At 46.1% G+C, this 143,790-nt stretch overlaps 1 protein-coding gene across 1 annotated transcript; it reads left to right on the top strand.

Annotated features, from left to right (window-relative positions):
• Positions 1–38,409: 38,409 nt before the first annotated feature.
• Positions 38,410–129,745, top strand: Foxo3 (forkhead box O3). Its single transcript, XM_038339128.1, has 4 exons — positions 38,410–38,576; positions 39,585–40,314; positions 110,711–112,146; positions 125,385–129,745. Exons 2-3 carry the CDS (start codon positions 39,697–39,699, stop codon positions 112,109–112,111), a joined length of 2,019 nt encoding a protein of 672 aa, XP_038195056.1. The 5' UTR covers positions 38,410–38,576; positions 39,585–39,696; the 3' UTR covers positions 112,112–112,146; positions 125,385–129,745.
• Positions 129,746–143,790: the final 14,045 nt, after the last annotated feature.

Genomic DNA, 143,790 nt, shown 5'->3' with positions numbered 1-143,790 from the left:
CCTGGATGAATGGATGAGCACCATGTGTGTGCCTGGTGCCAGAGGAAGGCAGAAGGGGGATTTAGCTTTCCTGGAACTGGAGCTATGGAGAGTTGTGAACCTCCATGTGGGTGCTGAGAATCGAACCTGAGTCCTCTCAAGAGCAAGTGCTCTTAGCAGCTGGTGTTTCTCCAGCCCCTCACACCCTTTCTTGATTCTGCTAGGTCTAAAGACCACCTGAGGTCCATTATTCCCCCAAATGCATCTCCTCCCCAACTCCCACCTCCAGTTCTTCACTGACTGCTACCAAATCCAGCCCAGCGATAGGGCCTTGACCTAACTGGAGGCCAAGAGGGAGGGAAGAAAAGACAGATGCACGAAAAAGCAGAGATCCGGCAGAGCGGGCTTGCTAAGGGAGAAACACGGCACCCTGGGAGCTCGGCACGTTTTTATAGACGGTTCAAGAGAAGGCGAGGTTATTTCATACAGCTGAATGAGGAGGGGGGGTTACTGTATACAGATCAGCAAGGACCACTGAACCATGTGCTTTAAATGGTTGCATTTTATATGTGAGTATATCTCTATGGAGCTGTTAAAAATAGTATACAAATACTCGCTAACCGTTCGTACATCCACTCGCCATCATCTCTTCTTGTGCACGCTTCTCACAGATCCAGGCAAAGACACATCAGTGAGAATGGGAGACCACCCCACCCCCGCCAAGGTGAACTCACAGTCTCTCAGACGTAATATAGTCAGCATCCAGAGCGACCTCGCTGGGGGCATGGAGGGTTCTCCAATCAGCCCGGAATCACAGTAGAAGGTAGAGGCTTGACGGAGGGAGGGAGGGAGGGAGGGCACTGTCGAGGAGAGGAGAGGTACGGAGTGCTAAGCACCGCCCCTCGGCTCCCCTGGTTACTGAGTGCTCCGCCAAGAGAAATGACCAGTTGCTCCAGGAACTCAGAAGGGGAGGTGTGGCTAGAATATTATTTTTCTGAATTTTTAAAGAGAAGTCGGACATGACTTATCCTCCAGACTTAACAATTCCCTTTTAGAATCCAAAATTCAGAGGGCAGAGTGTAAAAACGGCTGCCGTCATCAAAATGTACCCCCCAGCTTGCACTAATAACCTATCGCGTTTTTAACCAAACCCTGTGGCATGCAGAATATTAAATTTATTTACTAAAGAAGTATCGGCTGGAGCCGGGCAGTGGTGGCGCACGCCTTTAATCCCAGCACTCGGGAGGCAGAGGCAGGCGGATCTCTGTGAGTTCGAGGCCAGCCTGGTCTACAAGAGCTAGGTCCAGGACAGGCTCTAAAAAAGCTGCAGAGAAACCCTGTCTCGAAAAAAACCAAAAAAAAGAAAAAAGAAAAAAAAAAGAAGTATCGGCTGATTTCTGTTGATTAGAGTAAGTAACATAGTCTGTAGAATTAAAAAATAATTGCTTGTACTTTTGCAGTACTGACATAATCAGATTTCACAACAGAAAATAAGCATCGAACCACATTAAAGCAATATTAAGTTCAGGACAAAATAGACTCAGTGTTTGGCTGAGCTAAAGTCCCAGCATAGCCCCACCCATTGTGTCCCCTGCTCAACCCTGAAGATGAATGGGAAGGTTTGCTTGTGGCACAGACGGGGAAAGCCATCAGTTCACCAGTGAGAGAGAGGACCAGGGTAATGCCATCAGTGTGACTAGATTGGAGAAGCCCACGGTCCTTAGGCTGAACCCTTCTTGACCCTAGATCCACAAAAGCCAAGCCCTCCTAGGCTCTGCCCTGCCCTCAGATGCCACCTCTTACCCCTGTTTCTCTCTCCTCCATTGCACCTCAAGGCTGGAAATGAAGCTCCAGGGTTGTGGGGGTGAGGAGTCCTCAGATCTATTCTGTTCCCATAGCCTGTACCTGTCCCGTTCAAAGAGCTGTGGGTGGCTAAGGTGGCTAGACGTGGTGGCAGATGCCTGTAATAAAGGGGGGGGGGGCTAAGGTGGAAGGATCCCCACTGGTCTGAGGCCAGTCCAGTCTATCTATCTGTCGGTTCAGGCCTGCAGGGCTACATAGCAAGAGCCCATCACAAAGATCACGTGACGAGAGCCTAAGAGCTGCTGTCTCCAACCTTTGTTCTCCCTTCACTAACTTGCAGGTGGTAGAAAGGTCTGTATCATGGCTGGGGACAGCAGAATGGGTCTCAGGTCCGAGAGACTTGGTTTCCTCAGGGTTGCGGTGAGGGCTTGTGTGCTCTTTGGATCCCGAAGACCCAAGTTAAATGCCTGCTCCTCACCTTGACAGCTGAGGGACGGAATAACTCTACACTCTTTCCTCCTAGCGACTGCATCAGACAGCAGGGTTAGCCATTGGAACTTCTTGCTGGATGATTAATTAAGGCTAATTTATTATTGAAGTTCTTGTCTTCCAACCTGGTGATTCATCGGAAACATCTGGGATGAGAACATAGACTGTCTATATGCCAAATGCAAGCTCATCAGCAGTGATGGGCCTGGAAACTCGTATCTTCAGGAAACAAGAGACTTCATAGAAGTTCAGGGGAAAAAAACCGGCACACCGAACATGCCAGCATGGGCAATGGAGGGACCTAGGGCTGGGGCATAATACAGGGCATTTGGTGGTCCCTGGCTTGGGAGAAGAAAGCACATGAAATTCTATTTAGTTTTCATGATGTTTTTCTAAAGTCAGAAATGAAGATAGCTCTACACATCTTTTTTTTTTTTTTCAACAGCGTGGCACTCTGTGTCCGTGGGCACGGAATGACCACCTTCACTCCCAGGGAAGCGTGGCTCCACCACACTGAAGCCTGACATGGCACCTTTGTTTGTCCCCCCAACTAGCAAGGAATCGCCTGCACTATAGTTTGTGTTGCTGGATGTCACCAGCGTGGTTATTGGATAAAGGCGAGAGCCTTAAATCACAGAGTCCAGGAGCATTCCGCAAGTGAGAGGTGAGACACAGGTGTCCTGCTACAAACTGGCACCGCCTGAGATGTTTTCAATGGCTCATGGAAAGAGGTTTCAATGAAGGTTTGGACTTAAAGAACTTGGTGCTTTTCCTCAGGAAACAGGTGTAGCTGCCCCGCCTCGCTGGCTTTCCTGCACAAGTGGCTTGCTACCATGATGCTACTAACAACCCTAAAATCAGACCCCTGAGGGAGTGACAGTTTAAACACGAGAGGAATACCTCACAGTTGCACTGACTCCTGCCACAAGCAGGACATTCCGAGCAGGCTTGGAAATGTTGCTATGAGATGGGATCTGTAGCTAAAAAAGGTGTCAAGCACCATTGACAAAAATCCCACACCTGTGACAAAAGGATGACCGGAGAGTTCTTCACAAATACTACGAATGATTTCAATAAAGTGGACCAAACCCTTGGAAAACACAGGCTTGAGACTCACATAGTATGACACAGATGGCCAGCAAAGCCCATAACCATGAGTGGATCAGAACCAGTAACTTAAAACTTCCTGGAAAAGAAGTCCCAGTGGAGGGGACACATCCCTCATCTCACAAAGCTGGAGTTACTCTGACATTAAAACCAGCAGCAATAGCAGACACACAAAAAAATGAAACTAAAGATTAATGTCCCTTGTGAATCTAAACACAAAAACTGTAAACAAAATACTAGCAAATATAATCAACACATAAAAGAGCTATGAATCCCCTGTGGTGGCACATTCTGTTAATCCCAGCACTCAGGAGGCTGAGGCAGGAGGATCACAAGGTGGGAAGTTAGTCTGAGCCATGTAGATTGTTTTCCCCCACAAAAGGGGGGGTTATATATCATAACCAAGAAGAAATTTGTCAGGGTTTAAAGCTAATTCAATATTTGAAAAACAATTAGTGTAATCCACAGAATTAAGAAGTTTTGCATGATCTAATCAATGCATGCATAACATGTATTTGACTTTGAGAGGTTCTGCCCATGTTCCCCCTCAGCTGAGAAGCTACTGGCAGTTGATGGCTTCTGAGAGAGGGAAAGTCACTTTTGGTGGCTCACATGACCTATTTTTTTAAAAAAATCTATTTATTATGGGCACCATCTCTTTATAGATGGGTGTGAGTCATCATGTAGTTGCTGGGAATTGAACTCAGGACCTCCGGAACAGGAGTCAGTTCTCTTAACCTCTGAGCCATCTCTCCAGCCCCATAAGATGTATTTGAACAGATTCCATATACGTTTATGGTAAGACTACCCTGTGTGAGGCTATGAGTATATCTGATAGAGAGCACAATCTCCAGCACTACACTTGTAACATACACACAAAAAGATAAAAACCTTAAAAATCTTAAGAGAACAACTGAAAGAAGGAAGCAAACCTTTAACTCTCTCCTCACATGTGTGGGGTTTGGTGGGTATGGTCAGTGGGGTGGGTGGAGGTGGGTGGGTAGGGTCAGAGGAGTTAGTGGGGTGGGTGGGAGTGGGTGGGTAGGATCAGTGGGGTGAGTGGGTGGGGAGTGGTAGGGTCAGTGGGATGGGTGAGGCAATAGCTGATGTTGTCACACTCAGATCAGAAAGAGAAAGGATGTGTACTCTCCGGACTTTTTAAAACACAGGTCTCAAGTTCTGCTGGCAACAAAAGGAACTAGAGAGTAAACAGACCAGGAAGGAAGAACTTAAAAATCAGTTCTTTAATACTGTGATTACCTAAGGATAAAATCCCAGAGTATTCACAAAGAAAAAATTTATAAAATGGATAAGCAAAATGAAAACATACAAAATAAATATTAAAATCAAATATGTCTCCTTACACTAGTACTGAATACATAGACACTGAAGTTAAAAGCCTATGTAAGAGAAAAGAGTGATGCAGTTTTATGTCCTCTCCAGACTGTTCCTGGTGTGCTTCCACCCCTGCAACACCCTACTCCCACCTCTGCTGTACCCCCACTCCCACCTCTGCTGTACCCCCATCCCCACCTCTGCAGTGCCACCATTCCCACTTCTGCAGTGCCACCATTCCCACCTCTGCAGCGCCACCATTCCCACTTCTGCAGTGCCACCATTCCTACCCCTGCAGTGCCACCATTCCTATCCCTGCAGTGCCACCATTCCCACTCCTGCAGTGCAGAGGTTTAATCCATTATCATTGTGGTGGGTGGCATGCAAGCAGACATGATGCTGGAGAAGGAGATGAGAGTTCTAAATGTTGATCCAAAGGCAGCAGGAAGTGAACTGTCTACCACACTGGGTGTAGCTTGAGCATATGAGACCCCAAAGTCTGACCCCACAGTATCACACTTCCTCCAACAAGGCCATACCTCCTAATAGTGCCACTCTCTATAGGCCAACCATTCAAACACATGAGACCATGGTGCCATTCCTATTCAAACCACCATACCCCACTTCCTGGCCCCCATAGGCTTGTAACCATAATATAATGCAAAATTCATTTAGTCCAACTTCAAAAGTCCCCATAGTCTATCACAGTCTCAACAGTGTTTAAAAGTCCACAGTTTAAAGTCTCTTCTGAGATTAACTCAATCTCTTAACTGTAATCCCCTATAAAGTCAAAATAAAAAGACAGACCACATACTTCCAACATATGGCACAGGATTTATTTATCACCATTCCAAAATGTAGGGAAGGGAGCACAGTGAGGAAATGCTGGACCAAAGCAAGACTGAAAACCAGCTGGGCAAACTCCAAACTCTATCTCTGTTTCTAATGTCAAAACACTCTTCAGATTCCCTATCCTTCCAGCTCTGTTGACTACAACACACTTCTCTCTCGGGCTGGTTCCACTTCCTGTTAACAGCTTTCCTTGGCAAGTATCCCATTACTCTGGCATCTCAAAAATTTTGGGTTCTCCAAGGCAATCCAGGCTTCACATTCAGCATCATGCAATAGCCTCTCTGGGCTTCCATTCAGGGACACCCCTAACACATGCCTGTCCTCAGGAGCTTTCCTTAGTCCCTGAGGAAGATTCCATAACCCATTTCTTCTATCCTTGACTCTTAAGCCAGAACCACGTGACCAAAGCTACTTGCTTGCTGGTGCTGGCATATGGCCCCCTCATCCAATTCACATCATCACCAGCTTCTGTTCTCTATGGTTACCTTCACTGCCTAAGCTTGGCTGTCTTGGAACTTTCTCTGTAGACCAGGCTGGTCTCAAACTCAGAGATCTGCCTGCCTCTGCCTCTGGAGTGCTGTATTAAATCCATGCACCATCACACATGGCTCTAAGCTTTTATTTAATTCCTTTTCACACATTGGAAACCTAGCTGGGTGGGTTCTTGCCCAGATATCACCATTTCCTTTATCCCATTTCTTAATCTGTTTATCTTTCTGAACACAGGTCTTAGTTCCATTCCACTTCCTAGTTCTTCTTTTCTCCTCAAATTGTACATTATTTATTTTTCCTTGCTTTTGTACATTATGTATTTTTCCTAGGTTAGCTTGCTCCTTTTCATTATAAATCTCCATTAGCATTAACACTACTAACCACACGACAGAGTCTACACTAGGCTGTTTTAAGATTTCCTCTGCCAGCAGAATTAATTCAAATTTCTTCACTTTAGCTTCAGGCCGACTCTTCTGACAAGGGCAAAAAGCAGCCACAATCTTCACCAAAATATCACAAGACCGGTCTCTAGGCAATGTACTAACATTCTACTGTGAAACCTCTTGAGCCAGGCATCCACAGTTCAAGTCACTCTCAGCACCACTGTCTCCCATGTTACTACTAGTATGACCCATTAAGCCCTATTTAAAGTGTTCAACTGTTTTTCTAATCCATAGACACAAAGCTCATATTCCTTCAAACAAAGGCACGGTTAGGCCTACCACAGCAATACCCCACCCAGTCTTGGTATCAACTTCTGTCTTAGGGTTTCTATTGCTGTGAAGAGACATCATGACCATGGCTGTAGTGCCTGCACTACAGGTCAGTTCGCAAGCTGGACAAGGGCCTGGAGATTGACACACACAGAGAGGCACACAGAGACAGAGACAGAGGTCATCCTTGAATTTCCCAAGAATTCCCCCTTTATTGTCAGCTTATCTAGGGCTCTGGCTATGCTCCAGCTCTCGAGATCTTTCTGCAGGCTTCACCAGAAACCACTCCCCTGCCATCAGGGTCTCAGGCTGCTCAGAGCAGAGGAAAACAAGTTGTTCACAGAAAATTCAGGGTCCGATGGTCTACAGTCCCCAACACATGGCAATTCTTATAAAGTAAAATTTTTAATTGGGGCTATCTTACAGTTCAAAGATTCAGTCCATTATCATCATGGCAGGTGGCGTGCAGGCAGGCATGGTGCTGGAGAAGGAGCTGAAAGGTTTACATCTTGATCTGCGGGCAACAGAGGGTGAGCTGTCAATCGCAGTGGGTGTAACTTAAACATATGAGACCTCAAAGCCCGCCCCCAATAAGGCCACACCTACTCCAACAAGGAGAAGGAGGAAAGAAAGCCCTTTGTCTGAGCGTCACAACATGCACATGACCTGAATGCTGAAAACTACAAAATACTGATGGTCAAAGGAGAGCTGAGTCGCCAGGAAGATGTACCATGTCCATGAGACAGAAGACTCAACAAAGGAGGTGTGATGATCATCCCAAATAGATACATAAGCTCAACAAAATTCCTATCAAAATGTAAGCAAGAACTTCCATACCCTTAGATAAGATGGATATGGAAAAACAAACAAAAGTAAGAAAAGTCAGAGCAGGGGGCTGGAGAGATGACTCAGCCAGAGATGACTGGCTGTTCTCCTAGAGGACCCGAGTTCAAGTCCCAGCACCCACATGGCAGCTCACAACTCTCTGTAACTCCAAGATCTGACACACTCACACAGACATACATGCACACCAATGCACATGAACTAAAAATAAATAATTAAAAAGTAAAGAAAATCCAGAGCAACCTTGAAAAACAGCAATATAGGAAGAAGCCTCATTCTAGCCACCTGTAAGACTTTAGTACCACAAAGATCAGAACTGGATGGTTCCGGTGGAAAGTGGGTCGAAGAGCATGAAGGAAAATAAAGAACTGAGAAAGAGAGCCACATAATCACGCCCAAATGATTTTTGAGAAAAGTGTAATGGCCATGTGAAGGGTTCTTCCAGGTGGTTCTGGAGCAAGAGACTACTGAAGGGGTCAACAGACAAATCTCTGCCCAAAGACACCCTATGAGGTAATTAACTCAACCAATCGTGACTATTTTCCCCCAGTTTTTAAACAGATAACAGAGCAGATTTTAAAACAGGATTTGTCATGACGCCTGCAGTGGTTCCAGTTGCAACTCGGAAACAGCACCATTTTCTGGCTGACAGGTAAAATGGTGGGTTTCTTTTTTAATGGGCCTCCAGCCGAGGCTTTTGCTGCCACTTTGGTAGAAATCACAAGTGGCCTATATACCTATGGAGGTACCTCTATTTATTTGTTATTAGGTCTTAGTTTCCTCCTTAATGTTATATTATTGTGGAAGTATATGGCATTAATTGATAGGATTAATACCATGATAGGCAAAATTGACTTTTTATCTAATGGTACTAGGAATTTACCTGAAAGGGTCCAAGCTGTTGAATTTGACTTTCAGAAGTTATCACAGAGTTTTGATAAGGTAATGGATAGGATATACCTCCAGGATGGCAACTTACATGATATCCAGGGGCAGTTCAAGGAGGAGATATTATTTTTAAAAGGAAACATTAAGACCTTTGAATCACAGGTACAGAATGGGGACCAAAAAATTGATACCTTAGTGAAATCCCTAGAAACACATGCAGGTCAGGAGATTCAGGATTTAAGAGAGACAATGAAATGATTGAAGAAGTTATTGGAGCTGGTGACCAGAGTAAGAAGGCACAAGGACAGGATACTATGCCACCACCAGCTGTTAGAACTGGCTTACCCAGGGTTTTAGCAACATATCCTGTAATTTATTCTGACAAAGCATCAACTTCTAAAGGCTCAAAGGGAGCCAAAGAAGTTAGATGGACGCCAGTAGGAATGAATGACCTAAAGGAAATTAAGTAAGCCATCGTTAATTATGGCTTGCACTCTACATTTGTTAAAGAAATGGTAAGGACTTGGGCTTCTAATGTCAGGGCTATGCCCCATGATTTCTCACAGTTAGCTTCAGCAGTTCTCGAAGATGGACCTTCCTTGATTTTTGGAGTTTATTTCAAGGGAGAATCCAAACATATGGAACAACAAGGAAGAGCAAAAGGTGTAGAGGTTTCACAGGATCAAATTCTTGGTGTAGGAGCAAATGCTGATCCACAGGTCCAAGCTCTTTATGATGATGAAGTATTGTCCCTATGCCACAAGGCAGCTTTAAATGCCTGGGATAGATTACCAGAGCCAGGAAGAAAGGTAGAGTCATATACTAGGGTTAGACAAGGACAGGGAGAACCCTATACTGACTTTTTGCAAAGATTAATTAAGGCTCTGAACACAGGAGTAACAGACACAGAAGCTAAATGACTAATTCTTGAATGGCTGGCTTTTGAAAATGCAAACTTAGACTGCAAAAGGATCATCGGGCCTTTAAGGTCTAGATCAGCACCTATGGATGAATGGATTCAGTATACCATGAATTTTCAGACCTTTAGTTACGATGATGAATCTTGGGTAGGAGCAATTTCTAAAGTGATGAGGGGACATCAACCTACCAAATGTTTTAATTGTGGTAAATTTGGACATCTAAAAAGGGATTGCAGGCAAGGTGTTTCTAGGAATAACACTTCATCTGGGAATGGCAGAAATAGGAAACCTCAGCCTTCAGACATATGTAGGAGGTGTGGTAAAGGACAACATTGGACGAATGAATGCAGATCAACAACAGACAGACAAGGCAACCCGATACCATTGGGAAACTCCCTGAGGGGCCTCTTGCAGGCCCCCAAGCCAAAAGTGGCCCAGTCATTCCCAGTAACCGTGGAGGACATGTCACACCAGGAAAATTGAAAACTCTAGAAGCTTCTGTACAAGATCATAAGGTTCTAAATGATGCAAATTTGGAGGATAAGTCAGAAATTCAATTAGGAAATAAGAAGCATATATTTTGGCAAACTTCTATAAATGATCAGAGACCAAAGCTGAGAGTATGTATAAATGGAATTGTTATTGTTGGCTTGATAGACACAGGAGCAGATGTGAGTATCATCACTCCAGAATCTTAGCATCCAAATTGGCCTCTTCAAAAGGCAGATGTTTAATTACTAGGAATTGGAACCATATCTCGAGTTAAACAAAGCACAAGATGGGTTGACTGTATTGGGCCAGAAGGTCAAAGAGGAAAGCTAAAGCCATATGTAGCTGATATTGCAATAAATTTATGGGGCCGTGACCTGCTACAACAATGGAATACCCAGATTAACATTCCTGCAGTCTCAGGAACTCATAATTCTGGGAAGGATGTAATAAAGTACTATGTACAAAGGTCACCAGCCATTCAGGCTGTACAAGAACATAAAGCAACTAATAAATCTTTAGAGGTACCAAGAGCCCTACCTTTAAAATGGCTAACTGAGAAGCCAATATGGGTTAAACAATGGCCTTTAGCTGAAGATAAATTGCAGGCTTTAGAACAATTGGTACAAGCAATTAGATGCTTGACATATTGAGGAGTCAGCTAGCCCTTGGAATTCTCCTGTGTTTGTTGTAAAAAAGAAATCTGGCAAATGGAGAAGGGTGACAGATCTAAGGGCTGTCAACAAGGTAATTCAACCTATGGGCCCTCACCAGTCTGGACTTCCTCTGCCTTCTCTGTTACCCAAAGGATGGCCTCTTATAGTTATTGACTTGAAGGATTGCTTCTTCACCATACCATTACAAGAAAAGGATAGAGAAAAATTTGCCTTCACAGTGCCTACTTATAATAACTCCCAGCCTACTAGGAGATACCAGTGGACTGTCCTCCCACAGGGGATGCTCAATAGCCCCAGCCTGTGTCAATACGTTGTAAGTCAACCATTGGAAATAATACTTAAGCAGTTCCCTAAATCTATAATATACCATTACATGGATGATATTTTGCTATCTGACTCAAACATAGATACTTTAGAAAGAATGTTTAAGAAAGTAAAGATAATTTTGCCTAAATGGGGATTACAAATTGCTCCTGAAAAGATTCAAAGAGGAGATTCTGCTAATTACCTAGGTTACAGAATAGGTTTACAGAAAATTAGGACACAAAAGGCACAAATTAGGAGAGACCGGTTATGGACTCTTAATGATTTTCAGAGATTGTTGGGAGACATTTCCAGTCTACGACCAGCTGTTGGGATAACACCTGATCAAATAATTCATTTAAACAAAACCTTAGATGGTGACAAAGATTTGAATAATCCCAGAGAGTTAACAGCTGAAGCAGAAAAGGAACTGATAATGGTTGAGGAAAAATTACAGGGGGCACATGTGGATAGGGTGAATCCAAATCTTAGTTGTATTCTAGTCATATTGCCTTTCAGAATTTACCCTATAGGAATCTTAATGCAGAGGGAAGATACTATTTTAGAATGGATCTTTTTACCACACAAACCAAGTAAAAAATTAAAAACTTATGTAGAAAAGGTCTCTGAATTAATTATAAGAGGTAAACTGAGACTTCGTCAACTAGCAGGTATAGACCCAGCAGAAATTATAGTGCCTTTCACTACTGAGTGAAATAAAAAAGTTATGGGAAGACAATGAACCATGGCAAAGGGTTGTGCTAATATTTTGGGAGAAATTAATAGCAACTCTCCAAAAAAGTGGTAGACTTAACCTTATAAAGAGAACTTCTTGGATTCTTCCTCGAATTGTACGTGATGCTCCAAGAACTGGAGCCTGACATTTTATACTGATGCTAATAAATCAGGGAAATCTGATTACAAATCAGATGAATTGAGTAAGGTGGAACAAAGCCCTTATAGTTCTGTCCAGAAGGCAAAATTATATGCCATTCTTATGGTGCTAAGGGATTTTAAAGAACCTCTTAATATAGTTACAGATTCACAATATGCAGAAAGAGTTATCTTGCATATTGAAATGAAGGGGAAGCCTAGCCAAAAACCTTGTTTTGTAAGGCATGTCCCCCTTAGTCTAAAGGCGTGTCCCCCTTAGGCATGTCCCCCTTAGGCTAATATTGACTTATAAAATCTTGCGGGCCTGTGGCCCGCCTGCTCTTTCTTTTCCTGCGCTCCTCGCTGGAACCTTGGATTTGTAAGTTCCCTTTCCTTTCCTTTATTAAAACTGAATTATATATATTAAAGCTAGTCTGGTGAATCATAACTGCCGATCAACCACGCACCTTCATTGAAACTGCTGAATTTATACCAGATGATACAGAGTTGACTTCATTTGGTTTATCCGGGTACAAGACATAATCAGGAATAGGCTTTGTCCAATGTACATAACACACATCCGGTCCCATACAGGTCTGCCAGGTCCTCTAGCACAAGGTAATGCAGAAATTGATCAATTATTGAGTGGAAGCATGCTTCAGGCCTCAGAATTTCATAAAAAAAATATCACGTCAATAGCAAAGGTTTTAAAAAAGAGTTTTCCATTACATGGCAACAACCTAAGGAAATTGTAAAGAGATGCCCTACTTGCTCTTTATATACCAAACACCACTACCTGCAGGGACTAACCCAAAGGGTACTCAAAGGAATGAAATCTGTCAGATGGATGTGTTCCACTTTGCAAAATTTGGAAAATTAAAATATGTACATCACACCATTGACACTTATTCAGGCTTCCAGTGGGCAACTGCTTTAAGCTCAGAAAAGGCTGACTCAGTAATCACACATTTATTAGAAGTTATGGCCATTATGGGTATACCTGTGCAAATAAAAACAGATAATGGTCCAGCTTATGTCTCTAGGAAAATGAAACAGTTTTTGCTTATTATAATATTAAGCATGTTACAGGTATACCATATAATCCTACAGGTCAAGCAGTCATAGAAAGATCAAATTGAACTATAAAGGATATGTTAAATAAACAGAAAGGGGTAGAAAATGCCCCCAGAAATAGATTACATAATGCCTTATTAACCTTGAATTTTCTTAACGCTAATGACAAAGGAACAACAGCGGCAGAAAGACACTGGATAATGGAAAAGTTTGCTGAATTAAATCAACCGGTTTATTTCAAGGATGTGCTGACCCCTCAATGGAAGCCAGGAGATATGCTATGTTGGGGAAGGGGTTTTGCTCTTGTTTTTACAGGAGAAGAAAAATTGTGGATACCATCAAAATTAATAAAGATTAGATTTGAAGAGGAGAAACCTCTTGGAAATGAGAAATGACAGCATCTATCATGGTGACAATCATACAGGTAGTAAGAAAAACATAGAATGGGGGCAGGGTTCTGTTCTTATCTCCACAGGAAAACACTCATCTTTGAAAAATTCAAGGAACCCCGGATGTTTGAATACTGACAGATGGAAAAACAATTACCCAATAGGAACTATCAAGAAAACTGAATAGGTTCTGTGAGTATGGGGCTCTGGGATACACTAAATCATATTTCTAAATTTATACAGCTGGTTTTGGAGTTGGACTCTTAGCTCAGTCCTTCTCTAATTCCAAGCCTGTTGTTAAGAGAAAAACCCAGAGTTTCTGGAGTCTCTGACTTATGTCAAGAGCCATGATATGAGACAGAAAAAAAATATGAGTTTAGAAAACATCTTTGCTTTTTCTTCATATCTATCATACTTTTCATTGAATATATCTATTATACCTTTCGTTGAATATATGTATGTCTGTATATGTCTATATGATTAATGTTTAAGTTTTTCACAATGAACAATGAGTTTTTTCTGCACTGACATTTGAAGTTTCCAGGAAGATGATGGGGCCCCCATAACAACTCCATTCGGTTGATATAACGTCATGATACTGATAGTGCTATTACAAGTCCTGTTTTGGGTACCAGCTGCACAAGACAGTTCCAACTTGGTTAGCTGACATGGTACACATCTTTTACAACATTCTAGCCAGACCTCCACAAAATACTCAGAGACTATTTGCAATTTTAAAAGACATCGATCTTGAAATTTAACCATCATTTTACTTTCACAGGATCCTTCAGAGAGAACATCACCCCCATGATACCTGGAAGTAATTCTAGAGGATGATGTCCCCTCTCCCAGCAAAGTCTGTCCTCAGATTTATGGACAATATTTAGGGGTTGATTATAATTAGTATACAGTTGAGGGTTGGGAGAGAAATTTTATAAGCTCGGGGATCTTTTTGGGAAAAAAAAGGGAAAATTGGATAGATAATAATGGTATTTGTGAGTTATTACATTGTGAGTTATTATAAATTACATTGGTATAGATTTTTGTATATGGATACAAATTTAAATTATATTGAATATTGTATGCATGCATGCTTCTACCTCTGTTTAAAATATTTTTTATGTATTGATATATATAGTATTGATATATGTATATATAGTATTGATATATGTATATCATATTGCAGTATACATTTCTACCTCTGATTAAGATACTTATATATTGTTTATGTATTGATATTCATTGTTTACATTTGGAGGTCATTGTCCTCATTTATTGCACAGTTGTTTATTCTCTTAGTCTTTAAGTTAGATAGGTATTAAGAATTGTATATCAATAGTCATCTATGTCTGTCATATTTATAGTTAGACTAATCAGGTTCTTTAGATACATAGAGATTATATTTTGTATAAATAGTCTTCAACCTCTTCGAAGAGCTGTAGGAAATGGCATTTAATTTAATCTTAGAGTTCTGTGGTAGTGAGACACAATCACTCCTGGCAACACCGACCTATTCCCAAGAGATTGTTGAGTACCAAAGACACTCCACTTGGAGCTTGTCTTCTTCTTGACAAAACCGGCCTCTGGGCAAGGAACTGCCCATGTCTCAACTACTGACAAAATACACAGTATCCGGAAATGGATAAACAGAACTGTCAAACCTTACTAAGATAGGGTAAGATGGTTTTGAAAAATCTCTTGCCTGTTAAAATCCGGAAATGGATAAGCAGAACTGTCAAATCTTGCCAAGACAGGGTAAGATGGTTTTTGATGGAGGAGAGTCATCTGTCTATGTGTTACTTTCATTGGTTAATAAAGAAACTGCCTTGGCCCTTTAATAGAACAGAAAATTAGGTAGGCAGAGTAGAAAGAACAGAATTCTGGGAGAAAGAAGGCAGACTCTTCAGGTAGTCACCATAGGCAGTCGCCATGCCTTTCCTCTCTGAGTCGGATGCAGGTTAAGATCTCTCCTGGTAAGCAACTACCTCGTGGTGCTACACAGATTACTAAATATGGGTTAAAGCAAGATATGAGAATTGCCAATAAGAGGCTGAAACTAATGGGCCAGGCAGTGTTTAAATGAATACAGTTTCCATGTAATTATTTTGGGTAAAGCTAGCTGGGTGCCTGGACACAGCCCGCCACTCCATCTACAGGTTTTGAAAAAACTCTTGCCTGTTAAAAATAATCTGTCAGTTATTCTAGGCCTTAGTCAAAGTTGGTTGCTTCAACCCTGAAAACATGAGTTTGGGTGATTGCCCAGGTAGCCAGTTGTCTCAGTGATTTGTTGTATGTTTTGGAAGTTGTTTGATTGCTCTTCCTAATTACTCAGGTAACATTATTTCCCTTCTCGGATCTTCTATGGGGTTAAAGACTAGGTAAATATAGCAACTTTCCTCTCATGACTTGTCCAAGTTATTTATTATGCAAGACTTGGGCTAGTTAGGATAGGATATTTGTTCTTATTGTATATAATTTTGTAGTAGGTTTATAATGCTCTTACTTAAACAAAAGGGGGAGGTGCTGCGGGAGGACCTTCCGCTTCTTCAGCCAATAGCTGCTGAAATACCAGCCTACTGGGGCATGGTCTATTTATCTTTAAAAAAGAGAGGCAAGCCTGGGCCCACTCTCTTGGTTCCAGCGCTTGGTTCCAGCTTCTGCTCCAGCGACTAGGCTCCTTTCCTGATGGTGTTTTGTGAGTTTTACCCCCCCAAAATAAATACCCCTTTAAATACTAACTGGTGTGGGATTGTTTTTGTGCATTAGAAGTCAGAAGATACCTTGGAGCCACTGCCAGAGTCAGACGCTGGAAACTTTAGCTGGTAAGCCACAGCCATGTGGTGATACACAGATTATTAGAAATGGGTTAAATTAAAATGTAAGAGTTAGCCAGTAAGAGGCTAGGGCTAATGGGCCAAGCTGTGCTTTAATTAATAAAATGTGATTATTTAAGGTCTAAGCTAGCCGGGTGGTCGGGAACCAACAAACGGCTCCCTCCAACAGTTATCCTGATACCCAAACCACACAAAGACTCAACAAAGAAAAAGAATTACAGACCAATTTTCCTCATGAACATTGATGCAAAAATACTCAACAAAATACTGGCAAATTGAATCCAAGAACATATCAAAAAGATCATCTACTATGATCAATTGGGCTTCATCCCAGACATGCAGGGATGGTTCAACACATGAGAATCTGTCAATGTAATCCACCATTTGAACAAACTGAAAGAAAAAAAATCACATGTTCATTTCATTAGATGCTGAAAATCCCTTTGATAAAATCTAACACCCCTTCATGATAAAAAGTCTTGGAAATATCAGGGACACAAGGAACATACCTAAATATAATAAAGATAATATACAGAAAGCTGACAGCCAACATCAACTTAAATGGAGAGAAACTGAAAGGAGTTCCACTAAAACTAAGAATGGGACAAGGCTGCCTACTCTCTCCATAGCTATTCAAGATAGCACATGAAGTTTTGGCTAGAATGGGAAGGCAACTGAAGGAGATCAAGGCGATACAAATTGGAAAGGGAGAAGTAAAAGTATCATTATTCTCAGATGATATGATCATATACATAAATTACCCCAAAAAAATCTACCAAGGAAATCCTACAGCTGATAAACAACTTTAGTGAAGTGACTGGATACAAGATTAACTCAAAAAAATCATAAGTCCTCCTATATACAAATGGTAAATGGGCTGAGAAAGAAATTATGGAAACAACAACCTTCTTAATAACCTCAAACAATATAAGGTATCTTTGGGTAACTATAACCAAGCAAATGAAAGACTTGTATGACAAGGACTTCAAGTCTTTGAAGAAAGAGATTGAAGAAGGAAAGATCTCCCATGCTCATGGATCAGTAGGATCAGGATTAACATAATAAAAACAGCCATCTTACCAAAAGTAATCTACTGATTCAATGCAATCACTAGTAAAATCCCAACACAATTCTTTACATACTTTGAAAGAACAATATTCAATTTCACATGGAAAAACAAAAGCCCAGAATAGCTAATATATTCCTGTACAATAAAAGGACTTCTGGAAGTATCACTGTCCCTGATTTCAAGCTCTACTACAAAGCTATAATAATAAAAACCACATGATACTGGCATAAAAATAGACAGGTGGATCAATGGAACCAAATCAAAGACCCCATGCCTATGGACATCTGATTTTTGACAAAGAAGCCAAAATTATACAATGAAAGAAAGAAAGCATCTTCAACAAATGGTGCTTGTCTAACTGGATGTCAGCATCTAGAACAAGGCAAATAGATCCATATCTATCACCCTGCATAAAACTCAAGTCCAAATGGAACAAAGGCCTCAACATAAAACCAGATACACTGAACCTCACAGAAGAGAAAGTGGGGAATAGCCTTGAACTCCTTGCTACAGAAGACAACTTCCTGAACAGAACACTAATAGTGCAGGCACTAAGATCAATAGTCGATAAATGGGACCTCATGAAACTGAAAAGCTTCTGCAAGGCAAAGGATACTGCCAACAAGACAAAAATGGCAGCCTACAAAATGGGAAAAGATCTTCACATCTGACAGAGGGCTGATTTCCAAAATATATAAAGAACTCAAGAAACTAGACATCAAAAAACCAAATAATCCAATTTAAAAATGGGGACAAATCTAAACCAAGAATTCTCAACAGAAGAATCTCAAATTGCTGAGATATGCTTAAAGAAATGTTCAACGTCCTTAGCCATCAGGGAAATGCAAATCAAAACAACTCTGAGATTCCATCTTACAGCTGTCAGAACAGCTAAGATCAAAAACATAAGTGACAGCTTGTGCTGGTGAGGATTTGGAGCAAGGGGAACACTCCTCCTGTGCTGGTGGGAGTGCAAACTTGTACAGCCCACTTTAAAAATCAAGGTGGAAGTTTCTTGGAAAATTGGTAATCAACCTACCTCAAGACCCGGCTATACCACTCTTGGACATATACCCAAAGGATGCTCCATCCTACCACAGGGACACTTGCTCAACTGTGTTCATGGCAGCTTTATTCGTAATAGCTAGAACCTGGAGACAACCTAGATGTCCATCAACCAAAGAATGGATAAAGAAAGTGTGGTACATTTACACAATGGAGTACTACTCGACTGTTAAAAACAAGGGCACCATGAAATTTGAAGGCAAATGATTGGAACAAGAAGAAAATTATCCCGAATGAGGTAACCCAGACCCAGAAGGATCAACATTGTATGTGCTCATGATAGAGTCCACAGACCCAGAGAAGCTAAGTAACAAGGAAGGTTCAAGGTGGGGACACATGAAAACCACTATGAAGGGGAACTAGAACAGACATCACAGGTGGATGGGGGCGGGGTCTGATGGAGGAGGTGGCTATGGAAACAGGAGGGATCAGGTGGGAGGAAGATGGAGGGAGAGAGTACTGGGACAGACAACTGCAATCAGGGACATCTCTGAAATGAGCTAGAAACCTACTGCCATGGAAATGTCGGAGACCAGCTTCGACAAAAATACCACTTACCAGGGTAGGAACATGGGGATCAGAAAATAAGTAAGGAGCATGAAGGCACAAGTGAAAATACAGAAACAGGATAGTATCGGGAGGGAGTTCCAGTGAGTACTGAAACACAGCAACTAGGACAATTACTTGCCTCAATACTTTAAGATACCAAGTCATTAGTATTCTTTTGTTTAGGCAGTGAACCTACTGTAGACCAAATCCTGGAGGCAGTCACTCCCGAGGCCAAACCTCCTATTTCAAAAGAAGGAGCAGAAGTATGTCTGAATTTCCTGACCATTGGTCAGGGTGGAGTGGATCTACCTATATGGGCCATCTTAATGTCAAAGAGACCAAGTAACCACATCCTAGGTCAGGATATGTAGCCACACTTGTTGTAAACAACTTTGAACAAGCTAAAACACTCTGGCCTTCAGACAAGGTGGAAATAAGCTCACATTTTTGGGCCTCCACACAGAAACTCCCAGGAATCTATGAGGGTGAGTCTAGCTAAGACTCCTAGCAATGGGGGATCCATAGCTTGAACGAGCCATCTCCTGTAACCAGACAGTACTTCCAGTGGAGGGACTGAGACCCCCAAACCCAGCCACAAAACCTTTCACTATCATTTTTCCTGCCTACAAGATGCCCTGGGGTGAAGGTGGCACAGAAATTATGGGAGTGGCCAACCAATGACTGCTCCAGCTGGAGGCCCATACAGTGAGAGGGAGCTCACCCCTGTCAGTGCCTGGAGGGCCAGGACCCAGAGGCTGGATGGCCCAGAGACCTAAGATAGGACCAAACATGACTAGCAATAAGAAAGTTTATGAAATGATTCCAAACGATATGATATTCTGCTATACTCATAGATCATTACCTAATGCGGTTGTCATCAGAGTTTTGTAGGTGTGTGTGGGTATCCGCACAGGTGAATGAGGTTTCGGTTCTGTTACAGACAGGGGAGACTGAGTGTGGAGATGCTAAGTTGTTTTTGTCATTTTGAAACAAGACCTCCTATTGGATGGGTTGGCCTGCATCTCTTTTTTTTCTCTTGCCTTGGCCTCTCCAGTAGTGCTAGGATTCCAGATGTTCAGCACCATGCCTACCTGGTTCCTTGGGTTTGGGGGATACTAACAATAGTGCTGGGAAATTGGCTTGCTTAACACAGAGCCCTGGGTTCAATCCCCAGCACCAGAGAACTGAGCACTCTGGAGGTGGAAGCAGAAGGTTCGCATACAAGCTCAAGGTCATTCTCAACTGCGTAGCTAGTTCAACCCACCTGGGGGATGCAATACTCTGTTGATAATGATGATGTAATGATGATGACAAACAATGTACATTTAAAAGTATGAGTATTTCTGAGCATGATGACTTACACCTGCAACTCCACCACTGAGAAGCATGAATCAGGGGGATCGTTATGAGCTGAAGGCCATCTTGAACTATACGAGAAAACCTTGTCAATACACATATGTACATACATACATACATACTAATATTGATATATTTCTCTAGAGTGATGGGCAGGAGAGCCACAGGATTGCCACAAGAAAGAGAAGAGGTTCTCTATCCCATGCCTCTCTCTCTTTCCCCTTTCTCCCTTTCCCATCAGGCCTTGCAAATCCCAGTGTGGCAGGGGGTTGAAAGCAGAACTTTGCACGATTGCTCAGCTTCCAGCCACAAGATGGCAGAAGAGGATCAGAAATTCAGGCACAGCCGCTGTCCCTGAGGAAACTTGCTCGGCTAGCTGGCCTGCTAGCTCTTAGGGAGGGGGTGAAGGGGTGAGGGGTGTTGCCATGTAGGAAGATCCTCCCCAGCCCCAGCTTTCTTGGTAAAAGTCATCTGAGGGGCAGGCTAAGGCAAGAGGGCGCTGCAAAGTTAGATCGTGAACGTTACTAACAGGAAACGGGTACTATGATGTCCTTTCTTCCCTTGCCACTCTGTCTACAAAGTTGACGCCCTGCTGTGACCAGCCTCAGACTGAGCCCGGGAGCTATGTGTTTCTAGGAAAGAGATGTTGTGTGCCATGCTGCCTGTTCCCGCCCTCTACTAAGGTGCACGGATTCTGGCATCTCAGTACCAATGGACCTTGGGAGGAGTGCCAAGCATACTTGGAATCCCAATGTCATCCCTAGTATGGTAGCCCAGTGTCAACACTCGGACAGACAATCCTTGGCAGGTGCCAGCCAATTAAAAACCCTATTTTCCAGGGAGAGACATTGAAATCTTGGAGGTGTGACCGAGATTTCAGAGTGGTTTCCAATAAGCCTGGTTGTCTGGACGTCTCCACTTCAGCCGGAAACAAGGCAATGTTGACTTGGAGGGCAACCACACTACAGGCTGTTGGTGGAGGGAGAAGCAGTCATTCATCTGAGGGGGCTTGCACATCGTTATGTGGAAATAATGGACTCCTTCACCCTGGGCCATTGGAATGAATGTCACCCTTTCTGAGTATGTCTGAGGATCCCCATCAGGGCAATGTAGGGGTCCTATTTCAGAGCTGACTCACCACACTAGCTTAGAGGTGCTGCCTCTGGCCAGCAGTAACATGTATCGTGGTTTCTTGGTGTCTTGAGCTGTGCAATGTAACTGTATGTTTTCCTTTTAATCGGGCAGTTCTTGAGACTTCCCCAACGGTCTTTGAGTCCCCAGCCGGCCCCTCCCAGGGCTTCATGGGTGGTGGGCCAGGAGGCAGAAAGCCATAGAGTCGCTGCTTACCAGGATGGACCCTCGAGAGAAGGAGGCAGAGTGCTCAGAGTTGGTCTGGGGGAGCCAGAGCTCCAGAGGCAGCTGTGGTGAGCTCAGATGACTCCAGGACAGAGAACAAACCTGGGTAGCATTCTGGGCTGTGTCTGTGGGAATCTAGGGCCAGCCTGATGCTTTACAAGAAAAGGACTTGAGAATGAAGGAAGACAGGCCACTGGCAGAGCACTCTGGAACAAGTGAGACATGTCCTGGAAGACTGTGATCAGATGCACAGACCAGCTGCTGCCTGCACACAGAGATACCCTCCGGCTTGGCCGTTTTGCAAAGATCCAGAGGGCAGAGGCACTTGGCAGCAGCAAGAGTAGAGAGCACACAGCTAAGGGGTTAATAACGATCCACACCCACAGAGATGGAGGTCAAGCAACTCTCTGGATGCCCCCAGCAAGGATGGCAGGGCCCAGTGGCACTGGAAATTTGAGGATCGCATTAGATGCAGTTGCAAAGGAGACTAACCCACCCTAGTTAATTGCACGGTCCACACAGGCAAAGCAGCAGGGTAAATGATGTTGAGGCCTCCACTGGCAGGCTCCATTTCACCTCCCAAGATGGTTCTGAAGTTTTATGCTTTCAGGAGAAAAATATCCCAATTGTGAGGCTCATTCATCCCTGGGGCGAGACACTGTTCAGTAACTATTCAATTTCTTAAAGTTATGCAAGATTGGGATGGGGAGGTGGAGCTGGTGGTAAAACCCAGAGGGGCTGTTGGGGATGTCATAAAGCTCATCTGTTCCCTGGCATTGTGCCAGGTGTGTTGGCACATGCCTCTAAGCTTAGAGCTTAAGGGGGGCACTGCAGCAGGAAATAGCAAGCTGAAAGTCAGCCCTAGCTGCATAGTGAGACCCTATCTCCAAAAATCAAAATAAATAAATAAAAATAAATAGGAATCTTCTTTAGCATATTCTTTTTGGTGACAATGGGTACAGTCCAGCTAAAGCAGATGCATGGAGGCTAGTGTCCGCTAAGACAGCTACACAGTGGCCAGTGTCTGCTAAGGCTAGTGTCCGCTAAGCCTAGTGTCTGCTAAGGCAGATTACAGCGGCCAGTGGTCGCTAAGGCTAGTGTCTGTCTGCTAAGGCTAGTGTCTGCTAAGGCTAGTGTCAGCTAAGCCTAGTGTCCGCTAAGGCAGATTACAGCGGCCAGTGGTCGCTAAGGCTAGTGTCTGTCTGCTAAGGCTAGTGTCTGCTAAGGCTAGTGTCAGCTAAGGCTAGTGTCAGCTAAGGCTAGTGTCAGCTAAGGCAGATGTACATTGGCCAGTGGCTGCTAAGGCAGAATTCCTTGCTAGTGAGGAGATGCTGACATGTTTTTCTTAGCTTTGTTTCTAATGAAAAGGAAGCAAGGAATGCAGGCACAGACAGACTTGGCAGTCAGATAGAAAATATCCTTTGGGATTTTTTTTCCAAGTCTTCTTACATATAATATAGGTGTTAAAGGTGCCAGTCCTCTCACCATTGTGATTTTACTTTATACCCATTGAGAGAGGGAGACAAGACAGGCTGTCCTGCAGCCAAGAGTTTTAAGAGTAGAAGTCACACTGAGTTCTGGTAACTCAGTTGTAACATTTTCTCCCCTTTTAGCACAGAGGCACACTTGGCAAGTTTTATCAAGGCTGCGATTGCATTAGGCACTTGCCAAGGACTTCATACAGGTAATGCCACTTTCTGTAGCTCCGGCGATGCACTGATGTGATAAAAGCCCATACGTTGCTTTTTGTGGCTTACTAGTGGACAGCCATCATCCAGTGACATCACAGGTGTGGGGAGGGTCCAAGGATCAGCCCTCCCTCCTTTCTTCCTACCCTCGTCCTCTCATACTTCCTCTGCATCTGCTCTGTGAGTCTCACCAGGATGACCACACACTGTCTCTGCCTGCACAGAGCTTCCAGTTCACACCAGGACGACCACACACTGTCTCTGCCTGCACAGAGCTTCCATGTCACAGGGCCACAGCCAATATGGCCCTTATCAAAGAGACCTCGAGGTGCTGATTAGAAATAGCTAAAGCATAAAGAGCCAGTGAGGACCTAGGAGCTTGACAATGCTTGCTGAAGAAACTGACCAACCCAGCCCCAGATTACCAGGGCTGGGATCCTCTAGTTCACTCCCAACTATTTTTCAGTCTTTAGATTTGAGAATTTCATACATGCATATAATGAAATATGATCACATCCACCCTCAACTTCTCCCTTTTTCATTTATTTATTTTACATCCCAACCACAGTTTCCCCTTCCTCCTCTCCTCCCATTCCCTCCCACAATCTTCCCTCTGCCGTCCACCATTCACTCCTTCTCTGTGTCTGTTCAGAAAGGGCAGCCCTCTTATGGATATCGACAAAACATGGCATATCAAGTTGCAGTAAGACTAAGCAGCTCCCCTTGTATTAAGTCTGGGCAAGGCGACCCAATATGAGGACTGGGCTCTCAAAAGTCAACCACAGAGTTAGAGACAGCCTCTGCTCGCACTGTTACTGGTCCTACAAGATGACTAATCTACAGAACTGTCACATATGAGGGCCTAGGTCAGTCCCAAGAAGGCTCCCTAGTTGTCAGTTCAGTCTTTGTGAGCCACTATGAACCAGGTTAGTTGATGTTGTGGGTTTTCTTATGGCGTCCTTGGTCCCTCTGGCTCCTACAATCTTTCCTCCCTCTCTTCAGCAGGATCCCTAGAGCTTGGCCTAAGGTTTGGCTGTGGGTCTCTGCATCTGTTTCCTACAGTTATTGGATGAATCCTTTCTGATGACAGTTGGGGTAGGCACCAATCCATGAGTATAGCAGACTATTATCACTGTGTTGACTGTTTTCCCCTCCAGTTGTGTTTGGCTCTATCCTAGGTCTCTGGGCCGTTCAAACTCTGGGTCCTGGCCCTCCAGACAGTGTCAGGAGTGGGCTCACTCTCGTGGCATGGGTCTTAAGCTGGACCAATCGCTGGTTGGCCACTCCCACAATCTAACACCCTTATCCTAGCAAATCCTATAAGCAGAGCAGACTGTAGGTTGAAGGTAATGTGGCTGGGTTGGTGTCCACAATCTCTCCACTAGAAGTCTTGCCTGGTTACAGGAGATGACCAGTTCGGGTTATATATCTGCTATTGCTAAGACTCTTAGATGGGGTCATCCTTGTAGATTCCTGGGGGTTTTCCTTGCACCAGGTTTCTACCTGACTGTGAATGCCCCTGCCTTTCTAGTTGTCTCTTTCAGTACTCTCCTCTTCCACCCCCAACCTGATCCCTCATGTTCCCTTCTTCTCCTGCCCCCATTTCACCCACAAAATCTCTTCTATTTTCTCTTACCAGGAAGATAATGAGAACCACCCCCTGAACTCCTTGTTACCCAGTCTCTCTGGGTCTTTTGATTGAGGCATGGTTATCCTTTACTTGGCAGTTAGTATCCCCTTATGAGCAAATACATATCATGTACGTCTTTCTGGGTCTGGGTTACCTCACTTAGGATGATTTCTTTTCTAGTTTCATCCATTTGCCTTCAAATTTCATGCGGTCATTGTTTTTAACAGCTAGTAATACTACAAAGTATAAATGTACCACATCTCCTTTATCCATTCTTTGGTTGGTGGACATCTAGATTTGCTGTGAGATAATGATCTTGTACCCTGTAAAGATTTGTCACTCATATTGGTTTAATAAAACACTGATTGATCAATAGCCAGGCAGGAAGTATAGGTGGGGTGATCAGACTAGGAGAATTCTAGGAAGAGGAAAGACTCAGTCTGCAGTTGCTACCCAGACACAGAGGAAGCAAGATGAAAATGCTGCCCTAAGAAAAGGTACTAAGCCACATGGCTAAACATAGATAAGAATTATGGGTTAAATTAAGTTGTAAGAGCTAGTTAATAATAAGCCTGAGCTAGTAGGCCAAACAGTTTATAGTTAATATAAGCCTCTGTGTGTTTCTTTGGGACTCAATAGCTGCAGGACCAGTCAGGAAAGAAACTTCTATCAACATAGGTTGTTTCCAGGTTCTAGCTATTACAATTAAAGTTGCTATGAAGATAGTTGAGCAAGTGTACCTGTGGTAGGATGGAGCATCCTTTGGGTATATGTCCAAGAGTGGTATAGCTGGGTCTTGAGATAGGTTGATTACCATTTTTTTAGATTTATTTATTTATTATGTATACAATATTCTCAATACTCTGCCTGCAAGCCAGAAGAGGGCACAGATCTCATTACAGATGGTTGTGAGCCACCATGTGGTTGCTGGGAATTAAACTCAGGACCTTTGGAAGAGCAGGTGGTGCTCTTAACCACTGAGCCATCTCTCCAGCCCCCTTGATTACCAATTTCCTGAGAAACTTCCATCTTGATTTTCAAAGTGGGCTGTACAAGTTTGCACTCCCACCAGCAGTGGAGGAGTATTCCCCTTCCTTCAAATCCTCATCAGCATGAGCTCTTACTTGTGTTTTTGATCTTAGCTGTTCTGATAGCTGTAAGATGGAATCTCAGTCATTTTGATCCTATTTCCCTGATGACTAAGGATGTTAAACATTTCTTTAAGTGTACCTCAGTCATTTGAGATTCTTCTGTTGAGAATTCTTGGTTTAGATTTGTACCTCATTTTTAAATTTGGGGTGTTTTTTGATGTCTAGTTTCTTGAGTTCTTTATATAGTTTGGAAATCAGCTCTCTGTCAGATGTGATCTTTTCTCATTTTGTAGGCTGTCGTTTTGTCTTGTTGACTGTGTCCTTTGCCTTGTAGAAGCTTTTCAGTTTCAGGAGGTCCCATTTATTGGCTGCTGACCTTAATGCCTGTGCTATCAGTGTTCTGTTCAGGAAGTTGTCTTCTGTAGCAAGGAGTTCAAGGCTATTCCCCACTTTCTCTTCTGTGAGGTTCAGCGTATCTGGTTTTATGTTGAGGCCTTTGTTCCATTTGGACTTGAGTTTTGTGCAGGGTGATAGATATGGATCTATTTGCATTCTTCTATATGCAGACATCCAATTATACCAGCACCATTTGTTGAAGATTCTTTCTTTTTTTTTTCATTGTATAATTTTGGCTTCTTTGTCAAAAATCAGATGTCCATAGGCATGCAGGTTTACATCTGGGTCTTCATTTGGATTTCATTGATCCACCTATTTTTATGCCAGTATCATGTGGTTTTTATTATTATAACTTTGTAATAGAGCTTGAAATCAGGGATGGTGACACCTCAGGAAGTTCTTTTATTATATAGGATTGCTTTAGCTATACTGGGTTTTGTTTTTCCATATGAAATTGAGTATTGTCCTTTCAAGGTCTGTAAAGAATTGCATTGGAATTTTGATGGGGATTGTGCTGAATCCGTAGTTTGCTTTTGTCAAGATTGCCAGTTTGACTATGTTAATCCTACTGATTCATGAGCATGGGAGATCTTTCCATCTTCTGATTTTTCTAAAGAGAAGGACATTAGGACTCAGGAAAGGATGTGCCAGGTGAGCAGAGAGTGAAGCCGAGAGTTCCAGCAAGTGTTCTGGTCCAGTATTCTCTCTGCAGCGAGGCTTCACCTGGCCTACAGATGCTGCTAAAAAGAGACTGAGACAGCCATTGACTTCAAGTAAGCCTGAATGAGAGAGGGAACGCCGATGGAGGAGTAGGATTCTGAGAATGTAAAGAAACAGAATCAACTGGTTTAAGCAAGAAGAAGCCCTTGGGAGAAAGCCTTTATGAGCAGAGAAATGTGGTGGCCTAGGTAAAGCAGGGTGCAGATGAAGCCAGAGCCAGGTCCAGTCCCCAGGAAGGGGCTCGCTGGGTCACAGGCAACAAGTTTCAACCTGGCCAGAGGATGATGAAGGAAGAAGGCAGGATGTAGCTTTGAGGTGATGTGAGGAGAATGTGGTCCATGTAGTTGGACAGACCTTCAGTTTCCTAAATGAGGAGATCCTTATCTCCTCTATAGGGATACTGGACTTCACCAAGACTGAAGACATATGGATGCTTCTTCTACAGGCTCTGAGTACATCATAGCTAAATGTGTACAGTTTCAACCCATTGTTACTAAGAGAAGAAAATACAAAAGCGAGACAATCCAATTTTGTGTTGTTTGTGTATATGTGTGTGTTTGTGGTATATGTGTGTGTGTGTGTGTGTGTGTGTGAGAGAGAGAGAGAGAGAGAGAGAGAGAGAGAGAGAGAGAGAGAGAGAGAGAGAGAGAGAGAGAGAGAGAGAGAGAGAGAGCACGATTCCTAGGGCTTCTGAGGATGTGGACAAGAAGGATGCTCACGAGTCATAAACTGGCACAGCTTCCTTGAAGTACAATCTGGCTCCAGGAGAAGCGGAAAATACACATGGCTACATCTAAACACATGATAAACTCAGGCACACACACCACGGAAAGTTCAGACCAACATTGTTTGAGATTGCCATAATAATCCAATTATCCATTAATGTTAAAATAAAGTCACCATGTATAGATCATCGGCAGACACTGTATGTATTATTCATACAATGGAGTACTAAAAGACAATGAAAATTAACACACTGCAGCCACATGAGTGAAACTCACAAATACAACTTAAGAGAAAGAAATAAGACTCAAAGGAACATGCACAGTTTGATTCCATTCATATGAAAATCAAACCCAGAAAGCTATAAAGAAAGCACAAAGGTTAAGAGAAAAGCTAGGAGAGAAAAGGTTTTGGGGATGCTCAACTTGGGTGCTAGCGATAGTTTTCTGTCTTGGCTCAGGTGGTAGTTATTATATTTAAGGTTCTTAAAAATGTGTGTGTGATGTGTATGTGCATGTGTGTGAATTTGTGTGTGCATGTGTGTGTGATGTGTTAGTATATTTGTGGGTGTGTGCATGTGTGTGGTATATGTGTGTGTGTTGTGTGTCTATGTGTTTGTGATGTGTGTGTGGTATGTGAGCATGTGTTTGCATGGGTGTTTATGATGTGTGTTTGTGATTTGTGTGTGTGCATGTGTATGTGGTGTGCATGCTATCGCTGTGATGTGTGTGGTATATGTATATGTGTTTGTGATGTGTGTGTAGTATGCTTGTGTGGTGTGGATTTGTGATGTGTATGAGTGTGGTATGTATGGGAGTATGTGTATGATATGTGTGGATCAGACAACTTGGTGGAGCTGGTTTCTCCTTTCACCTTCGTTCTGAGTCCCAGGCTTTGCAGCCTGAGTGCTCTCACAGGCCCTACTTACCTGTTCGCTTTGTAATCGTTCACTAGGCTGAGCCATCAGCATAAACTGAAAACTGTTTTGCTATTTTCTATATATATGTTCTATTTCTTGATAAAAAGTAGAGGGAAGTATATATTGATGAAGACAAGAGGACCTTCCTCAAATGTAAAAACAAGTAAAAATGCATGTCTTAAAGACAGCTTGATATCTTTGTTTTACATTGGGTAAGCTGTGATTTAAGTACAATAAACTTGTTTTATTTCTAAGAGAAAGAAATCTCCTTGGGAAGTATGGCAGTATGGATTTTAGGAGGAATTTTCCAAGCTGCCTCCCATTGCCATCTACTAAGTCTGCCGTGGATGCAAAGAACTATTGACATAAACTTTGGCCTGACCACTCTGATGTAGACATACATTTGTGACAGGGACACAGGCCCTAGCTTAACACCTGCAGACAGGTGTCCACTCTTTTGGGAAAGAAGTGCTGTTCTAATTGTTTATTTACAGGAACAATTTATCAATAGTATCACATTTTTGGGGTGGGGGGGCAGTCAAAGTGGCCATGTGTCCTCCTTCAGACTGGACCTCCGGTTTCCTCCAAATCCAGTCTGATCATAGCAAAGGAACTGGATGTTGTCAGTTAATCCAGAGAGTTCCAGGTGTGGGATGAAATGTTGGCTTCCAAGGTCACCAGCTTGTCACTTTGGCTTTTTTTTTCCTGCTGCTGTCCACTGAGAAAAGTCAGCTCATGGAGTCCACACCTCTCTCCTTTCCAAATCCCATCTGTATCGTGTGGGACCTTCAGATCAGCGTCGTCATGACAACCCACTCCCTCTTCAGTGATGTATTTTTTATGACCAACAAGTGAGGAAAATAAAAGACCCACTTGTCTATTTATGGGTTGGCAAAATCTCTACATTCCAAGGGCTTTTCGTTCTCAAGAGGGCAGCAAGACCTGATTCCGAGTGGCGCCATACAGATGGCTAGTCCCTAAACACGCCAAGGCCTCTGGGAGTGCACCCATTAATGGAATTCGGCTTCACTGTCCATTTCAAATATAGAATTCAAAAGCCATCTTTAATGGAAAACTGAGCCTTCCGCTAATACAGTTGAGGAGAGTCTACAGTGCCTCCAAGGGCCGTGAGAGTGTGGGCGGATAGGAGACTGTACTTTCATAAAGTTTTGCCTCCAGTTTGGAGGACCTGACACTTCCTCCTCATGTATTCCTACTTGGTGACTCTGCCACCCACTTCTATGGCCACTCTACTCCTCACACTCCTGTGCCAGGGTTTGCTATCACGTAGGCATGGGTTTTTGCCATGCACCGTGCCCCCCGTGTCTGTGCTCAGTGTGCTTGAACCCAGTTCGTGAGCTTCGGGCAAGGGGACTGGAGGTTAAAATACACAGACACACACAGACAGAGACAGAGACATGGGTCATCCTTGAATTCCCCAAGAATGCCCCCTTTATTGTGTTCAGGGGCAGATTATATAGAGATAGCCACGCCTCAGCCAAACCCACCAGAAACCACTCTCCTGCCATCAGGAACTCCTGAAGGTCTCGTGCTCAGAGCAGCTGTAGGCACTCAGATCAGGGGATTACAAGAAATTCAGGATCTGGGGTCTCACTGCTCCCAACAGGTTTTATCTGGCTAACAACTTTAAACTGACATTAACATCAGACACACAGACTAGGCCAAACTTCATTTTTCCTCCTGTTTACAGGCTTATTCCATCTCAAGGTGTGGTTACAGGAGAAGCAACAATCAGATTTAATGTCTGTTGAGCCCCAAATCACACCCCATGAGAGTTTTAGTATCAGAAAATTCCAGAAAACTTGATACACATCAAATTGCATTGAAGAGGCACAACTTATCCTGAAGAGCAATGGACCCGTCCACATGGTCTTGACATAAGGGACATACAAAGTAATTTGTATTTAAGGTTCCAACAGCCGGGCATTTAAATAGATCTAACAAGTGGACAGGGACACATGCTCATTTCTCATGTTTTCTCAAGATGAGAAATGGTACAGAAATGGATCACGAACTTACAAAGCCCACTGCCTGCTGGTCCGCTCCCGAAACATCACTTTATTGTTGGCCTCACATCTCAGCTCCTGTCTTACACGATGGTTTTTGACATTTTCATTTCTAAGAAGTGCTTACAAGACTCTGGCTATCAGAAGGAAACTTGAACACTTCATTTCTTCCTCAAACGGTAACAAAATGTGTCGATCCTGGCTCTGTCTTCAAGGATCTAGAACCTAGCTGGGAATGACAAGGGAAGGCTAGAGCGGAATGAGGTGGCCCAAGCCTGTCATTCCAGCACTTGGAGGTTAAGTGAGGAGAATGGCAAGTCTGAGGCCAGCCTGGGCTACATAGCTAGACCCTGTCACAAAACAGAACAATTCAGTTTTTTTAAAAGACACTTGCTCCTTTCTTGGATTTTGAAGCTTCTCTTTTATTTTAGGTTTTGGTTTTTCCAGACAGGGTTTCTATGTAACCCTGGCTTTCCTAGAATTCACTCTGTAGACCAGGCTTAGAGATCCACCTGCTTCTGTCCCCCAAGTGCTGGGATTGAAGGGGAGCACAACCACCAGCAGGCCTTCCCAACCCCTTTAAATAGATAAGCACACTTGCTGTCTCTATTCCCACATCCACTTGGCTTGTTGACATCACTTTTGTGTCTGCCAGCTCTTATGCAGACAGAGCTAAGCTTCCTTACTTTTTTTTTGTTTCTGAATGGAAGCTTCTGATATATGTGTGTATATGTATGTACACATGCACACATACACACACACACATATTTGCTGTGGGAATTCTTTGAGTTCTAGGTTCAGGTTATCTGGCTTTGTGCTTACTTCTGACAGTTGCTTAGAGTATCACACACAGGGACTGATGCTGCTTGATAATCTCACAGCACCAGGGGCAGGACACCTGGTCTTGCATGCCCACCAAAGGTGTGATTCTCAGGGAAGAACCTTTCTGCACTAACATCACCACAGGCTCCTTTCTTCTTCAAAGCAGATCACATTCCTCTTTGTCTTTACTATGGCTCCTGGAGAGCCCAGCTTTATGAGTTCTCTCGATCTTAGGCAGGCCTGGGGATGTCTTTTCTTTTCTTTTCTTCCTTTTTTTTTTTTTTTTGAAACAAGCCTTCTGGGTTTTTGTCAGTCTAATGAAAGACCTTTAAAATGAAAACATATTAGTTTTCTTTTTGGTTTTGTTTATCAAGTTTAATTTTCATCAAGAAGTTCATGCTGAGTATTTACTTACTCCACCCCACTGAAGTACTTTAAACACAAGGCTAGATAATGCAGTCAGTTGCTAAGAGTTTTTTTGGGGGGTGCGGGGGAGGTTGGTTTTTCGAGATAGGGTTTCTTTGTGTAACAGCTCTAGCTGTCCTGGAACTCTTTTTGTAGACCAGGCTGGCCTCAAACTCACAGAGATCCACCTGCCTCTGCTTCCCAAGTAGTGCGATTAAAGGTGTGCGCCACTACCGCAGTTATTTTTTTTAAAGATTAAAAAAAATGATTGTTTTTAAAATTCCACGTAGGCATGTGAGTCTGCGCATTACTGCAGATGCTTTTGGATGCCCAGGGCTTCAGATCCCTGGAGCTGGGTTGCTGTTAAGAGTAGCCTGATGTGGGTGCTGGGAACTGAACTTGGGTCCTCTTAACTGCTGAGCCATCTCTCCAGCCCCAGTGTGTGGTTTTCAAAGTGTGCTTGTGTCCTTCAGTTTTTGTCACACCCCCCCCCCACCCAAGGCTCCAGCCTGGCCTCCAACTATCCTTCTGGCCCAACCCCTAGAGTGTTGTGATTACAGGCATGTGTCACTACAGCCAGCTCTTATCCTGTCCTTTCTATCGAGAACAAATTTCCAGTTTGGAATGCGAGACAGCGGCCAAAGACACCCTGGGTGTCAGTGCATCAGCTAAGCAGCTAACAGAAAGAAAAGGAGGGAGGGTGGGAAGGAGGCAGGCAGACTGGATCTGCTGCATGTTGGGGCGTAAACAGCCCATAGTGTCCATTCCAAACTACAACACTGCAATGTGCCAAGTCCACCCGCGGCAGAATGTCAGGCACAGGTTGGGGCGCAGATAAGTTAATGCTCAGTGGCCAAGGAGGATATACAAATGAGGGAAAAGGGCCTGACAGAGTGAACTAGGAAGCAGAGGCCGCCATGGTGGAGCGTGTAGGATGTTGCTGTTACTAGATTTTCTAATAATTCAAGAGTTGTAAAGCTGTCTTTCAAGTAAAATCTCTCTTCTTTAAAATACTGGCAGCAACATTAGAAAACACACGGGAGAGGGCACCAAACAGCCACATGGGGGCAGATTTGGCCAGATAACCCACAGCTCTGGAAATGCTCTGTGTGTGTGTGTGTGTGTGTGTGTGTGTGTGTGTGTGTGTGTGTGTGTGTCTGGGTGTGTGTGTGTCTGGGTGTGTGGGTGGAGTGTCCTATGATTCCATTGGCTCCAGCTCACTTGGTCAAGGCCAAGTGGCTGGTCAGGGTGCAGCTCCTTTTCTCTGGGCCTGTGACTGGGGAAACAAAGCAAGGCGGAGAGAGACGGACCTGCCATGGGTTCCGACAGACCCTGGACAGGATTCTGAGGCAGCCACTCACTGTGTGACCTGAGGTAAATTTCTATATAATGAGAAGGATGGTCTCTGCCCTGGCAGGTTGTTCTGGAGACAAACAGAGGTGGTTTGGGCATGGACCTGCCTTCTTGAGTGGAATCAGATAACAGTCATGTTTGGTAGGAACCAGTCACTACTGTGAGTGAACATGAGACAGAGCGAGTGGCTCCTGCGTCAGGGGTCTCCAGCATGCCTTTGATTTGCCTGGCAAATGTTGAAAAACTTAAAGCCAGACTCTGCTCTCAGAACATAAATGTAGTTGGTTCAAAAATGGAGCCTGGCTATCTTCTAAGTTTCAAAAACAACTTTTAAACATGTATTTATTTAGCATGTGTATACATCTATATGGGGGCCTACGCTTTTCGTGGCGGGCATGTGGGGGTCAGAGGTCGGACACAGCACAGGAGTCAGTTTTCTCCTTTCATCATGAGTCTGAGGGGTCACAGGCCACCAGACTTGGCTGAAAGTGCCTCTCTAGGCTGAGCCATCTGTTGCCCCATCTTCATGTTGAAACATCTTCTTAGTACGGTTCCAATCGAACCCAAATGCTTCTGGTCTACAGTGTTACTTACCTCAATCTTGAACTGGGACTCTACGGCTGAAAAATGTCCCCACAGTGAAGGGGTGGTAAACAAAGGAGTCAGACTGAACTCAAGAGCTCGGGCTCCCAATCATCTCGTCGTTTAGCGCTACTGAGCCAATCTCCTACGGACTCTGTGAGGCTTAACCTGCAAAGGAAGGGCTCTCGGCTCAGGGGCCAGAGCACATTCAGTGGCAAAAGGAGGTCAGCTGCTGTCACATCCTAATCCCAAAGCAGAACACAGCTCAACTTACCATCCTCCCAGTTTTATCTGAGGTGGACACTTGTTGATGGTGTCTGGGCTCCCTGACCCTCTTATTCCACATTTGCCCTCCAAATGAACTACAGGCAGTCACCGTCACAAGCCAGGGAGGCTTTCCAGGCAATGTCATCTTGTCAACCTGTGACAGCAAATGGGAAGCAAGAGGGTAGGAGGCGCAGGTGCTCTTGGAGAGCAAGTGATGACAAAGACTGCCTGGAATGACCCCACGGCACAACCACTGTGTACTTTGGTCCATGATGTTCAGCTAAGGCATTTGACTGTGACGGATTTGCTGAGAGAATACAGGAAGGGACAGGACTAGAAAGCAGCCATACATCTGAATATTGGGGGACTTTCTCCTTTTAGCTGGGTCACATATTTGTTCAGATAACATAGAATTTGAGCTTGGGGTTAGAGGAGCACCATGGCCTGCCTTTCGGGAGGACTCTGCTAAGCATACAACAGTGGTCCCCGAGGAAGCTGAGCCTGTACCTCTTCCCAGGCCCCTCACAGAGAGGTGACCAAATGCTTTTATTCATCTTACTCAGGTTAAATTTAAAATGTTGTTCTTCTAGTAGCTGAGTTTCCAGGGCAGATGATAATCACCACCTTAAATGGAAATAAATACGAGGTGGGGAAAGTTTTGATTTTTTTTTTAACCTTAGCTGGGTATGGTGGCACGTATCTGTAATTGCCACTCAAGTTCAAGACCAGTCTAGACAAGGGACCCTGTCTTAAAAGCAAAAACAGAAGATATCTACCTTAAAGATAATACTGGCATCCGACTGGGTCAACACCCAGCATACTTCCTCAGCTTTCCTATAATAATAAAGTTTAGACGGAGACAGGGTTGTAGGAGGAAATAGTAATAGGGTTAGGGTTGGGGTAGGGAGGTCTGCAAGGTCAGGTGAAGCAGAATATTTAACTATGCAAAGACATACATGCATAACGATGTAAAGATATACATGTATGACTATGCAAAGACATACATGTATAACTATGCAAAGATGCTCTGCACTTGTTTAATTATGTAAAGATATGTTGCTGTGCCTGCCTAAGGCACCTGATTGGTCTAATAAAAAGCTGAACAGCCAATAGTGAGGGAGGAGGTATAGGAGAGACTTCTGGGCAGGAAGAATTAGTAGGAAAAGGAATTTAGGCTCTGAGAAGAGAAAGAGATGCCAGGGCCTAACCAGACATGGAGGAAGCAGGAAAGCAGGGCATACAGAATGAAAAAAAAGGTTTTTTAAAAAAAAGTGAGGCAAAACATAGAGGAATGGAAACAGGTTAAATTAAAAGACCTAATGGAACAACCCTAAGCTAAGGCCGAACTTTCATAATTAATAAGTCTTTGGATCTTTATTTGGGAACTGGTTGATGGCCCAAAGAAAATTCCAACTACAGAAAGGCAATACAGGGGGAGGTTCAGGGTGTGTCGTCAAAGTTTTCCCCTAGAAATAAACTTCAGAGATAAACTCTCTAAAGCACACACAGACACCCAACATGTAGTCATGCATGTCCTTGATTTGTCTTGCATTGATTTCAAACTCTTGACATATTTAACTATCAAACATGTCTTATAGCATCAGTTAAGACTACAAGTTTTTGAGATAAATTGCATCGTGTGCCTGGTCCCCATTCCCTACTCTTCAGGTCAAAATGCTCTCAATGAATCCAGACTCTTAGAGCGTCCCAAATATTTGGATGTCCTTAGGATGTTCACTCTGAAAATGGACACTCAACATGTTCATGGTGAAAATCTAAGGGCTCAGAGCCCAGCCAGTGTCAACGCGTTTTTACTTTTGCAGGTCTGCACTCTAATGGGACAGACTGCTTAGATTTACAGAAGAATTTATTTCATAGGATTTTTTTTTCTTTTTTTTTAAACAGTAAGTGAGATCTTTGGAGTTTGCCCTGGGCACAGAGCCCAACAACAGACTCTGGATAATAACCCCTAAACTCTCCACAAATCCCCACCCCTATTTGCAGCACAGGCAATAGAAGCTGAATCTGAGATACCACGTCATCACCTACATTGCCAGGCTGTAAATTAAAATCAAGCTCAGGGCTTCTTAGTGGACAGACTGGAAGGCCAGGAGAGGATCCTAAGGTAGCTAGCAACCCTAGAAGGCAGAATTCCTTTCTTCAGCTTCCCTTCCCCAGTCGAGGTGATGGAAACGCATTTATTTGTACGTGGGCCGAATCACGCACCCCGAAAACCTGTACTTAAGGACTGGGGCTATTCGGAGCAAGGGCACAGACCACGCCGGATCCACCTCGTGGTCCAGGTGTGTGCAGCAGCGCGTCCCTAAGTCCCTAAGGCTGTGGCTTTGTTCTCGTGAAAGCAGGAGCCCGAAGAGCACAAGGGAGGGAGGCAGTGTTTCCCGGCTTGCAGCCTGTCGTCTCTGCAGCTGCTAGGGTAGCGCGGGAACCTCGCCGTCGCGACGCGCGGCCCGAGCCTCCGGCTATGCGGGAAGAGCAGACCCGGCCAGCAGGGCCTGCTTCGCCAAGCTGCGCTCGGGGAGGCCGCGGCGCGCGGGCCTCACCTCACCGCGTCCCTCCGCAGACGCGGGCGGCCCCACGCGCTCCAGCCCCACATTCCATCTCAAAAATAATACACACGTGTGCTGGTAAACAAGCGCGCGAGCCGCCGGGGCCGCGCGTCCCGGGCGAGCACAAGCAGCGCGCCCCCTCCTCCCGCACGTGTCGCTGGGCTCCGCCTGCGGGCTTCTGCGCAGCTAGGTCCCGCCCCCGCTCTCCGGGCCCCGCCCAGTCCGCCTCTCCCCGGACCTGAGGCCCTAGCGCCCGCCGCACCGGCAGGCGCTCCTCCGCCGAGGTCCCGCAAGTTTCTTGCCCTGCCGGAGCGAGCCGCCCAGGTCCGCTCTCTTCCTCCTTTCCCTCCTCCCCGCACGATCCACCCCCTCTAGTCCACCCGCCGTCTGCGCGCGCCGAAGGCTGTCTCCCCGAGCGTCTTCGTTCTCCCTCCCTACCCCCCCCCCCGCACCTCCCCGTTCTTCCAATTTTACTCGATTGTTTATTATTTGCTGGGGGCGGGGGCGAGGGGTAGAGAGGGGCGTTTGGGGCCCGGAGACTTGCGGCGGCGGCGGCCAGTCAGCGCGCGGCGTGGCTTGACGAGGAAGCGGCGCAGCGAATGGCGACGCGGCGCAGGGGCTCTGGGGTCACGCGCGTGTAGAGACAATGACATCATCTGTTTGTACGCGTCGAACTAGCTTGGTGCAGGGGAGGGGCCGCACGTCACTTGAGTGACGGGTCGCGCGCAAAGCCTGGAGGCCGGAGTTCCAGGGTAGGCGGCCTTTGCGGGCGCTTCTCCGCTTATTTTATTTATTTATTTATTTATTTATTTATTTATTTATTTATTTACTTATTTATTTGTGGATTGGGTTGTTGCGGAGCCCTGACTTTTATCTGCAGTGCCTTGAGAGGATTTTGTTTTGGAAGTGTATCAGAATGGGTAGACTTTTTGGTATGCATGTCGCTTGTGGCGCAGGAAAGCACACGCGAACGGTCTAGAGGCACGGATCCTGGGATAAGGGCTTGCGAAAGTGCTAGTAGAAGCCTAAAGACTTAAAAAGTCCAGCCCGTAGTCATCTGCTTTACCATAATAAAACCGTAGCCCGCTTCCAGTTCGGTATCTGCTCCCGCTTTCAGGACTGGGGCGCACTGCACTTGTCTTCCTGAGTTGCACTTTGCCCGGTTTGCCTTGAAATCCGTGAGAAGCGAAGCGCGACGGAGGTTGAACGTCCCAGGTGAGAGTCCAGCACACACCTTTCGGTGCCTATTGCCAGGCGCCGCTAGCCTCGCTGGCCAGTGTTTCCACGCCAAGATAACCCTTGTCATCTGCGGTTAGAGTCTTATCTCGGGTGTTACGGGGTGTTGGGTTCTAACGAGGAACCCGATGTCCAGCGAGCAGGCCAGGGACCCGCGAGCCTGATGCTAGCTAGCCCTGGAGTGGAAAGGGCACGCAATTGAGCACCTCGGAGAGCTCTAACTTGCCCGTCCGTCCGGGGCCGGCGTGGTGTCGTGCGGTCGCTGAAGTTCCCAGGAGCGAGGAAGACTCCGGGACGGAGGGCGGCAGGAGCCAGCCGAGCCCCAGCTCGCTACGCGCGCCCGCCCCCCACTCCCGCAGCCCCGCGCAGGCGCGACTGAGCACACACGCGCACTCCCCCACGCACGCACGGCAGCACTCCCGGCCCCCGCCCCAGCCCTCCCCCTGGGCGGGGACCCGCCCCGCCGTCAGCCTAGGTTGAGGCTCCCTGCGTGTGTCTATAACTTTGTGCTGCTGCCGCGGCCGCCCTGCTCGGGGAAGGGAGGAGGAGGAATGTGGAAGGCGGCGGCGCGCAGGCTGACAGGAGGTTCCTCCGGCGGGCTGCGGCGGCGGCCCGAGCGCCCCCTCGTCGCCTTGCCCTGGGCTCGCTCGGAATCGTGCGTCCTCCCGCCTCGTCCCTGAAGGGAAGGAGCCGAGGTAGGCGCCGGAGCTGTGCAATGGGGCGGCCGCTTTCCCAGTGACTCCGGATCTGTTTCCGAGCTGGGCCAGGCGCTTCCCTTTCCCTCCCCGTGACTCGCTGTATTCCCCCCCTTCCCTCCCGCTAGTGTCTTTAAAGGACTTGAGGGAAGGGGGGAACTGTCAAGATGGCAGCAGCGGGAGCAAGGAGGTGATGAACGTGCTGGTCCGGGTTTTCTGGCAGCCCGAGAGATTTGGCGCTTCCCGACCTGTTGGAAGATTTATGTTCCCACTTGCTTCCTCCCCTCCCGTTTCTGACCGGGAAGGGGGCGGAGGGCCCCACGTCCCCAAGAAAAGACACCTCAGATCCTTTTGGTGGTTGCTCCTGCGGGGTCGGCTCTTCCTCTCTTGTTGGAAGTGACCCTGGCCAGTTGGCGCCCAGACCCCCCACGCTCGCCCTGCTGGTCCTCGGGTCGAGAGGAAGAGACGGGAGTTGCCTGCGCCAGCCTTAGTCTCGGGCCACTCGTCTGGGAGGGGTGTGCGGGGGGGGGGGGATAGTTCAGGGCCCTGGAGCGGGGAGAAGAGCTCAGGACTCCTGTGACTTGGGCTGCGCCTCCGCGGGAGGCACTTGAGCGGGTCTGCGCGAAACATAAACAAACGCACGCACGCTCGCCAGCCCTCCGATCGCTGCTGTGTTGCTGGGGTCTGAAGGCTGCCCACTTACAGGCGCCGGCGCCCCTCCCCCCGCCCCCCTCTGCTCCCCCCACTCCACCCCGCCACCTAGCCGGGGAGAGACCTGCGGATCTGGCGACGGCCGCGGGGGAGGGGGCTGTCCGGTGCGCGGCCGTCGATTCGCTCGCGTCTCCTGGGCGGCCTGGCCAGGGGGCGGCGTCTGCTGCGCCAGGTTCGCGGGACGCACGTCCCCAGGTCCGCCTGTTCTAGGAGGAGGAGGCGGCGGTGGCGGGCCAGGAGTCTCGGAGGACTAGGCTCCCGCACGGGATAACCAACTCTCTCTTGGCGCTTCCCTAGGCAGCCGGAGCCCGAGCCTTCGCGGCGCCCTGGTCTTCTCCCGCCGCACCCAGCCTGGGCGCGAGAGGACAGCGCGAGAGCCCGAGCCGCGGGCGGCGGGCAGGCGGCGAAGATGGCAGAGGCATCAGCCTCCCCGGTCCCGCTCTCTCCGCTGGAAGTGGAGCTGGACCCAGAGTTCGAGCCCCAGAGTCGGCCGCGCTCCTGTACGTGGCCCCTGCAGAGGCCGGAGCTGCAGGCGAGCCCGGCCAAGCCCTCGGGGGAGACGGCCGCAGACTCCATGATCCCCGAGGAGGACGACGATGAAGACGACGAGGACGGCGGCGGCCGAGCTAGCTCGGCCATGGTGATCGGTGGCGGCCTGAGTAGCACGCTGGGCTCAGGGTTGCTCCTCGAGGACTCGACCAGGCTGCTGGCTCCCGGAGGGCAGGACCTCGGGTCCGGGTCAGCGTCCGCGGCCGGCGCCCTGAGCGGGGGCACGCAAACGCCGCTGCAGACCCAGCAGCCACTGCCACCGCCGCAGCCGGGGGCGGCTGGGGGCTCCGGGCAGCCGAGGAAATGCTCTTCGCGGCGGAATGCCTGGGGGAACCTGTCCTACGCCGACCTGATCACCCGCGCCATCGAGAGCTCCCCGGACAAACGGCTCACTTTGTCCCAGATCTACGAGTGGATGGTGCGCTGTGTGCCCTACTTCAAGGATAAGGGCGACAGCAACAGCTCGGCGGGCTGGAAGGTGCGTACCTACCAGGGGCTGGCGGCCGGACCTGCCAGGCGCTTACTGAAGCGAGCGTTCTGCCCGCGCCCGGAGAGGGTTGGCAGGGAAGCCTCTATTCTGAGGCTTTTGACGGAGGGGGGTTCTTTTCACCCCTGGAGGAGGAAAGCCTGGGGGTGGAAAAGGAGGGTTCCGAACAAGCCTTGGGCATGCCTAGGTGAGGAGGCTGTGGGCAAGGGACACACACTAACGAAGGAAGGACGGGGACATTTGTATTTGCTGGATTACCCCGGCTGCAGGGAGGAGGTAGGTCGGCGGCCAACTTTGGAATGGAGGGAATGTAAGTGGGCTGCAGCGTGGACAGTGGGTGGAGGGAAGGGGCGTGTGTGGGGGAGAGTTTGGGACTGCGTTCAAGTCAGTGGCAGGAGCCTGAAACTAACAAACTGAATGTGGATCCTGGGGTCCAACTTGTGCTTGTGGGTGTTGACACCAACAGGCAAATCGATCCCATTAAGAAGGCAGTGATGGCTGACCGTCCTGGCCGGCTCACATGCCTTTCCTGCTCACACCTGTATTCTTTAGAGATGTCACTCCAGCAACCCCGCCAGCAGGCAGACTCTGAAAAATGCTCGGGGGCTTGGAACAGACCGGGTTTGTCGCCCCAAAGTGTCCTGGCTACACTTGCTGCTCCCGTGGAGGCCTCTGCTGCTGCAGGCAGTATTTGAGGCTGGTGTCAAGTGTTGGGGACTCGGGGCTGAGCTTTACCTATGTGGGAGGGAGGGGGGGTTGATAGCAGGGTTGAGCCATAATGGCTTCTACCTATAAATGAGCCAAAGAGAGACTTCTGTTCCTTTTTAGCCCCTGGGGGCACCCACACGTGGTAGGGAGAGGTGAGGAAAGGCTATGCTGTAATGACTTCCTGCACTTGGGCATCCAAAGAGATGAACTTCTGTGCCCCGCTGGGCCTCCATGCTCTTCTGGGCACCGTTCCCCTGAAAGTGGCAGCAGAGTCCTCACATTCCTGGAGTTGTCACGTACCCCTTGCTTTTGCTTACAGTTTTCTTTTTTCCTTCTTGGCTTCCTTGTGGATCTCTGGCTTGTGGGTCTAGGTTTTTAGGTGTATAAAGTAAGAACAGTTCCACTTTGTGGAGAGCTGGGGCAGAGCTGTAAAAGCCTCGCAGATGAAGGTCTTTTAAAAAGTCCAGGGTCCTGAAGAGAGGCCTTGCTTACATGGCTTAAAAGCAAACTGTGTGTTTTGGTGCCGTCCCGCAGATCTGTCTCATTCTAGGTGATTCAAATGGCGATGGTACAGGGCTTATGTCCCATCTGATTTATTGTTTTCCAAAGGAAAGACACAAGTGTGAGGTGAGGGTTGTTTCCAGAAGGGATGGGCTTCTGATACAGTCTTGCTGGTATGATAGCTCTGAATGCTGCTTTGAAGTGGAGGGCAAGGGTTTGCTTCCCTGTACACTATCTGGAAGGTGTGTGTAGAACGGAGCAAAATGCACTTGGGAGTTTGGAATATTTCTCAGAAAATTCATACTTGAAATTAAATCCTGTGTATTTGGATTAGCTATAGAGAATCTATTAGTTGAAGGTTATTTAACTCTAAAAATTAACACAGGAAAGTGATTTTAACCTTTCTTGATGAATGTCTTTGTATGTGTGTATATAAAACAGGAGTGTGTGTCAGAGTGAGTGTGTGTGAGAGAGTGTGTGTGTGTATGTGAGTGTGTGTCTGAGTTCTCCAGAGGACAACTCTTTGGAGCAGTTTTCTCACCTTGTGACCCTGGGAGTTGAGTTGAGGTCATTAGACTTGGTGGCGAGCACCTTCACCCGCTGAGCCATTTTACAACCCCTTTCCTCTGGTTTTGGGGATTACAAAAGCAGTTTAGTTCCATAAGTAGTGTTTCTTGCTACTGTGTTTATGAAAATACCAGTTTTATATGTTTGAATTTTTAATTTTTCTAAGATTTATTTCAGAGAGTGGTTACCAAAAATAGCCATGAGTTGAGTTTGTTCTGTATTTTCATAGAGACTTGAGGACTAGCGCCAAGGGGACATAGGCATTTGTGGGTTATAGCTCTTGTTTGTTTCAGAGTCTTTTTTTCACTGCCACCTGTTTGACTAAAGCTGTATAAATACTGCAGATAGAGTATCTCAAGGCTTATGTCTTTTAGGGCGTATGTTTTATATTTTTACTTTAATTCTAAGTATATGTATCAAGTAATCCTTGAAGACTTGACGGAATATAATTTAGGGAGTTTTTGCAAGTTGACCTTCATCAAAAGAAGCAGCTATCAGGACCGTCCATATCTTTAATGACGGAGACAGAAGCCCCTTAATGCGAGGCAGGCTTTATGTACTGGCTGTGACAGATAGCCAGCTTTTTTTTTTTTTTTTTTTTTTTTTTTTGTTTGCTGGTCTAGTGGGGCTGGAGGAAGAGTAAAGGGGAGAGGGCAGCAGCTAACTGTGACCGTTCCCACGCATCTGAGTTTAGGGACTGCCTCCTGTAATGCATAGTCACTCTGGAAACCTGCACTTTAAGCACACTACTTTCCTTGGGAGTTATTCTTTAGAATGGTTAGCTCCTAAAAATGTCTAGAATTCAGGTTAACTTGCAGACATTTGCATACAGAGAAGGTATACAGGGTCTTAAACTCACTTCCCTTGTGGCTTTTGGGGCTGAACATCATGTAACTCTGTAACCAGAATTATCACTTGAAAATTACAGAATAAAGCTGGGGCATAAGGGTGCACACCTTTAATCACAGCACTCGGGAGGCAGAGGCAGGCAGTCTCTGAGTTTGAGATCAGCCTGGTTTACATGGCAAGTTCCAAGAGGAAGACTGTTCTCCCCATTCCTCCTTCGAAAGAAAAAAAAGCCAGAAAAACGATAATTACAGACAGAATTAAAGAATTAGAAAGAGGCCTTGAAAGTTGGAATTCAGACCAGTCGTTTCCAGCACTGGCTGGCTTTTTAGAATCACCTGGGAACAATTGACAACTACTAGCACTCCGAGAAGTTGATGGGATTTGGCTCATGTGTGACAGCATCAGCACACTCTTGCCTTGGTTCCTCGGGTGATCCTAGCGTACAGCCAGGATGAAGTTGCTGATGTAGTTCGATCCTTTCATTGGAGAAGAACCTGGTGTTTCAAAAGATTGCAAACTGTTCTCAGATCACAAGGAGTACGTGGCTAATTAGTGGCTATACAGGTCTAGAGGTCTTGGTCGCTAGGCTTTATCACACTATTTTCTTTAAATTGGTCTTTTAAAAATTTGCTTTCCAGAGAAGCTCAATCACCCGCTTCCCCCAGACACTTCCACAGACACTGGTGGTTATTTCAGCATCAGAAGGATGCAGGCCAGCAAAGGTGTCATGTTGGGGTAGCTGCATGAATGTCGTCTGTCGGTGTGGTTGCTTAGGAAGTCTGAAGTAGCACTAATGTCAAGAAAGCATTTTAACAAAAGAGGAAGCCCTTGCCCAATGCATGCTGTGCCCCGAGGGTGATGGCTGTCTATCTCCGTGCTCCCTTACCTCAGTCGGGACAGAAGTGAACAACCAGACTTGGTCAGTGAGAAGAGGTTACTCTTCCTTTATCAGATTAAGTTTACCTCCAGGGCACTGTAGTGAGTTTCCTCAGTTCCCCTTGAATTGGGAGACCCCAAGGACTCTAGAATTCGCCAGGAACCCCTGTTCATCGTTTACTCCCTTTTCCAGTCCCCCCCGCCCCACATTTATTTCTTAGGGTTAGCACAAGATCCCACTAAACAGCCCTGGGTTCTGTGGCTACCTACTGTGTGAGGACTTTGCTTTCGTGCTGAGGGCGAGTCTTCACAGTCTGAGTCTCTCATGGGAAAGTGCTGCCAAGGTTAAAAAAAAGAGAAAAAGATGAGGTTGACCTGCCCAGAATGTCTCCAGGGAGGAACCCCAGACCTGGGGAAGACTTCAACATACTGTATATATATATTTTTTTTTAAAAAGTTATTTTAATTGCAACTTGTGTTAAAATTTAGTTTTAGGTTTCAAACTGCCGTAGCCAGAATTCCATGTTGGTTTATAATTTTGATAGCTGTCCCTTTTGGATGCCGCAGGGCCAGTTGTGTGTGAAGAATCTGTCTTTGCTTGGCCTTCGCTGTTTTGTAATTTCCTCTGGCAGTGCTCTTCATCAGTGATTCTCGAGAACTGCTTCCCCTTTCTTCAGCGGCCCTGCGCCGGCACTGTTTTCCTCTTCTGCAAAGCTGTGTCACTGACCCATGAGTGAAGAAACTGGACCTTTCAGACTTTGATCTTTGAACCTCATGTAAGAGAAAGACACTTCAGAGGGAAGCTAAGTGTGTGTTTTCATGTGTTTATCTACTCAGAAAATGAAACTATAGCAGGCTTATTTTTAGGAGACTTTAGGAGGGTTCTATTTTAGGGAAATGATACCATAGAACATGTTAAAGATAAACTTTAGTGCTCTGCCTCTGATTTGTATTTAAACACACCAGATAGTTTTATCTGGAAGATAACAAAACGGTTTTGTCTACTAAGAAAATCATTTACTTGGACTGGGGAAAGAAAACCCAAACTTAGCAGACATCAACCACCCAAGCCCCTTGGTGACAATACATGGATCAGCCTCGTAGGCCCTGCATTTTGCTGAGTTTCCCACTTTTCTTTTGCTGGTGCCCCAAAGTTCAGATTTCTAGGGATGGGGAGAAAATGGAATTTATTTTGTTTTAATATCTTTTTCCTTTGGGAGACAAACTTGATCCTTTTCCTGACTTATTTATTTCCTTTATACTGTGTCACAAATGAGGATTCTAGGACCAGTTTGCTTTATGGCTGCTTTAGGAAGAGCTGGGGACCGGACATCCAAAAGTGTGTTAATATCAATTGAATGACAGCTTGGTAGTGAATTGAAGGTGCCCACTCCTATCGGTTCTCATTCATTCAGCGTTTATTTATTAAAAGCATACTGTACACAGGGCATTCTGCCCAGCCCCAGGGATGCTGTGGTAGTATATGGCAGATAAAACTCCAATTCACAGGTGTTTACGTTCTAGAGGGGAGAGACAGGCTGATAACATGAAGTCTGTGCTCGGTGAACCTGTTCTTGTTGTTCACTCTTGGCATTTTGCACATCTGTATTTCTAGACTTTTCTCCATGCCTCACTTTTGCCGAGAGACTATGGCCAATGGCAAAGTAGGCATTGCCCTTGGGTGCTGCTCTTCGGCTCTTGCAGGTCACTTTGAGCTTGCTATGTGGATGCAAGGCTTCTGTAGCATGAGGCCGAGAGTTGGAGTCTGTGGGAAAGAGTCCACCTGTATTGGAGCCCGCCTACAGCACTGCATGGACGTGCGCTCTTCAGTTCTGTTGGTGAGGCCTGGAGCGTGGGTGCCAGGCCTCTGAGGGGTGGCACCTGATAGAGCTGACCCATCTGCCGTGCTGTTCATTTACACTCAGAGCCAAAAGATCTCTTAAGAGATCTGCTCCTTTTTTCTGGTGAAGTATGAGGCCAGGAGCTCATGCGTGACCGGGTCAGACTTTCACAGCTTGTTGGGGTGTGGTTAAAGTGTGCTCACAGGAGTTCAGGGTGCCACTGCCGTGTAGAGTCTGCTGCTAGCCATTGTGGCTTCACAGCTGCTCCTAACAGTACAGTTTGCTTCCAGTTCTGCAAGCTCCTTCTGCATTCGCTCTCCCTGGCTCCTCCCCCTTCCTCGGCTGACTCACAGGAGGGACTGGTTCGTTTTTCCATTCGCCACCACCAGCACTCTTAGTTCACCTTGCTGAAGAAGTCCTCCCAGGCTTTCTTGCCAACTCATGCCGTGACCCGTGCCTGGTTCTTCATATCCGCCTTTGATGCTCATATATTCCCAGTGTCAGAGATGGGCAAGGCTATGCGCTGGCACTAGGATATGGCTTTTGGTTCCTTGTGTCCTCAGCCCACAGGGTGGCCTTCTTCTGAGATTCTTGTTGCTGAAAGTTGAAACTGTGACTCAGGACTGAGCTGGCGAGGTGACCTGGATACTTGCAGGTGTGAAGGTGTCAGCAGCCTTAGTCCCCGTGGCTGTGATGTTGACATGATGTGGTGTGAAGACGGAGTTTCTGGTAGTGTTTGTTTCTTACTATTAAAGTCCCTGAAAACTACAATTCACACCAGAAATGGGAGGAAGAGTAATGGGTGACATGTCATTAAGGAAAAGATAAAGTCAGGTGTTCCCATTGGTCTTCAGCACCATCCACATGCCCTACCTGAAGTTAGGTGTGCCCGTGGTCCCCAACACCATCTGCATGCCCTGCCTGAAGTCAGGTGTGCCCGTGGTCCCCAACTCCATCCGCATGCCCTGCCTGAAGTCAGGTGTGCCCGTGGTCCCCAACACTGTCCGCATGCCCTGCCTGAGAGCCTCTGAACGATTGTCAGCAGGACGTGTCTCCCTCTGCGCTCTCACCAGAGCACAGCTGGTCAGTGAAGTGAAGTTGTGAGCTTCTGTATTTGGGGACGTAAGCCTTGGAATAAGTCACCTGTGAAGGAAGAGGGGATCTCAGTCAGTCAACATGAGAAGTCACTTCAGCAGGGCCAGCCTGTAGCTTTTCTGAGTTGGTTAGGCAGGTGACTTGGATAGAAGATGCAGATTCAGATTACAGCCCTGCCAGAGAGTCTCAGTAACTTTGCTCATTGTACTCATGACCCAGACCACTTTCCTCCCCTTCCCTGCTTAGGAAACCCAAAGGAACAGACAGTGCCTGTGGAGGCTGTGCTGGGTCTGTCCTGGTGGCGTGCAGTTGTCTGGCTGGAGGACACTGCAGGCTGCTCTAGGCTACGAGTGTCCTACGTCTCCAGGGTGGTTTGGGCTTCTAATCTTGAGATCTTTCTTTCTTTCTTCCTCCTCAGTGCCTAGTGACTGTTTGAGATAACACAGCAGTGAAACAGACTAACTTCTCTGGTTGGCCGTGGTCAGTCTAGCAGTTGTGCTATGCTTGGCCCGTGGTGGAGAAGCCGGGTTATCTTGGGGCTCCTCAGACCTGAGTTGTCAGATGTACCCTAGTCTAGTAGTGAGGAAGTGCCTACAGGGCAAAGAAGGCACATGGACAGTTGGAGGGGGCCAGGCCAAGGCAGGAACTCTGCACCCCAACCAGGAGTACAGACATCTGTTTCCCTCTGAAATGGGCCGGTGACAGAACCCACGGGGATGTGTGTGTCAGTGTCTAGCATTTGTTTTGAAGTTTATTGTTTGTTTCTTTGAAGGCCTGTGTGTATGTGCCTGTGTAGGGAGGATCCATATTATATTTCTTCTGGCGGTTCACATGACTCTTAAAATGGTAATTTAGTTTCTGAAGCCATTGATAATCTAAATTCAGAGCCAGCAGAGGGAGTGCCCAGGTCTTCAAGTTGATTCTGAGTATATCTTTCTCTGTTTTGGTTTAAAGAACTCTACTATAGAGTGCTTTCATGACTGAATGTCATCATTTGAAAAGGGTAATTTGAGGTGGAGATTAAAGACCTAGTAACTTTGTAAAAGAAGGCCTTAGTAAGACCCGTGATCACTTCCTATCTAAAATAATTAAATGAGAGTTTTTATTTAATTTTCTTAGAGTCTTGCTTTGTATCCCAGGCTGTCCTTGAACTTGCAGTCTTCCTAACTCAGTTACTGAAGGCTACGGTCACATGCTTGTCTGCTACTCTCCACTAGTATGCTTTTTTAAAAAACATATTTATTTATTTATTTATTTATTTATTCATTATGTATACAATATTGTGTCTCTGTGTATGCCTGAAGGCCAGAAGAGTGCACCTCATTACAGATGGTTGTGAGCCACCATGTGGTTGCTGGGAATTGAACTCAGGACCTTTGGAAGAGCAGGGAATGCTCTTAACCACTGAGCCATCTCTCTAGCCCCTACTAGTATGCTTTTTAACTAAAAGTACTTTGACTGCCTTTTGCTCCTTAGCATATCTGGTTTTGATATCTGTAGGAATAATCATTTATGCCTAATACCAAGGCACTAGGGAGATGGCTTAAATGGTAAAATGTTTACCATGCAAGTTTGAAGACTTGAGCTTGAGCCCCAGAGTCCACGTAAAGCTGGCATGGTGGCCTGGGGAGGTAGCATGGGTGAGAGCACTTGCCTTAGAGCATGAGGATCTGAGTTCAAATTCCAGTAAAAGACCAGGACATTACTGCCTGTGCCCCTAAAATGGTGAGGAGGAAGTAGAACTCCAAGAGCTTCCTGGCCAGCTTAGCCTCGAAAAGCAAGGGTCTGGTTCAGTGTCAGAGCCTGTTTTGAGACGGTAAGTGCCACTGTAGAAGACAGCTGCCACGTCCCACCAGCCTCTGATGTGCGTTCATGAGCACATTCGCCTGACTGCACACTGGTGTGTGCTGGGCACTTGTAATCCCAGCCCTGGGAGGTAGAGGCAGGTAGACCTAGAGCGCTGTGGCTCGGCAGCCTGGCCCTAAGGGTCAACCCCAGACCACTTAGAGATCATGTTTCAAGCAAGGAAGTAGAGTGAACCTGAAAAGCAACAAACTAGGTTGACTCTAGCCACCACATGCATGTACACACACACACACACACACACACACTTACACACACGTGTTGAGATGTATACCTAATATGGATCTTTTATAGATCGTGTTAAAATCAGTAGACTACTCTGTGTTAGTGTTGTTTGCATTGTGGTCCTTTGATATTTTCCAAGCCTTTCCAGAGTCCTGTGAGCCTGAGCATTCCCTCTAGCTCTGTTCGTTGTGGTCCTGGGGAGACTGTTAACTTTGAACTTCTTAATAACACTGTGGTGCTGTAATCTGTCATCACTCTTTGTCCCTCCTACCCCCGCCTTGCGATGATAGTTTTATTTAAATTTGGTGATTGTAGTAAGTTGAATTATGAATTTCCACAATTCACGTCTACCTAGAATCTTGGAGTGTGACCTTACTGGAAACAAGGTAATTGTGACCTGCTGAACACTCCTCCTGTGTCCCAACCCATCAACTACGTGATTTTGTTTCTGTTTATTTGCTTATGTTTAGCATTGATCCTAAGGAAAGGAAATCCAGGAGAAGGCAATGGTTTAAAATTACTGAAAATAGCTTGGGATTAAAGCATAGCCCTTGCCCTTTCTTTTATAAGCCCTTCTGCCTCCTGGAGTGCATGTGGGACACAGTAATTTAAAAGTTAAGCAGCAACCGCTTAGAAGTTTCTGCATGCTGCTTGCTGCGTACTTTACGCTGCTCGCCAGTGGCGCTCACATTAATTCTGCAGAGTACTCCTGACCAGGGCTCTTTGGAGCTGTGGCTGATAGCAAGCAGCTAATGCCTCTGTGAGCTGCTCTCTGGGTGACTTCCATTGCTGTGAAGAGGCCGTGGCCAAGGCAACTTAGAGAATAAAGCCTTTAATGACTTGCAGTTTCAGAGAGTAGGCCATGCCCAGCGTGGCAGGAAGCATGGCAGCAGACAGGAAGGAATGGTGCTGGAGAGCTTGTATTGTGAGACATAACTACGAGACAGAGAGCTAACTGGGGATGGCATGGACTTTTGAAGCCTCAAAGCCCACCTCAGTGACACACCCTTAGCAAGGCCACACCTCCTAATCCTTTTCAAATAGTTCCACCTACTGGGAACCAAGCATTCAAATATATATGAGCCTGTGGGGGCTGTCCTCCTTCAAATCACCACAGCTGGTGAGGAGTAAAGGTGGGCTGTGATTTAGCCTCTTTCCCTGGATATTTTCTTGGACTGAAAACTCAAGAAATCTGCACGTGCCTGAGCTTTTAGTGGGAAAATAAGGGAACCTGAGACTTCTGCTTTAAGTCTGTAGATTTAGCAGTTCTGCCGTATGGTTTACTATGGTCACATACAGAGGGCACTGTAGAAAATGTAGGGTGACGTGTAGTGTGTGGCCATTCTTTTTTCTCTGAGGTACGTCTGCTTCCAGACAACAGGACATCTCTGCATTTGCAGCAGGTAGACAGATGATGGCAAAGTCCCAACAAAAAAGTAGGTTTCAAGAGGAAAAAAATTTTTTTTTTACAGGTTCCTGGCAGAAGTTTGGCTTCAGAATCAGATTTCATAATTAAAGGTATTAAAAATATTTTTCTTAGGTGCTCGACTCTTTGCAGTGCAGTTATTAGTGGGTTTAGCGGCAGGCTGCCAAGACACACAGGGCTGTTGCATAATACACGTTGCCAGCCAGGTTAGGTTTATCTCTACTGAGGAACCGGCTGCTTTTGTCTTCAAGGTACTGTGGCTGAGCAGGTTCCAAAGTGCTAGTTTCAGTTGGCCGCAGAAATGTATTCGCCATGTGCTAATAGAATAGAATGGCAAGCAGAATGCTAACTATCACATGTCATTCTGTGTATGCTGGGGAAAGCTGGGCTGTGGCTTTCTTTCCTAGTGAAGATGGGTGACTGATGCCTGGAGAGTCTCCAGACGACGGACTGAGCCCCTTTGATAGCGGCAGTGTGCAGGTTGGCTCTGCCTGATAACTTGAGCAGCCAGCCTGCAGACAGGGCGGGGTAAAGGGCGGAGGGCAGATGAGATGGCAGGTGCCCACAGTAGCCTTTTAAAAGAGGGTATAACTCTGGGTATAAACCTGACGTTTAAAGGTCCCATGAAATTACATTGGCTTGAGTTTGTTGAGTGTCTCCTTGGAAACTGGTGTTGTGATCTAATGGGCTGGGGTCCGTCCGTGCTGGAGTGCTTTCCTAGCCGACCAAAACAATGTACATAGTGCAGGCATTCATTCAGGTTGCTCAGATCTGAACTGCTTTTTTTTCCGGAAGTAGTTTTATTAAACTTAAAACTGGTGTCCTTTCATTATAAATTATTCAGAAAATTACCTTGGCTCTGTAGGTCATAGCAAGCTCAAACTGAGTGGTGTTTAAAGCCTCCTGCTTGCCACCCTCTCTGGATTTTTTATTTTAGTTCTCCTTAATATTATTTAATATTCAGTTGTGTTAATTTTCTTCCTTGTTCTAACAGTTTTCCAAAGCAAAACCCTTTGTCTTGAATGTTTCCACTTGAACCTTCGGTGTGTGTGTGTGTGTGTGTGTGTGTGTGAGAGAGAGAGAGAGAGAGAGAGAGAGAGAGAGAGAGAGAGAGAGAGAGAGAGAGGGGCAGGCAGGTCTTACTGTGTAGTTCAATCTGGCCCAGAGTTGAAATCCTGCCCTCTGACTGCTGAGATTTAGCATCAAGCCACCAGTCCCAACCTCTGTTTGAACTTTTCATCCCACTCTTTTAAATATGTTCACACAGTAAAAACTCCCCAGTTAGAAAGGTCAATCAGTGTTGCATGGTCTGTTCAGTACTCACACCTTTAGCTGGCTCTGGGCCTCCAAGCCAGTGTTCTTTTCCAAGTTAAGGATTTGCTTAATTTCTCTCACGTTTCATACATTTTCGTTGAGTCCTAGTCACCTGGTCCCTTGGTCACTTGAGAAGGCGTCATCTCTCTTGACTGACTCTTCTTCTGTATAGCCCATCAGCAGCGTTGGTTTGCTGTTTGCCAGTGCACATACTCTGTAAATAAATAGTAGTACACATACTCTGTAAATAAATAGTAGTACACATACTCTGTAAATAAATAGTAGTACACATACTCTGTAAATAAATAGTAGTACACATACTCTGTAAATAAATAGTAGTACACATACTCTGTAAATAAATAGTAGTACACATACTCTGTAAATAAATAGTAGTACACATACTCTGTAAATAAATAGTAGTACACATACTCTGTAAATAAATAGTAGTACACATACTCTGTAAATAAATAGTAGCCCATAGGTAACACAGTTTTAGGCAAGTCGTTTTTGAGCTGAACTGAAGCTATGAGTTCATGCATTCGTCTAAATTTCTTTTTTTTTCTTTTTTTTTTTTCTGGTTTTTCGAGACAGGGTTTCCCTGTAGTTTCTAGAGCCTGTCCTGGAACTAGCTCTTGTAGACCAGGCTGGCCTCGAACTCAGAGATCCGCCTGCCTCTGCCTCCCGAGTGCTGGGATTAAAGGCGTACGCCACCACCGCCCGGCCCTAAATTTCTTTAGGAAACACAAAAAGATCAGACCAGCTGCACTGTTGATGTAACCCAAGAAGCAGGCCTGGCACTGACGACAACATCCTGGTGCTGATGTTGTGAGTGGTCTTCCTGCAGATGCTCCTGCTGCGCTCCTTTAGCGCACTGGGGCTCTTAGCTCAGGTTGCTAACTTCCTGGGTGAACTGGTCCACTGTTTCTTGAAATTAGTGTCCTAGATTAGGCCTTCTATCTCCAACCCCATCCAGTAAAGATAAATTTACAGTCTTCTTTTTGAATGGGTGCATGTCCTCCTCTGAACTGAACTATCTCAATCAGTCCTAGTTAGATTCCTCCTTTCCAAGAACAACCCTTATTTCAGATGGAAAGGCTCCGTGACTTTTGGCTTATTTTAGGCTTTAATCATGCACAGTTGCGACTTGGGCAAGGGTTAGTAGGTGTTCTTTGACAAGTGGGAATGGATTTATTCCAATAATCTCATAAAATCAGAGCCCGCTTCCAATTATGGAGTATCTTTTGTGTAGCTCAGAGAAACAAGCCTGAACTGACCACTGGAAATGTCCTGGGCCTGATTATTAAGGTAGCCTGCAGCAGATACTGATGTGAGACTTGTGGGTACCCATCCTGGGTCAGTGAGGCACCATGTGTTAAATTAGGGAGGCTCTATGTGTTAGTGGAAACCATTGACTTCTAAAATAGGTTTAAAAAGATTACCAAGTGTATTTTTTAAATAATCATTGCAATTTTCATTTGAAGATTTAAAGATCTCATTTAAAGATGTCTATATTCTATAATCAAATTTTAATTGACTAACCTGTTTAAATTTTTCATAACATAAAAATACACCTAGAATTTTGTTTTGTTATTGGTTTTGGTTTTAAAGAGACAGGATCTAACTCTATTGGCCTGGCCTTAAACTTACTGGTGGTCCTCCTGCCTCAGCTTTCCAAGGGTGGGATTACAGATGTGACTACACCTGGGGTTTTCCCTGTGGGCTTCCAGGATTTGTCCTATGGATGTGACTTGCTCCCAAAGTCCTTGCTCTTTCAGTTGATGCGGTCTCTTGTTTTTGGACCAAGGTTATTTTTAGACTCATCATTCTGCCTCAGACAGGATCATAAAACTGACAAAAGATGTTTCCTTGCTTGTTACTGTGTGCATGGTTATTGCTCAAGAAGAAAATACATTCATTTTTGGTCTTTGCATCATGTGGTTTTACAGCTTTGAAAACCCATTCATCAGAGCATTGCTGGATGATCATTTGAACAATTAGGTGCTTGCAGAGCTTTTAAATCTGTGTCCCTCCTTAAAAAACAAAACTATTCTGCTGAGAGAGAAATTTATTGTTCTGGCACATGGTTTCAAGGTTGAACTTCCAGATAATTTATACAGAGTTCAGCTCTTTGCCTCTAGTTGTGACTGTTAGCTCTTCTGGGGGAAGTACGCCTTGTTACAGAAGGTTCCTGATAGGCTCTTGGACTGTGACCAAGTCTTTGGCAAATGAGGGCACACTCTCGCTGTGTTGAGAGTCAGCTGGAGAGCCTTAGAAGCAGTGCCTGGGTCCCACTTAGGACATGTGTCAGGATCTCCAGCTGCGGGGCCTCAGCATCTGTATTTACTAAGCTTCCCGGGTGGCTATAATGTATAGCCAAGGTTGAGAACCATCATCTTAGAGAAATGAGAGACATTGTCTGTGGAAGTCATTGGCTATTTTGGTAATGATTTCTTGGACCCCTTTCCCCAACCAACCTCCCCATGGGAAGATTACCAGGTAGAGTTCACCCCCCGGGAGCTCTGAGTGGAGGAGATGTGTGAGTTGATCTAAGCTCTCAGATAGGCATCGCTCCTAACAAGCTGTGTTCAACACCAGTCTCTTCTTCTTTCTTTTGTATAATTGTAAGTGGGTTATTTAAAGTTCCCACCTCCCGCTTGTTTTTCTAGTCTCTATTGGACCCTACTTAACTTATTTGGAAGTCTTCAGAAACTTGTAAGGAGAGACGATACTGTTTGAAGACATAGTATAAGACTTGAAAACAGAGTCACCTTGTTTCTTTTGAGAAGCCTACTGTTGACTATCTTAGTGTCGTTCTCAGACAAGTGCTAAAATCACATAGGCACATGTGATGTGGCTCACGAAATCAGAAATTCTGCACAGCAGTCTGTGTTTTAACAAGCCCTCTGGTGGTTCTGTTGTAAGCTGAGGTTTCAGAGCTAGGCTTTAAAAAAATTTTTTTTAAAGATTTATTTGTGAGTTTTGCTTGCATATATGTATGGGCACCATACGTGTTTCTGACAGGTGAGTGGGGGTTGTCAGATCACTTAGAACTGGAACTATGGATGGTTGTGAGCTGCCAGGTGGATCCTGGGAATCGAACCTAGGTCCTCTGGAGGAGCAGCCAATTCTGTTAACTGCTGAACCATTTCTCCAGCCCCAGGAACAGTCTTCTAAAGTCATTTGCTAAATGCATGGGTTGCTTGTGATGATTGAAGAAGTCAGAATCATAATTCTCATGCCACTTTGGTATATGAATCCCGGCATAGGGGAAAATGAGCATACATCGTGTGGTAGACTCTGTGGATTGCAGCACAGTCTGGTCCCCTTGAGCATTGTAGACCAGTCTTTCTTTCCTCATAGCTTTCTGCAAAAGGCAGGGACCACTCTCCTTCCAGGATGACAGTTATGGGAACCAAAGATCCTACTAGGTTGTATAGAGAAAACCACTCTCTATCCTGAGATATATAATGTGTTAAAGGGCTTGTTTTAGATTGGATTCTGGTTAGTTAATGGTCTTCCCTGTTTGTTTGTTTGTTTTCTTGCCTTTGGGGGAACATCCCCAGTTTGAAGACCAGCATGAGGCCAGGGAGTAGCCTCTGACTCATCCCTAGACAGCCACAAGATGTGTGGGAGAGCGATAAGATTAAAATGTGCTGGGTGTAACCAGGGAGAGGAGGGAAGAGTAGGGCCGCTCTAGATGAAGTCAGGATGAGCAGGTGACAGCTGCCTTGGCTCAGGATCCTAAATGGTGCCTGGCCTACTTCACAAGGTGAAGGCAGGGTAGATGGAATGATTGCTGCCTGCCAGTATCATTGGATTTGTAGTCCATTAAGCAGGGCCTCCTCATCGGCTGCATCAGACATAGCTGATGACTTTAGGGGTATAAATAGTGAGCCAACAGTGGGGTAGGCAGGACGGGAAGTTCATTTCAGGATCTCTTTCTTAGCAGCTGCTTCAGAATGTTGTGTGGCATTCATAAACAATTTTACCCATAGCTTAGATTGTGAATCCCTCTGTGACCGCAGCATACCGGGTCTCGTGGCCCTGAGGATACTTAACCTTGAATGCTAACCTTCCAGGTGGCAGTGCTCTGGACTTTGACTTTCCTGATTTCCTCAGGGTCCTTGAGAGGAGGGAGAGGGTGTGGGAGAGGCTTTAATCTGGGCTAGTGTTTGAGGAGTCTTCAGAAGGTGTTATGAACACTACTGGCAGCGTTTACACCTGACTCCAGGAGAGTCCTAGGGACGTCTGAAGATCAGAAGGCAGTTGGACGTAGCTGGTGGGAACTTGAAGTGCTTGGAACAATGGCGCTTTCCTTCCAAAGCTACAGAAGAAATGTGTAAACATGGCTTCCATTTGGTTTCCCAAAACACAGACCTCTGTTGGTATGCCTTGAGAACAGGAAAATCAATGTGTTCTGAAAGATCCTGGCACCAAAGATTCATTTACTGAGGAATTAGGTTCCTTCAAAAACACCAGACTCATAAGAGAACACCTGCCTAGCAGTAATGTGGAAGGTTGGCTCCATCCCACTGGGACCCTGAGACCTTGGTTCCCATGGACTTACCTGAAGATAGCAGTGAGGGAAATTACCTACTCTTGGAAGCCTTGGTTTTGAGACTCCAAATCTCTACTTCTACATGCTCCAAGTTGTAGAGTGTCACAGGTCCCCATGAAAAGGGGGCAAAACCACTATAAACCTTCAACCTGGGTTGGTATGAGTGGGTATGAACGCACGGTTGCAGCCTTTGGTTCATCCATCATCTCCATGACTGTAGCTCAAAGGACCCATTGTCCAGCACCTCATAGCGTGCCGTGCGTGGTAAGAGCTTAACCGCTCCTCTTCCAGATGAGGACTGGGCAAGACTAGGGACGCAGGTGAGAGACGTTGGAGGTGCGGTGTCAGCACATTGTCTTCCTGCTTTGACAAAACTCCAAAGTCAATAGTTTGTCCAAGTTTGTTGTTTCTCAAACTGAGGGACTTCTTTTGCTGTTTGCCTGAGAGCAGCATTGCCACCTCTCGTCACTTAGGCGGGAATTTCAGCCTCAGCACTGACTATTAAGAGGCTGTGGCAGACAAGATGGCTAACGCTGCAGTGAATTAAATCCGTGCATGCTTTGAAGATGATGACAGTATCTCAGATTGTCGGACTAACTCCTGTGAGTCGTTTGTTAGACCCACAGATAGAGGGCTGAATGTTCTGGTTCCTCAGTAGTAGCTGGTGGCATTGGTATTGGCTTCTGCAGCCTGGCCGGGTTCTCATGAGTTGGTCACTGGGGACAGGATTTGGTGCCTGGACCACAGCTCTGAGCATTCACCTAGTCACTCCATTTACCTAACGTGCAGTAAGGTACAGACTCAGAAATAGGCATTGCTTCTTTTTTGTCTGCTTGTTTTTCCATTCCAGGGAATGGGCCTCACTGTTGTCCAGGCTACCCGTAGCCTCCTGCATTCAAGGGATGCTCCCACCTCAGCCTCCTGAGTAGCAGGAGCCGCCTTGTCCAGCTTTGCCTCTTTTAAAATCCAGACTCTCACCATGTAGCCCTGGCTGGCTCAGAACTCACTAATGTAGACCAGGCTAACTGCCTGGTCACAGAGATCTTCTGCCTGCCTCCACTTCTTGAATGCTAGAATTAAAGGTGCATCTACCGTATCTAGCCTGCTTTGTGTTCTGGCTGGTGCAGTCTTGTGAATGGCAGGTCTCAGCGGCGTTTCTTGGGAGACTGCTCTCACCTTAGCTAGAAAGGGCAGTCGTGTTGAGTTTTCCATTGTGACATGTTTCACTGCCTTCATTCATTGTTTTTCCCCCCGGGTAATGCAACTCCTGACAACATAATGTAGTGTTTTCCTTTTGTTGATGAGAGCATTACAGTAATCGGAAAGTTCCCACAGAACCGTCACAGATCCCGGGGAAATGGCGCTAGAACGCAGACCTGCGTGGTGACTGGGCACTGGGAGTGGGTGTTGCCCTCCGTTCACTCTAGCTCTACTATTAAATTGTGTAACTCTGAAAGAATACTGAGCCTGCTTCCTTAAGCAGAGATAACCGGCTCATCCCCAACAGTTTATTAGGTGGATCAAGGCATGGAAGGCGCATCACAACACCAGACATTGTAGTACTTTGGGGAGTTCACCTGTAGTCCTGCTCTCTGACAGACACATTTATCAGGATGCTGAGCCAGTTTCGGATGATCCCAAGTCCAGTACAGTGTTTAGATTTTATCATTGTTTATGCACAGTGGTTTAGATTTTCATCTGCTAAAGCTCAGAGGTTGTAGACTAGTAGAAGAATAATGGTAACTTTCCCAAGGAACCCTGCATGACTGGAGAAGCCCTCTAATGGGAGACAGAGGGCACAGCTCTTGCTCTGCTTCACAGGGATGAAGCTGAAGCATGTTCTCTGACAGAGTTCCTGAGCCAGGCCCTTTTGGAATGAGGAGCTGGGTCCCTGATCTGCGTTGTGGTTCTTGTTTGGCAGTTGTCTTTGCCAGAATGTCCAAACCCTGAAGAACCTTGGCTAGGTTACTGTCCTCTCAGAGTTTATTCTGCTGGAAAACCTTACAACCCAAGCCTCAAAGGTTTCAAAATAACCCAGTGCAGGGGTTTTGGGGCCACTAGACCTGCACGCGCGTGCACACACACACACACACACACACACACACACACACACACACACACACAATGCTGTTTAGAACCACGTGGTGTTGGGGCATGTCCCCTTTACTCTGCAAGAGACGCTATCCCCCCTCTTTGGCACTTGAGCAGAAAGAGGCGGACTGCTTTTCCCGAGACAGCTGGGAGCCTCTCAAGGTGTGCCCTATGCATTTCTCCATCCAGAGATGTCTTTCACCTCCTATTAGAGTGCTTAGTGGCTATTCAGGCCACATTAAGAAAAGCTATCATTGTTATTCTGTTAGCCTGCAGCCTCTCTGGTTTTAGTCAGATGAAAATCCAAACCACTTTAAATACACATTGGGCTCGGTATCACATCTAAACTCCAGAGGCTGCTGCGGAGCAGGGCTATGTTAGCCAATGCTTCAGTACCCTCTGTGCAGCTGCTGCCCTTAGGTGTCCTTCTGGGGTGCATAGCAGAAAGACGAGGGACAGATGTCTGGCTTTCATCCCATTCCCTCCCCATTTTCCTAGCCGCTTGCCTCAAACACCAGCAGAGTTCCAGAGATCTGCCGTTCCTGGGTGACTTAACCCATGAAAAAAGGAAAGAGAGTTTTCCAAGGTTGCGTTGATTTCACACTTACTTGCTGGTGCTCCTTCTTGTGCCGTGGTGGCAACTTGGAAAAATATTTGCTGCTAAGTGACAAAGCCATCGGATAGTTAAGGACTATAGAGTCTTAGGCTAGCAGGTTTGTGTGTCAGTATCAAAGCAGTGTCTGCTTTGAGTGACAGTTTCCCAGAGGCAGCATGGCTTTCTCTTGCAGAGTTTCCTTTAAGACATCATGGGGAAGATGTAATATAATTCTCATTTAAAACATTTGATTTTCTAAGGTAGTGATCCAGTTCATTTGAGCATTCACTCCTCTGTGGTTTACATATTTTCCTTGTCATTTCTTTCCTGGCATCCCAGGAATTTGATTGGGTGTGTATGGATCCTGACGGCAGAGCCTGGGTCTTAACAGCAGTGGCTCAGGGAGAAGACTGTTAATATGTGGGAAAACTGAGGAGCTAGAAGAGTTTGGGAGAACAGAGACACGCACACGCTCGCTCTCTCTCTCTCTCTCTCTCTCTCTCTCTCTCTCTCTCTCTCATACACACACACACACACACACACACAGAGAGAGAGAGAGAGAGAGAGAGAGAGAGAGAGAGAGAGAGAGAGAGAGAGAGAGAGTTGTCCTTTTGCTCTTAAAGTGAAGGCTATGCTTGGCCTGAGCCGTGATTTTTCTGCTCTCTGTTTTAGACCAGAATGTTTCTGCAGACAGACAAGGCATTGTTTAAAGTCGTGCGCTCGCCCAGCTTTTGCCTTGTCATCAGAAACCCTTGGTGAAATGTTTCGTTTCGTTTCTCTCTGAGGCTGTCTTGTGCTTAGTTGACTTGCTGATCGTACATTTGGTTCTGGAACCTGGAACTTCCCTTCTGCCCACCTGTGTTGTTGTCCGGGGGGCACTCATGATATTTTTATGGTGAACCTAAGGACTCCTGAAGTCTGACTCAGGCCAGTGTTTCCAAACTCCTAATTCATAGAAGGCTCTTACTCTCCTTTTCTCCCCTCCAGCCTTCTCAGTGTTGCTGTCCTTGCTAAGGGCTGCTGTTTACAGTAAGGCAAAGGATGAGTCTCATAATCTAAGATTTCAAAGCTACTTTAACAGAGAAAAAGGCTCTAAATTCAGCCACAGTCTGCTCACCCATTGCATTGCTGTGACCCCATTTAAGAATATGTTGTGTTATTTTTAAATGGATAAATTCAATAAGGCAAATGTCTTTTCAAACAAATTATTTTAAACTATTAATATTCATTATATGTTCTATCTGGTGGCCAATATCTCTATCCCAACACTCAGGAGCCTGAGGCAGAAGGTCTGTGAGTTCAAGGCCAGCCTAAGCTACAGAAGTCAGTGTCCAGTCAGTCTGGGCTACAGTGTGAGATTTTGTCTCAAAGGGGAAAAAATTCACTTTGTAAACTACCTGGGCTTGTTCCTTTTGCTAGTTTGTTTATTCATTTGCATTGACTGGATGTAGGTGATGTTTTTTGCTCATTAAACTATATGAAAAATTAAGATCTACAAAATGATAAGTTGAGGTTGTTGAACAATTAGCTGTATTTAATGAGCTGTTACATTTTATAACTTTTAATGAATGGTTTATCTTACTCTTTCAGAAATTCAATTATAGATAACTTTAGAAGCATGAATTTGTTGCACACACACACACACAAGGAATGAAGTGTGTGCCTAGACACAGACCTTGTCTTCTCCTTTCTTCTGGTCAGTTCTGCTTCTATTTTTAGATTCCCTTTGCTTTGCCCCCTTCGGGGCTAAGAGGAAGCTTTGACTGTCAGGACAAACTGCCTCTGTGGCACTGGGCTGCATGCAGCACTCTGCTGGCTGGGAACAGTAGGGTGGAGAGACAGGGCAGCTTGTCTGGGCCTCACCCTCAGCGCAGAGCCTCAGCGGGATGTCAGGGATTCAGCGGGCTTTCTGCTGTTCCCCACTGCTCGCTGTAGTTTGTTCTGGTGTGGGTGTGTGAGAGACTGTAGGGTACTTAGCGTCTCGGTGGACCGTGATGAAGGTGTCTCAGTCCCCTAAGGTTTATTAGGTAAACAGATCGCTGTGGGCTTTGGCACATGCATGATCCCCAGGGCCTTTCCTGCGCCTGCTTTGAGTTTGGAGAGACTGGAGGGTTCACCACAGCTCTGATCTGAGAAGTAGATGACTTGAGTCCGCTGTGGCTCCATTCCACATGAAACTCTTCTCTGATGCAGCTTTATTTCAGAAAATGGTTGTTTTTAATTTTTTTTAAAAAGCCAACTAATTGGCAGGAAGAAATACAGGCTATACTTTTTGTAATTTTTCTTGGTCACAGGCAGCCCACAGTTGAGAGCTTAGTGATGTAAGCAGGCTCTCCTTGCCTGGGTGCTGGAAGTCTTGTCCAGGCCAGGCCTTGGCTGCCCTGGGCTACATAGACACAGGCATGACCTGGATCTTTGTTTACTTCCTTTCCGAGTGCCGGGGACATTCAGTTCTAAGAAGGACCATGTGCGTGCACAAGTGCTCCTGCCAGCACCTCTTAGGCCTTGGTTCCTGCCTGTCTTGGAAAGCACCACATCCCTTAGGCAGGCCTTTGCTCTTAGAGTGCATGCCTTGCTCCTGCAGCGTGCTCTGTTCCAGGAGTCCAGTGCAGGCTTGCAAGCTTTTCCCCGCCCCCAGTCCAGGCTGGAACCAGGCAAGGCTCACTGCTCCTCAGTGTGGGCTTCTGTGAGTCACTTCTGGAGAGCAGGGCTTTCCTCACATGCTGCTGAGAAACTTAAAGGGCCCTTGGTCTGTCCAGTGCTGCCTGCTCCTACAGTCTATCCCAGAGGCTGTTATTGGTGGGATTTCAGAGGGATTCTCTGCCATTTCATAATAATTTAAACAAAAGCGGTGGTTGTTGCCAGGATGCTATTGCAAAAGCAAGCAGGATTTTTTGTTTGTTTGTTTTTGAAACTTTCATTCTCTCTTGTGTTATTGGCATTTTGAGTTTTATTCTTACTCAAAGGCTATCGTGTTCTGTACAGTGTCATAAGCCTCAAATATTCGCATTCATACAGAATGAGTGCATAGATGCATAAAGTTACTATGAAGGCTGAGATTTGTGATCAGGATTTAATTTCTTTTTGAGGAATAGTAATAATATTTTTTGGGGGGAAGAAGTAAATGTATTTAGTGAATACAACAACCAGGAGTTATGAGTGAAGAATCAAGACATATTTGTCAGAATTTTAGATGTGTTGCTCACAGATTCAAACATGCTTTACATACCCAACAGCCTTGGGTATGTAAATGAACTGCGGCTCATTTATGACTATCATGTTACAGTGGTTAGCCTGCCGGGAACCTCGGAGCTCATTCTAACTCAGTTTTCATTGACAGAAGCTGGTGGTGGGCTCAGAATGGTAGGCTGGAACCCTGCATAACTTAGAAAGGAAGGCCTGCTTGGGTAAGGTTAGGGCACGGGCATAGGGCGTGCAGACTTCTTCCTTTGGAGCCCAGGGGTATTAGATTGTCCTATTTAAAAACCTCAGTGTAGCCGGGACTCATGTTTAGAGTCAGTAGGGCTCTTTCAAATAAAATTTATTATCTTATTGATGTTGTAATAATTACAAATAAAATATAAATTATAAAAAAGTGTTTGGAAGAGAAAAAGGAAGCGTCACATTAAGTTAAAGGTGGTCCATCTCCCTTGAGGGTCGTGGTGACTTTGTGTCCAGGCAGCCATCCTAATACTAAGTATTGTGAGGTGTATGGAGTGTCTTGTCTCCTTGGAAATCTCAGGGGCCCTGCATGATACAGCAGCTGGAGTAAACAGACTTTACACAGTTGTTTATTTTCTTTATTAAACAGGACTTCTCAGGGCAGTCCTGACTCAAAAGAAAGTTCATCACGTCCTTCTGTTGGTCATACAGTGAAACCAGATCCTGAGGAGTCAGGAAGAGTGGGAGGGCCAGAGCCCACACTAACTGAAATCCCCAAGTTCACTTTTCGGTCAGGCATTCAGGAGCAGCCCGTGAAAATTACTTGGCTACAGTTTCCTCCTAGTTCTTTGGCAGCTTGAAATAGCATCTTGAGTTGGCAGTAAACTAAACTTTCAGGTTATCGAGATTTTTCCCATGATTGTGCAGATTTTTCTTTAGGGAGGCAAAGCAGAATCAAGCTCTGTTCCCTAAGCCCAGGTCGGATTTGGCGGTTATGCAGAGTTCTTTTGGCTTCAGGGACCTTGAAAGAAAAACGTAATGGTACACTTAGGAACTTATATGTACACCTCCTAAAGCACTGTCTTCATCTTATTAAGAAAAAAGTTTGGGGTAATTATGGTTTGTTAATATAAAGAGAGCAGTTCTCAGCAGAGTAATCAGGGAAGAAGCCGCTGGTGCCGAGCGCGGACAGATCTCAGAAATGTGCTGAGAGACACGCCTGGTACAGTGGAGTACATGCTCCTGGCTCTGTTTCTGTGAGAGTCTAGAAAGGCAACACCAGCTACGGTGAGAGCAGATCTCAGTGACTGCAGGGGTTGGGGTGGGAGGGGGCTGGTTGCAGAAAAGGCATTGTGGGGAGAAATGAGAGTCTAGTGTTACTGTCATGTGTGCACTTGCTGCCATGGTCTAACACAGGTCCACAGTGCCATCACTTTCTGTTCCTGCGAGTTAGACCTAATAACACCTACTTAAAATGAAAAAAAGTTCAGAAATGGCTGGAATTTCTTTGTGTAACGTCAGAAGTAGTCCGTGTGAACTGTTTTGCAGCGAGACACTCAGCACTGTCCTGCAGGGTCAGCTCGCTCGTGCCCAGAGTTATTCTTTATTGTTGTCGTGAGACACCCTTTCCATCTCTCCTTTCGTCTTCACTCCATGCTTTAAATAGTAGAAGCTCTTTGCTGCATACATTTGCAGTCCTTAGTAGTAAGCAAGAGTGTGGCCTTTTGTAAACTGACACCCCCTTTTAAGGATGGGGTTCTGATAGTGTTGGGCATGTACTGGGGAGGGACAAGTAGTGGAAAGAGAGTGTGTTCTTCAGATCGCTGTGCTGTGGTCACACACCTGTCTAAGCAACTGTGCGTATTGAAAGAAAGTGTCATGAGTTTTGCTGCTGGCACCTGTGTACCACAGCTGGGGTCTCGGTCCTTGAGAAGCCAGTTGTTAAGGCGTTGAGTCGGAATGCATGGAGAGAGCAGGAGGAGGAGGAATGCTCGTGCACGAGACTCGTCAGTGTTTGGTCTCCATCTTCATACCATTAGAATTTAAGAGTGTTTCTCCAGTGCATCCACAGAGAAATGGATGTGTGCTTAGGAGTGTATAATTTAGCGGCCACTTTGAACATCTAGGTACTGGGACTATTACCACTGAGTGTTCAATTTAAAGTTCGGGTCTGCTGTGTCCAGTCAGCAAAGAACTAGCTTGCTCCTAATGGGACGTGCTAGCTGGGCTCAGAGCAGTGCTTTTTCTCAGAAGAGAGGATTATACATTACAGTCACAAGATGTTCTTTTATTTCCTAGTTTATCAAAAGATGTTGATTTTGAAATCAGCGTGTGGATAATTTAGATCTTACTGGTTTTGAATAGAGGCGTGTGAGAGGACTTGTTAGGAGGTTAACTGGCCTTAAGGAAAGTTAAATATTGGCATGAGTTGGAAAAGTAAACAGCTTTTCCTTGCTGTCACTTTTGTTCGGCCGGGAGTGCTCCGAGGAGAAATGGCAGCCCTCCTCTTTCTTGTTTCTTCCTGTCCCCAGAGTTGTTGGAAAGGTAGTTCTAAGTGCGACCAGAGAGCAGCTTGTGGTTTCCAGTTTAAGTAGAATATTTGTTTATAGAAAGATGAAAACAGGTGTGCTTTAAAAGACTTCTGAGAAAGAAAAAAAGAGATCTCTGCCTCTGCCTCAGGAGAGCTGTGGAATGTGGAAAACCTCCCATGTTTCCAAGGTTTAAAAGCTAAGTATGGAAACTAGCTGTCAAGATGCTAGGGTCCCTCCTTCCAGTTACAATAGGGGAGGTCTCAGGAGGAGCCCCCCAGCCACAGGCACTTGCCTTGGCCTCTCCCTGATTTTAAGTTCTTTGGGTGTAGGCTATATTTCCATCTTACTGCTTTCTGAACTCAGAGCTATAGATGGAGGATCCTTCCTCTGTGTGGCAGCAGTGGCCTTGGTCTTCCATGCCCACGAGTGTCATGATCCTGTGGGTCTGGCGTGTCTCAGTTCACTAAATTGGGGAAGGGCTAGGGCAGGACAGCTAGGCACTAGCATGCCTGTTTGTTCCCCACGTCAGCCTTTGTTGAATCTGGCAGGACGCTAGCTCTTTCCAAACATGATTGCTGCCAGCCCTATGCTGTGTGATAAGGATTGGCTATACCCGAGCCAAGTTTTGTAGGGCCGGTTCTTTCCGATTCTGTTTCTTTATGTCCTTATAAAACCTTCAAAGCACACGTGTGGGACTCCGTGTCAGGAATGTGTGTTTGTTACCGACACTTGTAACCTTAGGTGTTTTCGTGGTGATTCTCCAGACAGCACTAGCAAGAGCAGCCTATTCCTTTGATGGCTTAAGGGTGTGCTCAACGGTAGACATCTTTTTCCTGGGCCACACCTCTGCCATTCCTCTCCACTCTCCCCAAGCAGCTGGGATTCGCAGGTCTTTGTCAAGCCACAAGTTGATGAGTCCAAAAACTGTCGGCCCATTTCTGTTCCGTTCATGGGATGTATGAGCAAAGTGATGTTTTAGGTAGCGTTGTGCAATGCAAGTTGGTTTTCAGGAACACTGGAAGTATTTCTAAAGGAGGGAGAGTGAAAAAATACTTTCCATTTTAACGGTCACCTCTCCACTCTTGAACTTGAGCCAAATTTAAATAATCATATTTAAAAAGTTGGTGCTTATCATATTGCATTGCTTTTTCCCCCCAAGCATGTCCATTGTTATTCATGAACACAACCTAAGGTTTTGTTTTCTAAGAACCTAGTGAAAACCAGTAGGTGCCAAAGATTCTCTTACCCTTTACGGAAGCCATTTAAATATGGTTTTTGTAGTTCTCCTGACTTCCACCATTTGGTTTGCTGCCCTTCTCACAGAAGCCTGTTTTCCTAGAGGAAAGCAGTTCGTTAGCAAATCCTAGTGATTGGAGACCTTGCCCTGGGTGAGGAGCACTAACTGTGCAGCCTGTGCCTTTCTGTCTGTAAGTCCACACAAAGCATGTCCTTCGGTCAGAGCCGCATCCCAGCACCAGAGTGGCCCGTTTGCACATGGCTGTGAGAGGTCTTCTAGTAGTGGCAAAACATCATGCTACCTCCTGGCTTATCCTCCTCTCCACCCCGTCTCCACCCCCAGCTCTTGCAGACAGATCTTTCTATGTGGCCATGCCCACTTCAGAGTCTTGATCTCTCCCCAGATTATAGCCATAGCCTGCTGTGCTTGGCTTTTGTTGACTGTACTAGAGATGGGACATGGTGTCTGCCTCCTGCTGTTTTAGATTGTTAGTGATGAGCATCATAATTTTGCTAGAAATTGGTTTTGCATTAATGGGGCAAGCACTTGAAGATTCATGTAGAATCTTCGTGGTGGCAGTCCTGGGTCCTTTCGTGTGTCAGGCTGCTTCCCTCCTTTTTGTTGAAGCCTACTTTGTCATTTGTCTTTACTGTGATGTCCCTTCATGCGTTGAAGAATGCCTCCCAAGTTTGCAATCTGAATGCGTACTGTCTCAGCTCTAAAGGCCAGTGCCGTATTTTCTGCATCTCTCCTCTCTGTCCTGTTACCCCTCAGCATGGAAGTATTTATAACACTATTTTTGCTATTATTTGCCAATGATTTTGAAGAATAATGGACCCATTCAAGAAAGTTGTACTGGCTATGCCTTAAAACAGTTTTTAAAAACAATGTGACCACAAGTCCATTTTGTATATGATTTGCCTATGATTCCAAGGACTCCTGGTTAGTACAAAATTTAAAAGAAAAACGTTCAAAGCAAAAGCAGGACTGTGGACTCCTGAACTATAATAGAAAATGTCCAGATGACTTAGGAATTAGGAATTGATGAATGAACAGCCCATCAAGTGTATTTTGTTAGCAGAGAAGAAAAATGTAAAGAGGATTGGCGCATTTAAAGAGCGCTAAAAAGGGCATTCAGAGGAAAGAGGAAGATAGATGTGCTTCTCTCTGTAGGTACAGTAATGGGGATTTAGAGGGAATGTCTAAGAATGCTAGCCTAATTACACATTGTATTTAAAAAGTGATCTGTGTTTGTATGAGTTTGAAAAATAACGCCAAACCGTGCTGTAGGAGCTTTGAGACGTGTGACAGCACACCGAAGCCACGGCAAGTCCTGCAGCAAAGAAATCTGTTTTTGCAAAATTTACTATAGCATATTTCAAACAGCTTCAGAGGATTTGAGGGTGGGGTAGGGCAGAAAAGTAGCAGAACCCACTCTGGGAAATGAAATGCCAGGTCAGATAACCCAGAGTCCTTCCCAACTGGAAGACCCTCCAGAAGTGTGAGTGATGCCCTGACACCACGGGAAGAGAAAGCCCCGGAGTGCTGCGGTGCGGGTGGTACCGATGGGTCATGTGAGTGACACGTGTGAGTGGCGCGGGTTCCTTCCGGGCACAGAGGGAACCAAAGAGAACCAAACCGTAGTATGTTCCATTGAGCAGACAGAAGCCTCGTCAATTTCTCCCTCCCATTAAATCCAGAGTAGGCCCAAAGCAACTGTCTGAGACTGAACTCAGAGCACACTTTTCACGGCAGGGATGCTCACTTCAGAGACCGCCTTAAACAACATGCTGTGCTGCTGTTAATTGTTTGTGAGTTTCCAGGGGCTGCTTTGTGTTGCTCATAGCCCTTTTGATGATGGCTGTATGCCATTGTGGGGTTCCCTGGCTAAACTTGGCTAGCAAGACAAGGCAAAGAGTGCTTGGGTTCCATCATGTCTTATATCACTAGGTTCCTGAGCCCCCGGCAGTGTTTTGATTATGCACCCAATTTTTCATATATTTGAAGTTTTTTTCTTTTTAAATACAGATATCCTGTAGGCTTTCGTGACTGACACTATAGACCTGTGTGTAGCGAGTCCCGCTGCAGCAATGTAAGGTAGCCAATGAGCTATTTTAGGATCAAACCCCGTGTTTCTCTAATTTTTAATAAGCTCTTAGGGCTGCCTGACTCAATATATCAGACTCCATTGCCTTCTACCAGAGCACTAAGGAGCGACCCGAATTAGAATTCATACCTTAGTTGTTTTTAAACAGTTATTTCTTCTTTGCTAACAATAAGTTATTTATTAAATAACCTCTCCTAAACCCATCATCACTAGAGCAAATTTATGAGTATTTAGCCTAAAACAAGCAAGTTGAATTTACTTAAAAAATAAAACCTGTGCTGTGGTTTGGGGCAGTGCTCCTCTTATGGGAGTCAGTCCTGTCTGGCTCCTGCTTTCCCCCACCTGACTCCTTCTGGAGTCCCCCCTCCCTCAGTGTGGGACAGGAATCCTCTGTCTTCCTGTCTTAGGACAACCTCAGAAGTGTGAGTCACCCAGCAGGAGGTCTGGGTTGGCCAGATTCTGCGCATGCATTGCTACCCAGCTCTGCTGATATGACATTTGCAGCATGGGGATGAGAGGGGATTACTGAGCAGTTTGCTAAGTGATAAACTCAACTGGGGCCCTCCACAAAAGAATGACTGGGACACACTGACCCATTACTCTGCTCCCGCTGTCTGTGCTGAGGGTTGCTGGAAAGTAGGGATAAAAACAGCCTTGAGTTTTCTCCCGAACAAAGTTTAACATAGCTTGGCTTAGAAGTATTATTTCAAAATGTTTGGGGCCGTACAGATTTGGGGGGGAGGTGCACACTACACATTCTGTGGTGATCGACTTCCTGGAAATTCACTGTGGAAAGAGATTTAGAGAAGGGGCTCCGAATGTGTTTTGGAAAAGCTCCCATTTATGGAATTGGCTCAGTAGGCACATAGCTTCCAGGAATGCCCAGCTAGATTTATATATGAGGTGTGTCTGGTTGACCATCTTATCCTGATGCTACAGTCTATGTAGTGGTTGAGGACATAGCCTATGGCAAGCGCTCTCCCTACTACAGTGCTTGATAGCTATGCACTCAGCTTGTTATGGTGGCCGGCAAGAGCAAACTCACTCCCATTCATGCATGCCCTTCTTCTCTTTCTATTTTCTTCTCTACTTTCGGTGCCGTATTAAGAGGGATCAAGCTGATTTCGGGAATGGTCATCACTCTAACAGGTGATGGGAGACTTTAAGAGGAGAGTGTGCTTAAACCCATTCTGTCCTATAACAAACAAAGATCATTCTTCCAAATAAAGCAACAGGCAGAATCTAGCATTTCTCCTCTTTCAAGTCTGTTTTTGAGACAGGATCTCATAGTCCAATCTGGCCTCAATCTCTCTATGTAGCCAGAAATAAATAAATAAATAAATAAATAAATAAATAAATAAAGCGAGCCCCCAATCCTCCTGCCTTCACTTCCCAAGTGGTAGGGTTGAGGCACACAGCAGCACACCCAGTTTATGTAGGGTCAGCGATCCAACCCAAGAGCTTCAGGCATATCAGGCACACGTGACCAGCTCAGCTCCATTCCCAGCTTCCCTCTGAAGGTTTATCACAGACTCTTAGTTCGCCCAGACATCCATTGATGATTGCAGCGATGTGGGCAGATGAAGTGACTATCATCCGCAAAAACCGTTTGCTTGCTCGGGGACATCTTTTTCAATCTTTCCGTGACTCTCTTAATGGCACTGGTTGGTTTGAACATTCCAGTATCTAGAACATTGTCTCACAGTTTTGGCCTAGAAAAGAAAATATGCATTGCATATTAAGATGGACATTCTTGAGTTCGATTTCCGAAACGTTCCTTTGGCTGTAAAGAGGATGCTAACGGGCTGAGGGATGGCCGTTTTAGCAGTTTAAGATAGTGCACTTTCTGTGAGCCTGGCCCACATAGTCTCTCTCCGACCTGCTGTACCATCTTTTCTTTCAGCGCAGTGGATTAGCCTTTCATGATTAACTTTGAGGTTCATATTTAGTCTTGATTTTGAAATAAAAAATTATCTGCTTTATACATTATAGTTTTTTATGTATTTAAAAAGAAGTATTTTTGCAATGATCTTAGAAATGCCTGAGTCCAAGAACTTGAGGGGCTAGGGTCTTGAGCTACTATGGAAGAATGCAGTACTGAGGATGGCTGTCTGGTTGGGTTTTGTCTGCTAGACACAGGGAACCCAGACATAACTGAAAGAAAAGTCTGTAAGATTGGCCTGTGGAACATTTTCTTAGTGATGGGTGTGGGAGGGCTTGTTCTGTTGTAGGTGGGCTCACCCCGGGGCAGGTCCTGGGTGCTAGAGGAAAGCAGGGGCTCCACAAGCCATGAGCAAGGCAGTGAGCTACATACCTCCGTGGCCTCTGCATCAGCTCCCGCCCCAGGTTCCTGCCCTGCTTGAGTCCCTGCCCCTGCTTCCTTTTAAGATGGACTATAATGCGGAAGTGTAAACAAAACAAACTTTTCCTCTCCAAGTTGCTCTTGGTCCTGGTGTTTTGTTACAGCTGTAGAAACCCTCTTTAAGACAATGACCAGACACAAGTGACAGCAGCCGTAACACCTGGATACCTGTTTCTGCGTGATTACTAGGAGTCAGGTCAGCATCTTGCAGAATAATTTATTGAGACAAGTATGAAAGCTAGGAAAGTACTTTTTCTTTAGGTAAGAATTATTACATAATTTAGGAAAGATTTGCCTATAAAATAGAAAATTATGGATGTTAAGGTTACCATCTTAAGAAAGAAACAAGTGAGGTGGTACCAAGTCTGATTCTTGGTGAACAACTGAAGATTACTTTGCCCTGGTGCTAAATGAAGCATCTGTATATACCTTTGCATTCTTTTTGAGTTTGGGTGATACTTAGCAGGTTCACTTTTTGCTGAGGTGACTTGAGTGTAGTAAAGTGTAGAAACTTCCTGTGACTTGGTATGTAGTCTACTATGCAGTCATACACTAAACATGTATAGACTTTCTTTTTCTTGTTGTCATTTCCTAAGCAGGCCAGTATAAAAACTATTCACATAGCATGTACATTAGACATAGTAAGTAATCTAGAGATGATTAACATGTACAGGTGGATGTATGCAAGATTACATGTAAATAGTGTGTTATTTTATATAAGAGGCTCGAGTATCTACAGTTTTGTTTGCCTAGGGGTGGGGGTCTGAGAACTGACAGACGGCTGTATTAAATGCTACAGTTTTAGAGTCTGTACTAGAACAAAAGTTGAGTAGCAGCTTGGTTCCCGTAGCCAAAGAAACAGCTACTCTGGCTGCCTTAGGCCCTTCAGGTTTTGAACGTTGGTCTTGTTGCCATTGTTCTGCTGGTTTGATCTGAGCCGATTTGGTTCCATCCCTATGGAGATGCCCTTATTTGCCAGATCTTAATGCCGGGAGTGGGCGGTGTTTATAAGCCCTTTCCCTGCTGTGCCTGGCTTACCTGTGAATATGATGGCACAGTGGAAGAGAGCCAAACACATTCCAGTCAGATGTCCCTGTTTTTGTTTGATTTCCTTACCCTGCTCCACTACCATAAGACATGGCCTCTGAATTTGCTCATTATTTAATTTTTAGCCTGTTTTTGGCCAAAGTAAACCTTTTAGTTGAAATCAGTGAAGTTTGTGGTCATAATTTATTACAGGATCCTTTGGTTTATACTTGTAACGGGCCGGGAACAACGCTCTGTTGTGGTCTGTACCTGGAGAGCTGCGCATTTCTCAGGAAGAAATGTTCTAGGTTATACTGCGAATGTTTGGCACTTGGTAATTTCTGCATTGCAAGTTGTTATTGGTAAAAGCTTTGTTGGGCAGCGGGGGGGGGGGGGCTTATGAAGAAATTAAAGAAAATTAAGGTAGTGGGCCTCAAAGAAATTCTTGTGAAACACAACCCTTATACATCTAAAAAGAGAGAGCAGATGAGCAAAGAACCAATGTGTTGCTGAGTTTGAAGACTGGAGTTGTGTGCTAGATACTTGTCAGTTGTCACTCATGTTCTTGGTGGTGACCAGTTGCTGCTCCTGTCTACAAACCCAGAAACTGGACATGAGGAATTGCCTTTGAAAAGCTCTGCACACCACCTCACATCTTTGTTTGCTGCTGCACACCTCTTTCCACACCTCCTCCCCTCTGTGTTCACTATTGCACACTGCCCTGGCTCCTCTTCGCAAAGGCAGTCCGTTGGCAAGGCTGTCTGGGAGGATAGTGTTCTCTTCATAGTAATCAGACCCCTGCAGTTGTGATATTCCTGCCTCTTACTCTCTGGATTCTTGACACACAGTAGCATTGGCACTGGTAGAGCAGCATTCGGGAGAGGAAAGCCATCTAGAATTTCACCAGCCTGTCCTACTTTAAGACATCGTGACCAGTTGCAAATTGAAAATTGTGGAAAAGTGTATTTTAACTACCTTCAGCACATGACAATTTAAAAGTCTTGTCTACACTGGCTAGTTGACAGTTGCGTGCAGTTTTTATTTTTGCTGGGGTTGGGTAGAGTTATGGACTGAAGATGTTGCCCCGTCAGAAGAGGACTTAGTAATACACATTAAGCCCTGGGTTTGAGCCACAGCGCCACATTAATTTGGGTATGGTGTCACGCTGGAGTAGAGGCAGAGGGATTATAAATTCAAGGTCATCCTTGGCTACCTAGAGGACCTTAGGGGACCCAGAGACCTGCAGGAGTTAAAAGAAGTTGAAGTCCTTGTAGAAGACAAAGGTGGTCTCACCAGCAGGTGTCTGTTGATTTTTAAAATTTGCTTTGTTCTGCTTAAAAACAAACCAAACCAGTTGCATCCGGGGGGGGGGGGGGGGGGGGGGGGGGGCTGTTGGAGTTTCCAGTAGCCAGGAGGCATTGTCATTGGTACTCGGAGTCACAGAGCTTAGAATTCTTGGACATTTTGTCTTTTGTCCCTAACAGGGCTTAAGGAATGGATGTATGTCTGTTTTTATGGCGTTCCTAAGCTGTCTGCCTTCCTTTCCTTCTGGAGATGCTTGCCTCTTTGGGAGTGTGTTTTCTGACAGTGGAAAGGCTACATCTAGTTTAGTTGGTCTCTATTTGGATGCTTAGGTGGTTACGAGTAAACTACTCAGTTTGTAAAGTACAGGGTGTGGTCTCTATTTTTCTATTATCTGACAATAGTGATATATATATATATATATATATATATATATATATATATATATATATACATACATACATACATACATATACCCTATACCCACTCTCTTTAGGGGCTTCACCTTAGGAGCTAATTAAAAAATCTGTTTGCTTAATATCCACTATTAGGCCAGGCAGTGGTGGTACACACCTTTAATCCCAGCACTCAGGAAGCAGAGGCAGGCAGATCTCTGTGAGTTCAAGGCCAGCCTGGCTTTAAGAGTGAATTATAGGACAGCCAGGGCCATACAGAGAAACCTAGTTTCAAAATATACAAACAAAAAACCAAACCAGAAAGAGAAGGAAGGGAGGGAGGGAGGGAGGGAGGGAGGGAGGGAGGGAGGGAGGGAGGAAAGAAAGAAGGAAGAGGAAAGCCAATTTCCTACAAGCTAGCCCCAACACATTGTTTGTAAGTGGAAACAGCTTACAGCCTCTCTTGCGCCTCAGTGCTTTGATAGGTTAACATTTCTAATAGTAAACTTTTTGACGAGAAATAGAATCAATCCCTCCCCTCTCATTTGTTGCTGGAGTAGTTTATGCACAACAGTATTGAGCATGGCTTTTTGTTAAAACTGAGGTAGCCAGGGGTTGGAGAAATGGCTCAGCAGTTGACAATGATTGTTCTTGCAAAGGACCCAGGTTCAGTTCCCAGCACCTATCCACATGGTGACCCACAACCTGCCGTAATCCAGTGACCTTTGTGGGCACTAAGGATGCACATGGTAAACATACATACAAAGCACTCACACACATAAAACCTAAAACAAGAAGCAGAAGACTAGGTATAGGCAGTGGCTGCGGCCAGCTTCCAAGGTTTGAGAGCTAGACTTTGGTCTATGGAGAATCTCTTTGGCTGGTCTCACCTTAATCCAAACAGACAGCTACGTGATGCAGAAGAGGTTTCTGGAGATTAATTCTTAAATGTCTTTAAGATCAGCTGGTTGACATCCGTGTTCTATAGAGCTGTGCTTGATAACTGGTAAGCAGAGTAAATGGATTATCTCTAAGCCTTGCTATTGTTAGTCTTATTCCTCCCAAAGTGGGTGGTGAATCCTCAAAACACTTCTAAAAGACTTTGTCACCCCCACCCCCACCCCCAGTGCCAATTTAGAGACTAACAGACTCAGGAGTTGTTCCTAGGAGATGACAGAGGGTACAGGTGACGTTGGTGGCCACAGGGCACTGGCTACCATGGATGGAGAAGCACCAAGGATCTGATGGGTTCTAGTCCAGTTTCGGCTGTTTTGTAGTGTCCCTGGGCCAAGTTCCAAAGTACTAATTGCTTTAACTGTTGCTTTTCGAGGTGTGGGTGAAAAAGCCTAGAGACTGCAGGTGGTGGTAAAAAGGAAGGTGGCCCGGCTGTTACCAGATGGCAAGTGGGTTCGACTCTTTCCACATCACCATAGTGCTGTGGATCACCTGCCCAAAGGCACTGGTGTTTCTGGGTCAGCTACATGGCCAACAGTGACCTTTCTTGAACTGGAGTGCAGTTTGATCTTTTTCACCTGCTTGCTTCTTCAGATCACACTTCTCTTTGTGGGCATGTTGTTTCTGGTCCTTCATCTCTTAACTTTTGGGCTTATCCACATGTGGATAAGCTCCTAACATGATCACCTTAGGGGACTTTTTAGTGTTAACCCAGGCTAGATGTTGGGATATTTTTTTCTTTTCGAGACAGGGTTTCTCTGTAGCTTTGGAGCCTGTCCTGTAACTTGCTCTTGTAGACCAGGCTGGCCTCAAACTCACAGAGATCTGCCTGGCTCTGCCTCCCGAGTGCTGGGATTAAAGGTGTGCACCACCACTGCCCGGGTAATACTGGATATTTTAATTTAGTTGCTTTAATAGGCAAGGATTAGATGGATTTGTGATTTATTGGTTATCCTATTGGAGAGCTTATTATTCTTTAATAATCTCTACTATCATAGTTTCTATATACATAAGATACACAGTTTTACAGTAAAAGGGTGAATCCAAGAGACCTGTTAAGTGGCTTTCATTGTAACTGCTCCATTCCAGGAATTCAGTAACTCCAGTAAACCTGCCATACAAGAGGCTCAATGGAATCAGAAGTGTTCTTGAGTATAAAGGAGATCATGAGACTGGTCCTCTTAGTTTAATGGGCTGAGCCTCCTCACCTTTGTGCTCTGCCTCAGGGGCAAAGAATGGGGGCTGTGTGTGGTGGTTGTTTGGAAAGGAAGAATACAGTCTCTGTTTTTGCAAGGAGGTATCAGTGGAGTGGCTTCTGAAACTCGTAGGTCCGCTTTAAAGAACTGCGAGCACAGTCCCAACACGTGGCTAGTGCTTGGGCGTGCTGTTGCTTCTCCTCCCCCACCTTATGGATAATGTCATGGTAAGATAAAGATAAAATTGCCTTTCTTGTTTAAAGATAGGAATCTGTTTGGAAGTCCACTTGTGGCAAAAATCTTAATCAAATGTATTAAGTTATAATTTGAAAGAAACCAATTCAAGGATACAATTGGAGTTTTGTTGTGTTTTGTTTTTGTTTTTTGAGACAAAGTTTCTCTGTGTAGCCCTGGCTGTCCTGGAACTCTGTAGACTAGGCGAGGGTAGAATTCAGAGAGAGCAGCCTGCCTCTGCCTCCCAGGTGCTGGGATTAAAGGCGTGGGCCATCACACACAGCTACAATCTGAGTATTTAAAGTACGCAGTGCTGCCGGGCGGTGGTGGCGCACGCCTTTAATCCCAGCACTCAGGAGGCAGAGGCAGGCAGATCTCTGAGTTCGAGGCCAGCCTGGTCTACAAGAGCTAGTTCCAGGATCAGGCTCTAGAAACTACAGGGAAACCCTGTCTCGAAAAACCAAAAAAAAAAAAAAAAAAAAAAAAAAAGTACGCAGTATTGTAACTAAGGTATAGATAATGTTATATTCAGCACACACATTTCTCCCTGCCTGGCTGTTTACTGTCTGTCTCCTCCTGCTGCTCCCTGACCCTGGCAACTGCCGAGCTGCTGTGGCACCTTTCCAGAATTTCACACAAATGGAGCCACACTCTGTGTAGCTGTTTGTGGTAACAGCTTTCACTTGGCAGAGAGCTTTTGAGACTCACCCATGCCTTTTATCAGTAGATCATTCTTAATGGCTAAGGAGGATGCCATCTCATGGCTGTTCCATTGTCTAACCTACCACAGTGTTGTGTCTGCTCATCAGTAGATGGACACTGGACTGGTTCCTAGCTTTTCATTGCCATGAGTACTTAAGGATATTTCTTCATCTTGGGGGATAAGGCTCTGTAACTGTAAGTTTGCTGAGCCATAGGCACAGGATGTGTTCTTAGGTTATCTCCAGATGCTTGCAGAGTGGATGTACTTTCTGTTTTACACTTCCACCAGCATTGCAGAGTTCTGTTTATTTACCCTCCAATCTTTTCCATCCCCAGCACAGTTCTTTGTTGAATGTAGTGTTTGAAATGGTAGATACCTGGCTGTAGTTTTAGTCAGCATTTACTTAATGTCTGTTAAAGTATCTTTTAAATTTACTTATTGTTTATTGTGTGTGCATTTATGGAAGTCTGAAGACAATTTGTGGGAATTGGTTCTCTCCTCCTATGTGGGTTCCAGATGTCAAATTCAGGTGAGCAGCCTTTGCAGCAAGCATCTCAGTGGCCCCACTTTTTATATCCTTATTTGAAATTAATGGATCTCCTTTACAATGAAGAGCTTGTTGAGGCTTTTTACTTTTTTGTTGTTTTCTATTTCTCCTCCTCCTCCTCCTTCTTATTCTTTTTTAATGTGCATTAGTGTTTTTGCCTGCATGTATGTCTGTGTGAGGGTGTCAGACCACTTGGAGTTGGATACAGACAGTTGTGAGCTGCCATGTGGGTACTGGGGACTGAACCCAGGTCCTCTGGAAGAGTAGCCAGTGCTCTTAACCCCTGAGCCATCTGTCCAAACCCTGTTGTTATTTTTATGAGGAAGGGTCTCACTATGTGGCTCAGACTGTTATTGAACTTGATTCCTCATGGCTTGGATTATGTAACTCTAAAGACTTTTAAAAATGGTATTAGTTCACAGATTTTTGGTGATTAGGAATTCTTATTCCTTATTCTGAACCCAAATTATTTTTGCCAAAAGTAAGTTTTTGTCCTCTTTGGTCTGGATGACCTGTTTTGTTGTTACGATTTTGAAATAGGGTCTCATGTCACCCAGGTATCCAGAGAACAGCCTGAATTCCTGATCCTTCTGCCCCCAACCTCCACCTCCCAAGTGCTAGGATTACAGGCTTGTACTGGCACACCTGGCCTGCTTGTTCATTTTAAGAAGGACTATTTTTGGAGAACAAATTTTAAGTTTTGTCCAGTTCGTGCTTTCTTGTTCTGTTTCAGAAGTCTTTGACTAATCTTTGATCATAACTTTCTTTTCGCTCTGCTTTCACCTCTTAAATGTAAGTCTGTTCCCTTTGGAGCTAATTTTAGTATTAAAACAAGTATAGATTCACTTATCAAGTGAACTTTGTTTTTATATATTTAAGATGTGTACAAAGACTATTGTACTGGTTATTGTTTGTGTATATATAGGTCTGTGGATGAAGGTCAGAGTAACTTTTGGGTTCTGGTTCTCTCCACCATAGATGGAACTTTCTGTCCTGCTTGGTCCTGCAGCTGTTCAGTTTCCAAGAAACACACAGAGGCTTATATTAATTATAAACTGTTTGGCCTATTAGCTCGGGCTTATTACTAACTAGCTCTTACAACTTAAATTAAGCACATTCTTGTTTATGCTTAGCCACATGGCCTGGTACCTTTTCTCAGTAAGGCATTCTCATCTTGCTTCCTCTGCATCTGACTCTCTGCCTTTTCTCTTTCCAGAGTTTTCTTAGTCTGCTTTCCCTGCCTGTACTCCCTGCCTGGCTATTGACCAATTAGTGTTTTATTAAACCAATACAAGTGACAAATCTTCACAAGAGCATTATCCCACAGCATTCCACCATGTAGGTCTGGGGAGTAGTATCATCTCACTGGGCCAGAACTTTGTTTACATTTTCAGGCTGTTGTACATGTTAACCTGAAAATTATAGTTTCCAGCCATTTAACGGCTCCTGTTTCCAGTCATATAGTTTCCAGTCATTTAACTGCTCCTAGGCAGCAGGAAGAGACACTGGGCTTGGCTTGAGCATTTGAAACCCACCCGCAGTGACATTTCTTTCAAAAGACCCACACCTACCCCAGTAAGACCCATACTTCCTGGTGCCATACTCCCTAAGCATTCAAATATTTGAGTCTGTGGGGCCATTCTTATTTAAACGACTACAGCCATCACCACTGTTGTCAGCCTGGATCTTACTCTGTAGTTCAGGCTGGCCTCACACTCTCACTCTCCTGCCTCAGGTCCGCACCACACCTGCTCTCTGTCCTAGGCTTGAAATGCCAGAGGATCCAACTCAGCCCTTGTAAATGCTGAGCCAGCGCCTTTGTCACCAAGCCACACCCTCAGCAATTTTTTTTTGCATCAGTTCAAAACAACTTCTAACTTACTGTGATTTTGTTTCTTTAATTCATGAATTTTTCTCAGAAGTGAATTATTAAATTTCTATTTGGAGGATTTTTCTAATACCTTTTGTTTATGTTTCTAGGTTAATTCTTCAGTGTTTAAAGAGCCTATTTATGTGGTATTTCAGTGTTTTTAAATTTATGGAGATTTGTTTGGTGGATTAGGACATGGTCTATCATGTTGGGATGTCCAGGTTCATTGCTGAGTACATTTGTCATTAACTGCAGAGACTGCTATTTTATCTCTTAGACTTTATCTGTTTGTGTCTCTGAAGTCAAAGTGGGTGATGACTGAGTCCGCTTGTTTTTATTGTTGCCATCTATGCAGTTGACAGTCTCTGCCTTCCTTGGAGGTGCTGCATGTTCAGTACTTCATACCCTGTAGTTGGAGTGGTTTGCTGCTCTTCTTGTCTGTTCCTGTGCTCTTCCCCGCTTCCCTGCTTTCTTTTGAATTATTTTTGTTTTATTTAATTTTAGTGAATTCATGCTATCCACCCCCGAGCCCCAGCTTTTGATACATTTCTGCTATTTTTTTTAATGGTTATTCCAAGGTTTACATGTCTTTAACAAGCTTCAGATAGCTGAGTGTGAGATCCCTGAGACCATATCTGTGGCTCTCTCCCTTTTTTTCTACTGTGGCTTTATAGCTTATGTCACTATATTATTTTTATTTTAAATAGTCATTATATCTTCAAAAGATTAAAAATGAGGAAAGGTTTCACTACCCTTATATTGAATGTTTCTAGTTCTTCATTCCTTTGTTTAAATTTTGTGTTGTAGTATTTTCTGTCTACTTGATAAGCATTTTTTCTTTTGGTCTCTTCAAGACAGGGTCTCCTATAGCCCATGCTGGCCCTAAATGTGCCATGTGGCTAAGTCTGGCATGCATCCTACTGATTACTGTGCCTCTACTTGTAGAGTGTTAGGATTATAGCCAGGGGCTGCCACCCCTGGCGCCGAGTTATCAGCTTCCTGTTTTACAGAACAGGCTGGCCTCAGGCCCACTCTGGTCCTCCTCCCTGTGCCCCTGAGCATGGGGGTTACATGCCCGGTTATCTTCTTTTTTGCTTCATATACATATCTAATTTGATAGCTTTAGGGATGCTCTTCTGTTGTCCTTTCAGCTTACACATTCCGCTAGTTTGTTTGTTTTCTGATGCTTCTGTGATAGGTATCTATAATCTTCCTTATTTGTTTTATCTGGGAGTTACTGACTTTTCCTGGATCTGAACATGTATAGTTTTTGCAAAATTTTAAAATGTAGGCATACTTTAAAATCCATTTGGGGACTGGAACAATGGCTCAGCAGTTAAGAGTCCATGTAGCTCTTAGAGAGACCTGGGGCCAGTTCCCAGCACCCTTATGATGGCTCAGAACCACCTATGACTCCTGTTCCAGGGGGATCTGATGCCCTCTTCTGACCTCTTCGAGTACCAGGCCTGCCCTCAGTGCGTGCACAGGCATACAAACAGGCAAGATGCTCACACGCATTTTCTTAAAAATCCATTTTATAGTTGGTGGGTATTTGCACTGTTTCCACGTTTTGACTGTGAATGAATATTGTTGTGAACACTGCTGCTGTTAACATTGGCTACAACTCTGTACATGGCTGAGCTTCTGAGGCTGTACGCGGAATTGCTGGTTGATGTGAGAACACTCTGTGTCCCTCTTCTTGCAGTAAGTTCTGGCCAACAGAAGACTTGCTTCATTTGTCACCTGTCTTCTAGGAATCAGGTTCTGCGTTGCCCAATTGATGTACAATGTAAAAACAGTTGCTTTATGTGTTTTCGTCTTATTTTTCTATTCTTAGTCCATGATAGGTAGAACCTGTCCTAAGTGTGAGGCCAATATTAAATTCTGCAACTATACTAATTCTTCACAGCAGGAAAGTTCTGCCTGCATAGCATCATGGTCGGTTTGCTTTCTGACTGAGGGTGTTCGTGATATGAAGAAACGACACCGGAGTTTTCTTTATTGATTAATTGCTCCATCCCATTTGTTTAATCATCCAAGAAATGTTCAGTGCTTCATGTCTGGGCGGACAGCACTTCTTTAGTACTATTTTTTAGCAATTGGAATATGCTAAACAAATGCAATAAAAATAGTTTTGCTTTTCTGGTTACAAGGTTGGATTCTTAGATTCTTCAACATTCAGAAATGGAAAGTAGAGGACAGAATATAATTTGATCTCATTTCCGTAGTGGCCGTCTGTTTATTTGTGTTCAAGAATAATAAAACTTTCAGTTGTTTGCATTGAAAATCTTTTTTAAAAGTTAAAATTTAAGATGAATTTTTGTGTGTATGTGTGTGGGTGCGTATGCCATGGTGTGAATGTAACTTCCGAAGTCAGCCTGCACAAGTCGGTTCTGCTGTCAAGTCCTAGAGACTGAGTTCAGGTCAGCACTCTTGACAACAACTGCCTGTATCTGCTGAGCCATCTTGCCAGACCAGTTTTTTTTTTCCTCCTAATTACTAAAAAATAATTAATGGGCAGAAACATACTTGCCCCATTTTTGAGACAAATCTTCCTGTAGTCTGTTACAGTAGGAAGCTAATACCCCTGATTAAGAATGAAGAACGAGACCTACATAAGGATACGCTGTATTGCCATGTCTGAAGTCATGAAGGTGTGATTAATAGTCCCTAGGAGTTTTGATTTGGCGTGTCTTACTCTTAGGTTTCCCATAAGCTTGGTTTCAGAGCCTAACAAAGAGTCTTCTGTGGATCAAGCTCAGACTGCCTTCTCCAGGCTGCGTTTTCTAAGCTTGCCCAGGATCTTACAGACTAGATTTACAGGGTGGGGCTAGCTTGCCTCGTGTCAAAGGGGAGCCTCCATGGGTCTTTCTTCATGTCTAGTTAAATAATGCATGCTGGCTGGGAATCATTTTAAACAGGGGACTCTGTTAGACCTTTAAGTTAATAAAGCCTTTGATTATAATTTTTGGGTCAGAAAAACAGGCCACTCTTGAATTTGGAAACTCAGAAATATGCTGGTCACTGTGTATGCCTGCCTTAAAGGCCTGGGTTTCATGGTGTTTATTTATTTATTTATTTATTTTTATATAAGGAGTATTTGTCCTTAACAACTTAATAGTAGATAGTAGTAGTAGTTGTTGTTGTTTTAACCTTTTCCTTAAAAAGGAGAATTTCTTCAGAAGGAAAATATGTTGGTAATGACATCATTTTACTCTGTGCAGGATACAGAGATTTTTCCAAAAAAAAAAAAAAAAAAAAAACCCTAAATTTACCCGCTTTGTGCAAGACATTTCTCTTGTGTGCCTCTCCCCTGCCATGGGCAGGGCCTGGACACGAGGAGTCACATCAAAGTATGGTGTTCTTTTGGTGAACTGGGGTTATTTACGGTAGGAAGCCACATTTCTCTCTGAGTCTGAGGATGAGAACATCAAGGCGTTATTTATTGTGGAAAGAACACATAATTGGTTTCTAGTAATAACATTTTTCTTCCTCTCAGTCAATAGCAGCTGCTACAGGCAGCTTACTACTAAAAGACTTCAAGTTGTAGTTTTTAATCTGGGCGGGAGTAAAGGAGAGCCAAGTCAATGTTGTAAATGTTTTTAGTTGACATAGTAGTTTTATTTGATTCAGGCCTACGTGGATACCCTTATCATGTGGTGACCCTAGTACTCTGTGCCTATAGTCTTCCCCATTGTCTAAAATGTAGGCACTTCTTGGATGTTCAAATGAATGGCAACCAAAAAGATTAAAATGCCTTTTGAAATGTTTTATTCGTATTTTCACTTCTAAAAGGAGTTTTGAGGATAACCAGTGTTTTAATTGTTAAAGTTGGATTGTTTTGTTTGGATAGAGAATCTATGTTCTTGTGAAATTGGGTTTATGAAATTGGATTGGAAAAAAATAGAGTATATAATTGGGCACATCCTGTACTGCTTAATGAATCACCAAACTGGTGTAATGGCCATTAGTATTTTGGAAGCTAGGCTGTGTGCCCTTGCTCTGCCTGAAAAACTAGGAGTTGCCTGTGAGAAACAGCAGTTCATCTGGATGCTCGTCATTCTTTGACTGGGGAGCTCCTTGCTCACAGTTGCCTTGCTGGCTGCTTGCTGGGGAGCTCCTTGCTCATGGTCCTTGCTCACGGTTGCCTTGCTGGCTGCTTGCTGTTTGTGTCACAGAGGCATCAGGTATCATCATGTCAAACCAAGGACTTCTTTGGTCATCCTTAAGGCCATGACAGAAGGCACAGTTCAGAATATAATTCACAAGGCAACATCCGGAATAGATTGATTATACATACAGTACAGGGTGTACGTCAGCTCCTGAAGCTCCAGTACAGACCTCTTAGAAGTAAATGGTAGAATCAAAATGCTGGACAAAGTAAAACCCAAACCTAGGGCCAAAGTTGGGATTCACGTGGGCCTGACCTCATAAAATGTGGAAGTCCCGAGGAGGTGAGGACCAGGTTGGCCACCAACTTCATAGAGACCCACCTGCCTCTGCCTCTCAGGAGTGGAGACTGCAGGCGTGATCCACTACACCCGGATTCACAGAAACACATTTACTTCTCTGCCAGTCGTAACCTTTAGCTTTGCTTTGAGGTCCAGCCTCAGCTCTCAGTCATTTGCACTGTCAGCTTTGATGTCTCTTATGTAATGCTGCACAGTGGCCATTGGCGTGGAATTAAAGTGTCGCTTATCAGCTGTGACCTTGGACAAGTCAGTCTCTTTGACACCCTCCCCCCTTTAAATAGCACAGGGCTAGAGCTAACTCCTATATTAGGAGGTTGATGGGAGGATTAAAAGAAGATCATGGTTATAAAGTGCGTGGCATAAAGCCTGGCAAATTATAACCTTCTCATAAACTTCAGCTGCTACTATTAGGTGATGAGTGTGTCATTAACCTCTTCTCCTCCAGCTTGATGGGCAGCATCCGAGGGCAGGAATGCCTTAACCCTTTGTGTATCAGTCAGATCTCGGCTAATAATTGATGGGTGTAGATGTGATGTAGAGTCCTTACAAGGCTGCCAGCAGAGTCTCTTTACCTGGGGGGGAGGGTACTGCAAACTTGGTCTTTCTGTGTGAGGCACCAAGCTGCTTGCCCGGGTCCCCTAAAGACCTGCCTCAGCAGAAATGCTGGGGTTCCCAGCTTCGTCTCATTTCTGGGGTGCAGTTTGACCGTCTGGCTTCGGGTGTTTGGTAGGTATGACGTTTCGAGTGTCGAGTTTCTAGTCTGATTCAGACAGTCTTGGAGTCCAATCTTCCCCATAGCTAGGGTCAGAGGCAACATCAGATCTGAACGGGATCTGCCAAGTTTTCTCCTGTCTTGGCTCTCCATTCTCCTCTCCCACCACAGCCCTGCCCAGACAGCAACCTCAGTTTACTCATGTTCGTGAAGGTCCTTTATTCACACCAAAAGCTGACTGGTTTGAGGTACAGGTCTTCCTTCTGTCGGGATCTTAACAGAGGCTATTTGGGGTCCAGAGCCAGTGACTCTCGGGCTACAGCTTTGCCCCAAGGGGACACTGGGCATTTTGTTGGCCACAGAAACAAATGAGAAGAGGTGGTGTCAGTAAAGCGCAGTGTGGAGAGGCTAGGGTTCTGCTAATTACGATAGTCTAACAGCAGAGTTACTGGACTCAGCAGTCTGCACATCAGGTTCCAGACCAACCAAGGCTACAGAACAAAACTGTCTCAAAAATAGACAAATGCCGGCACCTTATGGTCAGTTTCACAGTATGTGGGGGAGAAAGATGGAGGTGGAGGTTTGTCACTCCTGACTTACCTCTCAGTGCTTTCAGGCAGGCAGTGCCCAGGGTACAATTGGGAAGAGGTCCCCAGAATCTCACCGAAGGTTTCACGCAGGCCTGTCTTTGCTGGGGGGAGGGGGCACCTGATGCAGTTTAGGGAGTAAATCACCTGCTCTGTGTTGGCCTTGCAGCTAGATGCTGGGAGATCAGCAGGTGCTCATGGTCTTCTGTTCGAGAGGCTGTCCTGTGAAGTCTGCTTAGTGCCAAGTGGCTGGGGAACGGAGATGAAGCTCCTTCAGAGTGGTGTCCCTAGGAATCACACCAGAGCCTGTCCCCAGAGAATCACTATGTGGGTTTGATTGAGCTGAGCTTTAACCCCACCAGGTTTTTCCTTTTAACATCTCCTTCTAACATTTTTTGATTCTATATTACTCTGTTGTTCCCCCTTGCCTCTCTCACTCCCTGCCTGCTCCCACACACTAAGGGGGAGCCTAAGAGGCTCCTTGTCTCCCCTCCTGTTGCTGAAAGAATCTTACATACCCAGTTACCTCAGATCTCATGTGGGTCCGTATGTCTTACTTGCTTTCTCTGAGCAAGAGTGGCAGCAGCAGAAGGCACAGATTCAGTGTCTCACATTGCCTGATGTCTGGGAGAGCAGGGACACCTGTGAGCTGTCGCTCTCGCTTGGGCATTCTTTAGAAGCTTGGACATAAGATCGCTTTAACAAGATTGGAAGTGTCTCCCCTGCCCCCCCCCACCCCGCTTGAGTGTCAGAGGAAGGAGGCACAAGCAGTCTAAGTTGAGGTGGGTGTGGTTTGTCTACCCCAGTTCTCTGGCTCTCTTGGATGTCTCCGAGGACTGGAGCATGCTCGGAAACCTACCAGAATATGCCTCACTACTTTGTGTTCGTGTGTGCATGCACATGTGTGTGAATGCTGACAGGTCAGAGGACAGTTGGGCAGTTGCCTCTTTTCCTCCCCTCTGGGTCCCTCTGGGTCCCAGGGATCTGAGTTTGTCGGGCTTGGCAGCCAGTGCCTGTACCCACTGAGCCATCTTGCCAGCCGTAGGATCTCTTTTTAGCATCTGATGTTGGGAGGGCTCTGATGGAACTCCGGGCTAGCCCTTGGGAAGGGGCAGGGCAGACATGGAAGAGCCCTGCATGTCTGTGGAGCCTTCTCTGATGAACTTGTGCGCTGGCCTCTTCTCTTGATTTCTGGGTCACTGGTGACTGGGTTGGAGCTACAAGGTATTTTGTGAGTAAGAAAATACTTTGGCAGATTGATTTTTAGGGACGCCCATTTGCACGAGCAAGCCCCCCTTTTTGGTTTGCTGACCTTCTCCATCTGTCCCACATTGTCCCAGGCTCAAGACTGACCAGCCCCGGCGTGACTCCTGGGGTCAGTGGCGTGGCTCCTCCTCCAGCATTGGAAAAGCTTACCTTTTCCCTGCAGTGAGCTTTATCACATTTCTGTCCTTAGGCCTTTGCTTATGGGGTTCTTCATCTGTCCTGAAATCACACTCTTCCTTCAGAAAGACAAAAAAATACATGGCCTGTGATCTTCGTGGGAAATGTGAAGTTGTCTCAAAGTAACTGTCATTCATATGTCTGTTTCCCTAAGAAGTAAATTATCTCAGCTGTCAGAGTGGAGGGGAGGAAAGGGATTGAGCCATGCGTTGGTTACAACTGGGCTTTACAGCAAGTAGCTTCCTCTTTTGCTTGATGCCAGTTATTTTCAGTTGTTCCTTCATAGTTGACATAAGAGTTTCTTTCCCTAGTCTAAAAAAATAAAGAACCTGGAAGGTTTTCTTCTCTGTTAGCTAGATTTAGAAGTGATAGAGGAAAATAATATCCTTGGGTGAAAATAGCTAAAGTTGTCGGATAGGTTGCAGCAATTGCTGGTGCCAAGATCCTGGCATCTGGATTATATACAGACTTAGGAGAAAGTCATAAAATAGTGTGAGCAGTGGACAACCATGTTCTCTGAACCCAACAGTGGGGTTCCATGTTCTCCAAGACCCCAGTGAAGGAGATCCATGTTCTTCATAAACCCAACTGATATTTTGAGAATGTTCTAGGAGATAAATTATTTCACTGACTTGGTGAGAAAAGTCCAAGTTTGTATACCCAAGCCATGAGAAGTGAGCTAGGAAACAGCACCCCTTCATGGCCTCCGTATCAGCTCCTGCCTCCAGGTTCCTGCCCTGTCTGAGCTCCTGTCCTGACTTCTGTGGTGACCAGTGCTGTGGGAGTGTGAGCCACGTAAACCCTTTCCTCCCCGAGTTGCTTTTAGTCGTGATGTTTCTTTGCAGCAATAGTAACCCTGACTGCAGGATCTTTAGGTGAAGAAGGTGGACGGACTTCATGATGTGAGAGATCTTAACTTTATTTTGCCCTGTATTTCTAGTCCCTAAAAAGGAGCCCGGGATTTGGATGACATTCAGATATTTGTTAAATAAGTGACAGAAGAGGGAGCTAGCTGCAGGTGAGAGTGGAGAGTGGAGGAAGAGTCCAGGAGAGGTTACCAAGAGTTTCTTCCATATTTTGCAGAACAGGGATGGATGCAGATGGTCAGTCTCTCTGTCTGCTGCCTGCTGAGGGCTTCTCAGTTGCTTCCTGAGCAGGGAGGCCTTCTAGCCTGTGGACGCTGGGCAGGTGTGTCTTAGTCTTGTTGCTGTGAGTGCTGTCTGGTGGTTTGGAAATAAAGAGCAAAGGAATCTGAGCTTCCTGGTCAACAGTTTTCAATTGAATGGTCTGTCTTCACACACTCCAACACAGTCATGCGCACACTGACCCATGTTCTCTTGTGGCTCTGCTGTGGTTTCGGCTGGTGGCCTGGGCAGAAGAAGCAAGGGCAGACACTACTAGGTAGTTCATGGAAGTTGGGTCACTAGAGGTTTGGGGGAAAGGGACCAGGAATAGAAAGATGGTGTTTTGCTATTGTGTTCGGTCTTTGTTCAGTCACACCTCCTTCAAGTCCTTTTGCTGCAGTTAGGACATGAAGGAGGAGGCTACATCCCCATGCTAAGCAGACCAGTGAAGTTGAGTGAGCTCACACTACAGCCAAGGAGGGAGGGACGGCACCCTGCCTGGTAGGTGGAAAGGACACCTCTTTCCTTCCTCGCGTGGCATTGACAGTGAGAGATGAAGTGGCATGAGCCTTGGGTTCCAGCGCCCCTTTGGTGTCTGGTGCCTTTGGACTGGGGAAGTCCTTTTGCTTTGAGGTCAGATAGTGGTGAAGAATTTGGGCTTTGGAATTTGACCTAGACTGCAGTATGAACTTGGTACCTTCAGGAGGACCTTGAACATGTACTATAACTTGCCTTCTGTCTCCATTTCTCACTGGTAACATCTGAATTAAGAATTGAGGGGAGGTCATGCACAGTTAAGCAAAAGGGCCGTATTATTTTCTGGTACCTTCTTCCTGTGGGTTTAAGATAAGCCACGGGGAGTTTGGTAGTTGGGTTCAGTTTCAGGGAGAGTTCTTGGTCTCTTGTTTCTTCTGAGCTGTTACAGGTAGCCTGTTGCACTTTATTGGATTCATAAGTCAGAGATGATGAGAGAAGCAAATACTCTGTCTTTATGGAAGGGTTAGGAGGAAGCAGAAGCATTAGTTAGGTAATACTTTGTCAGAGCAGAACTTCTCTTTTAGGATTATTGTTTCGTAATCTTCAAACGCCCCTTCTCTTTGCAGGCGGCATTAAATAGGTGGGTATCTGCTTTTGAGTGTGGTTTGCTCAGCTTTTTTTCTTTTTTTAAAACGATTAAAGTAGCACTTGTCTTTAAATATCTCTGATAGGAATTTAGTTAATAAACCAGTAAAAAGGCTTTCTCATACATACATTTCTGTGGGAATTTGGATTCAGATATATTTATATCAAAGACCCCTCTGAGATTTCTGAGGGACAGAACTCCATGGTCCTTTGACAAAAGCATTGCTTCCTTTTCCTCACCTCGCCACCAAAATCATTACATTCTTTCTCAAGGATTGCACAGACTCCTGCTCACTGGCTAGAGAGCGGAGAGCAGTCTTGACTTGTGTGTGATGTTATGTTTTCATGAGACAGAGTTTTGTTGTTGTTTTTACACACACGCGCACACACGTACACACTGGTTGGTTGGTTGGTTACAGGATCTCATCAAGTAGACACTTAAATTTTCAGTCCTTCTGCCTCTTAACTCCTGAGTACAAGAATTACAGGTATGCACCACCATGTCTGATTTAGACATTTTAATGGCATTCTTACTAAAATTATAATAAATAGTGTGACTTCCTTAAAGTAATCTGGATCCTAGGTTTTTTTGTTTTTTGGGTTTTTTTTTTTTTTTTTTTTTTTTTTTTTTGGTTTTTCGAGACAGGGTTTCTCTGCAGCTTTAGAGCCTGTCCTGGAACTAGCTCTTGTAGACCAGGCTGGCCTTGAACTCACAGAGATCCGCCTGCCTCTGCCTCCCGAGGGCTGGGATTAAAGGCCTGCGCCACCACCGCCGGGCTGGATCCTAGTTTAGTGTCATGAGTCTTCAACATTTTCTAAATATTTGCCTTCCATAAGGCTGGGGTTAAGTCTTAGATACAGTTACTCACATCCATGCATTTGTACTGTGGCTGGCTAAGGTAGAATATTGCTTTCTTTGGGACCTTAAAGGGTTTTCCACTTCTGACCTACAAATGCCAAGCCCCACAAACCATATGCAGTTTGGAGTTTTGTTTCATCAGTGGGTTGCAGAGGAGAAAGAAACTTAGGAATGAGCACACACTGATTAACATGAAGATGGGATAGCCTTAGTCTGGGATTTTTCTACTTTTGTAATGTTTATTTTATAATCTTTTAAAGGAAGCATTTTCCCCACCCCCAACAAAAGGCGTAAGGTGTGTGAGAAGCCAGCCCTTTTATGTGGTTTCCTCAGGCTTTAAAAAAAAAAATTAAGTAGCACTTGTCTTTAAGAAGAATTCAGATAATCAGCCTGCGAAGCATGAAGCTCTGCCTAAAGAACCTTCCTGACCCCTCTTGTCCTGCAGAGTCTCCTTTGCTGTTGCTACAACATTTCTTTTTTAGGCTTGCCTGAAGGGACCAGGGCCTAATTGCTGTCTTTCCTGCCAGACTTCTGCAGAAGAAATAGCAGACAGCTTTTGAAGAGTCACTGTTTACCTGACATTGTGTAAAATGGCGTGTCCTTGTGAAAAATTTGTAGTAGAGACAGAAAAGAAAGTTTGGTTTTTATGGTTTGTCTAGTGAGCTGGCCCTGAAGCAAATGCTGTGCCATTTTATAATGACCTTTTTTTTTTTTTTTTTAGCAGTTCACCCGTCTCCCAGTGCTAACTCTGCCTCTGACTGGCTCTGTGGTTGCAGGTCTCAGAAGCAAGGTGTCACAGTATGAGCTCCTTGCTGATCTTAATCTCCCCACTGATAAAAAGAGTATGTGGTCAGCTTCGAAAGAGTGCGCTTACCTGTGCATGAGTATTTCTCAGCTTCCTCGAAACATTCAAACAGAACGTAAACTCAAGCAGCTGTCTAGAGTTTGCCCCTTTTGTTTTAGTTTAAAGTAAACATCTCCGGAGTTACTTTACCCTCTATATGTACACCTTGAAAAAACATGGTTGTATTTTTTTTAATGGTTACATTGCCATTACATAACTGGCCATAGTTACTTTTTTATTGGTATAATTTAATACTAATGTATAATGTTTTTTTTAAATGTCAAATTTGGGCTAGATGTGGTGACACATGCCTTTGGTCCAGCATGCAGGAAGCAGAGGCAAGTGGATCTCTGAGTTCAAGGCCAGCATGGTCTGTGGTCTACATTAGTGACTTCCAGGATACCCAGGACTAGATAATGAGACCCTGTCTCAAGAAGTAATCTAATTTTTTGTTGTTTTGTGTTTTTGACACAGTCTCACTATGTAGCTCTGGCTGTCCTGGAAGTCATTAGGCCAGGTTGGCCTCAAACTCAGAGATTGACCTCCCTCTGACTCTCGAGTGCTGGGATAAAAGGCCCGTACCACTGTACCTGGCCTAGAAGTACTCTAATGTTTTTAAAATCACAACTGTTTAAAGACAAAGGATTAATCAAAGGCTAGTTTTGTTGTGGGATATTGTACGTCTTCTAATCAAGAACAGTTCCCCCCTTCTTTGTCACACCATTGACTAGTAACCAGGTGAGTTGTCCTGCAGAGTGCCCCACATTCTGGATGTATCTGTTTTCTTGTGGCATCATGTTCCTCTCTCACCTGAATTTCCTGAAACTGGAAATGAACTCTGGAAGCCTGATTACATTCAAGTTCAGCCTTTCAATCACAAGTGCAGTGTGTCACTCATTGTATCGCAGGAGGAAAAAGCTCCTAGGTTTACTTAAACAAAAGTAACAAATATTCCCGAACACTGAACTCTTAGACCCAGTGCTGCGCACTCGGGATACGAAGACAAGCTGTAGTCCTAGCTGCCTTGCAGGGCAGCCTGACAGGGACAGCGAGATAAAGTGGGGCAGAGGCTCAGGGGCTAAGCAGGAGCGAGGGGACCTTGGTATCAAGAGTGGCTTCCCGAAAAGCCTTGGGAAGTTCTCAGTCTGAAAAAGTTGGTGAAGAAATGTACTTTCCAGACCACTGCATGCTGCTGCTTGACTGCACCCGGCTTTATCACATGCAGCGCTTTGCTGAGTAATCCTTCTCTCTTTACTCCTGGGTGTCTTTCTTCTAACTAAGCTCCAGTTAGTGCCCTTAGGTCAGGATGGGCTTGCGGAGGTCTGTGGCGTCCCATGTCTCTGGAGTCAGGCTCGAGGCAGAAGAGGCAGCTGGAACCTCTCCTAAACTAGGGACCGTTCTCACCCACCAGCCCTGATGTCCTGTTCTCCTGACAGCCTTCTAAGCAGATAGCTTCAGGCAGGCAGGGAACTTGAGCGTCCTGGGGGACAGGACACCTCATGGGTTTTCTTTGGAAGTAATGATCTGGAGAAGGATTCCACATCTTACCAGGAATGAAGCTGGAATTTTAAATTGGTTGTGGATGGGTGCTTTATTAAAGTAGTTTAAAACACTTTTGAAAAGGTATGTCAGGGTGTAGAGCTTTTTCCTCGCGTCTCCTCCCTTCCCAGTTAGCATCTCCTGGGAATCACCTCTTCCCGTAAGAAGGGAGAATGGTCTCTCGAGGTCATCGGCCAGGAGTTTAAACAAGGGAGAGGTGGGGGGATAACTCGATGTTTCATGGATGCAGCGTCCGCTGAGCACGGTGTCCGCTGCTGCAGTTCAGGCTGACTGTGCTCTGTGTGCTCTGTGCGCACCATGCTGACGGAAGAAGCAGCGGGTTGTTGCCGTGCTGTTTATTAGTGTTGGGAGACAGAAGTAAAACAAGGAATCACAGTGAATAATCCTGAGCCTGACTTTGTAAGCAACCAACTCAGGTGCAAGAGATGGGGAGAGAGAGAAGAGGAATTAGGAATTTGTCTTATTAGCTGATTTGTAAAAAATAGCGTTTACTGTAAACAAGATAATACTTAAGATATATAGAGTGTAGGAGATGCTGAGCAAATGGATTTTGTTTAAAAGGAAAGATACTCCATTTTTTCTATAAAACCAATTTCTACTATAATAAAAATTATTAGGGCAATAAGTGATGCATTAGCTGCCCGAAGGTCACATACTTACATTACTCTGACTCTGCCCCTTCTGTGCACGCGGCACAATGCACTCTTTGATACAGAGCACCACACTCTCATGTAGAGGACAGTCACGTGTTGCTCTTTCTTTTCTCAGACATTAAGAACATGATCCTTTCTCTGTTTCCAGTTTTAAATGGCTGTTGAGGGGAGAGATTAGGCTAATGAATGGCTTTTGTCTATACCTTTGTGCTATTTTTTGCTTTTCTTACAGGGGAGTCAATTTGGTGGCAGCCTCTTAAGAGGAAAAACTGAATGTCATAGATCTGAGAAGCAGCTGGGCAGAGCGGACTGTAGACGGCCTTCCATCTGACTAGGTCACTCAGAGTTTTATCACAATAAGGGAATTTTGACTACCAGGAAGCCTGTGGCTTTTTTACGTACCACTGGAGTGGGCCCTGCTGCTACATTGCTGTGTGGGCGTTGGAGCAGATACACCCAGGCTCAACACGTTGCTCTTTTTATTAGCCATTTGACCTTGGGGGAACAATGTCATTCCTGTGTGCCACAGTTTCTTCCTCGATAAAATAGTTAATAATGCAGTAATGAGACATGAGAAAAAAACTGAATGGTGGCTTAGTATAAGTTCATTTAGAGGCACAGTTCGGTTGAGGGTGGAAAATGGGCAGACAGTTCTTTCTGGGTGAGAAGAATCCAGAAGAGAATGAAGTTTACAGTGTCCTAGCTTCGGAACCTCTACATTGGGGCTGAAGGGAGAAGTCAGTGGTTAAGAGGACCTGGGTTCAATCCCCATCCTTACATCCAGGCTCTCTACTGTCTGCAACTCCAGTTCTGACTCTGCAGGCACCAGGCAAATGCAAACAAAACACCCATAACACAGAAAATAAACATATTCATAGTAAAAAGATTTTTAAAAAGAACTGTGTGTCCTTTCCCTTCTGAATCCAAAGACACCAAGTCATAATGATGTCAACAGATATTTTTAGATTCTCTTTCCATGCATGGTATGGTGGCGCATGCCTTTAATCTGTATGAGTTCTAGACCAGCCTGGTCAACATATTAGTTTCCAAGGCTACACAAGTGAGACCCTCAAAACAAAACAAATTCTCATTTCCCCCAATATTTTGGCAGTCTGTCTATTAATGGAAACCTTACCCTAGGAATGCTGCTCCACTCCAGGTTTTTATTCCACAGTGCTATTCTACAGAGTACGACCAGTTTTAGCTCATTCTTGCAATGTTATTGTGTAAACAATCAGTTCTTCATTCCCTAGCCAGCTTGGCCTTTCCAGATTTAATATAAATTCATCTGGCCACAGGGCGAATGGACTGGACCAGGTCCTTAGTTTACTGATGTCACTTGTTTCGGAGCTTTGAGATCCCCTCAAAGCCAGTGCCCAGTCTCCAGCATGCTGAACTGTGCTTCGCTTGGCATGAAGCCAGGGAGACCGCTGGATTAGCAGAGCTCGTAAGAAGCCAGTCGCCATTGTGTTGGTTCCTGTTTGCCTTTTGTTTGTATCCTTGCCTGTGGCCTCCAGATATGCCAAATCTGTCTTAGTGGCTTCCCTGTCAGAACTTGTGGAGCTCTTGGCCGCCTCTAGGATTACAGCCTATTCTGCTTGTATCATTGGGAGATGACAGTGTTCAGCACTTATGCAATTTCTTCAAGGCCACTTTTGTTTCATTTTTAAGTTTGTTTACTTAAATTTCTATGTGTTTTGCGTGTGTGTGTGTGTGTGTGTGTGTGTATCAACATGTGTACCTGGTGCCTATGGAGCGCACTTGATCCCCTGGAGCCGGAGTTTAAGGAGTAGCATGTGGGTGCTGGGAGCCAAGCCAGGGTCTTCTGCAAGAGCAACAAGTACTCTTCACTACCGAGCCATCAGCTGAGCTGTGAATGTGCCTGATGTGTAGGTGGGAGTTCGGCCAGAAGCCTTTTATACTTGGTGTCTGTATTGTGTTATCTTAATGTGAACACAAACTTCCAATCACTGTTAAACACTTAGGCTTTTATAATTAACTTCTTTTTTTTTTTTTTTTTTTTTTTTGGTTTTTCGAGACAGGGTTTCTCTGCAGCTTTTTTAGAGCCTGTCCTGGACCTAGCTCTTGTAGACCAGGCTGGCCTCGAACTCACAGAGATCCGCCTGCCTCTGCCTCCCGAGTGCTGGGAATAAAGGCGTGTGCCACCACCGCCCGGCTAACTATTTTATTAATGTAATGCTTGGCAAGAGAATATGCACAGAGAAATTATATACATGTATGTCACATGCAGAAGTATGTCAGTATGATTAACTCCTAAGAGTGGAGTTGCTAGGCCTGTCAGTTAGGATTAGGTTTGGGCATTTACTTTTGCTTTTTCATTTTATTTTGTATGTGTTCATACATGTGGAGTCCAGAGATCAACCTTAGATGTCATTCTTCAGGAATTATCCTTTTGTTTTTGAGACTCAGTCTCTCATCAGAGAGCTGGGACTCACCAGTTAGGTTAGGCAAGCTGGCCAGTGGGTCCTAGAGGTCCCGCCTCTGCCTTCTGCACCAGGATTATAGGAGAGTGTGTCCAACAGCTGTCTTCTCACATAGTGCTGGGATCACATTCAAGACCTGGTGCTCACACAGCAAGCACTCACTACTGAGCTCTCTGTGCTCCAGACTACCGCACTATAGTAGTGAAGTCCTCTTACACAAAAGGTTAGTTTAGATTGGAAGTGGTAAAACACAGCTTCAGTTTCAGCTACTCAGAAGGCTGAGACAAAAGGCTCAGTTGAGCTCAGGAGTTCAAAACCTGCCTGGGCAACACAACCAAATCTCATCTGAAAAAATAAGAAGTGATTGGAAACTCTATATAGTGCCCTTCCATCTCAGCAAGTGGCTTCCTCCCTATGGTCATATAAATACAGGTCAAAAAGAGGAAGATATGTAGGTCAAAGGGAACTGTGGGACAAGTTGACTCTTCTACTTCCTTCTTGACAAGTTCCACAGACTCTTCCACATCTAGAAGTCAGGTAGATAGTTACATCTCACTTCAGAGAACAAGGTCTCTGGGCCCAGCATAGAATCAACATTCTGTTAGTAAAGAAAAGGTGTAATTGGAGGTTTCTTTCCCACCTACCAGTTCCAGAATAACCACTCTGAGGCTTAATATTAGTTATAAACTGTTTGGCCTATTAGCTCAGGCTTATTATTAACTAGCTCTTACAACTTAAATTAACCCATTTCTGTTATTTTATACCCTGAGGCTTGAGGCTTGTTACCTCAATATCTTCCTTATCTGGCAGTTGCTGTTGTCTCCCTGTATTCAGTTTGACTTTCCCACCTGACTATATTCTGCCCTACCATAGGCCAAAGTAGCTTTTTTATTAGCCAATGGTAATGAAAAAAACATATTCACAACGTACAGAGGAGCATCCCACTGCATCAAGGAGAATGGAGTGGTCTGTTCTATGGAAAACAGTTGTTTTTTTTTCAATATTTCTGATAAGATGGTCCCCCAAAGGATTTGCACCCACTTAACCCGCTCATCCTCTAATCCAGTGCTCTCTTTATTAGCTATCAGAAAATTCTCAGTCTTAACTAAAACACTTCTTCCACTGTATTTGGATTGTGTGGTTGGCTTGAAACAGGAGAATGCCTTGTAGGGGAACTCATATATCTGAGTTGAATGTGTAAATGCTTCTGAAGTGTAAATAACCAGCTATTTAATCTGATTATTTGTTACTCCTTTGCAAAGGGTAGGTGTCATTGTCAATGGAGAATCTGGGGACAGGGTGCTTTCTGCATCGGTGTTAGCTTGTCTGTGTTTCACTCTCTGGCATAGTTTAGTTCAGAGGGAAGGAGGAATCCATTGACCCTGAAAGAAAGTGTGTGACAAGCCTTGAACAGATCAGGAAGGTTGAGGGCAGGTAATTGTGGTCCTTACTTAATTCTTTCCTTGTTATACAAGTTCATATGGCTTATCCATATTTCATACATTCCCCACAAGTGTGTGTGGGGGGGTGCATGCACACACTTCAAGTGTTTAGTGGCCAGTGGTCTATGTTAGGTGGTTTGGGTTTTTTGTTATCACCTAATTTTTGAGACAGGATCTCCCACTGGACATGTAGCTTGCTAGTGAGGTCCAGGGATTCCTGTCTCCATCTCCTCTGTGCTGTAGCACCCAGGTTTCACACGGGTGCTGAGGATCAAACTGAGGGCTTTATTCATGGTTGGGTAATGACACTCTACTGACTGAGCCTTTCCCCAGCTCCCATAGTACCATGTGAAAAAAGAGTTTGCAAGTGGGATGTAGAAAAGCCATAGCATTCCATAAAAGTTCAGATGATATCTAACCTCCTCCCCCGATTTTTATATCTCATATAAACAGAAAAATGGACTAAAAGCTCCGTTTTCATAAAACGGGGTAACCGTTGTGGTTTAATTTGGTACTGTTGCCACATTCTTTTGGTAGTTAACCTAGGCTGGAAGCACTAAAAATTGACAGCTTGCTTGTAGTTACTGGTTATTCTCTATCTGCAGCCTTTTGCCACCCAGCCTAGGCTGGTCTCTGGAAGCTGTTGTGTCTGGAATGCTGTGCTCTGACCTGCTGCTGAAGTCCAGTGGGCTAAGCCTAGTTTCTCCTCGACGCCTGCTTTCTTTTCCGTGTGTGTTCACAAATAGCATCACAGCAAATTAAAGTAATTTTCTGATTGATGTAAGGAGTAACCAAAGGAAGCTTGTACTTGGTGCCAAAATATCTCACAGTACAAGCGGAGTGCAAGTACTGGCCCATTTTATGGCATTTTAGTTGATAATTATTTCTCCAAGAGCACATTATTTGGCTATCTGGCAGCAATCCAGTGTCATTCCAGAGGCATTGGACAAGCAGATGCGAGCAATCACTATAGTAAATGCACTCTTCCATTTGCCAAGTGGAAGTAGGCTATTCAGGAGGAAAGGGAAGGGGAGAGAAAATACCAGTTTTCTTGAACCAGAACACGTCTGGCTTTTGTGAATAGTTTTCATGAGGTTTTTCTCTTGTGTAGCAAAGGCTCCTGGTTCATAGTTACTATGCTAGAAAATGATCTTTAGAAACTTGCAGTTGAGTGTATACTGTATATTACATGTGTTTGTTATTGGTCTATAGAAACTTCCTCGTGCATTTTTCTTCAGATCCCAGACTGCTAAATTCTGTTAGAGGAGTGAAAAGGAATTTTATGGGAGATGGAATGATGTGGAAGGAGAAGGGAGTCCTAGGTTTTCACATTCATGACACGTCCTAGGAACTGGTCACCGCGCCTGAGGGAAAGGTGGGTGTTAAGTCGAGAGCAGCCCACGGACAAATCAGGAATAAAAGATTCCCTTCAGAATGGCCAGTGCTCCAGGATGGATGTGGGAACCCTACAGAGACTTGGTAAATGTTCAGGTGCTGTGGTGGTTTAAATAATAATAGATCCCATAAGCTTACTTGAATGCTTAGTCACAGGAAATGGTGCTATTTTAAAGGATTAGAAGGTTTTAGAAGGGCAAAGAGGTGTGGCCTTGTTGGAGGAAATGTGCACCGGCAGTGGCTTTGAAGTTTCAAAAGCCGGTGCCAAGCCCAGAGTCTCTCTTTCTCAACCTGCTGATCATGACGTAGCTCTTAGCTACTGCTCCAGCACCAGGTGTGCTGCCATGCTTCCTGCCATGACAATGGACTAACCCTCTGAAACTAAGCCAGCCGCAGCTAAATGCTTTCCTTTATAAGAGTTGCTTTGGTCGTGGTGACCCTTCATAGCAATAGAATAATGATTAAGATGGGTGAGCTTTTCCCTGAGATGGAGTGCCCAGTGTTCCGGACACGGGTGGGCTGCTCCTGTGCCCTGTAGCAGGGGACGTGGGTGGGCTGCTCCTGTCCAGTGTTCTGTAGTAGAGGACATGATGGGCTACTCCCGTGTCCCGTAGCAGGGGACACGGGTGGGATGCTCCCCTGTCCTGTAGTAGATAGGAAGGTAAGGAGTGAATTCCACTGATGTGTCTGTACAGAGGACTACAGCATTGAGCAGCAGCCAACTGAGCTGGTGAGCAGTGTGGGTTAAATGTAGCAACAGGATGGTATCTGAGGATTCTTCTGCCCTTTATTCATAACTTACTGTCACGGAGCCTGAAGTATCCTCGGGAGAGCCAGGTTAGAGCATCACAAAGTGCTTGAGCCATGTCTATCTCCTTCTGCATCTGATTATTGGGATTTTGTTTTATGAAAAGGTAGAGAGGAAAGCTGGCTGGAAACTTTCTGTCTGGTGCCATCTCTTGCAGTTAAGGATCTGCAAGTAGTTTATTATCTGAAACAGTGGGCTGTCGAGAACTGCAGGAACCTCAGGTTCTTTCTCATTTATAAGCCTCTGGAATCAGAGGCTCAGGAACTCCCATTCCTTCAGCAGCAGCAGCAGCAGCAGCAACAGCAGTAGCAGCAGCAGACGCTCTCCTTTGTCTACCCTTCTAGATGGGATGTTGCTTATAGCTGTGGCTGCTCTGGAATTCATTACATAACCCAGCCTAGCCATGAACTCCTGGTCCTTCTGCTTTAGCTCCCCACGTGCTGTGGTTACTGCCTGGCAACAGTGTGTTTTGCACCAGTTCCCTCTTTGTCTCTTTGTGCCTTGTTTCCCTAGTGGGGGCAGGAGGAGTACAGGGTGCTGCTGAAACCAACAGGCTCAAGTTAATGGCTACACATTTGGTAGGATGTCCAGAAACCCTGAGGTAGAACTCCTAAGGCTTTTGTCATATTCAATAAGCACGTCTTCCTGCTATTGGGGGAGACCCACTCAGTCATCTTTCAAGCTGTTTGCTATGCAGATACAGTTTTCCTTGGGTGATGGTCCAGAACAGAGTCCTTGCAGAGACAAGACAACTGGGGAGCAGCGGAAGGACAACATTGGATCTTCTAGACTAGGTTGTTATATTTTTAAGAAGTTGGTACCCTTGCATCTTTCTGCCCACAAATTACTATTACCAGGGCTTGGTCATCTTTCTTACTTGGGAAGACATATATGTACTTCAAGGTCTTAGCTGTTTAGGAGAACCTGCTGGACTTGTTTCTGCAGAAATAGCTATTACTGTGGGGTAATACTGTTTCACATGATGCCTCAGAGCTGAAAGTACATTGCTTGAAGAAATACCATTGAGCCCAAAAACACCTTGGCAGTATCTATTCCTGGGTATTTTTCTTTGCTTTTGATGTAAAGGGATTAGCCTTACCTTTCCATACATGCAGTAATTTGTTAAAATCTTAAGTAAAGACCCAGTATTTGGGGGCTGGAGAGATGGCTCAGAGGTTAAGAGCATTGCCTGCTCTTCCAAAGGTCCTGAGTTCAATTCCCAGCAACCATATGGTGGCTCATAACCATCTGTAATGGGGTCTGGTGCCCTCTTCTGGCCTGCAACACAGACAGAATATTGTATACATAATAATTTTTTTTTTAAAAAAAAAGACCCAGTATTTGGTTGGACTATGAGTTCAATGCATTTCCCATTAGCAAGTGAGCAACCTCATCAGAAAGAGCCGGAATGCCAGGTGACCCAGAAAGAGCTGGAAAGTCAGGTGACCCAGATGATGGACTTTAAGGAAGCTGAAGAATCTCCCGGCTGACCTGCCAGGTTAGATTCTACCATGGCAGTTGTTGTATGGCCAGGGGTCTCCTGTGTCAGCCCATGTGTGGGACCAGTGAACCCTGGTGAACTGGAAGACCTGCTGGCTGAGCCGTGGATCCATTCCACAGCTCCTGTGATCTGTCCTCTTGTCTTGGACTCTTATTTCATGTTCAGTAACTGGCAGGATCTGAGAAGAGCTTCCTAAATCCCTTTAGTCTTTCCAGAAAGAACCCAGTCACAGGAATTTTCCATTCCCACTACGTGTTTACCTTTCTTTAAAAAAAAATATTTTTTGAGATTGTAATTACATCGTTCCCCCTCCATTTCCTCCCTCTAAACCTTCCCATGTATCCCCCAATCCATAGTGTCTTTTTAAAAAAAATTGTATTGCACCTGTGTATGCTCATGTGCATGTGGGGAGTACTAAATTCCTAAATACATAAATACAACCTGCTCGGTCTGTATAATGTTACATGTATATATGTTCTCAGGGCTGACCGTTTGATATTAGATAATCATTCGGTCTGCCCTTTCCTGGAGAAGACCAGTATTCCTTAGCTGCCTGTAGTTCTTTGTGTATGGTTGAGGCCTAGAGGGCTTCCCCTGCCACACTCAGTTCATGTTTAGGCAGCCATCTTGGCAAGACTTCGTGAGAGTAGTGCCTGATAGTATCACAGCAAACTCCCCATTCTGCTGGCTCTTAGAGTCTTTCTGCCACCTCCCCTGTGGTGACCCCTGACCCTTGAGTGTAGGAGCTCTGTCATTTGGGTTTTACAACTCCGCATTTTGATTGGTTGTGGTTTTCTGTCAGGGACTTCATCTGTCCCAAAGAGACATTTCCTTGGTGAGGGGTGAGAACTGTACTTACCCAGGTAGATCCTAGAGAAGGATGTTCAGGATCATGTTTAACTTTGATAGATTCTCATATGACTGTCCTGGTTTCCTTTTGGGTTCGTTTGGGCAATTGGTATTACACTACTGCTGATTTTGCTTTAGGAGTTTCAGGTTTACTGTGTAGTATGTGAAGTGGCTTAGAACGTAGTGCATATTGGTACTGAAATAATACACTCCTGTGGTATGTAGTCTTTAGAGAAGCGGATTCAACCTCCTTAACTTGTCATAGCTCAGGGAGTGATCTGATATTATACATTCTAGATTTTAAGTTTGAATGAGCGGACCAGTAGAAGCTTTTCCAGAAACTGAAATGTTAGTGTGTGGTTGTTTAGTCTATGGAAGTACCCTTTTCTCATTGGGTCATTTTATGTGGATTTTGGAGCTGTCTGGTGCTCATCTGTCGGTATAATTGGTACCCAGCCAGTGTCCTGGAATCATTAATTATTTCATTTCAATGTTTAGCGATATCATTGTGTTGGTTGTCAGCCGCTTTTGCATGCTGTGGTTTTGAACAAGAAAAATTCCCATAAAACCAGTATAGTGAGACCTTGTGTCTACAGCGTTGGGTAGCTGCACACGCAAGTGAGGCTGTAGTGTGGACGGTGTCTGGAGAGACAGCAGGCGGGAGGCTGCTCCCCAGAGGCTCCAGGTCGCTGAGCTTCAGGGGGGTGTGGAGACTGGAGTCGGTTGGCCTGAGCCTCCACAGGGCTGACATCGTCTTTCTTCAGTTCTTTCCTATGGAGGAAAAGTCAGCAGCTTTTTGTTTGTAGTTGCCAACATTAGCTACTTTGGTGTGTGGTGCTGGTTTCCTTTCATGGCTTCTTTAACCTTGACTCATGGTGCTAGAATAATTAACACAGACACTTGAAAGATCGCCTGTTTCCAGATGCACACACTTGTCTGCTGTGTGAGTACTTGCCCAAACCTTTTCCTTTAGCTCAGAAAGGTGTCTTCTCCCTTCCCAGTCTTCCAGTGCATGTCACTGTTTGATTGTGCCTACGCACTGGCTTCTGTTTCAGAGCTACAAAAAACACATGTTATTCTTGAAATAACAGGACAACAGAGAACAGGTTTTCTGAGTTGTAGCATCCAAAGAGCTGGAAACAGTTGTGTTTATATGATGTTTCACGGGAAGGGGGTGATTGTGAACCTGAGCAGAAGTCAGTCTCCCTGAATTGCGACTGTTGGGCTGTCAGGTTGATCCCACCCACAACACCTCCACAGATTCCTTTGTTATGCTTGTGCTGTCAGTGGTTTCTGTTGCTGCAGGTTTTGATGCCTAAAGGGGAGCAGTCACTTTTGCAACACTAATGGAGTTTTTGATTAAGGTTAAACCGAAGCGTCCTGACTGTTGTCACTTGGCAGGCAAAGGACATCATATTTTAAGATTCACGTAATTTTAAAGCAGGCTGATCTTTTTCTGGCTTAATAATAGGCTAATTACATGTTTTAAATAGTATAAAGTGGAGTCCCTGTTTAGTCCAGGGTACTAGCAGACATTTGCCTGGTGTGTCTGGCTTGAGGATCTGTGGCATGGTGCCAGTTCTTTGAGGACCTGATTTGAGGCCTCCCAAGGACAGTGAGGTAACACTGCCTTGACTCAGGGGCTAGTTTTCAGCACAGAAGCTCCCAAACATGAAAAGCGTTCGTTCTTCAAGTTCCTTGGTCCCTCCTCAGCTGGCTTGGGAGCTTACTTGAGAAAAGATGTGGTGGAAGAGCTTTGGAGTCAGCCAGTAGGCTGGGCTTGTGGCGGCCAACCTTTCTACAGCTCTGCTTCCTGTGTGCGGCCAAGAGAAAGCGAGGTGAGACTGGCCAGGCCCAGGGCTGCGGCCCTGGTACTCAGCAAACACTTCATCTCCTGCAGACTGCAGGTGAGATAGACGCGGTGCTGAACTCCCGGGGGTTGCTTGGGGCAGTCTTGGAACCGTGGTTTGATATTTGTGGCTCTGAGCTCCATAGCCTCCCAAGATAGAAAAAAAGACAGCTCTTATCCCAGATGGGTCTCAGCCGCCATCCGCCAAGGCCTTGATCCGTGGACCAGTCTACACACTATCATTCTGCTGTTTCCATCCCTTCAGTAGAACCTTCAGTCTCCATACCCTGGCTGGGACTTGTGAACTGGAAGCAGCCTAAGCGCTGCTTCAGCCTTGCCAGTGGAAACTTACTCCTAGCCCCTGGGAGGCCCATCCTAAAGTGCATCCCGCCCCCTCCCACTAATTCAGTAATTAAGGGGGGAGTGTTTTGAGCACGCAGTAGAGACCAGGCCCTGTATCTGGGTGTGTGCCTCAGCCCTGTCACTGCTTACGGGCTGGTTGGATTTAGGTGTCCGCCTTTTCCTTCGCTATAGAGTTATGGCTACTGTTTCCCAGCCCCACATTTTCCCCGATGCCCCTTTAACCAAGCTTCCTGTTCTGACTACTTGCCTAATGTTACGAAAGTGATTCTAGATGTTCTGGCATTCTCCTGCATCCTGGGTGTGTATTTCTAATGGCCATTTCCCTCTGTTTCTATATGAAATAGGTTTCCAAACTGGAAAAGGATGCAGCTTTTTTTTTTTTCAAATCGCAGATAAAGATTGGGTTGATTAAAATTATTTTGTTATACATTGCAAAATAAATTTCAGGAATGTTCTGTAATTCTTTTAACTTTTAATTCTTTGACACACTGATTTTATATGGCTAGATAAATGTGGTTTTGAAGGAGAATTTCAGCAGCTTGTATTTATCACGTCCCTCATGGGAGAGGGAGACAGTGTGGAACTCTCAGGGGAAAGGCACATGGAAGAGAAGAGTTGACCAAGTGCTGCCGCTTCACCCTCTTTGTGGGGACTTACGGGCTGTGTGTACCTGTGGCTGCTTCCTACATCTGGGGCCTGGACTGTGGAGTGGGAAGTAGGAGGGTAATGCAGAGAGTGGGTGTGGGCAGCGGTTGCAAGGCTGCCAGGGTTCTGTGTGTGCCGGAAGTGCAAGTTTGGCTGGGAGGAATGGAATGTTCCCTCTTGCCCTCCAAGAGCAGAAACAGCTGTGGAATAGCTTGAAAAGACAATTGCTCAGTGAAAAAGTAATGTATACTATTTTGATATTAAAATGGGATCTACACTAGAACCCCACCCACACTGTGCGGTGGTGTGCCTGCTCTCCACAAGACCAAGGAGGGCTCACTTCCTCCAGCCAGCCCTTCACCTGAAAGGCCCAGGGGTGTGGAGAGTGGAAATGGGCTGGGCCTCTTCTCATTGGACGGCTGTTCCGGTCCTCCTGTCACTGGCCCACTGCGTGAAGTCCTAGACTGTGTCCAGAGGACAGCTGTGGGGGAGAATTACTGTCAGCAGATTTAACGGGAAATCTTGTTTCTAGCTGGAAATGCAATCCTTCGGCCAGGTTTCCAACAATATTTATTTTAGAACATCTTTTTTTTTTAAAGGTCCTTTCATGGCTTAAACTTTTAAGACTTTTAGTTAGACAAGAGCGAGAGTAGAAACAGGCATCCTTGTCTTACACATCAGAGTTGATTGCGCAACTCTTTTAATGAAGGTTTATTTACGTCTTTATCAAGCCGAAAGGCTTATTTTTTTTTTTTTTTTTTTGGCCACTATAGAGAGTACATATGAAATAATAGTTTTCTATTTTCAGGCCTGGTACCACACTTTTGAGGTTTATGCCCTGAGACTTGGGTTTGCTTTTCCTCATCATGGCCCCGTAGACGGAGCCTGGAGATTGGTCAGCTGAAGGGTGCTCCCAACAGTGGCTGCGACAGTCCAGGGCTTCCCTCTGCTTGCTGCCAGGTGCTGGGCAGAAGGGAAGCTGTCCACACAGAATGAGGCCGAAGACCCTTCCCCATACCCAGTCTTGTAACGGAGAGCTGATCTGGACCTCGGTTTTCAAATAATTGCCTTAACTACCTTTTACTCTCTGACCTCGGTTCTTGCCTGTAACTTGGTCTTGGAAACTTGGACACAAAGGATCTCACTGCACTGTTACCAGACCCTGGCACTGGGAGTCACTAGGCTGAAGCACTAAATCAGTCAGTGAACTGCTAAAAGGGGAAGTTTCAGTGTCTTGGTCCTGATTACAAAGTGGGATAGCTGGGGGTGGGGGTGGGGGTGGGGACAGAATGTTCCAGGCCTCACCACAACTACTGAATCAGAGTTCTGGGCCATGGTGAGGAAGGGTCTCCTTGGGAGAGTCGAATAGGCAGCCAGAGTGGAGAATTGCTACCGAGTGAGACCAAGAGTCTTGTCCGAAGCTACCTTTGAGAGGCCTGCTCAGCCCAGCCATGGGCACTTCCCAGGCACCTCGCCCTGTAGCTGACCCTGCTGCTCTGCTGTGCCTCTCAGTGACTCGCCATTAGCAATGAACTGTCCTTGCCATTTTAGTCACACGTGGCTCACCAGGAGCAAGCATTGGAATCCAGACAGTGAACAAGTTTGTTCTAGATCGTCAGCGCCCACAAGACAAGCCCTGAGACAAAACACATGCTCCACACAAGGGGCAGATGAGCACTTCTGGAAACCAGCCATTCGCTGTGTCTCCCGAGTCCCTCCCAAAGAGCAGTGGGCTCCTGAGTTGACAACTGTAACACGTTCTTTTTCTCTCTGTGCAGCCTAGAAAAGGGAGAGAGGGAGGAGGAAGAACTATCTTCTTTGCGAAAAAGCAGGGCTTTTAAGAGTTAAATTTTAAATTACACAACCTTTTTATTTTTAAAGTAAGTAGATTTCTCTTCCTTGTTGCTGAGAAAGATAAATTGATACCACATGTTGCCTCCAGACAAGCCCTCTCTGTGTTCCAGGGAAAGCGCATGCAGCTGGTGTCTGGGTTAGTAGAGTCTCCACAAGGTAAACATGGTGTGGAAGGAGCTGAAGCAGAGGCAGAGTAGCCGCAGTTAAGAAATATCCAGTTTACTGGCACAGCACCTTAACAGCTGTTAAAAGTTTGTAACTCTTTCTTGGAGGACACCACCTTGTCCCGTTTTGACTTAAAGCACACGTAAATAGTAAGCTAAGGTTCTGTGTGTGGCGTCTGTCAGTTGTTGAGAGCGGTGTTTGGCACTCGGCTGAGGAGTGTTGCATACTGAGCTTCCTATAATCCTCACAAGGATCCGGGAGGAAGAGCGAGTACCTCTGATCTTGGCTTCTCCACAGGGGCAGCTGAGGTTCAGATTGCAGGCAAGACAGGCTGAGCTTGGAGCACTGGGGCCTGTCTCAGCATCGCTGCCTTCCTCCGCGACTGCCTTTCCTTGCTGCTTTACCCGCTCACTCTGTAAATGAGTGGTAGCTACTCCGCAGCTCTAGGCTGCTTCTTGCTCCCATTCTGTTTTGAGTCCACCTATCTTCTAATGATTTAGCATATATTTAAGGGTCATGGACACCTTAGCATCAGCAGTGAATGTATTCTGCAACAGAAAACTGTTCATTGTATCAAGAGAATAATGATTAGACTCTACTCAGTGCAGTCATCTTATGCTAATGTCTTTTAGGTGGGCCGGGCCAAGGGATCTTCAGGCAGTAGCCCACATAGTGCAGTCAGCATGACTGTGAAATGCCAATCCCAACAGGTTGCCTCCTCCACACACCTATTGCACACATCTCTGGAACAATATGCCACTAATTGCAGCCACAATCAAGGGACCTGGTTTGCCAGCTCGATGACTAGTTAACTACATCTAGTAGGGGTTTGACCTACTAGTAGGTCTAGTAGGCCTATTCAGTGTAGGCTATTTTATAGACATTAAGGTTGGCACAAAATGAGATGGCTATTATTCTTAGCTTTGTTCCCAAACTATAGACATCTCTTAAGGTTTTATAAATCTCAGTGTTCAAACTGAGGAAGAGCTGGCGTCTTTGCCCATGAAGCAGCAGTTTCTTCTAGGGACACTGGTGGCATTCTTGTAATTCATCAGAAGCTTTATCTTTCAGTAACTGGAGATGCTCACAAGGTTTTGTGTGGGTTACTTCTGGGCATCTTTAGTCAATGTGGTGATGGGATGACGAAGGAAAACATATCCCTCGTTTTCTGGCCAAGTGAACTTCATAGTGTACTTTGAATTGTATATGGAAGTAGGATTAGTAGGATTAGAAAAATCATACTTGAGAGAACTCGAGTTTTATCAAGCCATTTATTCATCATCTTCAGCTACCATTCTCCACACTAAGGTAAAACCTTAGAAATTTAAATTATTTCTTATAAGGATACATAAATTAATGGAAAATCATAGTTTGGTGGTGGTGGTGTGATTTGGGTTTGGGTATTTTCTTTTGTTTTATCAAGACAGGCTTTCTCTGAGTAGCCCTGGCTATCCTGGAACATTCTGTAGACTAGGCTGGCTTTGAATTTTTGAGATTTGCCTGCCTCTGCCTCCTGAGTACAGGGATTAAAGGTATGCACCCACTGCCCCTACACAGAAGGATATTTTTAATGGTCGTTTTCCTGAGATTAAAATGGGGTGGGAAATCTTATAGAAATGAGGTTACCTTTATTACCAAGGAAGGTGTAAGAAAAAAAATCTTGGTCCTGATGCTTTTTACCCAGCCATTTTTTTTTTGTTTGATTCTTTTTATGTTTTGTTTTAATCTTTCTTGTTTCAATAAAACTGAGGTGGAAAGCTAATCAGACTTCTGAACTCTGAGGAAAATAAAACTGTAGCGCCTAGCTGGCAGGGCAAGAGCATTTGAACAGTAATGGACAGGTGAGCTGCGTTTATTGGCTCTTGTCAGTGTCCTCCTTCAGATTATGGATTTTATAAATGGAAGGTGGCCGGACTGCAAGGGGGAGAAGCTGCTGGGATTGGCCTATCTGGGCGGTGTGGCCCAGTTTTGTTTGTGTTGTCTTAGTAATAAAGTAGCTGGAAAAACCTGCCTGGGCACTTAGATAATGAGCCTCGGGGAATGTATTCTGCCATTAGTAACCCTCTAAACTGAGAGCCCAGTGAAGACTGGCCACTAAAGCCAGCTCTAACTGAGGTGGGCTTTGCTTAGGAAACCGGGTGGTCCCGTGTGCTGGTGTGGACATATATACTGCCTCTCCTCACGAAGGGGATGTCATAACAACCAAATGCCTTTTTACAAAGATTAGGGAAAGGCCTCTAAATTTCCAAGTATTTCATAAATAAAATCACAGATTATATTTTTTTGTTTCTCTTTTTTCTTCAAGCAGAGTTGTTTTGGGTGCTCTTCTTGAACTGCTGGCACAAGCTCATTAAATGGTGACTTCTCATTAACCTTCTGGTAGGCCCGTGAAAGGCCATGGAAAAGGCCTTACATTTTTGCAAGTAGGTTGACAAACCTGCTTCCAGTTTTGGTTTCTGCGCACTGGCTAGTGGGCTCTAATAGTTCATATCTCAGAGGCTGAGCCTTCATGTGCAAAATTGGGGTACTGCTACACTGCCTCGGCCCTGTGGTGAGGATTGGAGGGGGTAACTAACTCTAAGACTCAGGTTCAGGAGCCAGCGGTGCTGTGATCTGGCAGGCCTTCAGATCTCCACTTTGTAGTTAGGGACCCATCCCTGCTCTGTCACCATGTGGTGCTGGGCCTTCCAAGCCAGGCTCCAGGCCCTTCCAGAAGTTTGATACCTCTAATTCTAGCCACTTGTGATTGCAGCAAATTATACATATACATATACGTCATTAGGGGTTAGAGTCATAGATGGCCGTCAGAAAATCCACAAAATGTTTCATTGGTCTTTTGGTAGGTTTTAGAATTGATAACAGTAAAAGACATTTAACAAATATCGTCTCCTATTATAGAGGTTTGCTGACTGTCTAAGATTGCTCGTTTTTGTAAACGTTTGGTGTTCATGTGAACTCTTCCCAAAATTTACAGTAAAGGAGGCTAACAGGTTGGAGGAATTAGGGGAATGTCTGCATTGTGCCCCTAAAGCCTCAGGACCAGCTCTCTTTTCACCCTGAAGTTTGTGTTGATGCTTTTATTGAATGCATTGAATTACCCATGTACTCAGAAAGAGGGACTGCCCTGTTCTCTGCAAGTTCACATCAGGAATGTTACCCACTTCATAAAGTATCTGGCTTCAAAGAAATAAAATTTCTGAACCATTAGTACACATGCCATTACTCCTTTTTAAAAAATTGAATGTGAAAAGAGCAGGGTATATAGTCTCCCGGGCAACACCTGCCTCAGGCCCTGAAGGTGCTGCCTGTTACCGTACCGATCTTGATGCACTTGTGGAAATGGCAGCCATGCCGTAACTGCTGGTGTTCTTTGCCCAGCATGAACTGCAGTTCCTTCTTGGATAGGAATGTACATTAGAAATTGCGTGTATTTTGAGTTATTTACTTATGACAAAAATCCTGTTGACGTTCTGTGTTTTAAAAACAATCTGGTAGAACACATGTATTTGTATCTTCTACATAAATACAGTTGATGGTTGCCAATTCCTTTTAAATGTGACTTTTAGAATTGTTCATATTTAATATGCAGTATTAGGCAATGTCTTTCATCTTTAACGTGCCAGTAAAAGCTCATCTGGCCTGCAGGTGCTATTCCAGGTGTGGGGAACACCATCAACTCTTTTTCCTGCCGCGTGCACATAAGGCATTTTACAGATTAGAGTGGGCTTTCCTAGGCTCTGAACACCCTTCACTATGGACTTCACGGGAGGAGTGAAACCCTGACTGCACGGCGTGCCCGGTGTCTGAAGTGCATTATCATCTGTCCTGGTTCTATCATCCAGGAGGGAGGGCCGGCTGGATGTGATCATGGCCACGATGAAGATGGCAACCTGCTGTTGTTGCAGACAGATAAAATGACTTGTTTGAGATCACGTGGTCGGCCAGTGCCGGAGACGGGGCTGGGCCTGATTATCCTTGACAGCTAGGTGTATCCACTAAGCCAGGAGGAAGTTCTTGCAGTCATTCAAATCATTAGGACTTTGAAGGGGTTTACCCTACTTTAAGGGGGGGGGGGGGGCTTTTGTTTTAGATATATAGAAAAATTGTGAAAATAACAGATCCACATGTATCCGTCATCAAGTGTCCCCACCTTAGCACCCTAAGTCCTGGTAAAAGTGTCACAGTGGATGAGCCAATATGTATTATTATGAGCTAAAGTCTGTACATGCTACTCAGACTTCCCAATTTTTTTCTACTTTCGTTTTGTTTTTGTTCTGTGGTGGGATCCCACCCAGGGTGCATTAGCTCTTCCCTGTGTTCCCTTCATCTCTCCTTGGCTGCGATGCTGCTGGGAGTACTGAACTGGCTTTTGTAATTGTCCATTCAGTGGGATTCACGCTTTTCTTATGATTAGTCTGGGGTTTAGGTTTTGGAGAAGCTGTCCTTTTTGGTGCATTTTATCTAGGATGTACCCTAGCAGTGTGCTAGGCCCTGCTGCTGTAGCCCTGGCCACCCAGCTGACACAGCGTCTGTCAGGTTTCTCCACTGCAGACTACTCTCTCCCCCTTTCATGCTGTGCTCTCTGGAAGGAAGTTGCCCAGCCCACAGTTCCTGAGGGTGCAGAATGTCTAAATGATGTAAATTCTTCCAGATGAGAGACTTACTTCTTCGTGGTCCCTGAAAACCCGCCCCGCCCTTTCCATAGCTGCAGAAGTTATATGGTGAAATTGTGGAAGGATGGACCCTAGAGGGGACAAGTAAAACCTCACACTCTGATAGCAGTGTTTAAGAAGGAACTGCTGGCCCTGTACTTGTGGCGCCGAGGACTGTAAGAGAACAGAGTAGCTACCAAGCTAACTTGTTTCTCGGAGAGCTGGAGGTTTATTGCAAAGTATGGAGAGGGAGTGCATGGTAATAAATTATCAGTGTGAACTAAAGTAATGAGAAATATAATTACAGGCTGGGCATGATAGCACACGCCTTTAATTCCATTAATCTGGCGGAGGCAGAGGCAGGCAGATCTCTGAGCTCGAGGCCAGCCTGGTTTACAGTACTAGTTCTGGGACATCCATGACTAAACGGAGAAACACCATCTCCAGAAAAGAAAGGAAAAAAATACATAAATTACAGAAAGTACAACAAAACTTAAGAATTTGGAAAAGCAGTGTCAGTGAGCTCCTGTGTTTCCAGCGTCCCCACCTTCCCAGCCTGAAGCTTCCTGTTTAACCTGGCGCTTTGTTCCAAGTCACAAAGATGTTTGCTATTTAAAAATAAATAAATAAAAATGCTGGCCTATAAAATTGAAGCTGACCTGGCAAGATTGCTTAGTGGGTAAAACTTTTCCTGTTAAACCTGACAACCTGAATTCGGTTCTCAGTGCTCACGTGGAGGAAGGAAAGCACCTGCTCCACAGGTGTCCTCTGATGTCTGCGCACATACGTGATTGATGCCCTCCTATTTCCCCCCAAAATGATGTTTTTTTAAAGAATCTTTTTTTGAATGTCTGTTTTGGACTGGACTATCCTGGCTCACACTCTCCATTTTGCCTTCTCTCTCTACAGAACTCTATCCGGCACAACCTGTCACTGCACAGCCGATTCATGAGAGTTCAGAATGAGGGGACCGGCAAGAGCTCTTGGTGGATCATCAACCCTGATGGGGGGAAGAGTGGGAAGGCCCCCCGCCGACGGGCTGTCTCAATGGACAACAGCAACAAGTACACCAAGAGCCGTGGCCGAGCAGCCAAGAAGAAGGCGGCCCTGCAGGCTGCCCCAGAGTCAACAGACGACAGCCCTTCCCAGCTCTCCAAGTGGCCCGGCAGCCCCACATCCCGCAGCAGCGACGAGCTGGACGCGTGGACAGACTTCCGCTCACGAACCAATTCGAACGCCAGCACAGTTAGTGGCCGCCTGTCGCCCATCCTGGCAAGCACAGAGTTGGATGATGTCCACGACGACGATGCTCCACTCTCCCCCATGCTCTATAGCAGCTCTGCCAGCCTGTCGCCCTCTGTGAGCAAGCCGTGTACTGTGGAGCTCCCGCGGCTAACTGACATGGCTGGCACCATGAATCTGAACGATGGGCTGGCAGACAACCTCATGGATGACTTGCTCGATAACATCACGCTCCCGTCGTCCCAGCAGTCACCTCCTGGGGGGCTTATGCAGCGGAGCTCCAGCTTTCCGTACACCGCTAAGAGCTCCAGCCTAGGTTCCCCCACCAGCTCCTTCAACAGCACCGTGTTCGGGCCCTCGTCTCTGAACTCCTTGCGCCAGTCACCCATGCAGACCATCCAAGAGAACAAGGCAGCCACCTTTTCTTCCATGTCACACTATGGCAACCAGACACTCCAAGACCTGCTCACTTCAGACTCACTCAGTCACAGCGATGTCATGATGACCCAGTCAGACCCCTTGATGTCTCAGGCCAGCACTGCTGTGTCTGCCCAGAACGCCCGCCGGAATGTGATGCTTCGCAATGACCCAATGATGTCCTTTGCTGCCCAGCCTACCCAGGGGAGTTTGGTCAATCAGAACTTGCTCCACCACCAGCACCAAACCCAGGGCGCTCTTGGTGGCAGCCGTGCCTTGTCAAGTTCTGTCAGCAACCTGGGCTTGAGTGACTCCAGCAGCCTCGGGTCAGCCAAACACCAGCAGCCGTCTCCCGTCAGCCAGTCTATGCAAACCCTCTCGGACTCTCTCTCAGGCTCTTCACTGTACTCAGCTAATGCAAACCTTCCTGTCATGGGCCATGATAAGTTCCCCAGTGACTTGGACCTGGACATGTTCAATGGGAGCTTGGAATGTGACATGGAGTCCATTATCCGTAGTGAACTCATGGACGCCGATGGGTTGGATTTTAACTTTGACTCCCTCATCTCCACACAGAGCGTTGTTGGTTTGAACGTGGGGAACTTCACTGGTGCTAAGCAGGCCTCATCTCAGAGCTGGGTGCCAGGCTGAAGGATCACTGAGGAAAGGGGAAGTGGGCAAAGCAGGTCAGTGCCCAGTGCCATGCATAAGAGCAGCAGGTGGGGGTGGCAAGGGCAGCCCATGAGGAGCTGCAGCAACTGTGACGTCAGCAGTCTTAACTGCAGACTAGACAGGGCGCACCGTTGTTCTCGGTTAAAGAACAACTGTACAGTCAGAGAGCTCACTCTGTATATCATCTGCCTTCAGAGCTAAGGCCGGCTTCCCTCCCTCTGTGGGTGGAGGATGAGAGGTCAGGGAGCCGCGTATGTCATAGGTCAGGGTGAAGCATACCAGCCCCAGAGAGTTTCTTAGAAAAAGTTTCTTCTGTGTGATGGTCTTCACGCCCTAGAAAAGTCATGTTTCGCATGACTGCTGATTAACTGTAGGTGTTTGTGGACTCGGCGGCATATGGAGCTGGATCTGTTAGGTTAGTTTTCACAGTGCAAGACTCCATTATTGCTCAGAATTAAATCATTTTAAAAAGCAAACTAGGTTGAAAATACATGTTTTTATAGGGTATTTTATGCATTCTGTTTCTGAACCTATACGTGATATCAGGTACTGGATGACATAGTTGTGGATAGTGGCGACTTTTTCATTATTTCATTTTTTTCAGGTTTGTTGTTGTTGTTCACCGTATTTGACACTCAGCAGTTAGTTCTCATCAGCATTGACTGTCTACAAATTTTTAATGTCGTTAACAGAGATACAGGTTACCACAAAGCACATACTGCACCGTACACAGATAAGATGTCCTTCTGGCTCAGACGGCTTTGTTGAGCTGGTGTCTATCGGGGCTCACATCTGGAGCCCCGTCTCCTTCATGGCAAGTTTCTGTCTCTGTTACACAGCCCACTCACTGCATGGATGCACTTGAGAGCATTAATGTGTGTCCTTAGGTCACACCTCACAGGGAGGAGTATGGCAGTTTCCCTTAAATGGCCGTGTCTTAATGCTGTTGTAATAGAAGCAGCAGGCTCTGTGACTAGGAGAAAAGCGAAGGACTTGGGCAGGTGGGACACACCTGCAGTCCAGCCCTTGGGAAGCAAAGAAGGGAGGAGCGCATCTGAAGCTAGCCCAGGCTGCATCATGAGGCCACTAGGGTCCAGCCCAGGCTACACTGATGGACTTGTCGCTTAGCTCCTGAGCCCCACTCTCTGTTTAGACAAGGAAGATCGGGTCCTGCCATTCCACAGGGCCGCTGCCACAATGGAACGCCTCAGGTTGAAGTGTTGTGGTCGGTGCAGGCGGTGAGCGTGCTGACTGACAAGTGAGCAGGCGGGGAGCCACAGGGCTTAATCACTTTGCTCAGGTCATAGAGTTAATCCGTAGTCCATAGATCCATAATAGTTCTTAGTGTTTGTAAATGGTTAAAAAACAAAAAGCAAAGGAACGCTAGACTGGGCCAGAGTGAACAATGGACAGACTTTCCCTGGAGCCCTTCTCCTGGATTAGGGAGGGGCATCTGGCTATTTCTGCCAGCTGGCTGTGCCCAGTGTTAAAGGGCTCTGTATCCTCAGCTCCCTGTCTTCTTTTTTTTTTTTTTTTTTTTTAATTTCAATCTCAGCAAGCTACTTAGCACCGCCTTCAAATGGTAACAAAAGAGAAAAGAAGCTCAAATCCCTAACCCCAGTCTTGTTAACCCTCCTCCCTGGGGCAGGAATTACAAGGGTCTCCCATGGTGAGCTCACTGAAGCCCTCCCCGGGTAGCTGTCAAGGGGGACGTGGGGCATTCTGAGTCTGAAGCGGCTCAGTTTTCCCAGGCACAGGCAGGCTCCTGATAGAAACCCAGACATCTGCTGTGGTCATTTAATAGCCTCGAGCTGGTAAGAATACTGTAATGGAAGCTAAGGGGAAGGACATTGCCAGCCTGTTACTGCCAGACCTAAACTGGACCTGAGACTTGACTTGACTTTAGAAATGTAGATATTCAGATTTTGGAAGAATAAATGGTTTGTCTTTCTTGAAGAAGAATGCAATTGTGGTTTCTGAAGACATAAGAAAATTTAATTTGTTTATCATTGTAAGAAGGTTACTTCCTAGCTTACTAGAAAGAGTTTAGAAGAAAATGTGCTTTCAGTTTTTGTCTGTTTCCAGTGTAGATTTCCCTTCTAGTTGAATAGCGTGCTGTGTGTGTTTATAAAAAAATGTCTGAAAATCTGTTAAGGGAGATTTAAATATATAATGAACTTTGATTCGTGATACATTTCTATTTTGGACACAGTACATTTCATCATTATACCCCAGTGAAACTTCAAGTTGTTATTTAGCTTTTTAGAACATTTTAAGGGAGGTAGATTTGAGGGTTTTGTTTTGTTTTGTTTTGTTTTCCCCTGTTAAAAATAAAGCGAGGGCTGGCAATATGGCTTAGTTGGTTAAGGGGCCTTGCCCAACAAGCTGGGAGCTGAGCTGGAGCCCCCAAATCCACAGAAGGAGAGAAGCAACTCCTGAAAGTTGTTCTCTGACTTCCACACTTACAGTGGCGTGCACATGCCCACACCTGCACACATTATTCACTCAGTAATAAAGGAAAGGCTGCAACTGTGCACACACCAGTGATCCCAGCACTGGAGAGGCTAAGGCGAGGAAGATCAAGAGTTTAAAGTCAGCATGGGTTGTACACAGCGAGACCCTTTCCAAAAACAGAACAAAACAAACCGCAGAAAAAATTGCTCAGTTCTCCTGAAAACAGTCTATCTTGGGATGTCCATAGGACAAGAGAAGAAATACCCTAACTGTGGGGTAAAGGGGAAGGACTTGGGGGAGTCTGCTTTTTCTGGTAGAAAATTTCCATCCTGTTTTTTAGAAAGAATTCTGTCAATCATCAGGAGCATGGTGTGACCCCAAAAGTACTGGGGGTTGATTTTTGCTTTGTTCTTTAACTTTTAAGTTTGTTTCCACTTTCTTAAAGGTGTCTCTTGAATTTTGGAAGCAGGCTTAAAGGCAGGCTCTCAGCTTCACTTCCCCCCTCAAGTCATCCCAAGCCCCTTCTTCCTGGCTTGCCTCTGCTTTGTTACTTCTCCAGACTGGTGTGCAGTGCGCCAACACCAGGTGACGTGGCCCCCGCTGGGCTAATGGAGCGGCTCTGGCCAGGTGACATCTTACTGGAGAACCCCTGTGACAGGAATCTCTGGAGAGCTTGAGTCTCCCATGTAGCATTTGTTTTAGGGCTTGGAGAAAAGCCTTCCATCCCCTGAGCGCTCTGCAAAGAAACACAGCTGTGTTCTGAGGCTGCTCCTGGGTGGGTAGAGCGGCCTCTTCCAGGTGCTTGCGGACTTGGGAACGTGCATGAGAAGGTGGCGTGGTGGCTCTCGCTGGAGTCTGACAGGCATCTTCTCCACAAGAAATCTGCTTAAATCTCACCGTTGTCTTAAAATCGACTTCCAAATTAACAAGATCTTTTGCTATTCTTCTTCCTTTAGTATTTGGAGACCCCTCTGGGGAGAATTCAGAATGTAGTTTTATATGTAAACTACTTTGTGATTTTTAAAAGACTGGAAAACATCCACTAGGGGAAGCTAGATGGAGATGGGAGGAATTGCTCCCTTTCCCGTCGTTAGCTACGTGAGTGATAAGTCTGAGGGTACTGGTCTTCTATCTGTCAATGGGAAACAGAATCGGAGCCTTTTAAATGTGTGTAACAGGTGTGGCTTAAACTTGAAACCTAACCAGTCTGTAAAACAGTCCCGCTGGGATGAACAGTGAGGGGCAGAACTGGAAAGATCTGGCAAATACGTGTGTAGAATGAGAACTTAGGATTGATGTTTAGACTACTTGCCCAAAGAGGCAAATCTGTGATGCCAGTTGACTAATGTCTGATTATTGTATTTCTATCGTGTCTTTAAAGTTTATGTTGGGAGATAATTCTAACAAAATACAGGTAATAGTGGCTATCAATGTTACATCTTTCTTGATACTGATCACTTCACTTGAGGGAATGTAAACACAGATTGTACTGTGCCCTGTGGAGAATGAACCCTGCTGTCCCCTGTGGTCACAGCAACACCAGCACACAGAGTTCTGCCTCTCGGTTTTCTGAAAAGCTGCTCTGTCATCCATGGTGAGACCAACTGGCTCTTTTTTTTTTTCCTTCTTGTTTTGGTTTGCTTTTCTTGTTTTGTTTTGAGACAGGGTTTCTCTGTGTAGCCCTTGGCTGTCCTGGAACTTGCTCTGTAGATCAGGTTGGTCTGGTAACTCGGGATCCGCCTGCTTCTCCTCCTGGAGTGCTGGGACTAAAGGGGGGAGCCACCATCCGGCTCTGACTGGATCTTTTTAGTGTTGACGACAGTAAAGGAAAATTGATACACATTTCCTAAGTTTCTTCAATATCTCAAATCAAATCTTTTTTCCTTGAGAACCAGAACCCCTTACCCCGGGTGTTTGATTGTCAGCAGCTCTCTGGATGACACTGAACTTTCCTGGGCATTTAGCGAGCACTTCCCAGCCCTGCCGTGTGGCCGGCCCTGTGTGGGTGGAAATGCTCAAGAACAGCCAGATTCAGCGAATGAAGTTTGAGTACCACCTGGCATGGGAGAGAAAGGTGAATCGGGCTGCATGGCCTAGACGGGAAGGAGGTGGCAGTGGCAGCAACTGTTTGCCCTGTTGTAAGAGTGCCTTCCCTGGGGATCTGAGCCACAGACCAATGCACTATGACTGACTGCTTTAGCATGCTGGAGTTTTCTCGGTCACCCCTGCAGACGAGTCCATTGTTACATATTTTCCACTTATTCTCCTGTGAGCATAAAATAAAGGCCCTATTTCTACAGGCGCTCCATGCAGATAGGTCAAAGTACAGGTTGAACCCAGGCGCTGGCTTCCTTTCCTGAGTGCTTGGTTTCTAGGCCAGTTTCTCGGATTGGACATGAGCACCCACTGCAGTGCATCATCCCCCGGCTCTGCTCTGAGGGGAACTGTGGGTTTAAATACCTCTCTGCAGCTCACTCAGGCTTGAGGTCATGGCAGAGAGGCCGGCCTTCGCAGGTGGCTGCGTTTTCATGGCTATGCAGCATCCAGTCTCACCAGGCTTACTTAGACAGTGGGGCAAGCGTTTATGCTTCCTGTACAGAGCTAGCTTTTGTAAAAACTAATTTGCGGGATACTGTGTTTTGTCATTTTGTTAAGAAGTTATTTGATGTTTATTGTGATTTTAAGTGATTCCGTAATTTCTCAGACTGTAGGAAGCAACTGAGCCAATCTTCCGCTCTTGGCAAGACGCAGCTGCCTTCCTCGAAAGCTAAAGCTAGTTTAGGTTCGGTGAGACTTGCTTTCTGGAGCTGAGCCTTCCAAGTCCCCATGCCCCTTTGGGGCCACAAGTTAGAGAGGCTGCTGTTTGCCAGGTTTCAGGCCTTCCCCAAGCATCCCATTAGCATCTCCAAAGGAGGGCCCCACCTTTCCCTGGGCTGCTGTGGGTCTTCGGTGGAGCCAGGACCAGACCACTTGGGAAAAGCCTTGGCTTCCTTTGCTCAGAAGCCAGAGCCTCCACCTGAACTAGTCCACAGCTTGTCAGGAGCCTGGACCTCTCATCCTCATCCTCCCTGTCAGGCATCTCTGACCACTAGGGATGCAGAGGTACTCCCAGTCTCCTGGGGCTTTTGTGGAAGCAGAAAGGAATATTCAGATGGGCAGATGCTCACACTGGTCTGGCCTCTAAAAGCTGGTAGTTTCTGGTTGGGCACCACACGGTTTGAGGGTCAGAAAATCAGTCACTGTACTTTAGGCTGCAAGTCTCTGCTTGGGTGACCATCTGAGAGGCAAGGCTGTCTTCTAGGCTGCTCCAGGTCTTGGGAAACTGGACTGCATGAATCTATCTGGTCTGCTTTTATTTCCGTCTCTCCCAGTAAGAGATGTGGCCCTTACTCCGTGGTTCTAGATTTTCTGTTTGCTTAGTGACCTTTAAGCCCATGATGTTCATTTGTTAAAGGATGAGACTCTTTGGTCATGAAGTCGTATGGTAATTGCAGTGTTTCCAAAGGACAGGCTGTACTTGTCAGTCTTGATTTGATTGAAGGTTTGTGTGCTGCCATGCCCCCTCTTTCTCTCCTCCCTTTTCTCCTATGCTAGTCTTTCACCCTCTTCTCTCTGGTGAAAGCAGTCCAGGCCTTGTTTTCTTTTTTCAGAGAAAAATATTTGTATCCCTGTGGAATGTTTGATTTAGTTCCTTAGGGAAGTTAATAGCCAAGGAGACCCCAGCCAGATGCTTTCGTAGACTTCTTATGTTCAAAGTCAAAGTCCTTACCCTTTCTGTTGGTCCTCCAATTGTAAACATGGCCCAATGGCTCAATGGAACATCTGTTGATCATTTGTATGTTCAGGAAATGATCAGAAAGCCATACAGACAAAGTTATAAATAATCAAAAATGTGGCGATGAACCTGTTAGAAGGTGGAGCTTAAATGCTACCTGCCTCTGAGTGCCTCAACCAAAACACACCTTGCGAGGGGCAGCTGAGTTCCCATCAGGCTGCCCTGTGTGGTGCAGGTGGACAGTGTACTGCCCTGAGATGAGGACATGAGATCAAGACTCGCCTCCTACTGGAATCAGCACACCTGGCCTGGCTGCCAACCTGTCTCCTGCAGACTTGGCATCAGCTCCCTTCTTTCTGCTCCCTCTTGCTTTCCCTCCCCTGTTGGTTCATGGCCACTGTCTGTGTCGCCTGCAAGTCCTAGTCAAACCTTAATACAGGTGGATGTATAGTTTGAATTCTGCTGAAGCTGGTTTGTTATTACTTATGTCTGACATAGGAAGAGGACTTTGAACCCTGTCTTCTGTGCCTTGCAACTGGACCCTCAGGTCCACCCACCCTCAGGAACTCTCTAGCACCCCCAACCTGGATACTGCCATAATTCACCCCACCTCACCCCAGGGTCACACCCGGTGGAGGTCCATGGGACTCTTCAGGTCATGGCTTATGTCTGTAAGCATTTCTTCGGGGCTCCTGTTCCCTTCTGTAGCGAGACTTCATGTTGGGATTTGAGGGCTTTACATGGTGGGGTGTACAGAAACATTACATAGTTGAGAATCCATTGAATCTTAAAATATGCCTTGAATTCAACTTTACCTTAGAAGAAACAGGAATTTTAGAAACTTCATAAAAACCCTCCTCCCCGGGAAGCATTACAAATCTTAGATTCTGTTCTTCAAGCAGTATATTCTGCCTGCGTGCCAGCGAGCCTCGCTCTTGGCCTGTCTGAAGAGGTCCCAGAAGCAGCAGAGTCAAAGGACGCTGGGGGGCAGTGGGCAGGAAGGAAGGGCCACTCCAGCTTACTCGGAAGCTTTCCAGGCTACTTGGGACATGAGGACAATTTATTCCACTCACAGGAATTGCTGCTGCTTGAGGGCAAATACTGTGTCTAAGATGGCGCTCTTAAAATAGCAAGTGTTCCCTGGCGCTTGAGTCATTGTAAAGACTGTGGCCCGCTTTCAAGGAATTCAGTGTATTGGGAGCTGGGGGTGTGGGGAGGCATTCTGGACACTGGATACTGAAGTGCCAGGTGCCAGGCAGAGCAGTGAAATGGCAAGCATCTGGGGAAGGCAGAGTGAAGCCTGCTGGTGATTCACCTGGGTAGGAGGAGAGCAGGCGGGGCCAAGTGTCCCCGAGATGACTGGCAGGTGAGTGTGTGGCTTATCTCAGCACACTGGTGGAGGGCGTGGAAGATGGTGAGGCTTGATCCCACAGGTCTTTGCCAGTGAGACTTTGGGGTATTATAGTTGAGGGTAATTAGCCACAATTAGGAGAGGATCTTAACCGCCACCCCCCCCCCCCCAAAAAAGGTGGTTCTTTTTGTCTGGTTGGTTTGGTTTTGGGGCTTTTTTGATTGGTTGATTTGGGGTTTTTTTGGTTGGTTGGTTGCTTGCTTCTTTGTTTTGTTTTTTGAGACAGGATCTTATTATGTAGCCCCGGATGGCCTGGAACTTGCCTTGTAGACCAGGCTGGCTTTGAACTCACCATAATCTGTATTCCACTCTCTCCCTAGTGTTGGGATTAAAGGCATGTGTCACCACACTTGGCAAAAGTGGTTCTTTTGAAAAAATCGAATCCCAAACTTTGTATATTCTATGAGTCAGAAGACTCCAGCACACATACAGTAGAGCATGGATTTTCTCGCCTTCCTCCAAGGCTGTTGTCTGCTGTCCTTAGCCATCAGTAATCCTTGGCACCATTCTTTGTCCTCAGCTGTGAAGTCCGAAAATTGTTCCTTCTCTTGGTCTCCCTGCATTTTGTCGGCACAGCACAAAGGCTGGCCAAGAGGGCAGACAGACAAGTCCAGGCGTCAAAATGTCCTCTTGAAGATGCTGTCTCCAGCCCTCCAGCCAGGCCTTGTAGGCTTTCCCTGACACCTGAGAGGCTTCAGCATGCTCCTGAGGAGACAGCAGTCCCGGCCCAGCCCCGCATGTCACAGGGCTCACCCGCTTTTCTGCAAGCTGAGCTTTTTGTTTTTAAGTGATGTGTGTAGGTTGCTGCCTGTCCATGCTACCCCAAGTGTTATCGCCTCTGTGTTTACTCACCTGGTAGGAAGAGCTCGTGTTAGCCGATGGAGGGGCCGCAGCCTGGTTCCGCCACCTGTCCGCAACCACCACTTAAAGGAGACAAGAGTAAGAAGCAGAAAGGGGGATTTATTTTCCGTGGCCATGTTGGGCAGAGGGACCCGGGACTGGCATCGGGAATCCTGGCCTGTGGCGGCAGGGTTCAAATAGGAAGAGGTGCTTTGCTGAGCAGCCTGGGTAACAGTGGTCCCTGCCCACCACTGGCTCACTGCCAAGTGTCCCCTGCCAGGTCATCTGGCTAGTTGTAATTTTTTCTCCTAGAGGTTAAGTTCCTCCCCTGACCCACCTCAGTGACATCAGCCTTCCTCTCCTGCAGGAGATTCCTGGGGAGATTGTTATTTCTTGGGGTCCATTTAGATAGAGCACAAACCTCTCTTTAGAACACACTCATTCCTCCAGACAGGTTGGTTACACAGAGTTCAGGCAGGTTTCTGCTGGAAGGCTTTGCCACCAAATAGAAACGTGCCTTCCAGTGCGATTAGAAGTTCCTTACCTATCTTTCCCTCGTAAAGTCTCCAGTGCCTACCACAGCTCCAAACCACGGTTGCCTAGGTGGGTTCTATTCAGATGACTCCTCCCCACCCCCTCTCTGGACAGCACTGTGTAGCCAGCCATAGGCCCAGCAGCAGATGTGCATAGACAAAGTGCTGATACCACCACCTACTTTTAGACTCCCTCACCTGTCCCAACCCAGAAGGTAAAGAAAACTCAGCAAGGTTCCCCTCTTTCCTGTGGTGTGCATGTTTACCTTTGCAGGGGTGTCTCAGAGGGGGTGCAGCATTTCGGTGTAGCCACAGGGAGGTGGGGACTGGAGCCTAACTTCAAGGCCAGCCTGGGCTACGTGATGTGGCTGCCTTACTTAGGACTCACAAAAATGGGCTGGAGAGCTGGCTCAGTAGCTAAGAATGGTGACTGCTCTTCCGGAGGACCCAGGATCAATCCTCAGCACCCACTGAGTATCTCACAACTGTCTGTAGCACCAGTTTCAGGGGATCTGATGCCCTCACACAGACAGACCTGCAGCCAAAACACCAATGCACATAAAATAAAAATAAATCTTTTTTTTTTTAAAGACTCAGCCAGACAGTGGTAGGGCACGCCTTTAATCCCAGCACTCGGGAAGCAGAGGCAGGCAGATCTCTTTGAGTTCGAGGCCAGCCTCGACAGAGCGAGTTCTAGGACAGGCTCCAAAGTTACACAGAGAAACCCTGTCTACAGACAAACAGACAAACAAAAAGGTTCACAAAAGTGGTTTGCCCAAGTTGGCACCAGCACGGGAGGCTTTGTTGAGTGCCACGGATCGCTGATGAGTGGAACAGGCAGGGTATTTCTTCGCTTTGTGCTCCAGCAAAAATACTGAAACCTGGAAACCCACAGCTGTTCCCTGAACTGCGAGCCTCTGCCCTGTTCATCAAAGGATCCCGTCCTTCTCTGTCCTGAGTGTTCCATCCTTGGCCCCCAGCTAGGCATGAGGGTCCCAGTGCTTCCTTCACCTTTGCTTCCAAGCAGACATTCTTCCAGACAGAATTCTTGCCATGAGATGGTTGCTAGCTAACCTTCATGGGTTTGTGGACATGAGAGTCTGTCTCATCCAACTCTCCTTCCCCTCATGGCACGTTTGGTTATTGGGGTCTTCCTTTCTCCGCTGCCAACAAGATAAAAAGGCTGCCGACAAACACAGGCTTGTCACGGTGGAGTAGGCTGTGGGAGGACAGTTATGCTCCGTGTCCAAATTCAAGTTGATTGGGTGGTTCTGTTTGATGTCATTTTGGAGGCATCTCCCTTTCTTAGAGCATCGTGTGGCGTGGCAGTAATAATTAGGCAGAACCCTGTCTTCCCCGTGGATGCCAGGATCACAGAGGGACTGCTTCTCAGCAGACACCTTAGAGTACACCGCTTCATTTTCCTCGATTCCACAGCCTGATTTCACACATGGCCGTAGTGAGGAGAGACGAGGCCTCTTCTTCCTCCCCGAGGGTCCCTGGGAAACAGGACCGCGTTTCTGAATTGCTAACTGGTATATTGCTTAGTAACTACTGAGTAATGGCTGTAAAGTTTCTCAGCTGCCTGCTTCCTTCTCCAGTCTGGGTTTGTTTTTAGCTACAGGACCATCAAGACGTACACAAGCCCCAGAGCTAGCTAAATCAGTGGAAACTTCCACCAGTCCAATCCAAGCATGGTTGAATCCCCAGTTAGTGGTGGTCCTGTCACTTTGCTCCCTTCCTTTTCAGTTCCTCTTTGATGGACAGGTGCCAACAGTGAGCTGCAGAAGCTGTTCTGACATTCAAGTGCCTATCTCCTTAGGAGTCCTTTGGTCACCTGAGTCCTCAAGGCCTTCCCTATTAGGATGGTTGTGTTTCTCCTCAGCATGTGTCTGGTTCTTTTACACTGTTTTCCTTCTACCACAGAAAAGGAAAACTCAACAGAGCCATGGCCTCCCAGAGGGGTGTAGTGAGGGATTTTTGTGAGACGTGCCCTCTGTAGGAGCTGTCTCTGGCCCTCTTGACTCAGCCCACAGGCACAGAGGCAGCTTCCTGCATAGGCCTCCCCAGGAGGCGTTGCTTGAGACCCTGGAGGGAACTCCAGTGCATAGTGTCACAGGTGACCCCGCCCCATTCTGCAGAAAGGGGAGAGTGATGATTAGTGCATCTTCTTCTTAATGATGACATTCCCAGAGGATGCTGGGCCTTTGCGGAGGGAGGGGGGCCTGGGGACGATAGCTGGTTGACTCTACTGCTATGGTGTGGCTCATGTCCTAGTTTCAGGGCCCGTGGCCAGTCCTAACTAGATAGATGATGGCATACTGGGTGCTTAGGTACACTCTGGACGCTCCCTCACAAGTTGTTCAGGCCACGTGCTCAGCCTCTGTTCTTGGGGAATGAAGTATGTCATCTTCCCATCATGCACTAGTTTTCACAGCAGAATAATTAACACCAAAGGGGACCAGGGAGGGGTCTGAATTAGGTAATACCCTGCCACTTCTCCCCAGGCACTTACAGAATGTCAGGATTGGGACTTGGGGAACTTGGTCCCTGATGATTAATGTCATAGTGATGTTAGACTGTGATTATTAGCTCGCATTGCAAAGGGAAATGCCTAATCCTTTTTAAAGGACTCATCTGTGTGTTCGTGCTGGATCACACTTTCGGGAGCCACATAGAAGACATAGAACAGTGTCTCTCCGTGGCTATGGTCCTCACAGATAACGGGTCTGGGGTTTATTTTAGCTTTTCATCCCTCGGGAACTAACAGACCATTATTTTATAGGCCAAAGTAAAAGTGTGCAGTGGCTTCACAAAGCAGAATACTGCCAGAAAAAGTCCTCAGCCAAACCAGGGTCCACAGAAAGATAGGGATCTTCTTTTCCTAAGTTACCATCTTTGCCTCTGACAAAAACATCCTTCCTTCTGCTCCTCAGAGCTGTCAGCAGGGAAAATATGACAAGGGTGCTCAGTCCGGCAGAGGAAGGTTGTCCTGCTGACAGTCCCGAAAGGGTTGAAGCTCACAGTGGGGAGGGGTGGATAACCCGCCCTGTGTGACAGTTTATGGGATTCTCTTAGTCACGTGCCTGCTGGGAAGATGGCCTTAGGGAGCTGTGGTGCCAAGTTTCTGTTGCCGTGTCCTCTCCTTCCCAGGACAACCAGCTGTGTCTAAGGCCTGTCATGCTGATGTCCTTTAACTTCATCTCTGAGGATCCTTTCTTCTTTTTTTAAGATTTATTTATTTTTATTGTATGTGTTAGGAGTGTTGGCATACATATGTGGTTTATCACATGTGTGGTTCCAGAAGAGGGCATCAGAGCCTCTGGAATTGGAGTTACAGACAGTTGTGAGCTGCCATGTGGGTGCTGAGAAGTGGGCCCAAGTCCTTCTGATGCTCTTCATTGGGTTCCCTGCACTCCGGTACTCTGGGAAGATGACTGTGGAGACAGGATAATAATTATGTTAACAAGATACTCTGTGGGAGGCCAGGCGGTGGTGGCGCCCGTACCTTTAATCCTGGTTCTTAGGAGGCAGAGGCAAGCAGATCTTTGTGTGTTTGAGGCCAACCTGGCCTACAAAGCAAGTTCCAGGACAGCCAAGGCTACACAAAGAAACCCTGTCTTGAGGGGGAAGAAAAATGGTTTTCTGTGGGAATTTGTTTTTGTACATGTTGTTGTTTCAAAAAAGTTTGAAAGTCTTAAGCCAGAGCTGTTACACAGAGAAACCCTGTCTTGGGAAAACAAACAAAACAAAACCAAAAAAAAATATATAATAATTCCTAAGATAGCTCACTTGACATGACTTGGTCCTCCACCATGGGATCTCCCTAAGCCATGGCTGCCAAGTAAGATGAGTTCACTGCTTGGTTGATCGAGAGAACTGCAGAAGTACTGCCGTGTGATCGGGGCGACCAGCTTGCTCGTCCAAAACCTAGACCAGAGCCCAATCCACACCATGGCTGCCCCTAACTTAACAAGACCCACAAAAAAAAAAAAACACCCCTGTGTGCCTTTGTTGGGGTCATTCCAGATTATGTGATACCAGCTCCTTTGGGCTTTTTAGCCTTAGGATGCTGTGATAAGAACTAAGGTAAGCAGTTCCCCCGCGCTGACCTCGATTTCAGACCTGGGAGGCTTAGCCTGGGCTCTGCACTCGGGCAAGCAGGGAGGTGATACAGCAGCTTGCTTCCTGTCACTTTCAGGACACCCTTAAGAACTCTGGCTTTCTTTTCTCTTCTAGACCCTCACACTGACAGAAGACCTACAGAGAAAACCCTTTGCCAAATCTGCTCCCAGCAAGTGGACAGTGATACCGTTTACAGCTTGACACCTTCGTGAATCCTACGCCATTTTCCTAACCCAGCAGAGACTGTTAGCAGCCCTGGCCCTGGGTGAAGCCCTCACCCGTGGAACAGAACTCTATAATGTATGCAAAATCTGACTCTGAGTGACCTGCCAGCGAGGACAGCACCCTTCAGCACCACCCGTTTCCTTCCAAGCTCAGCAGGCGCCCCAAAGGCCATTCTCCAGTGCTCCACTACCATGGTGGTTTCTGAGACAGTTTAAGCATTGTTTTGTGTTGGTTTCCGTTGGACCTCTGAGTTTTTTACACATGGTAACTTGCAGTATTTTTCTGTTGAGAAGGCTAACCGCCCCTCCCCTAGCACACTTAAAAGCAGGAAAGCGCCAGAACCAGTTCTCAGGCTGGCTTTGAACATCACAAGCTTTTGAGCCCGCGGAACTCCACAAACTTAACACATTACATAAACTAAAGGGGGTTTTCTTTTTTCTTTCGTTTGGTAGAAAATTATCTTTTTTAAAAAACTGAACAATGGCACAATTGTTTGCTCTGCGCACCCGTCCAGAACTGAACTACGCGTAGGCAAAGCAAATGGAGGCAGGCGTCTGACCCAGGAGTTTCCCGTTCTGAGTCGGTGTGGTCTGTGGTCTGTGGACTGGGACCCCAGGGTCCCGTCCTTCTCAGCTAATGCAGTAGACAGTGTCTGCTCTTAGGAACCAGGACCTCTTTAGGAAAGATCAGCTACTGCTCATTGCCAAATGCCACTAGGGGCTTAGTTTCAAGGAGAAAAAAAAAAGGAATGTGAGCTGGTTTGCTTCATAGAAGGTAGGGGATTACTGGTGAGCCACTGGGCCGTGCAGTGAGGAACGTACGAAATAGGCAAGCCAAGTCTGCACTGAGGCAGGTCCAACTTCACTGTTTTTGAAACATGCACATCTTTTGATTACTTTCAGCCTTGCTGTGTAGACTCTGATCTTTCTAGAAGTGTGTGAGTGACAAGCAATAGCATACAAGGTGATATATATATATAAGCTTAGGTTGTAATTGTACAGGTGACACTTGGAAATACAAGATAAGGCCATTTAAACTTTTTTCTTCAAACTTTCTGCTTCTATGGATCTCATTTTTTTGTTTTGTTTTCAAAAAGTTATGGTGCTGTATAGGTGCTTTCTGTTTAACCTGCAAAGTGTGAGTGTGCTCATGACACCTTTGACGGACAGTTGGGGACACCTTTGGTACGTAAGAAACTGGTGTGGTGATGCCCTGGCTAGCACAGCGTACACGTACTTCTCCAGAGTGATATACGAAGACTCTTTTCTTGCATAAAAAGCATTAGGCATATAAGTGTATAAATATATTTTATCATGTACAGTACAAAAATGGAACTTTGTGCATGATGTTAGGAATGTGGGCTAATGTTCCAGCACGGTTTCCCTGCTCGAGTCCTCGCTGTTGCTCGCACTGTGACAGTGGACACCAACACAGGCGTGCCACCCAGTCCCTCACACCCACCACCAGCCCCCTGTGCACCTCTGCTTTATAACTCCCCTGGGGGTGACGTTGGTGGCAGTCACAGCTCCTAGCATAATGAGAGTTCCATTTGGTATTGTCACACGTCTTTCCTGCCTCGCCTGGATCATCACGTCTGAGCGATGGCCCTGTCGATTTCAGTCCGCCTTCTCCAGAGTCCGTACGTTGTCACGCAGTTGTGGCTCTACTAGACCTCTCCTCTAGTGCATTGCTTTTTCCAAACTGCTCTGTGTTTATAGTCTTCATTTTTAAAGTCTAATTTTGAAAAATGTGTGTAGTAGTCACGTGGTCTGCTTGCCAGCGGGCCGTACCTGCTTACTTTATTCCTTTACGGTGATGTTAGCCACGCCCTGACTCTTCAGGAGTCAGCTGTCCACGCGACCTGCTTCATTTTAGGCAGAAGGCTGGTGGGCTGGCTTCCCAGGGTGCTGCTTCCTTGGTGGGGTGTGTGGGGGTGGCAGCTGAGGGAGCAGAAAAAGCTCAGGTACAAGGGAGAACCCCAAGTGCTTCCAACAGGAGGGCCCTGAGAATTCTCTCCCAAGCTTAAAGAAGCGAGCAGACTAATTCACAAGATAGCTGCTTGGCTGTGCAGTTTACAGCGCTGGGAGTGAGAGAGGCAACCCTCCAGTGTGTGCCCCTAGTTTGAAGACATTGAAGTCCTTTTAGACACGTAGCTTCTCATTTATTTTCTTTCCCAGTGTTTGTTGGATGTCAGGCACCAAGTTTCACAGAATGTCCTAAAAACAGATTATAAGTTGAAGCAAGGGCAGTGTGAGGCCAGGGCAGGCTCAGCAGATCAGAAAAGCAGAGGCAAAATGCTTGGCTATAATTTACTTTGTAAAATAATACAGAGTCTACACAGGGGATGTGTGGAGAGCTGAGGCCTGCCAGGCCCAGGACCCTTGCACACTCACCCTCTGGGGCCCCACACCGACAGACCACGCTCCCTTAAGAAGCCCAATTCTATGGCGGTCAGAATCCACAGAGGTGAAGCCCAGGTCCTCTGCACCTGCTGTGGGAACCCTGCTTTCGTTGTCTGCCGAGCAGCTCTCTCAGTGCTCTGTAGAAAATCTGAGCAGATGAGTGCGTGACCTCCCAGGCTAGGACCAGCTGCCGTGATGGCATCCTGACGAGAAATGGCTGTGTGAGCCTTCGTAGGGAGTCCGGTCCACTGGTGACAGGCAGTAAGACAGCAGGGTACCAACTGCTGAAGATTGAAGCACTCTCGGGCTCCATGGCTCTCTTCATCACCAAAGCTAGAGACGAGCATATGCTGGCCCTCTCCACCCTGGCGCTGGGCTCCTTAACTGAGTGCATCTGAGGTGGGCTTCACCGTGTCCTCAGCACATAATGGCTGCTGAAGCCCATGGGATTTTGTTCCTAAGTCTCCTGCTAATGGAGGACCATGCACACAGGTGGAGCACAAAACCTTGTTTTTAGGTTGACGATCAGCATCATGTGTGCTGCTGTCCCGGTCAGAGGAGAGGACATCTTGGCTCACTCTTCAGGAGAGGCTATGTCCCCTCTCAGGTGTGACTTCAACCTACTTCCAACCCACGTACAGGTTCAAAGTCACAGGGCAGCAACTTTGCCTTTTCCTAACTAAGGAGCGCCAGCCGCTGAACGAACAAGCAGCATTTGAGTCTTTTGGAAATGCCCTTCAAGAGCAAAGCAGAGAAAAAGTAAGCCTTCCACCTATCCCTTGGACTGAGGGGGACACAGAGACAGTTCCTTCTCTCTCTAAAAACCAAAGGTGATACAGAATGGGTTCCCTTTTTCTTGATGTTTCTGGGGGACAGCATATGATCAGGCACAATAATGTTCTTTTTTCAATTAAAAGCAGACCTTTTGTAGAAAAGCAATCACGGGCACAGGGGTACGTGACACCAGCTGTGGGCATGGGAACAGCAAGGGCCCAGGCCATGAGGTGGGAAAGATGCCTTGTGGAATCATGTCTGTCAAACATGACCTTAGAGCCCAGGTCGCTGACAAGAGTGTGTGGCATTTTAACTAAATCCTCAGTGTATAACAGGCAGATTGGATGGATGAAGCATCTTCTCTTGTTGAGTTTTATGCATTTGTGTTTTTCTTTCACGAGCTGTGATTACAAGGCCCCTGCCACACTCCAGGAATACTTGTGCAGCTGGTAAAAAAGAAATGTGTGTGTCTGGTCACTTATTTCTCTTATAGATAATTTTAATCTCCTTGCCCGGCAATCAGCCTTGTATACATGTCCTAGCACATCGTGTATGTGGGAGGTGTGCACAGATGTGAAGGAGACCAGAAGAATTGTGAAATGGCTTGTGCATTCGGGCTTCACATGTTTAACTTTTTTTTTTTTTAAGAAAAAAAAAGTTGCATGAATGAAAAAGTAATTCTGTATACAGTTTCTGTAAAAATGGCTTATCTGTTTTGATTTCTTGCTTCTGCCCCTGCACAAACTAGAATTTAGTATGGCGTGTGGCCATATTCAGACACCTAAGAAGCTGTTCGTCGTTGGGTTTGAAGCAGCTCATCCTCTCAAAGCTACCACTGTTGTGCTGCATTCTGAGTCCTGAGGACCTTGTCTAATACATTGCCATGAATTAACCCTACCGCCTTTCTTCTCAAGGATCAACCAGTTTGATTTGCAAAACTGCCCCTTTCCAGTGAAATGGAGATGCTTACTTCCCTGGTGTCTGTAGATACTGCCTGTGTATTCCATTTACAACCATAATCTAGTTTGTAAAAGCCGTGGTGACGCATGTAAATAAAGCATTGATGACACTCTACTCCCTGCCCAGCCATCTCTGTCGTCATCACTGCCCTGTGCCCCGTAACCCAGAAGTGAAATGGTTGGGTTTGTGTGGCAGTCTTCCTGTGAGATCACTTCCCAGGCTAGGAGAGGCAGAGACCCGCGAGGCTATTACAGCTACACTAAATGAACCCAGGACACTTCTCCGTCCCACTTTTGACCTCCACAGACACAGCAGACACAGCAGACACTGTGTGTGAATACAGCACAGTTACAGAGTTGTTCACTCTGGCTAATGCCGGGTTTGGGGTGTGCTGAGTTACGAAGTCCCAGAGAAACTGTCAAGTGTGAAGGCAGGAGTCAGACTCTGCTTTAAAGGAATGACTGAAGAAGCCTTCCTCCCGTGAGTCCAGTGAATAACCACTGGTCATCATCAGGGCCCTCCTGCACATGGAGGCGAACCTCCAGACTGGTAGCAGCGGAACCAACACTGTCTGTGCTCACTCCTGGTTTTGTCAGTGCTGCTGGGAGGAACAGAACATTGCAAGACTGTCCTTAGTTGTCTCTATTTTTTCTTTAATTAATATGCATGTTATAAAAATTACCGCACTTGGAGAAACCCCCAGGAACTAGTTTAAAGGTCCTAAGATATAGCCTGGTTCATATTTCGGTTTAAGGAGATGGAAGGTTTGAAGTTGGGCTCTTGGGGTAAGCCCTGCCTCCAGCCTGTTTCTCTCCTGTTACTGAACCTTTGCAAAGGGAAAGAAAGCCCTTGTATCCTCTGGCATCCAAGTGGGAAAGGCATTCACCTGACATAGCATCCCTGATTCTGTTTCCAAAAGATGAGAGAGACCGCCAATGCCAGTTGCTAGAAGACTTAAGTTCTCAAAGCCAACAAACAGTTAAAATCCCTTTAATGATCACTAAGTTTCTGTGTGGCAGTAGCCAAACCTTGTGACAGCCTCAAGAGAGCTATATGACCTTGTGATATGCACTAGGTGTGTTGTGTTCCTGCTGTGCCCCCAAATCAGAGCCAGAGCTGGGTGACGGGTCCTGCTTCCAATCTGATGTAAAAGAAAAGTCCGTATGAATCTGATTCATTCTCAGGTAGTCTGGGCAAGGCTTTCAGCCATCAAAGGTTCTGTGGACACACACCATCCAAATCCTATTCCACAGCTGCAATTCAGTGGCCAACAGCAGAGAAAAGTGGCATTTCTAGCCAGTAACCAAACTGGCAAACAGCCACTCCTGGAAGCAGTGGGGAGTAGGGCGGCAGCTTGTCTGGTCGGGGAGCCGCCCATGGTGCTCGGGTATCTTTCAACTCTGGCTGGTGGGCACGAGCAGGCATAGAGGTGAAGAGGGAACACTCGTGGGACACCCTCCATTGGAGAGAGCAATGGTCCTGGCCCAGAAGCCCGCACACTTTCAGGGCTGGAGGAACAGCTTCTTCTAGATTTTCCTTATCAAGAGCAGAAGTTGAGGGCTAAAGAGATGGCTCAGGAGTTAAGAGCCCTGGCTGCTCATCCAGGGGACCTGCTTTGATTCCCAGCACCCACATGGTAATTCCTGTTCTAACACCTGGCCTCTTGATGTACCAAACATGCATATACATGGTGCACATTCAGGCATGCAGGGAAAGCACCCATACACAAATAAAAATAACCGTTTTAAAGAGAATGCAGAAGTTTAATGCTGTCAGCATGAAAACCTGAATAAGTTGTGTGTGTATGAGGTTCTGCCTAAGGGCTGGCATATGGTAATAGCTCAGCTGTTTCTCCTTGTTCTCTGAAGATTTAGTGCAGGAAGCATGTCCCCATGCTCCTGAAGAGATCTCGGTGCCTTTCTTGGGTTGGCACAGACTCTGGTGGTTTATTCATCTGCAGCACCTACTACGTGCCAGGCATCCTGCTTTCCATAGTAAGATGAGCTAAAGGGGCCAAGCTGAAATGTCCCCCCCCCCGCTGAGTCCCTGAAGGAATGAATTCCACAACTGATACAGAAGAGAGGGACACATTGGCCTGAGAGCTGGACCAGCCGAGGAAGGACAGACGGCTGGAAAGACAGACAACTGGGCTCTCTGACATCAAAACTCAGGCGACAAGGGGAGGTTAAGACTGGCTCAGGAGAGAGGGACTAGTGGGCATACTTGGGACTTGGTGTACTCCATGAGACAGGAACTCCAGAAAGAAAAATAGGGTGCCAGAAATTCCAGACCGAGGAGCTCCGCCTCTTCAATAGAGCAGGAGCCAGCGAGGGCAGTGACCTGAACAGAGTTGACCTTTAGAAAGGCAGGGTGCCCAGGGTGTGCTCTGGTAGAGTCTAGGAGGGTGAAGAAAGGAGAAGCCGTAATAACTGGAGAGCTGTTTCAGCATGGCCCCCACAGGACAACTATTTCTGCGGTCCATCAGAGTAGTGGAGAAAACTACCTCAGGTCTCAAATGACTGCAGCATCAATCTCTACATCCCTCTTCCTAGCCCAGCTGAACAGCCATGACGGAATAGTAGACGCAGCAATGCAAAGGCGGAGGGGGGGGGGCAAAAAAGGTTTTTGTTTCAATAGTTCTTTTTGAGAAGGGGGTGGTTTGAGACAGAGTTTCTCTATGTAACAGTCCTGGCTGTCCTGGAACTCTGTGGACCGGGCTGGCCTTGAACTCAGAGACCCACGTGCCTCTGCCTCCCAAGAGCTGGAATCAAAGGCATGCACCACCACCGCTTCCAGCCCTGCTTTCAGAAGTTCTTGTATTCTAGTGTGACTTACCAAAGGAGGAGTGTGTCGTTACTTGTATGAAGATAGCAACAAAGGCATGGAGGTGGGCCGGCTCTGACTCCAGGACTGGGACAGATGGATAAGTGGGTGGAGGGTGCTGGGGACAAGAAGAGAAGATAGTGAAATAACTCCGCTGTTGCCATGCTGTGACCGTGACTGCCAGGTGACTGGTGCAGTTGCAGCCCTGTGTCCTCATAGCCTGGTTTCCTTAACTCCTGCCTACATCTTAGATACTACAATAAGGAAGTACCTGGTCAGAACAAAGGAATATTATACAGCCATTAAAACAACAATCATGGAAGCTATCCAGTTACACAGAAAATGTTCCTATCAAATACTCTTAGAAATGTGTGTTTGTAACTTTACATATTTATATAAGAAAAAATAAAATGCAGAATTCAAGTAGTAAGTACTAATATAAAACTGGCTGGAGAGGGAAAAAAATGCAAGGTAAAATAAAAATAGAAATAATTCCCATCGCCGGGCAATGGTGGCGCACGCCTTTAGTCATAGCACTCGGGAGGCAGAGGCAGGCGAATCTCTCTGTGTTCAAGGCCAGCCTGGTCTACAAGAGCTAGTTCCAGGACAGGCTTAAAGCTCCAGAGAAACCCTGTCTCGAAACCCTCCTCCCCCCCCTAAAAAAAGGGAAAAAAGAAAGAAAAGAAATAATTCCTGTCCCAGCTTCTCTGTGAGCCACGGCACCTGGTAGGATTCTGCTGTAGTAGTACCGTAATTGATTTAAACCAGGCTCCCCCGTGGGTAGACATGACACTGGATTGCCCCCAGCTACTCCTTGTTCTCAATAGCATTGCAACAAATAATTTTATACACATGTTACGTCACACATGTTCCAGGAATCCTGGAGGACTAATGTCCAAGTGTGAAATTTCTGAGCCAAAAGATATATGGCTAGTAATTTTGACAGAAGTTGGCACAGCAACCCTCCAGTGTGGACCAGCCAGTTCCCAGCATACAGTGAGAATCTGTTTCCTCACCAACTCATAATTTTAGTATTTTAAAAATACAGTTCCGAACTGTGTCATGCCCCCCTCCACTGGAAACTTCTTTAAGGCCACACCTAGGCAAGGCAAGAGTCAAATGGGTCTCAAGGGACAAGTGAGGATAAGGGTGGCCGTCTCAAGGGATGCTCCTGAGCCACCCGACACAGCTAGGAAGGGGACGGGAAGCTGTTCTGAGCACTCTGGTGATTTCTGTGCCACACCTGGAAGTCTCTAGCTGCCAACCTGTCCATCCAGTCTGGCTACAGTCTCCTCCCCCTCACGCCACCAGCTTGGACTGCATTGCCTCAGGGTCAGCAGCCTAACCTCCCAGCTGGCTTCCCTCATCTCCCAGAATTCCAGAGGGACACGATCACCCAAGAGAAACAAGTCTGGCCTCTTTGGCTGCAAACAGCACACGCAGACTTATTTGCAGTGAGATTACACAAGCAGATGGAAGATTGCACTGCCCTGTTTGAGAGATGAGCGCTGCTGGGGGGAGGGGGGGCAGCCTGCCAGCCTCTGAGCAAACCTATTTCCAAAGGTTCTGCAAGGTGTTCTAAGGTGCTCACTGGGTGCTCTTCCCAGTAAGAGGGGGCGTTGTTATCCAAAGAAGACATTCTCACACCTTCCCACTGCCTACCCTGTGGGTTGGCGACACAGACAGGGACAAGATGCTGGGGTAGGAATACGCCACACACACCTCTGCAGATGGCAAAGCTGGAGTCAGCAGGGAGGTCTGCCTTGAAATAGGACCGCATCCTCTTCAGCCTTGCCCTACCAAGCTCCAAGCTCCAACAGAAAAGAAGATTAATGTCCTTAGTGAAATGGAAGCAAGGCTGAAGGGCCATGCAGATGACATGCATGTGCCCAGATGTGTCTACATACCCTTCAAGCAAGTTCTGAGCAAACACTTCATCCAAGTCTCCAGACCCAGCCTCCATGAGTGACTGATCATTTTTACCATACAAAAACATTCAAGGCAGAGGCAGGCAGATCTCTATGAGTTCAATGCCAGTCTGGTCTGCAGATCAAGTTCCAGGGCAGCTAAGGCTACACAGAGAAACCCTGTCTCGAAAAACAAAAAGCAAACAAAAAACATACAGCAAAATGAATCCATTAGAATAATTTGGTTACATGCTAATGAAGAATGAGAGGTGGCCAGCTTTAAGATCTCTTCACTCCTCTTTTCTGTGATGTTCTCTGGGATGTTGGTGAGATGCCGAATCATAGTCAAGATCCAAGACTCAAACGTCCTGGAAGAACATCAAATGATATATTTCTCATCCTGGCTCTGGCTCCACAACCATGTTCCCTGAATGTGCTGGACAGTTTTATGTCAACCTGACACAAGTTAGAGTCACTGGAGAGGAAAGTCTCAGTTGAGAAAATGATCCATAAGATCAGGCTGTAGGCAAGCTGTAGAAAATTTTGTTAATTAGTTATTGATGGGGAGTGCCCAGCCCATTGTGGGTAGTGCCACTCCAGGCTGGTGGTCCTGAGTTTTATAAGAAAGCGGGCTGAGTAAGTCATGAGGAGCAAGCAAGTAAGCAGCAGCACCCCTTCACGGTCTCTGCATCAGCTCCTGGCTGCAGGTTCCTGCTCTGTTTGAATTCATGCCTCCTTCAATGATGAACAATGACATGGAAGGGTAAGAAAGGTCAACCCTTTTCTCCCCAGTTGTTTTGTTCATGGTGCTTCATCATAGCACAAGTCATGCTAAGACACTGAGTAAACCAATACAACGTCCCCAGGAGTCAGTCTCTCCATCTGCAAAGTCTACTCGATGAGCATCTCTTTCTTCGTAAGGTGGTCATGGTGAGCCACAAATGGAGCACACACACAAATGGAGCACAAGCGTGTGGAGCACACACACAAATGGAACACACACACAAATGGAGCACAAGCGTGTGGAACACACACACAAATGGAGCGCGCGCACACACATGTGGAGCACATACACAAATGGAGCACACATAGATCACACACAGATGGAGCACACACAAACGAACCACACACACACACACATGGAGCACACAAATAAATGGAGTACACACACCAATGGAGCACACACAGAGATGGAACACAAACACAAATGGAGCACACACAGAGGTGGAGCACACAGAGATGGAGCGCACAGACTTGTATTCAACTCTTTGAGTGAGGAAGCTGCTGAATGACAATATGTTAAATTTCCAGAAGGAAAACGGGGGCAGAGATGGAAAGGAGGATGAAGTTGAGGATGGGAACAAAGATGAAGATGAGGGTAGCAGAGATAGAACTGGGAAGGATAGAGGAAATGGAGATGGGACGAAGACAGAGATGGAGACAGGAGGATAGAGGAGCTGGAAATAGAAATAGAGGTTATGAGGATTAGAAGAGAGAAAACGGGGACACAGGTGAGGGTAGAGAAGACAGGGTGGAGGTAGGAAGGAGGACAGAGGAGATGGAGGTGGGGAGATAGGGACAGGAGTAGAGAGGAAATGGGGTGAGCAGAACATGTGTGTTGTCAAGAATGGGCGAGTGCTTGTCCGTGGCATCTGTTTCAGAGGAGGTGGTGCACTCTGCCCTGCTCTCAAGCCTTGTGCTGTGCTTGTCACTGCGTGAAAGCTCTCCACTTTCAGTTCCAAAGAAGTTAAATAAAATAGGGCCCCATGGCAGTTATATTTGTTTTTTCAACATGGAGACAAAATTGCAAAAGCAATCTAATGAGAAAAGTGTTGATTTTGGCTCACAGTTTAGGCATGGCGACAGGACCGTGATGGTCGGGTCCCATCTGCAGTCGGAAGCAGATAAAGGTGAGTGCTGGTACTCAGCTCACTTTCTCTCTTTTATTAGTCAGGGGTTGAGGCCACCCACATTTAGGATGGGTCTTCCCACCTCAGTTTACCTGTTCTAGATATCCCTTCGTAGGCATATACAAAGTTTATCTGCTAGGTAACGCAGGGTCCTGTCAAGCTGAAAATATATTAATCATTACAGTGGCCCAAATGGATTATCTGCCTGATGAAGTCAGAGAGATTTGTTTACTAGTCTGAGGGAGGCAGAGAAGGGCACAGACTGAAACACACCCATGTAATGAAGGGAAACTGTCCTCGCGTGTGTGTGTGTGTGTGTGTATGTGTGTGTGTGTGTGTGTCCCTCTGATGTTGCTGTCTCCAGGATGGGCCCTGATGGACCACTTCCTGCCCACAGCACAGTTGGCCCTGCTGGTGTTTAGGGAAGAATGTAATTAAAGAGGGCTACTGGGGTAGCTTAAGCTTTAATTGCTATGTTTATGCCTCCCTGAGCAAAGGGTTCAGGCCTCCTCCCTGAGGCCTGGCTATGCCCAAGGCTGGCTCCACCTCTGGAAGAATACAGCCATCTTTCCTGAGTGCTGCAGGTCATCCACGCCTGGTTTAGTACAAGTGGGTTCTTCACGGTGCAAGCATCTGCTAACTAGAGAATTCCAACCAAAGGAAGTGGTCTGCTGGTGAGCGGTCTGTGAATGGAAAAACAAGCAGCCCTTGGTGAGGACATGTGGCCTCAACCTGGGGCCCATGCTGCTGTGAGGAGCAAGGGGACTCAGTGCTGTGGTCACAGAGCTTTCGCTCCTTCGAGTTGAAGGCCCTTGTCTGTCTCCTGAGGTCTTGCTTGAGGAGTCTGACAAGAATTAGGGCTAGTGTGTACAGATCACCTATGTAACTACTGACCCTGTCAGTCAACGTGTGTTACTGAGGACCTACTGTGTGCCCGTATTAGAGTCAATGAGGAGAGCTTAAGCGGTTTTTTGTTTTGTTTTTTTAAAAATAGTTCAAACTCTAAGAAAAGAAAAGAAAGGCAACAGATGAGCAGCAGATTCTTAGGCAAGTTACTTAAACCTTGAGCTTCCATTATCTGAAACATAGAGGAAGGCATTTTATCCTGTCTCATGTTATTGTGAGGATTACAAGAGACGTTGCAAGGGAGGCTTTCGAGCTTGGCACATAGTAGGGGCTTGGTGAAATCAGCACTATTTCTGAGTCCGGAAGGATTTCTCAGTCAGCCCCTCATTACAGACCGTGGCATCGGGTATCTAAAATGTTTTCGCTCTCCCAACCCCAGAGACAAAAGAAAGCAGAGTCTTCAGTGTGTGGTGTCTGGATGGTGCGTGCCAGGGAGGCATGAGGGGGTTAGCTAAGAAGAAGCAAACTTGGACCATAACGGAAAAAAACAGAATCCAACAGAGGCCAACATCTGAGGGCATTGCCTGCCACAATTCTGAAAACCCTGAAGTTTAGATATCTCAGTCAAATGTGGAAATGCCAGCTCATTTAAGGCTTCTGTAGGACAAAATGTCCGCGTCTTAAACCTGGAACCTGTGTTTGGTCGTGCAGCAAGGGGAGATTAAGGGTTAACCACACAGCCTTATTAAAAATAAGATGATCTCGGTGGGCCCGCTGTCATCATAAAGGTTCTGAACTGGAGGAGAGGAACTGGAGTGGAAGCCATAAAAAAGGCAGTGGAAGAAGTGCTTGCCAGTCGTGTTGGTACTGAAGATGGGGGAGGGGCGGCAAATGCAGGATGAAGGCGACCAGAAAGGGGGCTGCCACCTCTTTGGTTTCAGCTCAGCGAGAGCAGCCCTGGTCTTCAGACATCCAAAACCATAAGATTGCAAACCTGTGTGGGCTTAAGTTACTATGTTGGTAGTAATTTGTACAGGTAGCAATAGGAAACTCATGTTCTCTTTTTCAACCTGGACCCATGTCACTAGATGTGGGTGACTCCTGTGTCCACACTGGTCATGGAGTCTACTGTGGCCTGTGGGCTGTCATCCCCGAGTCATTTGTCTCTTTATTCAGTTGGGGGCTCAGACAACTATTGAGCAAGAATTCTGGGCAGCAGGGGTATTCAGAGATCTGTGAACCACAGCCTGATGTCCGAAGGATCTCTATCACGATTATCCTGTGAGTCTGGGTCACTTGGCTCTGCCTGGAAATCCAGGTAAGGGGAAAGGGCTCTTCCAGGAGCCTTCCCACTAGGATAGGATGCCCCCCCAAAACCCATGCCAGATAGAAAGGAACACACAGAACAGGCCCATACCTCCTCCCAGGGAAGCATGGCCCAGGCAAGGCCACATGCTTAGAGTCATACCGTATGTTCCCTTTTTGACCTCGTTTCTCTCAGTTGGCATAAAGGATGCAGTCATGATGAACCAACCCTGAAATCATTAAAAATAAAAAAGAAAGCATGAGTTCACAGAAGGCCTTAGAACCTGCTTCTTACAAAGGAAATGAAAGACTTCCAAGCTCATGGGATACTGTTGCCTACTTGAGGACATGCCGTGTTACAATGCTTTCCCTAGTTGAATCTCTTTAGCTTTCAATAACTTCAAGAGAAAAAAAAAGCCTGTCTTCTCCCTTTGTTTCTTCCTTCCTCCCTCTCTCTCTCTCTCTCTCTCTCTCTCTCTCCCTTCCTCCCTCTTTCCTTTCCTTCCTCCTCCCCTCTTCCTTCCTTCTTTCCTTTCATCCTTCCCTTTCCTCCCTCCCTTCCTTCCTTTTTTCCTTCCTTCCTATCTATCTTGGGCATGGAACTCAGGGCCATGAATGCTAGAACAAGCGTTTACTGCTGAGCTACATCTCCGCAGGTACTTGCTCTTGACGATTAAGGTGGCCAAAGTTCAAAGACAGCGGTATAGGTCCAAAGTCAATTAGTCCCCTTTAGCTAGATCCTTCATATTTTCAACCAAGATTCTGTTTTTCAAGTTTACAGACATCGATAAGTGCACGGTGAGAGGGTGCTGATCTCCATAAGCTGCACATTGAAAATCTAATCTTACCCAAACAAGTGATAGGGTGGCCAAAAAGAGCCCGGGTCCAAGTTTAAATCCTGCCTTCCCTTGCTGCTACATGGCCTCCGAGGGTGAAATTTCATACTCCTGGTGTTCAGGAGAGGTTGTGCCGCTAATCTAGAGAACACAGTGGATCATTTCTGACTATTCCCAGAAGCTGTTTAATGCACCCCATTGACTGGATGGTGGGTGAGGCCCTTTGCAGAATTTGGTGACCAGGGAGGAAAGCAAGGGGTTAACAATGCCAGCAGAAGCTGGCACAGCTGGGGATCATTAGCTCCTAAAGAGGGGGCCAGCCCAGGAGGGGGGAACCCTCCCAGCTGTGAGGAAGAAAGCCGCCCAGAGCATCTCCTTTGGAGGAAACTTGGGCTTTAAATATTGTTTCCATCTCCCCCTCCCAACCCCCCAACCATGGTGACTTTTCCTCTCCAGGGGAAGTTCCTGGTCTGTGAGTTTGGTTTGTGAGCCCCAGTACCGGTGTTCCCACAGGCAGTGGCTTGCCGCTGGTGGGGCAATATTGTTATTGATGTTGGGCCAGAGAATGGGATCTTCCAAATGAGGGCTCTGTGGCTGGGTTTGGCCACACTGAGCCTTATCCCCACAGTAGAGCCAGGCCTGGGACAGTCACCCACAGGGCAGGGCTGGAGGGTGCGGCACTTTCCGCAGGCTCGGCCTCTTCATCTACAGGCACTATTTTTTTCCAGTTACATTTTAAAATTATTTAACAGTCTTCTCATACAATATATTTTTATCATATCCCTTCCCTCTCCCAAGTCTTCCCAGATCTTCCCCCACCGCCCTACCCCGGCGACACCATGCTCTTTCTCTCTCAAAAAGAAACAAAAAACTAAGACTGAAAAAGACAAAAGTCACCAAACCATAACACACACAGACACCAAAAACAACAACAGAAACCAAAATCATGGTGTCTGTTGTGTGCTGATTAAGTACTCTTGAGCTGAGACCTGCCCGAGTGGTTGATAGCCCCTGTATCACGCCACTGGAAAAAATGGATTTTCCCCATCCCAGCAGGTGCCTTTGCACTAGCTTCTTGCTCAGGGTTAGACGTTATGGGCCATTTCCCCTTCTCTGTGCTGGGACTTGGTGGGTTGAATTTGCACAGGTCTGCGCGTGCTGTCGCTCTATACTGCGGGCCTGTTGCGGCTTATATTCTGGCCCCAGACTTTGTTCTGGGTGCTGCAGTAGCCTTCACACCATGACCCCAGCTACTCAGGAGGCTGAGGCAGGAGGGGCACAAGCTCAAGCTAAGACTCACCGGGTGGGAGATAGTTAGGATCAGGTGGAAAGCTCCAGAGAGCAAGCAGAGGATACCAGAGGCCAGGTGATCGAGGCACTGTAGGGAGTGACTAGCGTCCCCACAGCCTCTGTCCCCCACAGCACTACTGGGGCAGCTGGAGGAAGAAGAAAGCAGAAGGGAGAGGGAGCCCCCCACACTACCAAAAGTCTCTCTTTGAAGTACCTTAACCTAAACAGCTGTGGGTTTTCTGGCCTGATTCCTCTCAGCCCTGGCTCCCAGCCCCTCAGTAGCACCATAATGAGCTGTGTGACAGGCAGGGCCCTCACTGTCCTTACTGCAGGCAGCTGTAGCAGCAACGCAAGCCCAGGCCAAAGTGTAATTTAAGAGACCCGAAGAAAAGTCAGAGACTTGGTGTCTCCGGGAAGGAAACTTTGGGACAGGGATCTGCCCACTAGGCAATCCAGCCAATCTGGATAGGTTCTTGCAAAGCCATGGCAGGAAGAGCCCTGACCCCCATGCCCTCTGACTTTCTCCCCATTCTAACAGTTCCCCAGGGGCAGTGAACACGGGGGGTGTAGGCGCACAGGACATTTTCCTCACAGCCACCGGGAACTTGAGGGGCCTTCCCCTGGTCCAGCACCAACTCTGCCTACCCAGGAGTGTACATGGAAGCCTGGACCAGTTTCTCCACGGAGCTCAGTTGGCTCACTCTGCATTGTGCCCTCCCCCATGATGCTGCAAGCAGCTTGTGGCAAGGCAGATGCTGGATAGCGCACCAGCCAGGCACCATGTGTTGGGGAGCGGAGGAGCCAGTGACGTCCAAGTGACTGGGTATTGTTGATATGGGCAGGGTCATGTCAAAGACTAAGGTCTCGGCCCCATGGGAGTAGCAGCCTCCTCTGGGTAAGGCTCAGAGACATGGCAAAGCCTTTGCCGATCCAGCTGCTAATGCCGATAGTGTGTGCCGGAACCGTCCACCATTGCTTTCTTCTCCCCCGATGTCTGGAGTTTGCTCCCCTGTCTTTGCTCCTGCCGGCTCCTTTTTTAGCTGTATATAAGGAATATCCTGAGCTTCTGGGATGCTGGAACCCAGCCTACCAGATCCCAGCTTTTCTGTATGTCTGTGTCTGTCTTGTCTTCATTTACTTACTGCTTGTTAACTCAGTCCAGAAGCTGTGCGAACACACAGCAGAGGAGAAATACTACCGACCGAACCCCTGTGCTGTGGGACACACCCCGTTGTCCAATGAGAGCAGCGGGAGGTCATGCCCATGTGGAAGGGGAAGAGCTAAAAGGGGCCGAGTGGTCAATGGTTAATTACACTCCCTTCCCACTTCAAACGTGCGTGGATTTGTATGGTGAATTGTTTCCATGCCAGGATCTCCCCACAAGTTGACTTCTTTCCATACAAGGGAAGGGGGGACCGGAAGATGCTAGTAAGGCTAACATCTGAGTGGACCAGGGCCAGCTAGACACTCAGCTGACTTGCAGGAGCTTTTGTCTCTATACATCCGTCTGTTGTAGCTGTCCTCACGTTCAGGAGGACCAGCTGTGGACAGGACTGTGACATATGCTGCTAGCCTCCCAGAGACTGGCCTCAGCTTTGAACAGAGCTTAGCTTTCACAACTCCAGCAGCCCAGGAAGAACATTCGGCAGGGCTCAGGACTCCTGGGTATCAGTTCATTCCAGGATCAGGGTGGGGATGCTAGGAAGTAGTGGCACATTCCCCCGGGGCTTGGGTCTCTCTCTCTCTCTCTCTCTCTCTCTCTCTCTCTCTCTCTCTCTCTCTCTCTTCCTTCCTTCCTCCCTCTCTCCCTCTCTCTCCCTCCTTCTCTCTCCCCCTCTCTCCCCCCTCCCTCCCTTCCCTTCTCTCTCCCTCTCTCCTTCCCTTCTTCTCTCTTCTCCCCTCTCCCTCTCTCTCTCCCTTACTTCCTCTCTCTCCTCTCTCTCCCTCCTTTCCTTTTTCTCTTTCTTCCTCCCTCCTTCCTTCTCTCTCTCCCTCCCTCTCTCTCCCTCCTTCCCTCTCTCTCTTTCTCTCTCTTCCTCCCTCCTTCCCTCTCTCTCCCTCCCCTTCTCTCTCTTCCTCCCTCCCTCTCTCTCTCTCTCTCTCTCTCTCTCTCTCTCTCTCTCTCTCTCTCCCTCTCTTCTCTCTCTCTCTCTCTCTCTCTCTCTCTCTCTCTCTCTCTCTCTCTCTCTCTCTCTCTCTCTCTCTCTCTCTCTCTCTCCCTCTCTCTCTCTCTCTGGCAGAGGCTCACTTCTCCTGCTAGCTTCTCTGTTTCTTGGCCTCTGATTGCAGAGGCCCTGTAGGTCTTTTCCTCCCCACTCCATAGGCAAAGGGAGACAACTCTCAAAGTTCAGGCCAACAGCAGGAATCCTGGGCCCTTACTATTTTCAGAGCTTGAAATTGAAGGCCATGGTTAGTTTTCTCCGTACTTAATTAGACTCCAGTCTTCACAGAGCTGCCTTCTTCCCACCGACCAGGAAAGACCAGGCCAGTGGTTTGGGAGCTGATGCCATGTTCCAAACAGGAGAGCTGGGGCCTGGAGTATTTTTGCATATAGGATGCTGTGGAGAACAGAACTGCCTGGACTGGACCAGCTTAGAATAAGTCAGTTGGAAGAGGAGGAGGGCAGGAAAGTTTGCAGACTATCCTTGTCAGTCTGAGCTGCCACGTAAGTCAGGGAAAGAACTGGGGGTGGGGGTGGGGGTGGGGGATGGAGAGGGCTCTACAGTGAGGCTGGGATAGGGCCGAGGAACTACACCCTCACAGCCTGACTCAGGTGAGCCTGTCCTCACCTGGGGCTTGGGGGGGGGGCAAGTGAGAGCCATGTGCTGCGTGTGCTCAGAGGGGCTTAAGTCAAGAATGAGTGGGCCTACTCCCTCTGCCTGTGGAAACTTCTAGGCTAACTTCGGGTTTTCTAACTAAAACCGCCATCATACATATGATATTTTAGGTCTAGACAAGACTTCGAAGATCTCTTAATGAGTGTTTTAAGGCCAGGGAAAAGAAATAGAACCACCCAAAGCCACACAGGCAGTGATAACTGGAATTGGGTTGTAGCCTTTTGGCACATAATATGGCTGCCTGTTAAGTCTTTTCTTGGTTTTCATGCAAGCACAAGACTTCCTTCCGGAGGGAAGGTGAACCATGATGTAAGTGTGCTGGGTGACTTAACACATTAGTTCATTTCACAATATGGCCTAGATCACTGCTTTTATGACTTTACTGAGCAGAGGTTTTGAGGAGGA

Source organism: Arvicola amphibius, chromosome 8 (assembly GCF_903992535.2).
Source record: "Arvicola amphibius chromosome 8, mArvAmp1.2, whole genome shotgun sequence".
Classification (NCBI taxonomy): domain Eukaryota; kingdom Metazoa; phylum Chordata; class Mammalia; order Rodentia; family Cricetidae; genus Arvicola; species Arvicola amphibius.
Note: the sequence above shows the minus strand (reverse complement) of the source record. Positions and strands in the feature narration are given on the sequence as shown.

Coding starts and splice junctions, on each gene's coding strand:
- Foxo3 (XM_038339128.1), top strand. CDS start 39,697: ATGGCAGAGGCATCAGCCTCCCCGGTCCCGCTCTCTCCGCTGGAAGTG. Junction 40,315..110,710: donor ACAGCTCGGCGGGCTGGAAG/GTGCGTACCTAC, acceptor CTCTCTCTACAG/AACTCTATCCGGCACAACCT.